This window comes from Ananas comosus, linkage group 21 (genome assembly GCF_001540865.1).
Source record: "Ananas comosus cultivar F153 linkage group 21, ASM154086v1, whole genome shotgun sequence".
NCBI lineage: Eukaryota > Viridiplantae > Streptophyta > Magnoliopsida > Poales > Bromeliaceae > Ananas > Ananas comosus.
The window spans coordinates 1,574,455-1,718,633 of NC_033641.1; the positions used below are offsets into that span (position 1 = coordinate 1,574,455).

The window sequence follows — 144,179 nt, forward strand, 5'->3', positions numbered from 1 at the left end:
AACCCATCTCCTTGATTATTAACAAGACCCAGCAAATGGGAAAATGACAGCAGGCTGTGGCTCTTTTCATCTCCTCAGACCACTACTTTATCTCTCTCCATCTCCTGCAGAAGAGAAATACCAGAAGCAACAGCATGAACACATCTATCTATTTCTATTTTTTCTATTACATTAAAGGAGGGTTGGGGGAACCTTAGGTTGACACCTGTCCCCCACCCCTCCACTTCATTCTCTCTCTCCACACACACACACACACACACACATATATATATATATATATATAATTAATTTTATTAATAAATTGTCTAACAGCTTATTAGTAATTAAATTTTGATATGAAAATTTAAAGTTTTGATACTTTCAAATTTTAAAATTTTAAAATTTTAAATTTTAAATTCTAAATTTTAATTTTAACTTATAATATTCATAATTTTAATTTTAAATTCTAAATTATAATAATTAATTAAATTATAATATTATTAATTAATTTTATTAATAATACGCATAATAAATCACGTAATAAAATCTAACCTGATAGATATAATTTAAATCACGTAAAATATCGTTGTATAAAAAAAATATAGTATTTAAATTTTAGGAGTAAAATTTTAGAAATATAGTGTATTTCTGTGTATATATAATTAATTTTATTAAACAATTTCATTTACAATTTTATTTTCCTTCTATTTATTGATTTTTTTAAATTATTTTGATAGATTTATCTCAAATCCTTTTCATATGTATCTTTATAAAATAAATTATTATATAAATTTACTTTGCGCATATATCAATTTTAATGACTTTTATTTAAATAGATTTAACTACTAAATTATTTTTATATAATTTTTGTTTAATTAATAATTAAACTTATAAAACTATATAAAAATATTAAAAAAAATAAAATTTATTATAAAAATAATTTTATATCCGCAACATCGCGCGGGTAATTCACTAGTCACACACTCATGGGTGGTTGTTACATTTCAATGATTGGAGGAGGCCATGTTTGTAGTGGGGAGGAGTTAGAGATGTCAACGGGTCGGATTCGGGGCGGAGTTTTAAAAACCCGAATCCGAACCCGAACCCGACTCCAAACCGGAGACCCGAACCCGAATCCGAATCCGACGGATTTTAAAAATTCATATCCAAACCCGAACCCGACCAAAAATTCGAAACCCGAACCCGAATCCGAACCCGAAAATTTTAAACCCGAAATAATTATTTTTTTTTCAATATTTCAAATATATTATATTAAATCTAAAATTTTAAAATACAAATTCAAATATATATATATATTAAAATAAATTCGGGTTTGGGTCGGGTTCGGGTCGGGTTCGGGTTCGGGTCGGGTACGATCAAAATCCATATCCAAATCCATATCCGTCGGGTTTTTATTTTTGATATCCATATCCGAATCCATATCCATATCCATCGGATATATCCGTTTCATTCGGGTTCGGATTCGGAGAAAATTTCAGATATCCATACCCATTGACATCCCTAGGAGGAGTGGTTTCATTTGAGCATTTATTGATAAGTGAATGCATGCACCTCAAAAGAAGCATCATGTGTTTTAATTAAGGGATAATTACCTATGTACCTTTCAAAACATCAAAAATATCTCATTTATCCTTCTTTTTTTTTCTTTCCAATATACCCATCATATGTTCCTCCATTATTTCAAAATATCCCTACAGTTACTATCCATTAAGTTAACTTGAATTAAATATGAGTTAAATATCTATCAGAATTAAAAAATTAAAATGCCTCTTTTGCCCTTAATTTTAAGGGCAAATAAGAAATGTTGGTGATGTTAGAAGGGTATATTCGAAAAAGCTAAAAATCAATATGCTTTTGTGTCCCTAACTTAAAAACAAATAAGAAAAGTCGGTAATGCTGGAAGGGTATATTTGAAAGGGCAAAATAATAATTTCATACAGATAACAGCTATTACAAACAGTTCATTAACAAAATTTAACTCTAAAGGTATATTTGAAATGGGTTGGAACATAAAAAAGTTATTTTCAATATTAGTCTTGTAAGAGGGATAAATAAGTCGAAAATTTTTCAGGAATATATAAGTAATTGCCCCTTTAATTAAATAACATTGTGCACAATCAGAAGAGTAATTGGGAGTTGCCTATGAAAAGTTTCTGACCAGTCTAAAGATATAATACATTTGATGAAACTCATCTAACCCAAAAATTAACTCAGTCCTGTCCTGCTAGAGTTGGATCTGTTTTAGTATATATTAACCTCTTAGAATTGTGCTCAACTCTTTTATGTGTACTAAACTATAATTGCAATACTATGAGCCACTGACTCGATCGCACCACACCATTTAAACGAATTATCTGAGATCGTCAATCGTTATCTCTAATATCACTTGTGAGAGAATTTTGTCCCAAATCATTTGAGATTGTTAGAAGAGTGCTACCATATTGCCAGAGAGCTTGATATATAGGAAAGTATATTCATTTATTTCAGTAAATAATCACATATGTAGGGATCACATTCAAATGCACCTATAAGAGAGAGAGAGAGAGAGAGAGAGAGAGAGAGAGAGACCTGGTCATAGTCTCATAGAAGGAACCATGCAACACACACACACACCAAAAAAAGAGAGAGAAAAAAAAAAAAAAAAAAAGGAAAAGAAATTGGATTTTAACTGGGTGTTGTTGCACCTATAACAAAAGGTAAACTTCGAATACCCCTGTGATTTCACACTTTCTCACTTTCGTATTCTGTAGTTTAAACTGTATTAAATTAGTCTCTATGGTTTCGCACTTTCTCACTTTAGTACCCTATAGTTTAAAATGTATCAAATTAGTACCATATAGTTTTATTTTTCTCTTTTTATTATCCATATTATTAATTTTTTTCGTTAAATCAATGACAAAATTAAAATTAAAGAATACTAAAGTGAATATTCGACAAACCTAAGTAGGGTATCTGAAGAATTTTTGTATATAATTTAACGAAAGATTAACGGAGGAAAAAAATTAGTGACAAAATTAAAACTAAAGGGTACGAAAGTAAATATTCGATAAACCTAAATAGTATATCTGAAGTTTTTTTGTATATAATTTAACGAAATATTAACAGAGGAGCCGACGAAAAGAGAAAAATGAAACCGCAGGGTACTAAATTGATGCACTTTAAACGACAGGGTACTAGAGTGAGAAAGTGCGAAACCACAGGGTACTAAATTGATACACTTTAAACCACAAGATACTAAAGTGAAAAAATACGAAACCACAGAGGTGGTATTTAAAGTTTTGCCTATAATAAATCCACCCATCCTCTCTCAATGTCTCCATGAAAAACTACTACACCATAGACAAGAAGTATATGTTCAAATAATTAATCTCTTCTTAAGCCATGTAATTAAGTGTTTCTATCCTAAGACATAAATTATTATGTTTAGATTCTCAGCTTATTATCTACTAATTAACGCGTAAATGAGATTATAAATTATTTGTAATTGTACTTTAATGTTCTCTATCGATTTATCAAAAACGAGCTGAGGATGAGGAAGGGGACGCGCAGAAAAGTAGATTTTTTGCAATTTATTACCTTGTTATAGTAAATAACTTACAGAGATTTTGTTTGTTGAGAATCCGTAACCGGTTATAATATATACCAATTACTGCAAATTCGGTACTCACTTTAGTATCAGTTGTTGGAATTCTATAATAGAAACATCTGAACAGAATTTTACCATAACCCGCCTCCTCAGCAAATGCTGGTATTCATAAAAAAAAAAAAATGTAAAATAAAATTTATTAAGCAAGAGAAGAATTACACTCTTTTTTTTTTTTTTTTTTTTGCACTGAGTAGTTTCAACCTGAATTCTTTTTATCGCGAGAAGGGGCCAAAATATACATAAATAGAAATTTCGGCGGATAAATATGATTTTACCTAATCAATTTTTTTATACAAAAAATATATTGATTAAACAATTAATAATTTTATTTTTTTTTTTATTTACACTCGCTTAATTTCTAATTATTTTATTTATATTATTCCATTTAAATAACTTAGGAATTTTACTAAATCTAATAGTAATTAAGTTCGTTATCTAATTTCCTAATTTTTAGTAAATGTATAAAAATTATAACAACGGATGACGATCAGCTAATTAAGCTATTAAATTTAACATAATATTTTATTTAATTAAATAAAATAGTTCATCCAAAATAATTAGAAAAGTTGATGAATTTATTTCAAAAATGCCCTCCATATTTGCACCCATTTCTTTCAGATTTTAGTGGGAAAAAAAAATTATAATAAGACTAGTAGAGAAATATGTTCCATAAGGAAGAATTGCTCTAAAATAAATAAGAAGAAAGATAAAGCATTATTTTTTAAAATTAGTTAAAAATTTATTAGCTACCGAAGGACTGTTAAGTAAATTTTGAAAAGTTAAGCGGCGCAACGGCCACCTTGGGACTATTCAGAGCTCCGTACAGATAAAACTTCAGTGGGAGCTTCCCCAATGTCGCCTTATCTATGTGAATCTCTCTTATCCCTCTATCATCTTCTGTCAAGGAAAAAGCTTCAGTGGCTTGTCAGAGAGCTCCCGATCTGCTGTCGCATGTTTGTTGTGCCTCCGTATACAAGTTCATTAGGTGTTTTTCAATATTAAGACTAAAAATATTAAATAAATAGTAGAGAAAAGATTATAACTTTTGAATAAAGGCAAAACTAATACGTGACAGCATATCGGGAGCTCCTCGAGCTCCCCACTAAAGCTTTTTTCTCCCGTGCCAGCGCAGAAGATCTCTCTCTCTCTTCCCACGCACGCAGCGCTCGTCCTCGCTCCCGCCGAATCACCTTAGCAGTACAAAACCTCTATAGGGCCTTCACAAATTAGCCCTAGTACATTTCTGTAGCATCCGTACCATTAATTGCACATATATATAATGCTACATAATAATAATAATAATAATAATCCTAGTATACTTTGAACTACTACCTAAATTTAAGACTAAATTGCACGTTTAGTTCGATCTCAAATTATGACATATGAGACAATTTGGTTTTTAAATTCTAATTTACTGTACTTACATTTTGGTCCACAAATACTATATTATTTTACAGTCTGTTGTACTAATCAAAGAACGTAATATGTATTCAAACAGTTGGATATTTCTATTCCTTTTAGTGAAAAAACATAAAGAATATAGAAAAAAAGGAAAAGAAGGATATTTACTTTCAGTACTCCCCGCCTTCTCGAACTGTCCCGCTATCCACGCCTTCGCATCTACTATTCGTGTTACGTTCGAGCCCTCGCTGCTGTCATCGACTGCAGCAGAGATGTAAGCGGCAGAGGGAGAGGAGCGCAGCAGCGACGTGCGGACAGTGGAAGAAGAGGAGACAAAAAAATAAAAATAAAAAAAAAAAAAAAAAGGAAAGAGAAAGAGTAAAAATATTCTGACCAATTTTTAAAAATTTCGACCTCAATTTGTAAAATCGAAAAATGTCGCTGGACTTTGGACCAAAATCAATTAATTTTTTTAAGGCAAAAAAAAGTCAATTTACATTTTTTTCTTAATTTTTTTTTCAAAAAAAAATGGAGAATTGAAAAAAAGAAAAAAAAAAAAAGGAGAAATTTTGTTTTTTCTATGCAGGAATCAAACAGCCATTCTTCATTTATTGCACTGTACTAGTGAATTACCCGCGCGATGCTACGGATATAAAATTATTTTTATAATAAATTATATATTTTTTAATATTTTTATATAGTTTTATAAGTCTAATTATTAATTAAATAAAAAATTATATAAAAATAATTATGCGCAAAGTAAATTTATACAATAATTTATTTTATAAAATTTATATGAAAAGAATTTGAGATAAATCTATCAAAATAATTTAAGAAAACCAATAAATAAAAAAAAAATTGTAAAAAAATTATTTAATAAAATTAATTATATATATACACATATGCACTATATTTCTAAAATTTTAGTCCTACAATTTAAATTCTATATTTTTTTATACAACGATATTTTATGTAATTTAAATTGCATTTATTAGGTTAGATTTTATTACGCGTATTATTAGAATTTAGAGATTTAAAATTTTAAATTTTGGAAAGTTTAAAATTTGAAAATAAATATTATAATTTAAAATATGAAATATTAAATTTAAAATTTAAAACTTTAAAATTTAAAAATATCAAAATTTTAAATTTTGTATTATATATATATATATGTGTATGTGTGTGTGTGTTTGTGTCTGTGTGTGTGTAGAAAGAGAGAGAATAGGAGGGTTGGGGGGACACGTGTCAATCTAAGGTCCCCCCAAACCCTCCTTTAATGTAGTTAATAAAATAGATATATAGATTGAACTCATCCTCTGCTTTATGTATATATATAAATAAATACATAAATAAATAAATAAATAAATAGATAGGTAAAAGTGAAAGAAGATTCCGCACCTATATTCTAATTTTAGATAGACCCCTCAACTTTTTTCTTCTGGTTTGAATTTTAAACCTTAGTTATGTTCAAAAAAATAATCAAAATTTAATGATTTTATTAGTTATTAATCATTAGTTGCTCAAGTTTTATTTGTTAAAAAAATGATTAAAGTTATCGAATTCGCTGAAGTCGCCAATAAATTTGATAAATTTTCTGATTTTTTTTAACTAGGGTATCAATTAAAAAAATAAAAATTGAGGGGTCTCTTTTAAAGTAGCCTATAGTTGAGGAGTCTTCATGTATTTTTACTTAAATAAATAAATAAATATAGGAAGAGTCGAAAGGAAACTTACCAATAAATTGAGTCTCCATAATTTAAAAAGTAGTCAAAACATACAGGAGACCCCTCAACTTCTATTATTTTTCACTGGGACCCTTTAACTTTTTTTTTTCTCTTTTTTTTGGAATTAAGTGATTTTAGGGGATTTATCAACTAATTGATGTTTCACCAAATTTAATAATTTGAGTCACTTTTTAGCAAATAAAAGCGGAACAATTAGCAACTGTTTAATTAATAAAGTCATTAAATTTAATAAAGTTTTAATATAACAAAGTGAAAAAACTCATTAAAAAAAATTAAAACCTAAAAAAGTCTCAACCAAAAAAAAATAAAAATAAAAATACAAATAAAAACTAAGGGAGCCTATTTCAAAATGGCCTATAGTTGAGGGGTTCTCCATACATTTTTACGTAAATAACCGGGCTTTTTTGGGCATTTAGCCCTCTCAGAAAAAAAAAAAAAAAAATCCACAAATAACTCAATAAAATTTATACTTGCAAGATTGACTCTGTCCCGCCACGTAAACGCCACGTGAACGTGACAATGTAGGTTAAGTTGAGCATGGTACTGAATCATTCACCGTATTTGGATATTGTGAATGGTTCACCGTATCCTTCCTAAACATCAAACTCCAAATATTACTTATACCGTGATAGAAAAATAACGGAATACGGTGAATCATTCACTGTATCCAAATACAGTAAATGATTCATCATATTCAACTTAACTTACACCCTATCCACGCCCACGTGGTGCTCGCGTGGCGAGGATAAGATCAATCTTGTAAATATAAATTTTGTTGGATATTTTTTAACAAAAAAAAATTTTTTGAAGGGGTTAAATGCAAAAAAAAATTAAAAAAAAATAAAAAAAAAAAAACCTAAATAAACATAGGAAGCTTTAAAAGGAAACTTAGCATTGAATTGAGTCTCTATATTCAAAAGTAGTAGTCAAAAGATATCAAAAGGAGATCTCTCTTTAATTAGTGATATTTTATTTTTATTATTATTATTGCTCTTGTTGTTGTTGTTGTCTCCATTGTTGTTGTTATTGTAGGAAAAAAAAAGCTGCTTTATTATGTTTTTCATTTATTATTTTATTATGAGTTTCATATTAAAATTGAATTTTTATTTATTAAATTTTAGATATCATTCAATAAAACATAGATATATAAAAATTTAAACACGGATGTAAAATTTATTATATTGTTGCTAATTTTATTTCATATTTATATGTGAATATAAATCCCTTCGTGCTCATAAATTTTCGACTGTTGGATGAAGTAATATACAGTTAAGATGATCGTAGTCGTCCCCTATAGAGACTAGAGTTGAGTGGGTGGTTGGTTGAATAATATGATCTGACAGATAAAAGCGATCAAACTGAAAGATCTAACGATCGAAAACTTATGAATATAAAGAGATCTATACTCATAAGGGTATAGTAGTCGGACTCAATATATTAGCATATATTACTATACAAATAATATTCGAAATATTTGATCTAATTTGAATCGGGTTTTAGCGAATATCGTAACAAAAATTTAGCATCCAACGCATATCTGTATTCGAATTCAAGTCAGGAAAAAAAAATACAGATGAGAATATGATTTCGTTAAATATTCAATTGTGTTCGGTCGTTTTCACCCCTAAATATGCATATATAAATAGAATTAGGCTGGAATACTATTAATAGTAAAACGCTCTTGCTATCAAGTTTTTAACCTTTGGATGAAAAATTGTAAGGTCGGGATGATATTAGTTGGTTAGAGTTCAGTGGTTCCCCTAGGGTTGAGTGGTCCTTATTGGGTTATAGTATTTAATCCAATGGTTAGAAATAATAAAAAGAGTTGATCCAAAGGCTAAAAAACTGGTAGCAACAATGGAATTTTGCTACTAATAGTAGCCCAGTCCAACTCTATATAAATATAAACTATAATTAGCACAACTAATTAAGACATAATGCAACTAAAAATCTATACTTGTGTTCAAAATTCATATGCTTATAATCTATTCAACAAAATTTAAGTATCTAAAACTCAAAAATAAAATAAACAAATAATATAGTAGAAAACCAGGTTATCTCTGTATAATATATATTAGCTTCCTCCTTTATATCATAAGGGCGAAAACAATCAAATACAATGAGATTTTTTACGAAATCATATTCATATTTTATTTCAAATGCGAATTTAAATGCGAATATATATATATCCGATACTAAATTTTAACATTTCTATGGAATAAATTCGGTGTCGAATTCGATCAGAGTTTTTTCTAATCATTTTCGATTCTTATCCTTTTGAAGCATTTATGTGTTAAAAAAAAGTGCTTCTCCCACCAACAACTCACCATCAATTTCCTTTTATGGAATTTAAAAATGTGGGGCTAAAACTTTTGCTCAACTAAGCAATTATTAATTACAAGGATCCAGGACTAAGGAGAGAAAATGTTATTACTGTTTTGGGCATGTGTAATTAAGTTGCATTTTGCAAGTACTCTAAATATTTTATTTATTTGCTTATAAGTACTTGGTTTATAATTTTGTATGTACGAATAGAAATGCACGTGCACGTTCATTTTCCACACAAAAAAATAAATAAATAAATAACATAAAAAAATCAAATTTTACTTGTAAATTTTGATACTTTTAATTATAATCATCTAATTTAACAGAAAAGCAATTGCACTTAAACATGCATTTGTAAAATAATAACAATAATAATAATAATAATAATTATAATCTCCAAAATACCCTCTAAAATATTGTAAAATATCTCTACCCTTTAACAAATAAATTAGAATTAGAAAAAATCGCAAAATGCATAAAACGCTTCTGTAAAAAAAAAATTTAAGTTGATGTATTTATTTTCCCTCCATGCTCTTTCGCTATATTGAAATTATTTTTAAAAATAACAGAAATATATTAAAATGTTATGATTTGATTAAATTTGTCGTTGAATTCTAATTGGATTAGAATTAATATTTAAATACATTGGAAATAAATTAATTAAAATTCAAATACTAATTAGAGTAAAGATTTAATTGGACTAGAATTTAAATAGCTTTTGATATAAAATATAAATATAATATAGATGCTATTATTTTGGTGGTGGTGGTACAGTTTCGTCACACCATAATAATATAACTAAGATGGTCATGACTTTGGATGTGCCTAGTGTATTGGTATAAGAGAACATGTGCGGCTTTCGTGGCCATGGATCAGTGGTATATCTTGTGTATAGGTTCACAAGATGAGAGAGAAAGAATTTTGGGTTTATAGAAGATGAAAGAAGGGTGAAAGAGATTCAGAAAGAGGGCTCGGATTGAAGCTACTCTGTGTAGAAAAAATGTCAGGTGTAATTCTTCTCTTGTTTAGTGAATTTGATTTCACCCATATTTTCTATTTGGTTTTTTCTCTATTTTGTAGTTATACCAATTTTTGCTAAGGAGATAAATTTATGATAAAAATTTGATATGACGTTTCTATTGCGAAATCTCAACAATCGATACCGAATTCAGTATCAAGTCAGCAATAGTCAATATCAGAGTGGATTGTGAATTCTCAAAATCTAGTATCACAGCGAATATCAGATTTCCAACAGTATTGTATTCAAAAACAGTTGGTTGATATTCAGTTTACGGAATTAAAAGTTGAGAATGCGATTCATAAAATCTATTTCTATCTATTACATTAAAGGAGGGTTGGGGAACCTTAGGTTGACACCTGTCCCCCAACCCTCCACTTCATTCTCTCTCTCCACACACACACACATACACACATACATAAATATATATATATATATATATATATATATATATATATATATAATTTTATTAATAAATTGCATAACAGCTTATTACTAATTAACTTTTGATATGAAAATTTAAAGTTTTGATACTTTCAAAATTTAAAATTTAAATTTTAAATTTTAATTTTCTATTACATTAAAGGAGGGTTGGGGAACCTTAGGTTGAGGCGTGTCCCCAACCCTCCACTTCATTCTCTCTCACACACACACATTATTATATATATATAATTAATTTTATTAATAAATTATATAACAGCTTATTAGTAATTAAATTTTGATATGAAAATTTAAAATTTTGATACTTTCAAATTTTAAAAATTTAAAATTTTAAATTTTAAATTCTAAATTGTAAATTTTAAATTCTAAATTTTAATTTTAACTTATAATATTAATTTCAATTTTAAATTCTAAATTATAATAATTAATTAAATTATAATATTATTAATTAATTTTATTAATAATACGCATAATAAATCACGTAATAAAATCTAACCTGATAGATACAATTTAAATCACGTAAAATATCGTTGTATAAAAAAAATATAGTATTTAAATTTTAGGAGTAAAATTTTAGAAATATAGTGTATTTCTGTGTATATATAATTAATTCTATTAAACAATTTTATTTACAATTTTATTTTCCTTCTATTTATTGATTTTTTTAAATCATTCTGATAGATTTATCTCAAATCCTTTTCATATGTATTTTTATAAAATAAATTATTATATAAATTTACTTTGCCCATATATCAATTTTAATGACTTTTATTTAAATAGATTTAACTACTAAATTATTTTTATATAATTTTTGTCTAATTAATAATTAGACTTATAAAACTATATAAAAATATTAAAAAAATAAAATTTATTATAAAAATAATTTTATATCCGCAGCATCGCGCGGGTAATTCACTAGTATATTTTTAAAACCCACCAAATGATTGTAAGACCAACTAAAATCTTATAAGGCATTTTTTTCATATCTCACCTTGGTCCCATTAATATGGGAGGTAAGATTTTTGGCCATTTTGCGGGAAAATCCTATATTCTTTTTATTTTTCATTGGCTAAATTATAATTTTGGTTGTCAAACTAGAGAGGTGTTATATTTTGGTCCTTAAATTTTAATTTATTATAATTTATGATTCAAATTTTTTAGATTGCGGCAACCGAGTCGCACAATTGGATTACGCCGACCAAATGGTTTCACGTTGCTAATGTAACAGTAATTGTGACCGACAGTGTGACAAATACCACGTCCTTATCACGTCAACAACACATCAATAACTATTCAATTAAATCTGAAGAGCCATCAATTAACTTAAATCAAATAAATTAAAAGGTTAGATACTAAAAGTAAAATTTTGAAAGATTGAATAATTGAATCAAAATAATTTATAATTCAGATAAATTTTACACATTTTTATCCTAAAATTTTAAGCCAGAAACTGCAATAAACTAAGATAAGTACGATTTACCCTACCTGATTTAGCGCCACCCTATACATAAAAAAAATATTACTTTATTACCCTCTCTTACGGCAAATATTTTTAGCAAAATAAAAAATAAAATTACAGTATAATTAAGTGTAATTTTTTGTACCTGATTTTACTTTTTTAACCTTCGGGGTAAACTTATGTTTAACTAATGGATTAAAATTTGAGTACTAAAATGTCATTCTTGCATAGTTGGAGGACTAAAACTGTATTTCTCCTTAAAGGTCAAAAAAAAAAAAAAAAAGGTTTTTGGGGGCGGGGAACACACGGCTACTTTTCATCGTCCAACGCCCGGCGCCTCTCCACCGTTGATCACGGTGTCTTTTCTTTTTGTTGCATAAAACCCCCCTACATTAACAAATATTTGAATAGCGTCCCTCGCAATAAATACCCCAACCAATTCCACCTCACAAACTTGATATGGATGGAAAGAAAATAAGAGTAAAAAAACAAAAAGAGAGAGAGAGAGAGAGAGAGAGAGAGAGAGTTTTGATTAAAAAAGAAATGTATTTTCTTTTGCTATAATAAACTAAAATTTAAGTACCAAAGTGTCATGCACTTCATAAATTATCTCTTTTTTTTTTAAGAAAAAAATAATATGTTATTCGTTTCGTTTATTTTCTCTCAGAAATAAATTTAGCTAAATATGTGAAATAATTAGGTTTTAATTTGAAACCTCTAATCAGAGCGTATTTTGAGAAAAATAAACTTCAGCGGGGAGTTCCTCAACGAGCTCTCATTAAGGAGCCCTAATTTATCGTCTCGTGTCATTTTTATCTCTATTCAAAAATTATAATTTTTTCTTCTAGAGTTTAATTTTTTAAAAAAATATATAGTATTGAAAAATACTAAACCAAATATTAGATAGAGTAAAAACTAGCGCATGACAGCAAATCGGAGGCTTCCCGACGAGACAGAAGTTTTATCTTCATTTGAGAAGTAAAAGGCGTAATGTAGCTAGGAAAGTAGCCCCAATCCGCCGTTGAACAATTGGATAAAAGCAAATCTTACAATATGACAGCAAATCGAGACTCCCAGTGAGTTAGGGATCTCTCCACTGAAGTTTTATTCTAATTTTGATGACCAAAAGAGAGCCCTAATTCGTCACCGCGCATAACTTTGGTATTAAATATTTTTTAAAAAAAGTTTTAATATTAGAAAACACTCAAAGAATTATTAGATAACTGTAAAACCATCATACGGCAATAAATCAGGACTTTCCAGTAAGGCGTTTTACTCTAATTTGAGGACCAAAATCTCGTTAAAGACTCCTAATTCATCGTCACACGTCACTTTTATTTTTTTTCTTTTTAAGAAAAAACAAGCAAGGAACTATTTGGATATATGTAAAAGTTGGCATATAATATTCACTTTTAATTTAATTCCTTTTAAGAAAAAACAAACAAAGAAACTATTTAGAAAGACGTAAGGTAAACTTCAAATACCACTTATGTGGTTTCGTACTTTCTCATTTTAGTATTCTGTCGTTTAAAGTGTCCTACGGTTCCATTTTTATCTTTTCTTTAGCTTGTTCGTTAATATTTCGTTAAATTACATACAAAAAAAACTTCAGATACTCCATTTACGTACGCTTATCGAATATTTATTTTAGTACTCTTTAGTTTTTAACTTTGCCACTGATTTAACGAAAAAATTAATAAAATTGATAATAAAAAGATAAAAATAAAACCACATGACAGTAAATCGATACACTTGAAACCGCAAGATACGAAAGTGATAAAATAAAGTGATAAAGTGTGAAACCATAATAATGATATTTGAAGTTTTTTCAATATGTAAAACTGAAGTATAATAGTAAATCGAGGGCTCTTCAATGGGACGTCGTTAAGTAAGAAGCTCCGGTATACTTCTATATATAAATAAACCTCCCACATATATTGTCCTCCCCCTATATTTGGGTCTCTCTCTCTAATTCTCACTTCACCACAACACCCACCACGCCCTCTTCCTCCTCCTCCTCCGCTTTTGTCATGATGGAGAACAACGATCCCTTCTTCTCCGCCATTAACACCGCCGCCGCCGCCGCCGCCGCATCGGCCGCAAACTACTTCCCATGGCGCCGCCCACAATTGTTGGGATCCGCCGATCTCGACGCGCCGCGCAATCGGAGTGCGAGGAGGAAGAGGAAGAGGAAGAGCTCTCATGGAGTGAGGAGGAGGAGGAGGAGCTCCGTAAAGGAGGAGGAGGAGGAGAACAACGATAACGACGATGATGACGATGAGGAGGAGGAGGACGAGGAGGACGAGAACCCTTTATTGTCTCCTAACAAGGTTTGCTTTGGTCCATTCAAATTGTTTGGGGATTTTTTCTTTTCTTTTTTTTACTTTTTTTTTTACTTTTTTTGGTAAAAATTGTATGCAGAGGCCCCTCAATTATAGGCAATTTTGACCTATGCCCTTTAACTTTTTAATTTTTTCTGTTTTTTTTCCACTGGGAGGGGGATTGAGAACCCTCGAGTTTCCTAAATTATAGGTTTGATCCATTCAAATAGTTTGGGGATTTTTTTTTATTTTTTCTTTTTTTTTTTTACTGTTTCTTGGTAAAAATTGCATGGAGAGCCCCCTCAAGTATAACTCTGTTGAACATTGCCCCTTAACTTTTTTTATTTTTTTATTTTTAACTGGGAGGGGGGGTTGAGAACCCTCGACTTTCCTAAATTATAAGTTTGATCCATTCAAATAGTTTGAGGATTTTTTTCTTTTTCTTTTTTTTTTTTACTTTTATTTTTTTACTTGTTTTTTGGTAAATATTGTATGGAGAGCCCCCTCAAGTATATGCGCTTTTGAACTAGGCCCCTTCACGTTCTTTTCGTTTTTTTAAAAATTAAGAACCCTCGACTTCTAAATTATAGGTTCGATTTATTCAATAGTTTGGGGATTTCTTTTTTGTTTTACATTTTCTTGGTAAAAATGTATGGAGAGCCCCCTCAACTATAGGACGTTTTGAACTTGATCCCTAACTATAGGATGCTTTAATCAGAAAAAAAAAAAATTAAAGGTTTTATTAAATTTCTATAAAATTTATTGGCGATTTTTTTCAAATTTGACGAGTTTAGTCACTTTTAGCAAACAAAATTAGGTTAATTATAATACCTAATAAACAATGGGATCATTAGATTTGATGAAACTTTTAACTCGACGAAGTATAAACTCTCAAATTTAAAAAAAAAAAAATGGAAGTTCATGGATTTCAATACACACGCACAAAAAAAAAAAAATAATTGAAGGGACTACTTTAGAATTTCCTGTAATTGAGGGGTATCCATACATTTTTTCATATATAATATATATATACATATTTTGGGACTATGGGATATTTTGAAAGAGCCCCTATCCGTTGAAATTTCTCTTTTTGGAATTGTGTTATTCTAGTTAAATAAATTAAATTTTTTATCAAATTTATTAAATGGTTTGATTATACTTAATGACTTTAATTATTTCTTAAGCGAGTAATGTTGGACCGATTAAGAATTAGTGACTAATTAGAATAATTAAATTTAATAATAATTTTGATTTAGAACCAATAAAATTTGAGATAGTTAGGGGTCCATTTCAAAACGGCGTATAGCTGAGGGGTCTTCATACATTTTTACCATTTTTCTCGGTAAAAATTTTAGAGGGACTCAGGCGCAATTATTTCCTATTTTTATCGATACTATTTTAACTTTAAAATTTTTATTAAGTACTTTTTTCAATTAAATTAGAGATTTTTGTTAATGCATAATCCTTTCGAGATTTCGTACAAACCAAAAAACCTTTTTTTTTTTAAGTTTTTCTTTCTTAAAAAAAAAAAAAAAACTTCAAATACTATTATGTAGTTTCGCATTTTCTCACTTTAGTATCTTATAATTTAAAGTATATCACTTACATATCCCGTGGTTTTATTTTTTTCTTTTTAGTATTTGTTTTTATTAAATCAGTGACAAATTTAAAACTAAAAAGGTACTAAAATAAATATTCGATATACTATAGGTGGGATATCTGAAGTTTTTTTGTATATGATTTAACGAAGAGTTAACGAAGGGGCTGACGAAAAGAGAAAAATAAAACCACATGGTACTAAATTAATACACTTTAAATCACATGGTACTAAACTTAGAAAGTGCGAAACCAGAGGGATGGGATGGTATTTAAAGTTCACCCAAAAAAAATAAATCAAGGGGCCGAGTTCAAACTTCCCAATAGTTGAGGGGCTTCTTGTAAATTTTCACCTTTTTTTATTAACAAAAAAAATTTTCATCAAATTTGTTCTATTTATTTATGAACTCCCCCTAAAATAGTTTGTGAAATTGTGAATTCCAGTTGACAGATCAAGATTCAAATCCCAAAAGATGCAGAGCTGATCAATCCGAAAGAACTGCGACAATCAATCCGAAAACCGCCGAAATCGGCGCCAACAGAGATTCAAATGAGAAAGAGAACAGCAGCTCAAAGCAGGATTACATCCATGTCAGAGCCAGAAGAGGCCAGGCCACTGACAGCCACAGCCTCGCGGAACGAGTACGACAAATCTTCAGATCAGATCACAATTTCTCTCGAACAATCTCGAATCGGAATTTTTAAGTTCTTCAGTAATTTCTCATTTTCGCTGTCGAAACACCTGCAGGTCAGAAGAGAGAAGATCAGCGAGCGAATGAAGCTGCTCCAGAACCTCGTCCCCGGATGCAACAAGGTATGGATGAGAGTATAAGTGTGTAGTTGTTATCCATCTCAAGATGCCGAGAACTTTGTGGTGCAGGTCATGGGCAAAGCGCTGATGCTCGACGAGATCATAAACTACGTGCAGTCGCTGCAGCGCCAGGTCGAGGTACGCGCGCAGTTATCTTTCAGCTGAAAGAACCATCATGGTTGAAGTTTCTCGTCCTGAATCAAAGTTTTCTACAGCTCTTGTCGATGAAGTTGGCCGCCGTGAATCCGCTCGACTTCTGCGTAAACAGCCTCCTCCGCCCGAAAGACGTATGTTTCGATCTCGTGCGACCGTTCGCGTTCTCGCTCGGTGTTGAACTTTGTGTGAATTTTTTTTCCAGATGAATAATCGAGCGCAGCAGCAGCAAGCGCCTGATTTACCGGCGGCGCAGATTTATCATCGGTCGGAGAATTCAAGCGCGGGTTCTTCGTATTCTCAGCGGATTAATGGGACTCCTCTCGAGAGTTTCGAAAACAAATTCGTGTTCGATGAATTAGACCCCTCCTTTTGCAGCAGCATCAGCATGGAATTTCCTACCCTTAATGGCTTTGCCGATGCTACTCAGGTTTAAAAAAAAAAAAAGAAAAATTTGTGTTCTTGATCTTTTTGGTAGTAGTAATGGTTTCAAAGAGTAGAGATTGAGAAGAGGCATTTGTGTTTTTCTTTAGCTTGGGAATTTCTGGGAGGATGATCTTCAGAGTGTTGTTCAGATGGGCTTCTTCGGGCAGAGTCGAGACGCGCAAGCGAATCTCCTCGCAGAGCTTCTGCGGTACAAATTCGTTTTGAAATCGGATCGAATTTGAGTTAATAGATTGCGAATACGAAATTTCGAAGTGTTTTAAGAGTTATCTGAAACTTTTGTGTGCTTTACTGCAGGCCCTGCGACGACCGACAGCAGGAAGATTGAGCTCTGATCATTCTGAATTCTCGGTTCCAGTCGACGGTGTATATATATATCGAGTCGTTTGTTCGAAAGCAGCGCATAACGCATCCCGACTAACAGCGTGTGCAGCGATTGTTACATCGACATGGAACGAAAATGCAGCATGATTCTCGCAACATCGAGAGGATTTTTTTTTTTTTTTTATGCTATCTTTGGTGTTCTGATGTATTATTATTGTGACATTATTCATCATTAATTCACGAATATATATATATATATATATATATATATATATATATATATATATTAGGGCATTATTCGAATCTTTAAGCAGCACGAACAGTAGATTAGACCATTTCGCAACATAAGTGGTGCTTATTCGATGGAAAATGGAATAATTCTGTATGAAGAACTCCTGAAATGCTATCCCTTTATCTTTTCTTAAAAATTTACTCGAACTCAGTACCTCATGCTCTGATACTATGTTAAATTACGTGAAACAACCGTTAATCTCCGACAGCTTAAAATATCAGAGAACGATGTTTTTGATAATTACAAAGAACAATACACTAGCAACATGTGGAACAAACCCCCAAACATACTTATAAATTCTCATGTTATGATGCTATATTAAATTATGTGAAACAGCCGTTAATCTCCAACATCTTGAACTATTAGAGAATGATGTTATTGATAATTATTTTCAACATCTCCAATATAACACTGAGAATAATAAGTTAGCACAATATGTGGAATAAACCATCAAGCAAACTTATTAATCCTCAATGCGCTGATACTATATTAAACCATGTGAAACCACCGTTAATTTCGAACATTTTGAGCTATCATAGAACGGTGTTTAATTTTGATAATTATTTTCAACATCTTCAAAGTAACACTGAGAATAATAAGCTAGCAACATGTGGAATAAACCGCCAAACTAACTTATTTTCTAAATTCTCCTATAACAAGAACAAGAATATATATAAGAGCTGTTACATAAGAGGAGAATAGTATCAAATGTGGATAAAGTTGGGACCTTTAATTCCTCAGTTTCTCTAATTCTCCAAGAACCAGAACAAGAACAAGAATATATATAAGAGCTGTTACATAAGAGGAGAATAGTATCAAATGTGGATAAAGTTGGGAACTTTAATTTCTCAATTTCCTACCCCCCCTAAAGTTGTATTAGAGTTCATAGAAAGGGAGTAGAGGGGGGACAAAGAAGAAAAGAAATTGCATTCCAGAGTGGATAGATTCTCCTTTGGGACTAATTAAGAATATCTTATTTAAAGATTACTGTAAAAACACCTACTCTTATTATCTTATAAACTCTTCTTTGTCCATTACTTTCTTAATAAACTGCAGGGAAAATTAATGTAACAAAGACCCTCTAAACTTTAGCACTTTTACTAATAGGCGTCTGAACTTTTAATTTTGGTAATTACAGCATCAAAACTTTATTAAATAATTCAAATTAAACCCTTAAATAGACCTCTTTTCTCAACTGAAATTACAAATTTTACAACTATTTCGGTCGCTTGTATTGCAAATAATCTTGTAAATTTTAAAGCAACAAAAATCTGCTTCTCCTATTACGACACATATTAAAAAAGAATAAAGATTAAAGATATATTCACTGTGTTGTTCAATCGTGATGCTTAATTATCATAACTAGAAGAGAAAAAAAATAGATTTTGTTTTTAAACTTTTAAGTTATACAAAATATCACGGCCCGGATTACCACGTTTCCTCGGACACGTCAACAGACCTGCCGTATATACAGAAATTTTCCGTGTATACGAAACGATAGCTGTGCCTGCAACGGAATATAGTTACAACTAGAGTACAGAGCTGCTAAAACTGAAACATGTGTCCGACCACTAACCCTAGAGACATTACACAAAATAATATGTGAAAATATGCGAAAATAGTCTATTAAATTAATCGATAAAGTTTAACAGGTCTAGAGCTAAAGTTAATGAGTTCTTTGTGTAAACTATGTGATAGCTTTACTGGTTAAAATGCACCAAATCCAATGGTACCAATCAATGTTAAGTAGTTAAAAAATAAAAACAAAAAAAAAAAAAAAAAATCCCACTCTCATAAGAAATTGGGATTACAGAGTGGATAGATTCCTTCAACCATTGAATTGCTCTAAAAGAAAACATAAAAAAATCCAACTCTATAATGTTATTGACTCTTCTTTGTCCATTACTTTCTTAATAAAGTACATTGTGGAGCTTTACTAGTTAAGAGTGTACCAAATTCAACATGCTTTTTGATTGTTTTAAAAGTGTATCCATCCATGAAAAGGTGAAGGCAAATGGATGGTTGCATGTCATTGTCTATTGCTTGCTCTAGCTTGTTTAGTACATATGACTCATTGCATGCTCTTTACTATTACTATTGATTGAGACACCACTTGAACTAATCATTGTTGGGTTGGTGTCTTTTTACTACTAACTCTTTTCCTTTTCCTTTTTTTGACTTTGTTGAGGATTTAAGACCACTTTAGTGTTAAATGTTGGCTATATTTTATTGGCTAAAATAAGTTTAACTTTCTGTCCCATGAGAATAGATTCAGAAGACTAATGAGTTGAGTTGGGTTGAGCCCAATAAGTTGAACGAGATTGCGGTCCATAATGAACCTAACGGCAAGAGACCCAATAATAGACGTAACGTCCAAGTGGGTTGAGGCAAATTGAAGTCCGTGAAGCGCTGTGGCTATGCTCTTAATGCGATGGGTGCGCACTTTCTATCCGCACGTATTTTTGGGACAGTTGGTTAGCGCTTATGATCCACACAAAATCACAAATTTAACCTTCTGTGGGTACTTGTATGATAGTATGATAGTTACTCTTGAATTTGAGGGTCAGTTGGCCCAGCAATAAATTTCAATTTAAAAAAGCATCAAATTATAGTTAGTAAAACAGTAAATAGACGATGGCGGATCATAAAAATGTTGCCCTAAATAGAACAATTTCATAATAATAGGCTACAACACACCGAATAAGCCAGACCAAACCAATCCACATGATTTTTTAAGATTTTGCCCGTTATAGTTTTTCGAATAAATCTATTTGCAATGTTGAGGCCATGCGTTTTACATACGATATCCCCGAGATGTTTTCTTCTTCTTTCTTTTTTTTTTTGGCTTTTCAAAATAGCTCTACTTGAAAAACACTTTTACTAGTTCCGACCAAAGCCAAATAGATAAAACATTACTTTCCAATAGAGAAGCATCATTTACTTTGGCATAGTTGGAAGAGCACAAGCTGTAAAGTACCATAAGATTCACTCAGAACCATTCTTAGTGGACATCTTCTTCATAGCTTTCTAATTGTTAAGCACAAAAACAACTAGAAACTCAGTTTTTACTCCTCTTTTTTGCCAGTCTTATTTTAGGTTGACAGAGTAACAAAACATCATGTGTTTTGTTCCTGCCACTAACTTTTGTACCTGTGATAAATTTTTTTCTTACTATTCTCACAAATTGAGCTAAGGATGTGTTATTGTTGTTCAACTAAGTTTTTGGTCTACATACATAACTTTTTGCATAGAATCATTATATATATATATATATATATAGAGAGAGAGAGAGAGAGAGAGAGAGAGAGAGAGAGAGAGAGAGAATTATGCTACTATCGATAGTACCAAGCGCTTGATACTATCAAGTCTTAGATCGTTGGATGAAAGAATGTATAGTTAGGATAACAGTGGTATCCTAGGGTTGAGTGGGTGGTTGGTTGAACAGCATAATCTAACGGGTGGAAATAATTAAAGGGTAGATCTAACGGCAAAAAACTCGATAATATTAAGAGCTTGGTACTATCAATAGTATAGTAGCCGGACTATATATATATATATATATATATCCTAATTTATTCTAAAGTTGGACTATATTTTAGACTCCACTTTTAGGAGCAAATATATATTATGTTAAAAGGCTCGAATCAATTCAAAATCATAAACTGATAGGCTGAAAAATACCTTAACCACTTATGTATGAGCCACAATTCTAATTTTTAACCTGTACAGAACTAGTATTCTTAAGAATCAGCATTACAAACAAAACCTTTTGTCTGAAACTAGCATATGCCAGATCTAACACATTATGATTCAAACTTTGAAATTATTTACAATAAGTTTTCGTTTAAGTGAACAAAAGATGCAAATTAGAACTCAATCTCCAATGCAATGCAGTAAATATTAAATCAAAAAAACTTAGATATATAAGCTCCCTTTTTTGTTTTATCTTGTTTTTTTTTGGAATTTTCAAATAGAAATTGGACAAAAACTACCCGGTTTAGTAAATTTTAAAATTCGAACCAGAAAAAGTTTTTCTAGCATGAAGGTAAAGTGTTTATAGACTATACCTGACTGTTTTTCGCGCCGAACCAGAGTATAATATTATGAACCAATACTAGTAGGCCCAACGAGTTACCAATACTAGTGGGCTACAAGAACCATTCTCCATCTTTTCTAAATTTACACAATACTTGATTTCGGTCGACATATCGAATTTATCGCGAAACGCCAAACTTGTGACTGTGCTTCTAACCCTAATAGATGCTGCAGAGAGTGGTCAACAACAACTGCACTCACTGTGGAATGAAAAGGACCACCACAACACATTTGGTGTGTGTGGTCTCACCCAAAATGATAGATGGACTCAAATGCATCAAACACACCCCTCTTTGTTGGGAGAACATCCAAAAGGAGTGTGAGTTGGTGACATGTCTTATTCATTGCAGAAGGCATGTTGTTTGTTATTCAATGATATCCAAAGCATAGAGCTGGCAACCTGCATCCTTACAAGAAGGTTCCGCATATCTCCGAGTTCTGCGGCACGATCCAAACAACACCTTAGAGGGTATTTGGATTGACGAATCTCTAGATCCAATGTAACTCAAGGACAGTAGTGTTTGGAGTTTTTCTGAAGTGTGATTATCTTTTTGTTGTTTATTTTGATATAATTCGTATAGTCTGAAAATTAAATTCAATCACTTCTTTTATTTGTTTTGCTATAACTTATGCTAGTAAAATTAGTTTTTTAGTTTCATTATTTATTTTAATGTAAGTAAGTGGATTCTGTTACCTCCAAAATATAGTGATAAACTTACCCCTATATAATCCAACTTATTAAATAATTAAATTACTTATTATTGTTTGGAAGTAATCTTAACCCATTGTAAAAAATTTAAAAAAAAAAAAACTCTGATTCATTTTGTAAAGAAAGTATAGTTTAGATTTTAATATTTAACAAAACTTTTAAAGGTTGAGTGGGGTAGAACTTATGTTCGATATTCTAGGGAAAAAAAATCAAGAATAGGTGAAGTGCAGGTCTAACGAAATTTGATTTACATTATTTTTTTGACTTACGACAAAACAAACACAAAAAATGATGAAATTTAAGTTCCGCCACTCCACATACACCCAAAAACCAAACATTCCCTTAGCGTCTATACGTCATCATTCTATCAATGAACTTAACATCTGATGATGAAACGAACCAATTTGACTTGTAAATAAAAGCTCAGGGGGTATTAGGTTCAATTTCAAAGAACACAAGGGAAGGTGAAACTTTTGCTAAAAGTTCAGGGGGCCATTTACAAACACTTCTACACATCAGGAAAAGCGAAAAATGGCATCAATTAAAGAGCCATATATTCACTATTATACAAGACTAGAAGTTATCGGTACTCCTTATTGTACAAAGGAGCTCAAGATTCTTAAGAACAAAATGACTGCTCACAAATCAGTGAGAGTCTGAAGCTGCAGACATAGCTCACAAATACAACAGGAACATTTTACCCTCCTAGGTTGTACAACAAATTCCTAACTACTTTCATCAGATGTTGCATCGATCGTAGCCGGAGAACCACGTAACGGGATCTGTCGCTTTAGAAAACTCATCGTCCATCTCGTGTCTGAAAGGCTCGTCGAATTCTTTGCCCCTCCATCTATGATCATTGGAAGTTAGCCCGCCTGAATATTTTGCTTCTTCCGGAGTGTTTAAATTAGCAGGTTTATGATCTTTCGTTGAACGAAACTTCTCGAGATACTGATTTAGTGAAATGATTTCTTGGTCGTAATTCTTCTTCAAATTGTCTATCTCTTGATAGGCTTTCTCGGTCTCCTGCTCTGCCATTAATGCTCGCTTCTGCGAAATAGTAGAAGGTGAGGTTACAGAATAGATATTCTCCAATGTAAAAACTGTCGATACTTTGGACGTACATTTCAGTTGAACGTAATCACAGCTTGCATGACATTCTGACAACTTAACTTTAAAGTAGAATTTATCTAGTTAGCATTTGATTTAAAATAATGTCACAAGTTCCGAAAGACTACGAGGGAGTTTCCATTAATCCAGTGGTCACCACTGAAAAGCATAAGCGGAAATTGCAATGAAATAATGAAAAATATTATCGAATTGTGACGTATCTGGAAAAAATAGCTTCAAAAACTACACAAGGCTCGGTAAGTGCCAAGAATGGTGTTACTTTCACTGTTGGAGACATTTCATTGCTTCACTGGAACAATGTAGAATATCTCGTACAATTCATAAGGCGGGATATATAGAATGACCTCAAACTGTATAAGATTGTACCTTTCAAATGGACAAGGCTGTTAATCTGTCACTGTACACATATGATAAAGATAATATGATCTTTATTCTCATCCTTCTAGTTTTCTTCAAAGTCAATTGCTACTTTTTATTTGCTTGGAAGATTTAACTTGCTGTACACTTTCAATGCTAGTAAATATTTATCAGTCGCGATGCTTACATTTATGCTTAGATTGCTACTTAATAGATTTCTATGTCATTACCACTCCTTTATAAACTCCGAATATCTTTAAAGTATGGACGATATTTCTTAGAGAACCATCATCCCTGTCCGAGGTAGAAACACCTTAGCCCATCAATGGATTCAAGTAAAAAATGGTAGTATTTATTACAATGCAATAGTATGCTTAAAATCTTATTAAGGTACTCGACCATCTTCTTTGTCTCCTTTACAGTACGTATAAGTGAGCTCAATCTCTTTGCATTATTGTTTCATCCTACTTGTAGAACCACATGAAAAAACCTACTTGACATGAAGCATGCACGTAAGAGAGATTAGGCTACTAGTTTAACTGCATGTACCAAATAGAGGGAAGTTACAGAATTGGTATTTTAAACATGAATATAAGAGAGAATTAGGCTTAATTACACGTAAAGCATATTGTATATGTATCTGCATGAAGTACCTGAGCAAGCGCAGAAGCTTCTTCTGCTTCCTTTAACCGCACGAGCAGTTCACCAGCTGCCTGCATAGCTTCAGCAGTATCCCTGAGCTGAGCCTGAAGGCCTTTATTTTCATCCCTCCAATATTTCCTATCCTTTTCTCTCTCCTCTCGTAAAACGGAGATTTCCGCAGCAAGGGAGTTGATGAACTTAGACTCTGCTCCCTTAACCCCGGCTTTTACAGCCGCTCTCTTCACATCTTCAATTCCGTCACTAATCCTTCTCTGCCTAGCTAGCAAAGTAATATGCTTCTCCTGGAGCTCTGCGTACTGTTCTAAAATCCGCGCATGTCCTTGCATTGCTGTTTGCAAGGCCTCCTTTAGCTCTTCTGTGCATTTCCTCTCCAATTCAAGTTCGAGTTTCCATCTTTCAGCAAGCGAATGATTCATTTCTAGTTGGTGTTTAAGTTCTTCAGTAAGAGCAATCCATTTGGTTTCTGCTTCGGTCCAACAACTTCTCTCTTCTCTCAGCTTCTCATCAGCACTTTCTTGGTTCGACTCTGATTGTATATGGAGAGGAACTGGTGCTGCGTTACTTATATGTGCCAAGTCATACAAAGGACTATGCTTGCGAGTTGAAAAGGAAGATGCCCGCATGTAGTACTGTAATTGGTTCCTCAGATCTTGAATCTCCTCCATCAATACATCCCTCTCCCCCATGTCGAAAAAGTTCCTGTACCTATCTAACTCATCTTGCGCCCCTTTTAGCTCGATATTGACCCGCAATACTTCGGGGTGGTTTTCATATTTCTCTTTAAGAAGCTGTATTTGCCATTTATGGAAAAAAACAAAATAAAGATATTTATTGAAATAATAATGGAAAAGATAGGCAAACCAAATAGGACTTACCTTATGTTCATTTGTAAGAGAAATGAACTCTTCATCCATGAAGTCTTCGGTTGGTAAAATGCCATCCATGAGGCTCTCAAGACGTGAAATCTTGTCCTCGCGTGTCTGTGCAATTATTGCATTGCACTCGCGTTCATGCTTATATTGCTGGACCTGCAAATTCACAACCACGACAAGAAACCAATATCGTGGAAAGCAGGAATAGTTTGTGAGAGGCCAAGCTACCACAATGCCTATAGAATAAGCAAGTTGTGACGGTGGTATACAAGATAACACAAAATGTTGTGAGTATGAAGAAAAATTGAGAGTAAGCGATAAATAAAAGGAAACACTTGCAAGAGCAAACATGGATAAGAAAACTTAAAAGAGCTTCTGACAAGCAATTTACAAATGTTGTAGGCAATTATGACTTTATTGTAGAAGTCAAATTTTGCCAATAACTCATTGTCACACACACACACACATAATAGTCAAGATCAAAAGAAACCAGCAAAGCATATTGTATTGTCAACTGTGATATTCAAGTGTTTGAGTAACTAATCATAGCCTTGCCATTCTAAGCCTACTTATATCTGCTCAACATGCATAACGGTATGAGGCTTGCTCACGTGCCCATTACGCTGCCCCTATGCCATATGCAGATGTGGTTAGCAACTGCATCAGGATACACCAGCGCATATGTGAGTTTGTGCATCATTTTTCTAAAAAACTGGTGAAATGTAACAACCTTTAATGTCTGAAATGTGGAAAAGAAAACCTACCAAACGGTTTAGCTGCGCGATTTCAGCAGCTTGTTTTGCACAGTGGTCCTCCAATGCCATTTCTCTCCTAATTGCACCTGCCAAAACTTTCTCGACAGCCTACAGAATCATGAGAATGTTTGCTTTTTTAGTGCTTTAATCTGTTAAACAAGCTTATACAACAAATAAAGCTAAATAAAAAGAAGAATAGAAAAGAATTAAAACATCAAGGATTGGTTACTGAGACCTACTTTGGGTACTTGTTTCTTTACCCTCTCCGAAGGCACAGATCCATCAACAGGTGCTAATTGCAAGTCAATATTAAGACCACTGCCATTGCTTTTACCCGGACAAGCTTCTTTCTTAGAACTACATTTAAGAACAGATAAATCTTCTGCTACAGATTCTCGAGAAATTGTTTGCACGCCAACATCAGCCTTATTTACTGGTGTAGCTGGCTTGAGATCGACAGGGTTAACAGAAAACCTGAATGACTTCTTCCTCAAAATGGCATTATTTTGGTTATTTTCGATAATTTGAAGACCATGATGTATAGTGGCTTCCAACTGCTCTGTTGGGGCAAGTGAACTCCTACCTCTAAGGATGGAAGAAACATTTGAAGGATCACTTCTTGAAGTTTCTGTAAAATCAGACTTCAAATTTTGCAGAATAGTTTTCTGAGATGCGGACATTGAAGATGAAGTCTTCGGACTTTTCCTGCTGCAATCAGTTGAGTCTTTGTAATCTTCTCGTTGTAGAGATTTTCTCTTTCCAGGAATGTTGTTATCTGGAAGAACAGGATTGTGCTCATTGTTATTCTCTACTTCAGAACTCCTTGCATCTCCAATATCTGCTTTTTTTTCCGTAGAGCAGGCTTTCACCTCCATTGAACTGTTCAAATGAGTAGATACTTCGACTTCAGCAGGAGATAGTTGCATACCAGCTTCTTTTGGGGGCTTCTCAACATCATTCTCATCGATTTCCATTTCTTCATCACTATCATCCTTAATAGTGGATAGTACAGTGGGACGGCAAAGACTCATTCTCAAAAGATTCAAACTCCGTGTCGCATTCCAATTGTTTGAATAATTTCCTGTGTTTCCAGGTGCAGCTACATTAGACTTCATTCTTACAAGCTCGTCCTGTCAACCAAACACATCCACAACATATCTTATTTCGGATTTATATACACTTGCATAAACTATCTTTTAACAAACATATTTATGTAAGTACTGAATTTTCAATATATCACTTCAAAATCTTAAATTCGTGCAAAATTGCCTCTCTTCAAAAACTAAATTTCCTGCATTTACAACTCGTTAAAAATTTTTTTCCAATAGATACAACTCTTTAAAAACTTTTTTCCAATAGAAGCCAACTTTCCACCATAAAGTGGATGATTCCCGATATTGAGGATATTTTTACAAAAACTGAAACTGCACCTCCAAGGGTATGTATGAAAATTCAGATTTTACACAGGCATATATGGAGATAGATATATATGTAAAAGATCATGCTGTACTTAATGTAATGAAACTTGATCAAGAGTAAAATGTGAACTTTAGTCCATACCTTTAGTTGTCGGATCTGTTCACGCAAGACATTGACGTCATCCTGGGTAATTTCATTTACAACTGCTTTGTTTTTTATAGCCTTTGCACGCTGGGCAAATCTGAGAGTACTGAGAGTTTCACTCTTGCATCTACATGTCAATAAAATCTCATTTTCAGAGATATTTAAGGAAGAAAGAGACTGATGGAAAAGCATTTTATTAAAGGCAAATAAGTCAGCAACACTACCTTTGTGATGGCGAAATAGCACATATCATTGCCAGCTTTGCATTACCACCTAGAGATTCCTGCAGTAAGAATGTTAGCCTAGAATCTCGGTAAGGGATGTGCCTTTGTTTTCCGGACTGAGAAACTTCTGCTAAAATATTAATCAAGTTCCTGCGAGGGCCAGATACAAAGATATAGAAAAGAGTCGAAAAGCTCAATTTATATGTACAAGAGCTGCAGTTTACTTCAATGTCTTTGGAAATGTAGTTATTCTTCTTAGCTCCCAATGGATGCTAGTTTTAATATCAACTAATATTAGTAATATTTAGAGGATTCAGTATAGAAATTCATAGAGATAATTTAGACATTTTATGCACATTATAATATTGTCGATAACAATAGAGAACACTTCCTTTTTATATAATTTTGCGTCTCATAAATTTTAGTTCATACAGATAAAAGAGTCTCTCCGAAAGGTTACGTAATTCTGATCTAGATGATATAAAGAGTAATATCCAGAAATAAAGCAGTAACATTTATACCCAAGTTGCGAAAGCGAACGATTTATATTCCCTGCTTCCTTCAAACGCTCCCCAGCAGCATTTGTGAGTTTCTGCCTCTCTGACCCAGCAAGATCAACCAAATTAATTCTGCTAATTCTTGAGCTGTTTACACCATCTTCCACATTCTACAAGATATCAAATTACAAAATTCAAAAAGATGAGCTTTTCTTGAGAATTAGTATGCAAATTTAAGCTATAGAGTGTAGATGGGTCCCAGCCATAGGATTACGATGACTTGGGATTGTAAGTTTAGCGGGCTTACGAGTGATTAGCCCAGTTGTAGTGCCAATGAGATGTATTTATGGCACACCTAGTTGGGTTATGTTGAAGAGTGCTAGTGATCGGAAAATTGAGCAAGGTTGCATTTTGAGGGGAAATTCACGTAATGTATAAAGTGGAGAAATGTATGTAAAATGTGAATGTTCCAAGTGTTGTAATAGCTAGGTTTAAATTCTCGCTCTTGTGATATGCCCTCATGCAATACTGTATTATATTATTTTTTTTGGATAAAATTCAATGTACTTGTTTTGTTTACGCCTTGGGCGGATAGGAAAAATTCTATCCATTCGGCGGTCTGTGTACGTGCCCGAACCGACCAAAGTGGCGGTGCCGGGGCATGACATATAAGAGTGGTGACATATGATAAGAGATGGCAAACATCAATGCAATAAACATGGCAAAAACTAACACTGTAAAGCTAATCAAGCAAGACCTTTGCAAATGTTTTTTCCACATGAATACTAAGTAGGGAAAGCATAATCTTATTCTTGTATAAGAACGAAACAAGATGCAAAGCAAATTACAAAAGGATAGGTGGGTTCGAGCAGTAAGCCTATCCCAATTACAGCACTACCTAAAATTTATTCCATTCCTTAAGGAAGGAACTTACCTTTGTGACAATAACATATTTAAATTTAACCAGATTCCTAACCAGTGATTGGCCATAGGCTCTTCAATAGATCGAACTCATACAGCAGATAGACTGAATAAGTGGGACATAACATAATAGTGACAAAAAACACATTATGTTCTTCCCAACAGTACAACTACAAACAAAAGGTGTTCTATTTCTCCAGTGGAGCACCACTAGCTTTGCCAAAACCATACATAATGCCCTTGTTTATTCAATAAAAGAAAGTCTTTTCTTTGAGCAAACTAAAAGTATTGGTGTTCGCACAGAATCTAAAAAAATGTAGTAGATCACGAGTAAGACTCAGACAATACCTTGGATTGACATTTAATGACACAAGTGAAAACACAATGTGAACGAGAACTCTCCGAATTTACAGTGGTTGCACCCGTCCTTCTATTTGCCAGTCCCTGCAACAGCACAAGAAAGTTTTAAATGGATGGGGCTATGCTTTAGATGCTAAATAATCAAAAATGAGATAAAAGTGAGTCAGTTCTTCGTGTATAAAACTTTTGGGTGGAAGTAAAGAGGTTTTCTAGGCAAATCAATTTAGCTGCAAATGAAATACTGAATTTAATGTTTACAGTTATAGCAACAATCAAAGGATTATAATGCGAATCAGAATATTTTGAAAATTCTTGGGAAAACCAGATAATCAACACTGATCAGCATGTCAAGAAAACATAAACCAATTCTGAGTTCAAATACAAAGTAAGAGACGATCAATTGTGAAACAAAGCTTAAAATCTTGAAAAGAGAATATTGAACAAGAACTCCGTTTGAAATTGCTAGATCAAGTTGCAACCCGAAAGGGATAAGTTGATAAATGTACTAAGAAGTCAAAAGAAAATCTTTCTAACGAAAGGAAAATAATGCAGATAGATAATAAAAGAATGAATTGACCATGCAAGAAAACTAAAACAATCATTCTATATCTACATCACTGGGAGATGTTGTGACAAAAGTCACCAAACAATTCATTTCAATTAACAATGAAATTAGCATCATTAATCATGTGTACTATAAAAGAAAAAGGCATCACAAATAGCTTTAGTGAATTTTGGAAAGTGGTAATAGTCTATGCACCTTTATTAGCAACAGAGTTACATCCTTCATCGTGAAGACATACTCCTCTGTCAACGAGTCAACATAAACACCAGTTCTAGCATCTTCTCTGATCTGGAAAAGGATGAGCAACATCAGCAAACTGAAAGAAAGCCAGCAACTAAAAATGAAATTGTAGAGCAATTTTTATTTTTTGACCTGAAGATTCCTTTGCGCAGGATCCAACAAATCAGTGATTTGTTCATTGTAAATCTGTAAAAAAATAAGTATACCACATTAATGACAAGCTAGTGCAACAAATAATAAAAAATTTAATGCACTCTAAATAGTGTCATTACAACTTGCCTCTAGAAAAGAGCAGCAGCACTGATAAGTCAACTGCCTCTCAGAATGCTTATTTTGCTCCTGTGAATGAATTATAAATGCATCAGACTAAACAAACAGAATGCCTTTAATGTTATAAAAAATATGAAAGCTACGCACTTCCTCTATACGAGTGAATAATCTTTCAAAGACACGAGGAGTTAATCCTTTCTCATTACTGCTTGAGCCATCTTCCAACAAGGCACTTGGAGGTCCCCACATCGTATATGTCTTCCCACTGCCGGTCTTTTGGAGGAATAATATGGAGCCAGTTAATTATAAATAAAATACGGCAGAAGAAATTTACAATAATGAAGTAACTGAAGCTGAGAAGACCTGTCCATATGCAAAAATTGAACTATTGAATCCAGCCAAGCAGTTTTCCACCAAAGGGAGCCCAACAAGGTGGAAGATGTCATCCTGTGCATGCAATACATACATTAAACAATAAAAGCGCCTCCCTTTCAAAATTCAAAAGCCACAACATGACAAAGAAGCAAAAACTAGCAAAGTGAAGTGTCAGAATACTCCCCACACTTTTGGCTTACTATGACATGGTCCCCTGTACTTCCACACTCAAGCAGAATAATTCATGATCTTAATTTGCGAAATGGTATTCCTGGGTTTGTTATCCATTCAAAAGTTCCTGAGAGAATTAGGAGATTTGACTGCAAAATTACTATTATCATGTTCAATGACCTTTTCATTCACCTTCGCTCTTAACTAAGCCTTGTAGTAAAATGTTTTTAAAGTGCTCACAATGAATGCAGTCACATGGAGAGCATGCTTCGAAACAAATCTCATTGCAGAAGGTATGTAAAATCATAGACTAATCTGTTTTACACTAAATTTAACCCTAAATTCTGGAAGTTTAAGAACTATCCCTAAATTTCACCCTAAACTTAGATTTGAGCCTCAAAAGAACATTTTTACCTGTGAGGATGTGATATCGGCGACCGAATCAAAGGTAAACATGTGGTCAAGAATCAAAACAGAATTATCAGAGACCTTCTGCACAATAACGTCTCCTTCTTCCTCCTCATTGTTCGGAGGCCGAATCCTTACAACAACCTGAAGAACACAACAAAAGATCTCAAAAAACAAAGCAAAAATGGATCTTCAAACATACATTGTCCTCTAATCTTGAATCGCTTAACCCTAGAAACAAGACCTCACCTGAACACCGGAATTCAAAGCGGAGGAGGCGGCGGATACGTTCTCCGCTAGGGTTTCGGAGCTAACTAGCTTCCGTTTGACGGGGTTGCCGACGCCGCCGCCGCCGCCGCAGCCGAGCGGGGGCCTCGGCGGGAGCGGGCTCCGGGCCCTGGCGCCGGCGAGGGATTTCCCGGAGGCGGCGGCCGACGGGGACCGGAATGGCGAGGAATCCGGCGGGTTAGAGTTAGGATTAAGGTTGGGGTCGACGTTCTCCTTTGGGATCCGGGGTGGGCGATGCTTGTGAGAGGAGGAGGAGGAGGAAGGGGTTAGGGTTTCGGGGGGAGGAGGAGCTCTCCCGCTCCTAAGGTTGTGGAAAATGCTCTTCATGGAGAGAGAGAGAGAGAGAGAGAGAGAGAGAGACGTTGGAGACGAGGAGAGGGAGAAGAGCGATTTGAAATGGGGGAAGGGTAGAATAGTAATTTCGATTATGTTGGCATTTAACTATTAAAAAATATTTTTGGATTTTGTTTGTTTTTTTTTTTGAACATTTTAATTCTGAGTGTAAAAATTTTAATTTAAAAAATTATTAAAATTTTAATTAGATTTATTCTATTTTACATCAACAATGATAATTAGTAAAAATTTAATACTTTATAAGAGCCCAAGGCCAAAAAAATAATATATGTGAAAGTTTAAACAAAAAAATATTTAAATTAATGGCATGTTTACTTTGAAAGATTTAATGCTTGAAACCAAAACCGAATGATTTAGTTCTAAAAGGAATTTTAAAAAAAAAACTTATTTCCTTTATTAATAATTAATAATTAATAATTATTTAAATTCAAATAAATAAATATATATATATATATATATATATATATATATATATAATTTTAGAATAAATTATTAATTTTAATTTTAAATTTAAATTATTTTTAATTTTAAATTCTAGTATAAGTTTGAAATTTGAATTTTAGCTCTAAATTTAAACTTTGACTTTGAACTTGAATTTGAATTATAAATTTTAATTTTAATTTTAATTTTAATTTTTGAGTTTAAATTTTTAATTTAAATTTTGATTATGAATTTAGATAGTAAAATTAAATTTTAATTATTTGAAATTTAATTGAATATGATGTCAATTTCGACTAATCTTATAAACCAAACAAATTAGGATTTTCATCATTTTATTTTCGGTTCCAATCCATACTCATTCCTGTATCGATTTCAATTCTTCTTTTGAATTAAACGTGATCTAAATGTATACGCATTGAATTATCATATGAAAATAGCGCGAGAGATCATATATATATATATACACATTACGCCCGAAAAAAATATTAATTGTACATCTCCTGGGTCATTAATTTATTAATTATTTTGGTTAAAATACAGAAAACTCTTATATAAATATCTGATTTTTTTATTTTTTTCTTTCCAACTCTCAAAAACCTATAATTTATCACTTAAAATTTAAAAATATTTTTAGAGGAATATGATGTTAATGGAGAGGACGAAATGATCAAATTATCTTTAATTATTCTATAAATAATAATAATAATGATAATAATAAATTTTTAATATATTTTTATTATTTTTAAGAATTTTTTGATATGACTTATAAGAAATAGACGGAATAGTGATAAAATTCTCAAAGAAGGGTTAAATGCATCAACTTAAAATTTTGAAAAGATAAAGGCGTAGTTTGGTATTGATGTCGATCTAACGCTATTAGATAGAATGGAGTTAAGAAAAAGCGTATAAAGATAGCTTCTGCGATATCCGATGGAACCGCAGAAAATATATCGTAATCGACTAACCGCAATGAACGCAATATTACGTACGGAAATAAATAGAATATTTTTCCATTGTCGCACTCTTCCGCAATTCCAAACGAAGCAAAATGTAATTTTCAGAAGTCAGAGACGAAAAGTGAAAAAAACAGTGACACTTACCAAAAAAAAAAAAAAAAATCTATATTTCAGATTTTCTAATACTACAAATTTTAAAAAAAAACTTAAATTCTAAAATAGAATGTGCAAAATTTGCACAATTTTTTAGATTGTATCGGTAGCCGTGCTCTTTACCCAATACCAAGATTTTAGAAAACAAAACTTTTTTTTTTTGGGGGCCTCTAGAGGTTGTTGGTTTAAGAGGGTGTTTGGCCTATCTTTTAAAAAGCACTTTTGGATTGAAAAGTAATTTTCTGTTCAATAGAGCGTTTGGCAATCTCACTTTTAAAATCTGATTCTGCTTTTTAGAATCAGAAAACCGATTTTGAAGTCCCCAAAATCAGAAGCAGAAAAAAGTTGCTTCTTGAAATCTGATTATAATTTTGGACTCAAACTGCAAATTTTTATTTTAATTTTAAATTCAATATTTAAATTTAAATTTAATTTTAAATTTTAATTTTCAGATTCATTTTTGAATTTTTGAATTTTAATTTTTAAATTTTTAAATTTGAAAAATAGATTTCAAACTTTAAATTTTAAATTTTAATTTTTAAATTTCAAATATCAAATTTTAGATTTTAAAATTTCAATTTTCAAATTTAAATTTTAAAATTTAAGATAAATTTAAAATTTGACATTTTAGATTATAAAATTTAAATTTAAAAATTTAAAAATTTAAAATTTAAAATTATAATTTTTAATCTTCAAATTATAAATTTTAAAATTTTAAATTTTTAAATATTCAAAGTTTAAATTTTAAATTTTAAATTTCATAATTATTTTAAAATTTAAATTTTAAAATTTAAATTTTAAATTTTAAAATTTAAATTTTAAATTTTAAATTTTAAATTTTAAATTTTAAAATTTAAATTTTAAATTTTAATTTTAAAAATGCTTTTAAATATTAATATTTTATATTTTAAATTTCATAATTATTTATATTTTTAAATTTTAATTTTAAATTTTAATTTTTAAATTTCAAATTTACTTTTAAATTTTAAATTTTAAATTTTAATTTTAATTTATATTTTTAAATATTTAAATTTTAAATTTTAAATTTCATAATTATTTTAAATTTAAAATTTTTAAAATTTTAAATTATTTTTTAAATTAAAATATAAAATTTTTAAATTTTGTATTATTTTGAAATTTAAAAATTTTAATTTTAATTCAAATTTAAATTTAGATTTTAAATTATTTTAAAATGAAATTTAATAAAAATATTAATTTATGCAAACTTCAAAAAAAATTTGCCAAACAGTTTTTCCAAATCACTTTAGAAAAATCGATTTTATCTAAATTCAGCCAAACATTCTACAGCTTTTAACCAAAATCACTTTTTTAGAAAATACTTTTTCAGAAGCTAGGCCAAACGGGCCCTAAGTCCCTACATTGAAAACGGTGACACACGAGCGCGCACGCACGCGCGCGCCCGCACAATTCTGAAACGAAAATTTTGTTCATTATTAAAATATCTATCTCAAATTATTTGCCTAAATTTTATCTGCATACTCAGACAAAATAAGATTATTTACGGAGAACAAATACTAAGACCTAGGGTGATAATGAGGTGAGTGAAAATATCTATTTTGTAATTTAAAAGGTCTAAAAATTTTAAAGAACTTTTTAATTTTTTCTCATCTAATAATATAAACTTACAATTGCAGCCACTAAGGGTGGCAATCCAGCTCAGTGTTCGCGAGCCAGCACGTGCTCGGCTTGAACAGAACTCGAACCGGACACTACCTAAAATTTTCAATTCACGAGTTAGAGTTAGTTTGCTCGTGTTCAGCTCGATAATAGTTCAAATACATATATTTTATATATAAATATAAATAAATAATTATATATATAATACATATTTTTATTTTTTGATTTTGAATTCAACCTAAATATAAAGCCCAACTCAATTATAAAAAGACTAATATATATATAATTTGTACCATTAGATCAAAATCTAATAAATAAAAAATTATAAATTTATTTTCTATATATATATAATATTTATAATATTTTTAACATGTTATTCGTAAGTCAGTTCGGCTCATTAATTAACAAGCCGAACACCCGCTAGATGCTTTACCAAGCCAGCTCGTGCTATATTTCACCTTTCACTGTCCCTAATACAAGTGGCACAGAACTTGACGCAAGTGGCACAGAACTTGACGATTGGTACCCGAAATCCTAAATTCGAATCCTAATTGATTAACATTTTCAGCTAAGTTTATTTATAAAAAAATAAACATAGTGAATAGCTTGCTATCTTTCTCTCTCTAAAAAAAAAAAAAAAAAACCAAACCAGTTCTTGCTCGACTGGTTTTATCAGCTACCCAACAAACATGTGCCTATTACATAAAATAAGAAAATATTTTTAAATATTTTTAAATTTCTAAGCCTTCCAAAATGGAAAATAAAATAAAATACTTCTTAATCACTACTACATTATCAAACTAGGCCTAGGGAGGCCATAAAAATCACATATGGCTGAATTAAATTTTAGTACCTCATCTCTAGACATCTGACTTTCATCAAAACAAACAACGAAAGAAAAAGCTTAATTCTGAGCAATTTAAACTTCATTGCATTTAAATTCCACCAGCATCTAAGATTCATCAATCCAAAGAAGATGACAACAACCTAAAGGGCCCAAAAAAAACAGTAATGAAAAGCACATTAACAAGGATAGGAAGAAGCACATTAACCAAGGATAGAAAAAAGCTTTTGATCTTAAGAAGCATTACCTTCCCTTTAATGTGCATCCAAAAGGAACTCAAAACAACTTCAACAACTTCATCTCCAAAATTGACATTAGCTCGGGATAGGAAAAACTTTCATTCTTAGAAGCATTATATTCTCTGCAATTATCAGCCCTAGATGCAACAACTTGTGATCTTAGAAGCACTATTTTCCCTTCAATGCGCACCACGGAAAGCATTAGACAACTTAAAACAGCCTCGGGTTCGCGACGGAGTTGTTCACTGATGGTTCAAATTGCAAGTCCTAAACATTAAGTTTCATTAGGGCAGTTTTTAAGAACATCATTAAACTATCTCCAAACTATTCTCTCCAACCTACCCTGGGAATATCTAAACAAATTCAGAATTATACAATTATCTCTGGTTCTGCAGCACATTAAGCAATAAGCTTTATACCATCTACTTCAATATGCAAAACCATAAAATTAACCGAAACTAGTGGTTGGCGTCCGCAAGTTGAGAATAGGAGAATCCGGGTTGTGAAGGAGCTGCTGCAGCAGGAGCAGCAGTGGAAGCGCCAAAGGCATCGTAGCTCGCTGAAGAAGGGGCCGTGGGGGCGCCTCCTGAAGCCGGCGGGGTCAGTGTCGGCGGCCGTGGGAGACTCAGCATCTGCATTGGCATAGAAGTGGCGCCTGGCGGCACCATTGGGGGTGGAACAGTTGGAGCGCCTGGAGCCACAGCATAACCTGTTGATAATAAATGTAAGATTATTTAGCTAGAGTGCTAATACAGAGGGTTTACATGAACTTGCCCCATGATGTTCGTAAGTATAAATAAACAATTGAAATAAGGGTCAAACAACATAATCACAAACATAGAGAATGAACTCCTACCTATTTTTCAAGGCCAGGAGTCAAAATTTTCGCAATTCATCCCATAAATGTAAGACATAAATTTCAGAGAAGTTGTGTTCTGCTAATGTTTCAGCTAAGTTTTCCCAACTGTTAGTCATAATTCATAAGCACTATATCAAAAAAAAGGGGAAAAGAAAAGAAAAAAGCACTTCGTTGTTGTACGAGTAAATCTACTCATGGTCTTCAAGCTAATTTTATTCCTTTTCCCGCAAGTAATTAGGGCTCGATATAAGACTCTATACTCAACATTCTCAATCCAGTTTCTTCTCATACATAGGTTAGTGAAAGGAATTTGTTTTCACTGTGCTGTGTTAAATAGGATGGCTTTTGATCAAGTCATCAGTTGAGACTGGGTTACTGAAAATTAATAGGTAAAAATGTATGGAGACCCCCTCAATTATAGGCCATTCTGAAATAATCCCTTCGACTTCCATTTTTTTTTTTTCTTTTTGTTGACTCACCTTATCTTCTTCTTCTTTTTTTATTTAAGTTCTTATAGTTATTAAGCCATATTTCGTGGCTCAGTTAGTTATTAGCAATTAATTTGCCCAATTTTATTTGCTATAAAACAGTTTAAACTATTAAATTTGATGGATATATTAATTAAATTGGTGAAATTTCTACTTGTCTAAAATCACTTAATTCCAAGAATTCAAAAGTTAAGGGGATCTCAATTAAAAAAAATTATAGTTCAGGGGGTTATTTGTGAACGGCCTATAGTTGAGGGGGTCTCGATACATTTTTACCAAATTAATTTTCGTAGGCTATGTGCATTCTATCTCATCTACTACATTTCTTATACTTATTTCTCTCTTTCTTCTCGTTCTTCCATTTTCGTTATGTCGTAACTCCAGGCTACATTAATTTGCCACTTGAAAATGTTTTTCCTGTGAACACAACCCCCCCTCCCCCCACCCCCAAAAAATAGTAAAAAATAAAAAACAAAAAATAAAATACAGCACAAGCTAGTTCTTCTTGTCTTTTGGATAGTTATCAGATGCAAATCAAACACATTTCTTCTGAGATATTTCGTTCTTCTTAATCATCTTAATGCACAATAAAATTATGAATGTGTTTTACGACTAAAACGAAAGACAACTTATGCAGAAGGGAACTTCCAAGCGTTGAATTCAGTATTCAGCATTCAATTAATAAATCATGAAATATGACCTAAATTACGCAAGAAAAATAAAGCAGGAAAGTGTTCAATCTTCATTAACATTGCAACATTGCTGCATAAACAATAGATAATCGAAATAAAAATTCCACAGAATTAAGCACCAGAAAACAAAGTAGAGGAAATGAAATGGTTTTATTTTACCCGGAGCACCAACAACTGGGGTCGGCAAAACAGGGGGTCTGACTCCTGGAATTGGCGGAGTTGCTCCAATCGGCAGAACTGGTGGTGGTAGAACCGGAAGACGAGGCCTCGGCATACCTCCAGGCATGGAAAGAAGATGTTGGTTGAAAGCAGCACCCACCTGTTGCTGGAAAGCAGCAGCCTGTCCCAAATGCTCTTTGATTCTTTGATCAATTAAGCTTTGAGTCTGCTGCTCTTCAAATTGCTGATAATAGGATCGTACATTTGCCTGACATAACAATATATAAACTGAGCAAACATTAGATAGCAGAAGAAAAGGTGAAACATAGAAGATATCATTGCCTGCAGACGGCAAGCCATGTCAAGCATGCAGCATAATGATCTGCCATTGTCTGTTCTCTTACTCCAGTCACCACTATCCAAGTTAGTTGCGGCCTTCTCTTTGATTTTAAAGATATTTTTTGGCGGATGGTTTGGATTGGAAATCTAAGAGGGGCCGGGGGCATGGCGTTGCAGTGGGTGATGTGGCACACCTGCTGTAGGCAATAGATTCTCGAATGGTAACCTTGAGTATAATAAGAGAAATTTTCATACCTTGTGCTTGTATCCAGCATTATGTTGCTTTCTAACAGATGGCTGCATCAATTAAATCAACAGTAAGCAATATTTATATGTTAAACCAAAATACCAAAAAGCAGGACAAAAAAAAAAAGAAGAAAAAAACCAGAATATGGTTGATATGAAGCCTCACATATCAACAGATAGAACTAAAAGGAAAGCTAATACCAGGGCGAATGGTGTAGTATAATTAGAAATTGAGGAAAATAGATACTGATTAATAAAAATGATTAGTGGCATCTGATGGTGAAACTATGCAATTGGACCTCATCTTCATGAACATGAAATAATATTGCTAAAGGAAACATCGATTTCAGTTCACTTTAGGAAAATAACAATAATCAAAATATTTTTTTTTAAAAAGGACTGCCAATATAAAAGCAAACTTGCTTATGAAACCCAGCAGTCAGAGTAAGATACGGCATAAGTATATACTAATTTACCTTTCAACCTTAAAAGACCTAAAGATATAAGGAAAAAAGAAGAAAGCGGTTACACCAATACCCACAACTCCATACCAATTAGACCCCATAAGGCAATCTAAATCTTACTTTAACACACAAATTCAATTCCTGGTTTCAACCAATCATTAATGGTTCTTGAAGAAAGACAATACAGGAAAATGTAACTATCGCCATCCCGAAGAAATCTTGTTTGGTTGGGAGGATAGAGTGGGCAGATTGGTAAGTTTCTCCATTAGTGCCGTTGAATTGTTAGAATGTACAAATGATGCAACCCTATTTACAGTTGGGAGAAGTAAATATCCCCACTGGCTGCTTCATTCCCATGGATAGAGATGCTGTGGGATCGGGGGAATATATGAAACTTCATGCATAATCAACTTATCTTGGTAATCCCATCACTATTCCCCACCAAACAAATGGAGAAAGTAAGTTCCCATGGAAGATTTTCAACCCTATCCCTAAGAAATGCTCAAAGCAAATACTGTCCATGTAAATCCTAAAAATACAAAACCTCACAGGGATGTATAAACCCTTCCAACTAATGGATTTCTCTTTGTTCAAGTCATATGAGTCTCTTAGAGCATAGCATCTATCAAATTTGCAAATGATGTGTAGATATCGATCTAAAACTTAACCTTAAACTCCCCAAAAGCACGTACTGGGTTCCTAAATGTCAATTGTTTATAAAAGAATAGTTGCAAGAGAAAATGAATAGCCACTCACCTCAAATGCCAAAGAACACCATGTAATAAAAAAAATTCTAACCCAGTTTAGATAGTCCAATTCCAAACTTTGAAAACAAGGTTCACCAAAAACAAAGCAAAAAAAAGTTCCACTGTGCATCCTTACATCATAACTTCATACACATTAAGCACTCACAAAAGGACAATTCTGCTTGCTGAAGAACTACTTCCATCGTGCGAATATTCTCTCTCGAATAGCTGCATCTAAAATCTATAAACAGTGTCCATAGTCAATCATTACAAAATAAATGACAATGATTGTACAAACAGTGTGACATATTGAAGGTGATAATCAAGTAACAAGTAGCATCGAGGACCAAGCCATCAAGAACCGAATTGCATATTTGGCCCGGCTTCTGGAAAAAGTTCCTTATTCCAAATGCTCTAAAGTAGGAGCTTCTACAAATCAGACATTTTGGCAACGAAAAACTGGAGCTTTTGCGAACGAAGCTAAAATACACTTTTAGGTCTTAAAAGTAGAAGCTCCAATGTAAAACTTCTACTGTAATGTGAAGTTATTGAAGAGATATTTTAAAGCAATAGTTTTGAGTGCTTCTTCGAATAGCTCTAGTGAGACGACACTTTTGTAGGAGTTTGGGCCTGGCCAAACAGGTTTCTAATTCTAAGTAGAAACAACTTTAACCTGAACAGATTATAAGTTTCCAGACCTGGCAGCTCTGCAGTAACAACAAACACATAGCACTAACAACCAACATAGAACAATAGAAGCAGCACCTCGGCATTAATAATAAAGCTAAATAATCCTCCACAACATCAACGTATTTACTCTCAATACAATCTACTCCTATATATTTTCATCAAAAGTGTACAAACAGATCAATTCGCTCGACCCTATTGACATTTACGGCCTCTTTAGCCCCACTTCTATTTCTAGTTTCAGCGACAGTCATATGCAATACTGCGTTTAACAACTAGAAAAGCCTGAAGCTTTGTGGTAGCAGGAAACACACACACAAAAAATGATTTTGAGATCCGAAAGCACACAAGCTCTAATCTGAAGCTTCGAATTCTACTGCAGAGAGAAGCAACAATAGGGGGCGTAAAATTAATTGTCCTAATCGCACTGCATCACCAAAAAGACATCCACGCACCTAACTATACCCTTCCTCACCACTTACAACAACTTCAAATTCACAAAATCGAAACATGCCCACAATGATTCTTTGTTATACAAACAGAAGACACAAAACCCTACAAATTCCACAATCCACAAACAACACACAAAAAAATAACAAAAGGATCAAGGGGAAAATGCTTACAGAATCGTGGGTGAGGTACGTGTCGCAGTAATCGCAGTAATACCTGAAACCAAAAAGAAGAAGATGAAGAAGATTATAGATGGATTAAGGGTTGGAAAAATGTATAAAAATATGAATAATTCGAGAAGAGATTAGATGTGAGAGACGAGAGAGAGAGAGATTAGGGTTTACCGAGGCATAGCGAGGAAGGGGAAAGAGATCGCGAAGCTTCGGGAACGAAGCGAGAGAGAGAGAGAGAGAGAGAGAGGAGGTGCGATGGAGAAGAAGGGTAGAATGGAAGTTAAAATATATGGAAACCCCCTCAAGTATAGCATATTTTGAAATAGGTCCCTCGTTTTCGACTTTTTCAATATAACCTTTTAAAAATTTATAATTTTTGAAACAATCCTATTAAGATTTTATTTGACCCAATCTATATCTATATTCTAAAGGGGGTGGAGTGTGTTCTTTATTTGTGGACACATGTCTGTTTTGAATATTTGGTGCACCCGGTGTACCATGGATTAAGTGAAAGAAATATAGATATTGGGTTTGTTGGGTGCTCCTACTGTGGACCATGGACCTACTATAAACCATGGGTGAATTTGGATTTGTAGTGATACCTGTCCATTTTGAATATTTGGTGCACCCGGTGTACTATGGATTAAGTGAAAGAAATATAGATATTGGGTTTGTTGGGTGCTCCTACTGTAGACCATGGACCTACTATAGACCATGGGTGAATTGGATTTGCAGTCTCTTAAACTTCAACACATGTTGTTTCAAACTTTTAACAGCCGTATTTTTTTTCTACACTTTCAAATTCGCTTTTGGCACTAGCAAGTTTTGTTCCTTGACACCTAAAAATTATTTGCCTACATGCCATGGTTAGAATTTTTTTTATCTTTTTTGGTAAATCGAAAAAAAAAAAAAAGGAAAAACTTCAAAAACCCTCCCTGTGGTTTCACACTTTTTCATTTTAGTACCATGTGGTTTAAAGTTTATCAAGTTAGTACCCTGTGGTTTCTCACTTTATCACTTTAGTACCCTGTGGTTTAAAATGTATCAAGTTAGTACCCTGTGGTTTTGCACTTTATCACTTTAGTACCCTGTGGTTTCACACTTTATCACTTTAGTACCCTGTTTTAAAAAACCACAGGGTACTAACTTGATACAAATTAAAACCACAGGGTACTAAAGTGATAAAGTACAAAACCACAGGGTACTAACTTGATACACTTTAAACCACAGGGTACTAAAGTGATAAAGTGAGAAACCACAGGGTACTAACTTGATACATTTTAAACCACAGGGTACTAAAGTGAAAAAAATTGAAACCACAAGGGGGTTTTTTGAAGTTTTTCCAAAAAAAAAAGATTTACAATTTTTAGGGATAACTTCAAAAACCCCCCATGTGGTTTCCAACTTTCTCACTTTAGTACCATGTGGTTTAAAATGTATCAATTTGCCCCCATGTGGTTTCGTTTTTCTCTTTTTTTTATTAATTTTATTTTTTTTTTTTTTCTCAAATCAGTAACAAAATTAAAATTAAAGAATACTAAAGTAAATATTCGGTAAATCTAGATGGATATCTGATGTTTTTTTGCATATAATTTAACGAAATATTAAGAAAAAAACTATAGAAAAAATAAAAATAAAACCACGGGGGGCCAAATTGATACATTTTAAACCACAGGATACTAAAGTGAGAAAGTTGGAAACCGCGGGGGATTTTTGAAGTTTTTCCTAATTTTTATTCACCTATATATATATACAGTAACTTTTCAATTTTTTACAGCTTTTTCTTCTTCCAATCCTCCATCAGGTATGTTATTGCTTGAAATTCTATTATTTTTTAATGTGCATTTAGTTGGCTTATTTCCTTTAATTGATGATATTTTGTAAATTGAATGGTTGTAAAATAGTAAAATAGTTAAAAAAAAAAAACATAAATTATTTATTAACAAGTTATTCTTGAATTTTTTTCAAAATATTTAACTAATTACTTTGATACTTTTTTTTTTATTCCTTATAGTACACTGTATGTACCAAGCATTTATGTAATTTTAGTTACATTTTCTGCTTTTGTCATTTAATATACACTCACGTAATTTGTTTGTATAAAGTAGATTATGTGCTCTTTTTTCATAAAAAAAAAATTGCTAATTGCTGATAAGTTTTTATATAATGTTTTTCTATAAAAAATGAATAGGTGTTTGCTGATAAACTTGGATAGTTCTTACATACTTTAATTAGATGTTGTTTTTTTAAAATTTTTTATTACCATAGTTTCTGTAATAAAGTTTAATTTATTAAGATAAGAGAGCTACTTTAATAATATAAACCTACAAGAAGCCTAGCTAATCCTTGGGTGGGACTTACTAATTAAAAAAAAAAATCAACATTTAAGTACTTTTTTGTGAAGCATGTCGGTTATAATTTTCTTCAAGTATATGTTACAGCAAATCACTAACCAGTTATGAGATTTGCATACGTTTTTTAATAAAAAATGAATAGGTATTTACCAATAAGTTTTGATGATTTTTACATGCTTTAATTATATATTTTGCTTTTTTTAATTTTTATATTATCTTATAATAAAGTTTGATTAATTAAGATAAGAGCTGACTATGCCCTATACAAAATTTTTCATGCTACTTTATAATATAAATCTACAACATGCCTAGCTAATTCTTAGGTAGGGCTTGCTAATTAAAAAAACTAATATTTAAGAAAATTTCTTTCGATCATTCCCATTTGGTTAGCAGCCGTTGGGGAATGAAGTTTTCGGAAGGAAAGTCAGGCCGTTTTTAGAGCTTATTCCGCCGTTGGTGGACAGCTTTTTCTTTTGAGGGAAAAAACGGTATAACAGAAGGAGGCGGGACTAAATTTGTTAATATTGGAGCATAGTAATATATCCTACATTTTATAAATATAATTAAAAACATACTTATTGCACCGCAGCGAAGCGCGAGTATATCGCTAGTAAATTCTATTTTGCCCGGCTCAACAACAAGGGAGTTAGGGAGAAGAACAATTGGAAGATGGTGAATTATTTACCGTTTTTAATAAAATTTATAGTTCTCCAAAAATAATACTACTCATACATTCAAAAGTAGGTATATATCTTATACATCATATCTATTCAATGGATAGGAGTCACTGACTAGTCAGTGTTAGATTGGTGGGGTGTATGATGTGCATCTTGATTGGAATGTGTAAGTAGTATTTAGAAAGAGAGAGAGAGAGAGAGGAAAAGGAAGAAGGAAACTAGAGTTGTGGTAGACGGTGAGAATAAAACGCACTATTTAGCTTGGTTAATCTCAGCTATTCTTATTTCGGGTGTGAGATATACCCCAAAAAAAATGATGTATTATTAGATTTTTTTTTTTTTTTCTATTTTCATATAAAGACAGTCACTTCAAAATTAAATTTTAATTTTTTAGATATAAATTTTATAAAAAGAGTAATTTTGAGTACAAATGTTTCACAAATCAAACAATGACCTTCTCCTTTTGTTAAATTTTTGGGACTATTTCACGCCTAATAAGTAGGTTTTATTTTAAATCATTTGTTCGGTGCATGAATTGTGTCCAGACGCCGGGTGCAGGGAATGACGTGTGAACTTATATCATACGCTCTCTCTCCGCCGTTGGATTCAACGATCGCCTCCCATCACATGCTTCACCTATAAATACCCCCAACCCTAATTAGGGTTTTCGAGAGCAACACTCAAAAGAGACGACGACGACGAAGACGACGACGAACCTCTTCCCCCACAATGGGTACGTAGACCATTCCGAAACCCTAGATCCCCTTTCTCTCTCTCTCCTTGATCTCTTTTCCGCTTTTCATGACCATGGCGATCCCGTCTTACTCGCAGGTATCTCTCGCGACTCCATGCACAAGCGCCGCGCCACGGGGGGGAAGAAGAAGGCGTGGAGGAAGAAGAGGAAGTAAGGCTCTCGATCTCGCGCACTAGTATACTCGACATGTGGTGTTTCTCTTCGCATTTTTGCGTTGATTCCTCGTCCTTTTTTTGCTTTTTTTTTTTTTTTTTTGATTTGTGGATTGGCTTGTTAGGGTTTTTGTGTTGGTTGATGAGATTTTTAGTCGTTTCTGATGAAAATTTTTGTGTATAAATCCATAGAGACTCCTGAACTATATCCCATTATGTACTATGATGACGCTTTTTCTTTTTCTTTAACTGATACCCGTTCTAGTTTTTGTTTTTCAATGATTTAGTTAACTAAACTGAGGATTTTGTCAGATTCGACAGTAAATTTGCTAAATTTGATAGGTTGAAGTACTTTTAGCAACTAAAACTGTAGCAATCAATGGCTAATAGTTGATCGATCCACTGAATTTATCAAAATTCTCAGATTCTTTAACTATGAGAATGACAAATCCAGTAAAATTAGAAGTTGAAGGGTGTCAATTGGGAGAAGTAAAGTTGAGGGGCCTAGTTCAAAATGACCCTTTGTTGAGGGTTTTGGTACATGTCTACAAAATTCTCATGTAGAGTTGCTTTTTCTGCTTCCAATGTGCCTTGTAAGGTATGAGCTGGGTCGGCAGCCGGCGAACACTAAGCTATCGAGCAATAAGACGGTGAGGAGGGTTAGGGTTCGAGGGGGCAACGTAAAGTGGAGGGCTCTTAGATTGGATACGGGTAATTACTCGTGGGGAAGCGAGGCTGTGACCCGCAAGACCCGTATACTTGACGTGGTATACAACGCGTCCAACAATGAGCTCGTGAGGACGCAGACCCTAGTGAAGAGCGCTATCGTGCAGGTCGATGCGGCGCCCTTCAAGCAGTGGTATCTTCAGCACTATGGTGTGGAGATTGGCAGGAAGAAGAAAGCTCCTGCTGCTGGAAAGAAGGACGCAACTGAGGTGAGTTTCTTATTTTGTTTTTTGATTATCATTGTAGCTGAGAGTTGGTTTACTGGATAAATGTGTAGTTGAAACTCCCAAACTTTATAACTCTTGTGTATTTTTAGTTGATCTGTGTAATGCTCTTGTTCAACTATAGTTTAATATAATTTTTTATCGAACATTGAGACTGTTTTGTGTCTTTTTGGTGACTGATGCTACCAAAGAGTTTAATTTGATTAGGGTCATAAAATTGCATATAGAATGTCCCTCTAGGTATTACAGGTTGCGGTTATGCAAGCAAAAGTGCTGACCGAGTCTTGTATTTGGGTACAATTTTAGCTCCTAGGTGCTTAATTCTGTGCAAAAGTAAGGGACGCTTAAATCTTGACAAATGTCAACTTTTCCTCCCTAGTCCTTATACGCACCTGTCAACCTGAGTAGTCTGTTTCCTCTTTGAGATACTGAACTGCAGGTTATATTTGTTACAATTTCCCTGCTCTGTTTATATCCGGTTCAGTATCTTGGGTTTGAGCTTGCTAGTGTTTTATGTATTTCCTTTTGATGTATAGACGCATGGATGTTTTAAGCAGTGGGAAGCCTTGAAAGTTGGGCGGGGATTCAAAAATTTTAAAAAGCTCTAAACGGTGTAAGTAAAAGAAATGCCATGAATTGTGTGAAATAGTAAGATAGCCTTCATACTAGTATGGCTTGATTACTTTTGTCAGTGTTCACGTGGTTGCATTGCCTTTTTCTCTTGAAAATGGTAATTTCCTTGTATATTGTCTCTTCTTCATTGTAACTATTTGAAATCATTGTAGTTCATTGGCTTTTGACTTTTAAAAATATTTTTCTTCAGACCAATTTAAGATTCAAATAAAACCAAGTGGAAATGGAATCAGTTGTAGCTAGAAAGGCCAAAGCAACCATGATTGTCGTTATCATATGCTTCCTCTCTCCATCTGTTGGTTTCCATTAAATCCTACTTACCGTCCTCATAGTGGTAAACATATATCATTCTGGCTGTTCATGTTGGACAGGAGGGAGAAGGTGCCACGGAGGAATCCAAGAAGAGCAACCATGTCCTGAGGAAGCTCGAAAAGCGCCAGCAGGGCCGCACACTTGACCCCCACATCGAGGAGCAATTCGGCGGTGGGAGGTTGTTGGCCTGTATTTCTTCCCGCCCGGGTCAGTGCGGCAGAGCCGATGGGTAAGAAGAGACACATTCCTATATGCAACCATTTTTTTTACTCTTTTTTTTTTTTTTCTTCTCTTTGAATTGTGTGTTTAGCTTGACTTTTGGAACAACTTTGCTACTCTAGAAAGTATGTGTTTGGCTTACAAAAAACGCCGACTCTTTAGTTATGAAGCGGGGAGCTAGAATGAGCTCTTAGGCTCGAAATTACAATCTATAATTTGAAGCTTCTTTTTCTTCTGCTTCTATTGAGGCTTTTGAGAAGATTATAAAGGAAAAGTTGTTAGTGCTTCTCAGAACAGCTTTACCCGGCCAAACAACTCTGAGGAGAAAGGACCGGAGAGCGCTGTAAATTTTCTAACTGGTAGATAGACGTTTGATTTCAGAATGGTCTACAATTTTTTGCAGATATATTCTTGAAGGAAAGGAGCTAGAGTTCTACACCAAGAAGATCCAGAGGAAGAAGGGCAAAGGTGGTGCAGGAGCCGCGGCTTAAGCAAACCCTTTATTCTTTATTCGTTCACTTATCCGCACTTTGCCAACCTATCCATCTCCGCGTTTGCAATGGTAGGTACCTAATTGAGTTTCAACTTACACTGTTAATCAATCGAAATTTTGATAGTGAACTCTAGCTGGTAGGGATGAGAACTTGTTTTTGTTGATCGCATGATTGTATGCTCGAGTATGTAAACTTAGATTTTCATGCATTTAAGATTATTTGCTCTGTGCCTGCTATTAGCTTCATTCCTTGAATTAATTGTAGAAAGATCTAGCAATGTGTTGCATGGTCCACATAAGAACCAAAATAGGTATTGTCTATTGTCTTTCTTTTCATACATGTATGCATCAAAGGCGTGAATTAAAGTGAATGTTCTAACATTGGATCTTTTTTGTTAAATGAAAAGAATTTTTCGGCAGAAATGTTCTTTTTTTTAACAAAAACCTGTGACTGGTGTTTACAATAATTTTCCATCAGTAAAGTTGTGAAATCTACTATGTTTACCGAGTAGAAAAGCTCTAAATTATTATTATTATTATTATTATTATTATTATTATTATTTACATGCAATGCAATGCTATAAAAGTTGGGTGCAAAATTTACACCCAATCCATCTTAAGAGTTTAGATAGCTCTGGTTTTAAAAACTTAAAAAAAAAAAGTGTGAATTAGGCTAATAAGTGTGAAACAATGGGCTTTTGAGTGGAGGTGGTAGCATTCCAATTTTTTTTTGGGTGTACATGTATTACTCTTTCTCGAACTCTATGACCTAGTTGGGTAATGTGATGACAAAAGATATTATTTGTTTATTAGGATAAACTTCAAATACCAATCATGTGGTTTCTCGATTTTTCATTGATAGTATCCTCTGGTTTAAAATGCATCATTGTAGTATCCTGTGGTTTTATTTTTTTTTATTTTTTTTCGTCAGTACCTCTGGTTCCGTGATTTTTCGTTTTAGTATCCTCTAGTTTAAAGTGTATCATTTTAGTACCCTGTGGTATTATTATTCTTATTATTATTATTTTCGTGAGTACCCCTGCTAACTCTCCATTAAACAATTATATATATACAAAAAATTTTAGATACTCCATTTATAGTTTATCTAATATTTACTTTAGTATCATATGAAAAATTAATGTAGAGAATAACGAAAAGAGAAAAATGAAACCACATGATACTAAAGTCATGTATTTCAAACCATAGAGTGTTAAAGTGAGAAAACGCAAAATCATATGGGTGATATTTGAAGTTTTTTTCTTTATTTTATAAAGATAATATCTAATATATTTTTTAAAACTTTTAAAATATTTCATACACCCATGGTCGATCAAAATATACTTGGTGTTTTTCAAAAATTCTTTTGAATATTTCTAAAATTTGATGTAACATTTCAAAACATATTACATCAAATTTGAACTTTTCAGATATAGATTCAAATATAACATCAAAATATACTGTTGACGACAGTAGCATCCGGTACCAATTAAGGATGTCAATGGATACGAATACTCAAAATTTTACTTATTGAAACTCAAAAATGAACGCCGCTGATTTATCTAATGCTAAACCTATATATTTTTAGATATAGGTATAAAATATAAAAATTCGACAGATTTGGATTCGGGCATTTTATTTCTAAGTGATCTGAATCCGAATTGATTTTATATTATATAATATATATATATATAAATATTTGATGTTATATTTGATTCTGTATTTAAAAAGTTTAGATTTGATGTAATATGTTTTGAAATATAATAAAAAAAAGATTTGTTTTTGGGTTCGGGTTTCAAATTTTTGGTTGGGTTTGGATTCGGATACAGACTTTAAATTTCGCCGGATTCAGATTCAGGGCGTAGGGCTTGGTAGTCAAATTGGCATTCAGGCTTTTGAAAATCTACCCCGAATCCGATTTGTTAACATCTCTAGTTTCAATTTGGGGTGTCAACGTGTCGGATCCGACTCCAAATCTGAAATTCAAACCCGAACCCGATAGATTTTAAAACTTCATATCCAAATTCGAATCCGACCAAAAATTCGAAACCCGAACCCGAAACAATTATTTCTCTTTTCAATATTTCAAAATATGTTACATTAAATTTAAATTTTTAAAATACAAATTCAAATAGAACATCAAATTTTTATATACATATTATATATAATGTGAAATAAGTTCGAATTCAAGTTCGAGTCGGGTATAGTCAAAATTCATATCCGAATCCATATCCGTCGGATCGTTGTTTTTAATATCCATATCCGAAATTATATTCATTTAGTATCGAATAAATTCGCTCCGTTTATATTCGAGTTCGACATCCCTAGTTTCAATCTTTTTCGTATCAGTCCTACAGTGTGGCTGCAGAGTAGGACTGTAGGAGCAAGAAATGTCAAAAATTTTAGTCCAAACCCAGTTTACATCTACTCCGATTTGGACGCGACATCCGTCTGATCAGGGACGAAGTCAGGATTTAGACTTCGGAGGATCTTAAAATTGGTTTTTATAAAATAAATTATAATATAAGTTCGATATACAAGGCAAAAGCATTTCACAAAAAAAAAAAAAAAAAAAAAAAACTTTGGCCTCTAAATTTTAATAATACTTTTAATTTTTATTCTATCATAATCAGAGACGATTATGTAATTTTTAAAAAGTTGCGGGAGGCCGTGGCCATTGTGAGCCTCTCAATAGCTCAGTCACTGTTGTCCTTTTCTACCTTTATCTTTCAGTTAAAGTGGAAATAGCCTTGGTAAATTTTGCAACTAGCAATGAATGAAATTTTTAGAAAACTGCAGAAATAGCCTTGGTAAAGTTGAGTTCCGCACAAACTGCAAACTGTAATCGCATCATCTGCTAAAGTTTTGTACTGCAGCTGGAGGACATGCAGAGCATGTTGGCTGGCGCCAGCATATTTTTGAAAAATTAATCTGAGAAGTAGTTACCACCGCTTTATTCTAATTCGATCTGGAGATGAGTGGAAGACCATTTCAAAGAAGCGAGACGGCTTCTATGAATGGCTAGCCTCAAAGAGAGGGAGAGAAAAAAAAAATAAAAAACTTCATTAGTTTTTGCCCGAAGGGCAGCTCTACGTCTCCCAAGAAGAATTCTAGACAATATTTTAAAAATCAGATCGAACAGTGTCCTAAGAATATTACTGGATCAAGAGTCACTGATTCAATAAACACTAATTGAACCAGTCACTTCAACATGACGTCATAAATACTTGATTATTATTTTTAGTTTTATTATAAAGATATATGTATTATTCTAGTATCGTATTTACTTAAAAAATACTGAGTTTTAGACCAAATTAAGTAGACATAAGTTTTTTTAAGACTAGTATATGATAATAGAAAATAAAATCATTGATTTCTAAGCCGTTGGATTTTACTATAACTTAGATCAAACGGCCAAGTTTAATTAAAACCAGAGCGGTTCACTGGTTCGATAGTTGAACCGTCGAATGAAATAGTTAAAAACAGTTCTTTGACTTATCTCATTGAAAGGGTGAACTGAACTGAACTGAACTGCTTCCAAGAATGCTCTAAAGAATGCAAAAGGCCAGATTGCCTAGGTAACCAAGAAAAAGGGAACGGCGGGCGCTACCTTACCACTCTTTCCGATGGCAATGATCGGAAAAAAGGAAGGTGTGTGGTTGATGTGTCACTAGGTCGGCCCGGGATACGACCTGCCGGATTCACAACAGAAATCGCCAACATGAACACAATCGATGCTCGATTGCGTTCCTACTCCATTCTATTCTCCAGTGAAATCTCATAGAATGCCGATGGAATACATTTTGGAAAGAAAACTATTTAGTACTTTGGCCTCCTAGTGTTTGTTTCATCGAAAGTGGAGAGGAATGAAATAACTTTTTATTGTTTACTGTAACTTTACCTTCGGTCGAAACTCAGACTCCTCAAAATGCCATACTTGTTAAAAAAAAGAAGAAAATAATAAAATATTAATCTATCTCTCATATTTTCGATTGTGTTCATGTTTTTCAAAACAGCGCAATTTCAAAATAAGATTGCGCTGTTTGAAAAGAATGTTGCACTCTTTGAGACGAAAATTATATTTTTTGATACGAAAATTGCACTCCTTAACCGATAGTTATACTTTTTTAAAAAAAGTTGCACTTTTTATTCCGATAATGCAAATTAACAATTAAATGATTAATAATGGTGTGGCATTACCTACAGCGGCCAAACATCATTTGAAGTCTTGTCGAGCGCCCGGACGTGCCTGTCGAGCAACCGGAGACACGCCTCAGCCTTAGGCGGCACCCGGGTGCGGGCACGCCGTCGAGCGCCCGGAGCAGCGACTAATGAGCAATCCCCTATCCATGGATGGGTGGGGAATAGGATGTACACTCATCTTTCGGTGTACAATTAGCTTTTTCCAACTTTTATATAAAATATTCCAAATTGATCCCCGTACTTTTATTTCAATCACATATTGGACTTTTTTACAAAATAGCCCTCTAAAATTTTGGTATTTGCGAAATAACTCTACCAAAATTATATTTGAAAAATTAATCCTCTTTTTTCCATGTAGGTGCCACGGTTGAATTTTCTCTTAAATACGGTGAATAATTTACCGTTTTGCGGTGAATCCTTTACCATCTTTCACTTATTTACTGTTTCTTTTTATATCACATATATAATCCTAACAACCACATAAATATTTTAATAAATCACATATAGTCTTAACAACCTGAAAATTTTAATAATTTATCATACAATCCTAATAATCAAAAAAATCCTAATAATCTATCCATATAATCCTAATAATCAAATATCACATATAATCTTAACCGCTTGAAAATCTTAATAATCTATTCATACAATCCTTATAATAAAAAAATTCTAATAACTTATCCATACAATCCTAACAATCAAATAAAAATTCTAATAATCTATATACGTACAATTTTAACAACCTCAAACAACCTCACTTGTTTTCTTTTTTCCATATATAATCCTCGCCGTTAAAAATTATGAAGAAGGCGGTAAATCGTTAACGATCTTTATAAATACAGCAAACGATTCACTATCTTTAAAAGACATCGGAGACTTTTAGTTTGCCGGATATAAATTTGGCATACTCATTTTGCAAATTATAAAATTTTAGAGAGTTATTTTGAAAAAAAAAAAATCCCCCACATTTGTCAATACCATCTGAACTTACTCATTGCCAAATAAACATTTTGGAGCCTTCGAGTTAACTGAGGCACGCGAATCATTTATTACATCGTATCAAATAGCAATTTTACGCCGAGAAGCTCAGGTGCTCAGGTAAAAGTAGAGGGTGATCAAACCGGACAACAGCGACTACCCAGAGAACAAAAAAAGAGTTGCGGAGCAAATCTACACCCCATAAGCCGACTTCGAAGAGATCAGGTGGCATGCCAACTACAAAAACAAAATACTACACATACGATGAGTAGACAAGAACTACAGATCGGAGATAAGTGGGGGTTTAAACCGAAAAGGCGGTAACTAAGTCATTTCCTCAGAGTAGGAACTCTCCAAGCTACACCTCCACATCTATGTGTACATATATTGGTACTCCATAAAAGCAAGGCACAAACTGATACATTTAGTAAATAGCAAGAGAGAGAGAGAGAGAGAGCTTCCTTCGGCCCTTCGTGACCGAAGCAAAGAAAAGGCGGGGGGAACGAAATCATAAGATCTTTTAGAACTTGAAATCCTTCTTTTTTGATTTGCCCTCCTTCTCCTGCTTCCTCTTCCTCTTGTTCGCGTTCTCCGCCACCATGTCGCTGAAATCCTCTTTCTGATTGCGTAGCTTCTCCTCCTCTCGCGCCTCCGCGTACCTGCACGCCGTTAATGAGCGGAAATCGGATGAGAATTTGCAGCAGCATATCAAAGTATGCAAGATGCAAGTTCGTCGGAATCTTACTTGGCCGGCAAAACATCGTCCATAACTTCAAGCTCCTCAGGTTGTATAGTGACGTCCACTTTGTCGGCCTTTTGTCCTCGCAATAGATCAACCTATGTAGAGATTTACATTCAAGGGAAAAAAACAGAAAAATAAAAAAAGAAGTCGTCATAAGATGCAAATATGAAAATTCACAAGGCATATTCATAGAAGTGAAAATAAAAGGAAAAGGACGCGGATAAGAAAGGGACCCTACCCTTTTAGCAGCTGTTTTGTCTTGTTGCCCAAGCACGTACCTATTATACGAAAAAGAACAAAGAAAATCAGCAATATGTTTGCTGTGCGCATTTTGAAACCCAATTTGTTAAAGTATTACTAGCAAGTAAGCTTGTACATTACAAAATACATGTTTAGAAAGAGATACATACGTGTGAGTTGTTCCGAGTAGTGTTCCGGGTGCAACCGCTTCTTCTTTCTCTTCGAGAACCTACAGAATTGGTAGATTCGAATAATTTAGTAAATCTAGTCACTGAATTAGGAAAAGGGAAATGTAGCTGAAAGATAAGAAAACATGAAGTCAAAAAAGAATGCAACAGCTTTTACCTGGTACAGGGGCTTCTCTGGCTCCTTTCTCTGTTGCTTCCGGAGGTCGATAACATCAGGTGTTTCCACGCCAGTGGGAGTACTGAACATAAAAAGGAGAAGCATTAGAGAGATCCCAATGTCTTTCTTTAATTGTCACTTTCCAGAAGAAAGTAAAGGCAAATGTTAATATTATTAATTAATAATAAATACCTCGAGAGGCTATCAACGGATTGAATGCCCGCCTCCAGCTCCTCTTCCTCCATCTCTTCTTCTTCCTCTTCCTCCTCCTCCTCCTCTTCCTCCTCCAAATCTCCCCAGTGCTTGCTCCGATCAACCGGCTCTTCCTGAAATGGAAAATCACCACGCAATCTCAGTCAAGAGAAACACAAAAACATCACCGAACTCTGTAGAATCTTTTGGACATTCCATTTTTACCAGCGTAAGTCATGTATTCACACGCATGCCCCTTGAAAATGGAGTCCATTAACATCTCTCCCTTATTTTCAAGTCGAGAAGTCATCCCATCCAACACGGGGAATGGGCATAATAAAATGTCTTCTAAAGAAGTGCATTTTTGCACATAACAGGGTATATACGTAAAAAACCAAGTTTTTTGAGGGCATATATGATAAGTTAAAGAAGTTTTGCAAGGGTTTAAATATATATCTACCTCATAATTGGGTTGCTCCTGCTGTTGGACTCCGAAAACATCGCCATACAACGGACGGCCAAACTGTTCATAGACAATGGAAGGAGCTCAGAAGAATATATAGAATAGTAAAACAGCTAAATTGTAACACAAAAGGAAATGGCAACTAAAGAGGTAATTGTAATTTACTTCGTCAACGGGCGGTTTGCCCCAACCTCCTGGGTGATAACCAAAGCTAGCTCCTGGAGGAATAGGAGCATTTAGTCCGGGTATCTTCAGTTGCGGGTAAGATGGTGGCGGGCCATACCTCTGCAAATTTTGTGTTTCTGTTGATTTAGTTGGAAAGACACAAGGGCGTTGTTGACAGGGAAATCAAAGGGACAGTTTGGCAACTTACTTGCATGTTGATAAGCCATGGAGGTGGGGCACCATCAGGCATACCGAGAGCTTCTTTGAGTTCTCGAGACAAAGTACCTGGCTTCATCTCCCTAAGCTTGACCTATACAATTGCAGAAAACCACGATTAGGGTGCTACTTTGTTAGTAACCACAAAATACAGGGAAACTAGCACAAGGTAGAACATCAAACAAAGACTCGTAGATCCATGAATCAATAAGCTGAGGAATGGGAATATAAGAGAGTGATTGAGAGAGTTTTGCATAGGTGCATATCACATACAACTCTAAATCCTATACACATGCTGTAGCTCTATCGCATAAACCTGTCTTAAAATCTCCAAATTGCTCTGTCACATTACTTTGCTACTTGGACAACATAATGCAGAAGCAACGGAGCACAATTAGGGATGCAAATGGATCCGGGTTGGTGGAGCTCCGCCCCGATCTGCCCCGAATGGGGTGGTAAGTGGGAACAAAAAATATAAAAAAATATAACCCGCCCCGAATCCGCCCCGATCCGCCAAGTAAATGGAGCGGGAGGTGGGAGACTCTTTTCTTCCTTCAATCTGCCCCGATCCGTCAAAAATCCGGCTCCCGCCCCGATCCGCCCCGAATGGAGCGGTAAGTGGGAGCCAAAAATAAAATGAAAAGTAACCCGCCCCGAATCCGCCCCGCCCCGATAAGAAATGGAGCGGGAGGTGGGGGAACTCTCCCGCCCCCGGATCCGCTCCGTTTGCATCCCTAAGCACAATTTTGTTTGAGACGTATTTCATATCTTGTAGATAGATCCCAATGGCAACACATTAGCAATGACCTTTGTCTTTTGATATCAACAAATGCCCTAACTCTATATCGTACTTCATATGTATCATTGCACACTGCATATTCATGAGTGTGGCCAAGAAGGTGAAGTAGCACTTTCTACCATGTTAATAAGGAATAGTGAGTCACACTACGAGGCGTATAGAATAAAGCAAAAAAAAAGCAACATGAGCAGGAGACCCGAGTACACAAATTAAACATCATAGAAATGAAAATCATACATTCCAAATCAAAATTTAGTGATTTACACAATCTAAACAAGCCCATCGCAAAGGCAAATCATAAATTTCAAAATAATATATTCTAGTAATTACTTTTGACCGGTCAAACACTTATATATTATGCAACTCAGTCTAGATCAAATAATTTTTATTTAGACTAGCGGAGTTAAAATTGCGTTTATTGGTTCAGTTTCAGTTTGTTTGTTCTACAGTGAATTGGTTTCTTTAAAGGAAAGGCATTTTACTGCAATAGTACAAGCACATTTAAACTTCTCCAAACGGATTGGCAAATAAACTGAGAAAGAAATTCAACACGAATAACGAAACTCGTCAAATAGCTGTACAGAATCTACCAATACATTATTTTGCTTAAGGAAAAGAGAAATTACAAAATTTACTAGAAAACCAAGCAAGAAGGTATGTGTAGCCAAATGTTCAACCAATAAATTATTCATTTAGTGGTGTAACTATTGTCCAATTTCCCTGGCGTACTGTAAGTACCTCAAATTCTTTCCCTTCATGATATAAATCACCGTGTGTAGTCAACTTTGGTTTCGTTTGATATTTGAAGAAGGCATCATGCAACACCTGCACAGGGAAACAATAAAATAGCTGTAAGATTCTCTTTATGCAAATCAAAAACTGAGGTGAAGCCAACAAACATGGATCTGATCGTTGCTAGAAAAAATAAAGTGTCAATATTGAAAACAGAGAGTTAAGAATGCTAGTTATAGATATGAAATTTAGTGTTGCAGAAATCTCCTTGAACAAACAGTTGAGCTGTGTATAACAGAATAAAATAACCGTTCACAAGTTGCGAAACCTGTGATACAGTACTAATAAATAAAATATTTAGCAGACCAACCTGATAATCTATATCCATCTTTCCCATCTTTGGTTGCATGCGCTCACGTTGTTTCTGTTTAAGCTTTTTGCTGTCCTCTTTTTCAATATATGCCTGGAAGAATGAAAAAGAGAGAAAAAGTTAAATATATAAACAATTGACAGAGACAAATGACTACTTGTACTATATTTGGTTGTCATATTCAAAACTCGAAATGATATTTGATTGTCAAAACAAAAACAAAAAATGAAGTGCATCTAATAATGGATAACTTAAAAAAAAACGCATAAAGCATGATATTTTATTGCTCCAATTAAGCAATTAAGAGTTTAACGAGATTGCTACCTGTCTTATTTTTTCTATTCCTGTAGCAGCAATAAAGTCAGGAAGTTGGAAAGGCTGCTTCTCGATACCCCGCTTTCCCTGAAAACAATTGAAAGAAACTGTAAAATCCCAATCAACAATAAAACCCAATCCCCATATCAGGCCTATTTGAAATTAAAAATTCAAATTTGGTGTACATCTCAAGAAATCTGCAATATCAAAAAGAAGGTGGTTTAGTTCAACTATAAACAATAAAAATTTTAGACACCAAGCATCTGCTATGTTAGCAATTCAGTATTTTTTTTTTTTGTTTAAATAATATAAACACTACAAATCCTAGACTAGACCTTATTTCAATTTGCAGAAGTGGGCATCATATGCATATAACTAGACCCCACCACCCTAGTGTATTATACAAGAGAAACCCTCAAGTCACTCTTGGGCAAACACCACCAAGTCCCAACTCCTTGAATGTTACAGCCGTTCCCTGCAAAGAATTACATATATGTATAAGAGGGGAGACCTTATCTAACATTATTCTTCCCTCACCCTCACATAACTACAATAGAAGCATATGCACCCCTCATGTATATATATATGCAAAGCAGTCTACATAAAGCAAGGGTAAGAGATCGTGATTCACCTGTAAAAACTTCCGTTTTTGACACCAGTGCCTGGGGACCGGGACAGAATTCCGATATGATTTCAAATAAACAAGCAACTTTGGATCTGCTGCTGTTGCATCCCATATCTTGCAAAAAAGTAGAAAATATTCAGCAAAAATATCAAGCAAAAGTTAAATATCCTATCTCAGACAATACGGAATAAGAACAAGAATGAAAGTTAAAACACTGCCATAGACACACAAGGAATAATGCAATGAGAACAAGAATGAAAACTAATATGCAACTATCGACGCATAAAAAATAAAAAGCACATCAACTGGCAGTGCAAAGCCAGCTAGAATTCAAGCTACTGTTACCAAGGGATTGAAAAATTTACAATAAAAGAGAAGACAGCAGAAATATTCTAAAAGACAATAGGTCCTCATGCTAAAAGCAACTAAAGAGGATAAATGAGAGAATTACATTTTTGAGAATGCCCAGATTGTTATATATGTTACAACCAGCTATTTGAGGAATGGTTAAGGATAAGATGATTGCAAGATGCAAAGAGACAAATCCCACATGATAAATAAGAATTTATACTTGGGGGAACAAACTATGAAGCAATATATTAAACTTCCAAGTGCTTCGGAAGTACTTTGTCAAGGAACCGGAAATTTATATGCATAAAATTAAGAAATTTATTCGAACAACAAATGAGAAAACCTACCAAACTAAGAAGCCTCAAATTGCATGCACAAAACATCCATATTCCAGAAAAGTTTTATAACCATGCCATTCTTCCATGCAATAAACTTTTCAAGAAATCTCTACTTACTAATAAATTGCACAATTCTACCAATAGCTAACACAGGAAAAATAGTGATGGCATCACTGTAACTTGTCTGAACATAAGAGAGAAAGATCTCTATACACTTTCAGTTCCACAATTACCAATTAAATAAAACATGCTAACAATTATTTATTGTGCCCCCCAATGCTCAAAATGACTACTTTAGCATGCACGTACCGCAGTAAAAATGGTTTGCTGGTTGATATATTCTATAGCACATATATATAAAGAAGCAATGCTTCAAAAAGTATCTATTACCCCTTTAAAAGACAAAAAATATCCCTCAAAGTAAAACAAACTAATTTCAGCGAGGTTTCTACACTAACAAATTAATCATGACAAAAATTGACAGTAAATGAGATAAATTCGCTTAGACACACCTCAACGACATCAGGCCTGGAGCATACTTTCTTCAAATCAGCAATCTTCATCCTTCTTTGCAACTGCAAATAGCGCAAGTAAGTATTAAAACCGCACAAATGTTCAAAATTCCTAACAAAAAGGGAATTCTAAAAACAATTGTACTCAGCAGATCAACCTTCTTTTTCTTATTCGATAGCTCGCCTTCCTTCTTCTGCTTTGCTTCCGGCTCTTCCTCCTCCTCCGAATCCGAATCCCCCTTCTTCTTCGCCGCATCGGCTGCGGCCTCTTCCTTTTTCGCATCATCCTACAAGAAATTATACACACAAAGCGTCAGAGTAGTGAAACTCCACATCAGAAAACTTCAAATTTACACGAACCAAAACCTAGAATACCTCTGCACCAGCGGCGGAATCTTTGAAGCTAAACTTCGCAAACACGTTTCTAAAATCCTCGAGAAGGCTCTCCTCCACCTCGGCCTTCTCCGGAACGTACTCGACCTCCACCGACACCTCCACCTAAACAACAAACAGGGGGGGTCATCAAACACGAAAACCCTAATCGATCGAAACCCTAACATCGGGCAACAAAAAGGGGAAGGGATCGATCCGATCATACCCTAGGGTTCGGATCGGCGTTCTCCTTGGAGCTCCCGTCCTCGTCCTCCGCGTCGGCGTCGGCGGCGGAGGCGAGCTTGCTGCTGTTGTTGTTCTTCTTCTGCTTCCGCCTACGGCGGCGGCGCTCGCTGTCCCGGGCCTTCTTCTTGTCGGCGGAGCCGGATCCGCCATTGGAGAGGGGATCGAGCTTAGGGTTTGGGTGGCGGGGGTGCTCCGCGGCGGTGGCTACTTCCGCCGCCGCCATGGTCGCGGCGCTCGTGGCTCGTGGTTTGAGGGGGAAGGGGAAAAGGAGTCGGAGGGGGGAAGAGAGAGGGCGAGGGCGATTTTCAGAGTGGAGAGCGTCGAGGAGTCGTAAATAAATAAATAAATCGTAATAAATCCGCGACGGATTTTTTTTTTCTTTTTTTTATTGCTTCGTTAATATTAATATATTAAAATATAAGGTTAATTTCATATAGGTCCGTATAAATATAGTAAATTACAAATATATTCCTATAAAGTTTAACTTTTGTATATTATTCATGCAAAATTCTTAATATTTTTAAATATGTTCCTGCTGTTAGAATCTGTCAGAAAATTGTAGTTAACTATAGGTTAAATACTTAATCATGATTAGTTAATGAGGTGAATTGATCTTTTTACCTTTCTTCGATTAACAGTTGAAGCTTATGAAGGGACATATTTGTGATGGCAAAAAAGTCATTATATTTATAAAATAAACAGTGCTTTAACGGTAATAAATTGGAGAGACATATTTAAAAATATTGTGACTTTTACGGGAATAATATATAAAAGTTAAACTTTATAGAGATAAATTTGTAATTACTGTGTTTGTACTTTGTAGGGAATTGTACAAAATTAATCCTATTAAAAAATATAAAAGAGTCGGTTAAGCCCGACATGTGCTCTATTTTGCGGACGACGATCGAGCCCAATGAATCTAAACCCGAATCCAAATTTTCAGAGTAGCAATTTCGATGTTGCAGTTTGGCTAAATTATTTTGTAACGTTTCAATAGACCTAGTGAACGGGCGGGTTAGATAATCTGGTAGGTTATTATACCCATAGGTTATTATATAGACATGGGTAGAAATTTATCTGTAAATTTTAGAATAGTCAAATGTAGGTTATCCGTAAGTTTTTTTTTTTTTTTTTTTTTTTTTGCTCATATACTTTCTAAATACAAAACACATATATATAATTTTTGAAAGTATAAAATAACTTATTGTTTAAAATATCACAACATACAATGGCGAATATAAAATTTTAAAGCGCATAAATTATATTATATAAAAGTATTTTATCATTGTAATTTTTGTAATATAAAATTAATAAAATTTTCATAATTATATAGTCAATATCATAAAAATTATATAATTTTAATTTTAAAAAATATATACGGTACCCGCGGGTTGCCCAAAATGTCTACAACTCAACGGGTACTCACCCGTTTTTCGTATAACTTTTTGGGTAGCAAAAACTAGTTTAAATTTGAGGGTAATCCGTGGGTACCCGGTACGGATAGAGATTGCTAGGCTTACGTTTCAATAGTCTCATATTCGATTTTAAAAGAATTATATTAAAAATATAAGCATCGGAGACTCTGGCATTAATAAAAAAATTTAGGTATTTTGAATCGATGACTTGTTTGGTGGGAAAGAGTGTGAGCGTAAACAAGTTAGTTCTACTGGGTTGGATAGTTAAAGTTACAATAAAAAACTAAACACAACGAATAAATCAAGTTAAAAACATTAACCTACACCTTTGATAAAAGACGCCAAATAATGCGAGCGTCTTATTCACTTTCCTACACCCACCTATGCGGCTTCTTCACCGGCGCCAAAATCATTGTTAGAGCTTAAGAATTATCAGGCACCCTATATTTACTGTTCAAGCCCTCCACCGTCCTTGTCTTTGGCATCTCCACCTAGTCAAAAGTGTTATATCTTCGATGAGGTTGCATGAGTTAATGCCGTACCGGACCGATGCAACACAGCTGCACAGGAACTTAGGAGCAGAATTCGCCCTTTTTTTTTTGAGAGAGAGAAGATAGCATGCTACCGCTTCATTCATAAAGAATGTGAACTAAGCAACATACTGAGACAACTAGGCCTCGGAAGAAAAAAAAAAAAAAAAACCAAAAATAAAACACTAAACTAAGTACAGAACTCCATCTACAAATATCTAAGTTCACAGGCCTGCCGCAGCAATTGGCTCGAGTTACGTTTTTTATGCTCGAACACTTTCATATTACGCTCCAACCAAATAGTCCACCACAGGGTGGCGATAGTAGTAAGCTCCAAACGCCCTATAACACCACCTTTGAGTCTGCTGCACCCCCAAAGCCCAGTCACCGAAGTGCAGTTAACTAAAGAATATTTATTAGACAACTGACTTTCCAGTAGTGCACAAGTAAACTCGCACCCCACAAAAAGGTGGTCAACCGTCTCCGGCTGAAGAGAACACAGGACACAGACGAGTTCACCATTCCAGCCCCTTTTCAGGAGATTGTTCTTTGTCAGTACCTTGCGCTTTAAGACGAGCCATACGAAGATTTTGACCTTCAGAGGAATTCTAGTCATCCATAGCTGAGAGTAGCTGTTCTCTTTGACCCCACCATCTTGTAAGAATTTGTTGAGGGAGTTAACTATAAACATCTCAGAGTGCGTCCATCTCCATTTGATGACATCTGAAGTGGCTGATAACATCACGTTCGATGGTGAGTCTTTCAGCTTCAAGATCGACTCTCTATCGGCTTGCGAGCTAGGTTCGTAATCCGCCAAAATTTTATGCCACCTCCACCCACTACGACCGTAGCATTCCTTCACCCTATAATTACGGCTCTGCACGGCATTAGTTAAGTTGGGGTAACATGATCGTAGGGTAGATCCTTCGACCCAGATGTCCGACCAGAAGTTAGTACTGTGACCGTCCCCTATCGAGAAGGAGATTCCACACTTCAATAGAGCCCTATTTGCTAAGACGTTCCGCCACCATTGAGAGTATGGTCTGAAGGAGGCACCTTCCCCGAGGGGTCTACGCCTGGAGTAGTAAGTGCCATTCAGAAGGGGTCGCCGCTGTTTGTAAGAACCTAAAAGGTATCGCCACCATCATTCACTAAAAGGGCTACATTCAGATCATCTAGATCCAAAACTCCTAATCCTCCACTCTTTCTACTTCTACACACAGACTTCCAATTCACCAAACAATGTCCTCTGGCGACTAGAGATCGACACTTCTAAAAAAAAGCTCGTCGCAAGATGTCGATGCGGCGCAGAACCCATTTAGGCGCTCTAAAGACCGACAAAAAGTAAAGAGGCAAATTCGATAGCACCAAGTTAACCAAGACAAGTCTTCCACCTTGGGAGAGGAGTTTTGCTTGCCACCCTCCAACCCGTCTCTCAACACGCTCAATGATAGGCCACCAGTCCTCTTTTCGAAGAAGTCTGTTTGAGAGGGGTAAGCCGAGATACCGGATCGGGAGAGAACCTAGTTTACATCCTAAAACTTCGGCGAGCCTTACTCCTTGATCTTCACGACTACCCAGATAAAGAAGCTCTGATTTATCTCGATTAATCTTCAGCCCGGATGCCCACTCGTAAAGTTGCCAAACAAAAAGGAGATTTCTAACTTGCCTACGTTTAGCCTCGCAAAAGAAGATAGTATCGTCGGCGTACTGGATAATTGCAACCTTGGAGGTCGCAGTGGGTCCAAGCCCCATCAACAGGTTGTTACATACAGCTCTATTCGTCACTCTTGCTGGTCCTTCTGCAACCAGAAGGAAGAGATAGGGGGATAGTGGGTCCCCTTGTCGAAGCCCTCTTTTTGTTTTGATCCATTTGGATGGAGCCCCATTCACTAGAATAGCAACTTTAGCATTAAAAATACACTGATCAATCCAGCCACACCACTTGTTGCTCGCCCCCAGCCATATCATGACCTTTCTTAGAAATCCCCAGCTCACTTTATTGTATGCCTTCTCGAAATCAGCTTTAACTCCAACACATTCAACCCCAGCTTTCGAGCACCAGTTGACAATCTCGCTAGCGGTAATGAAAGAGTCCAGACTAATTCGGCCTTTAAGAAAGGCCGCTTAGGATGGAGAAACAATCTCATGCATCACCCCTTCAAGTCTGTTCGCGAGTACTTTGGATAAGATTTTCTATACACCGTTAATGAGACTGATAGGTCTAAAGTCATTAGTCGAGTTAGCTCCCTCTTTTTTGGGTACAAAGCAGATATAGGAGTAGTCCATAGGTCTAGAATTTAAGTTCCTATTGTACAGATCACAAAAAATACCAAAAAGATCATCTTTGATCACATCCCAGAAACGTTGAAAAAACCTCAAGTTGAAACCGTCAGGCCCCAGAGCTTTGTCTCCCCTAAGCTGAAAGGTGGCCTTTTTAATTTCTTCTAGTGAGAAATGAGAGGTAAGTCCGTCATTGCTCAAGCTGGGACTACTAGAAAAAAGACTGCTCCAGTCCCCAATCGATGTACAGTGGGTAGTTGTATTCGGGGCAAAGATGTCCTTGAATTTTCTATAAAAGTAATCCTTTTTTTTTCCTCCTCTCTAAAGATAGATCTACCGTCGTCTACCAGCACGAGTATGGCATTAGTCTGTCTTCTTCCGTTAGCGATCGCGTGGAAGTAAGTCGTGTTACCATCCCCTTACTTTAACCATTGCTGCCTAGCTTTGGACTTCCATAGCACCTCCTCGTCAGCTATTACATTCGACAGATTAAGCTTAAGCTGTTTTCGAGTGTCAAGCTGTTGGACCATCAAGTTTTCAGATTCTTCGAGAATGTCCAACTTTTGTATTTCTTCAGCCATGGCCTTCTTTGTTTTGGTGATGTTGTAGTAGTGTGTAGAGCACCATTCTTTAATCCTCTTACGACAGTGGTGGAGTTTGGCTACAAAAGTGAGGGCGCTGGTATTCTGTGGTTGTACTTCAGTCTACCAAGATGGTACCATATTGCAAAAGTCCTCACGAGCTAACCAGATCTCTTCAAATCTGAACGTACGACCAAATTTTCTATCATAGGAGGACAACAAGATCGGCGTGTGGTCTGAAGTGATTCTCGGCAATGCCAACACTTTAGTTAGGGGGAAAGTCTGGTCCCACTCGGTGGAAATTAGGAAGCGGTCCAGCTTAGCCAGGGTGGGATCGCTCTGCATGTTGGACCCAGTGTAATTTTGATTCCCCATTGGCAAGTCGATCAAATCCAGATCGTTGATTAGGTTAGAGAATAAGGACATTACTTTTCTACTCCAATTCCTACCCTTTTTCTCCTGCTTATTGCGAGTTAGGTTGAAGTCCCCACACATCACCCATAGGCCCGGGCAAACGCTTTTAAGGGCTGCAAGTTCACTACAAAAATTCTCTTTTCCTTCCCAAGTCGAAGGTCCGTAAACATTTGTAAGAAAAAAGTGAGTGCCACTGGATAAGTGTTTCAATCGGATAGTAAGAGAGTAAGTACGTATAAGGACTTCGCTACAGCAAAAGTCTTTGGCACACCAACAGGTAACAAGCCCACCCGAAGCTCCATTCACCCTAATGAAGTGACATTTGTCGAAAAAGGAGCCGACAAAAGAACGTAAGAAAGATCGTGAGACCTCTTCCACTTTAGTTTCTTGGAAACACAGGACATACACCTTGAGCTTAGAGACTACACACTTAACTAGGCCTCTTTTTCTAGGATCGTTCAGACCCCTGACATTTCAACTACAGATTTGAAGCATAGGGAAATGGTAAGTCGACTACACCGGAACGGACCACCCAAACCAGCCGGCGGTCTAAGAAGGCACACACAAGAATTCCAAGAAATTGTGCACGTCATCGTCTTCCAAAGTTACACCGCATTTCCCACTTTTTCTCTTGATCTTCCTGCAGGTTAACGTACACTCTTTGATGGGCTGGTTGCCAGAGTACACCCTCTGTGGGAAAGCATCCGCCCCTTCCTTTAGAACAGCTTTACGGGCTATAGCTCTCACCGAGGTAGGTTCGATCGCTTTTTTTGCGAGATAGTTGCTCTTCCTAGGTGTCGCCAAGCTGGGAGCAGGAGTAGCATCTCGTAAAAAGGAGCTAAGAATCGAGGCGTTCCGAGGGGCAAAAGAAGCATCTCCCGTAGAGAAGGTACGAAGCGAGACAGTCCGAGGAGCAACCTCTTCAGATCGAGCACCATCTGTGCCTTGTCGCAGTTCTTGATGACCTAGAGGTTCAACCTGCTCGAAAGCAGTCCACACACCACCCGAAATCAGACCAGGCACACACAACTCTAATAAACCCAACACCCGTCTTACATCAGGGCCCTGGGTCTAAAAAAAAAAAGCCAAGATTAGGGCCAAAAAGCTGGGTCGGATCACAGAGCCCGAGTAGAACAGGTTCGATAGGTTAGGAAGTTCAAGAGTGGGCCACAACACAATAGGGCCCATCCTGACAGCTCCATGCCTGCAAAGAAAAGGAAGGTACAAAGGATCCGGGCTTGGATTTTCATATACAGAGGCTCGAGAGAGTCCCCAAAACGATTGCCAGTCTTCCTTGGATGCGACACCCGAGAAGGGGTCTCCAAATGTGAAAACTCTTCAAACAGACCAGGATGCCTCAGTCCCTGTGGCAACGACAAAACAGAATGGTCTAGAACTCGAGGCGGTGGATTCCTGGTGATAGGGTACCCACAACGAGCAAGGCCATCACAGTCGCTGAGATCTTGGCTGGTGGGAGCCCGAAACCGCCCTCGATCGTGCAACTCGGCCGAGGCAGACAGGTACATCGCATTCAAAAATTTGCTAAAACAGACCAGCTTGCGATTCCCGAGTTGCTCCAAGGACTGCTGGGAAGATTCAGCCTGGGGTCGCTGGGAAGATCTGACAGAAGGCACAGAGATTTGTACACTAGTCAAAAAGTCTACCGTGTAATCGGGTGGTACCATCACGCCGTCCGTCGACGATACAATCGGGGCTTCTTCGGGATTTGGCGGCGATAGGTGACGGCCTTGAATCTCAGCAGGAAACGACCGCCTTCTATCTCTGATCTCTGAAGAATTCTAGGTATCGTCTTGTCCAGTATCGGCACTATCTTTAGAAACATTGTCGCCCAAAGGTGCACCACGATTATTGACCTGTCTGCCCATCTACTGCCCTAGAGGATCAGTTTGGTCTCCCCCTTTGTTTGGGTTGCCTCCTGCAAAAGGGATGCCGTGGTCGTCCCCACCGAAAGGGGCTGTGCTTTCCAGCTGAACTTCAACGGAGACTATAAGATCACCCATGGTGAGAGAGAGGTTCTCAGGAATGTCGACCGGGTCCTCACAGCTACTTGACATCTAAAGCATATTAGGTCGAGGACATTGAGACTATTGTTATCTACTTTAAGGTAGCGTCCGAACCCATTAACGATTGAGGATACCCTGGACTCAGACCAACATTCGAAGGGTAAGTTTACCAGCTTGATCCAAGCTTTATACTTGAGTCGAGAGCGGAATGCATTCTTGTATGGGTTCCAAGAAAAGCACCGAAGTTTGTAGTGAGACAAGTAGATTATCCTCCTTCTAACAAGATCCCCAGAATGCACCCATTGTGGAAGGCAGATAACATAGTCCGTCTCCCGGTACCGAGCGACGTGGAAGTCATTGGAGAAACCACCAAACTGGTTGGCGAAATCGGACGCAATCATATCTTGTGGAAAGTGACCGAGATTTGTGGTCCCAATGACGTTGGCGAGGATAGCGTTCCTACATTGCTGCTGTCTGGAGTGGTAGCCTTTCGAAAAGGGAACGAACGCCTTCAAGGATAGGGGTCTGAATCGCAATGCTCTCTGCATGTTTGATAGTTCCCGGCTTCTACGTACGCGGTAGTTGCAGGTGGGATGACCAAACTTGTAACACCTGGAGCACCGAAACGGCTCTCTACACTCACCAATCTGGTGATCTGTCGCCAAACACCTAAAGCACCTTCTCTTTCGGACGGAAGATAAAGGAGGAGGGCGAAAGGTGCTCTTATGCTTAGTGGAAGAGGGAGAGCTTGCTGGGTGAGAGGGGGTCTTGAGGAGAGCATCTTTATAAGACAACTTGTGGGGGAGCTCCTGCGAGGGCTCTTTCTTCCTCCAATGGATCCGCGAGCGTCCCTCCTTAGAAGGTGAAGGAGAAGAGGGAAGTCTACTAGACCCAATGGACGCAGCAGGTAGATCTCCTTCGAAGGGACAGCTCGACGAAAGGAATCCACTTTTATGGTCCGCCCAGGTAAGTTTTAACTTTGACTTTGTCTTCTTGCCATTGTTATCACTTATCCTCCTACCAACCTTAGATTCCTCGGATTTCTTCTGAAGCGGCAGAGTTCTTGAGTTTGTCTTCTTGCAGGTGGAAGTATTTGCCTCGTTGCCAGCTTTAGACTCCTTAGCTGAGAAGTCCAGCCCCCGACTCTTGCCTTTTAGTTGGAAGAATCGCCTCTCCAGCTCCGAGTCCATTTTTCGCGATGTGGGCGAGGATCTGCGACGAAGATGAGGGACTTCGATTTGGGGGAGCTGGCCCTTCGATGGCGTGGAAGAGGGAGACAAAGCTCAAGCTCTACCCCCGATCTCGTCGCTCGATCGATGGTGGTGGTCCGACGAGCTCCTTGCCGCTCGATCGATGAAGGCGGCGGCTGGCTTGGGGCGTGGAGGCGGGGGCGACTAGGGCTTCGCAGTGAGGCGGAGGCGGCGTGAGGCGGCTTGGGGTGCGGAGACGGCGGCGGCTAGGGCTTTGACGGCGTGGTCCTTCGGCAGCGTGAGGCGGCATGGGGCGTGGAGACGGCAGCGTCGGCTAGGGCTTCGGCGGCTAGGGCTTGGGGCGTGGTCCATCCCTCCCTCTCTCTCTCTCCTGTTAAAGTCTCCTTTAGGAAGGAGAGTGAAAGCGAATTCGGCTCCACGCGTCAACCCTGTTCACGTGTGCCCACAGCTACGTGACGGTAGCCCTCCGCCAAGGAAAACGTGAACCGCCCATGCTTTAAACTCACATGTGTCGGTGAGGCGCCATGGGGTTAGTGTCGCCTGTTCAAGTTTCACCACCGCCTTTTGCGGCATTACAAGTGCAGCGACCCTCCCTGTTTACTTCAATGGTCGTCTGAGGCCGCAGTTAAGAAAAATCAAAATATCTTGAAGGTGGAAAAAGAAAAATATTTGCCGCTGTATCCAAAAATGTTAATTTTAAAAATCAGTTTGTATTATTAATACTCTTAATGACATAGGAGGAGTTGTTAGAGCAGCCAAATCCGTTGCGGCACATTCCATGCCTTCGAGAATAACCTTGTTTGTACCTTCATTGTAGATTTAGCTACACTTGATGTGGAGCAGAAGCGAGCGAAGGCAAGCCTCACAGATTTTAGAAAATTCAATCCGCCAAAGTTTAATGGAGAAGCTATAGACTCATGGGCAGTGGAAGCGAGGGTCTATTCAATGGAGAAGCTTTTTGAGGACTTTGTTCATTGTAGACTAGTTTGTTTCAATCTGACCAATATGCAATATAGAGTAGGAGGTAATCAAATACTACTAAGTAGATGTCCATGTCTCACCATAAAGTTCAATACCTTGACTACATCAACACGCTATTTGGAAAAGAAAGGGTCACTAACATGCATAAGAGCCATACTCACATATACTACATAAAGCATACATTAGAGGAGTAGGGCTACTATACTTTTATGAGTATTGGGCACTTCGTACTCATAAGTTGTTTTTGATGATGGAGCTTCTGAATCGACGATCCACCCCGTTAAATATGATCTAGAGTATTTGAAACTTCTAGAGAATAAATTTCGTAATTTTTCAAAATCATAGTAAAGTCCATCAAGCAGGCATAAAATGAATGGTCAAAATCAAACGACGTCATAAAAATGGATGATCGGATACTTCAATTTAAGATCGGAGTTATTGATCTTTATCTAGGTAGTGAATAGAAATTTCTATCAAAAATTCAACCTATTCCGATTCTTTTCCACCGTTAAACTAGCAAATATTTCATACTGGCCGTTAAAAATTGTCAATTTTGTGAGCTTTTGATCGTAAGGTAAATGATGTCGAAAATTATGAAATTTGATTTCTAGAAGTTTTAAATGCTCTAGAAAATATTTAACGGTATGAATCGTCGATTCGGAAGCTCTATCATCGAAAACAACTTATGAGTACGAAGGCGATCGTACTCATAAGAGTATAGTAGTCGGACTCTACATTAGAGAATATACAATCAACATGCATCTAGTGAAATGCCATATATTTTATATCAACAATGAGAGTTCCTGATGACATATTTATCAAGGAATAAAGATCAATCGAGAAGTAGATGATATAAAAGGAGTTCACCGATTTCGATTAGGTTGAACCAACCACATAGTTGCTGAAATATCTTCATTTCCTCCATGAAAGTTGTTGTGTCCTCTCTTCTAATCCTAAGAGATTTTTTTCAAGTGATAAAATTCTCCAAAAATCATATAGAAATTAAGTAAAAAATATTTTAGCTTAGAAAATCCTTGAAATTCCTCTAAATCAAGTTGTTGGAAGTTCCTTTACAACCTACGAGAGGGTTTTTAATCCATCAATTTCACCTATAGAACTCTACAACCCAAAACCCCCCAAAAATAATCTTAAAAATCTCTACTCATGTCTCCCCATTCTATCAAGAGAAACATAGATAAAGTGGACTTCTTCTCCCTCTCTAGCAGCTTCCTCTTGATGCCTTTGACCTTCCCCAAGCACCTAAGGAGCTGGATCACCAAGCTCCAACAATAGAGAAAGTGGTTATTCTAGAGAGAGAAAAAAAAGAGAGAGAAAAAAAAATACAGAGGAGATTAGGGTTTGGATGGTGAAAAAGGTATTTATAGAAGTGTTATATTTGCACATAAACATTTCCAACATTTCTAATTTGAGAAGAAATGAACTCAGCCTTGTTGCCAGGTTTCGAGTCCCCGCTCAATTTTCGAGGGCCGAACCTCACGTAGCTGCATTTGGTCCGTAGCCCGGACACCCGACCAGTTCGCCCGAAACATATTTTGGGCACCAACAGGGGAAACCGAGCTCAGTTTCAGGCTCAAGTTTGCTCTTTAGAAGAGTGTCCAAAAGTTTTGGGCACTGCATTAGATTGTACTAAACCATTTCGGGTGCCTGAATCGCTGTTTCGGGTGTTCGTAAGGACTAGAGCTCAGTTTTCTTCTCTTTCGGAACTTCGTTTTGGTCTGAATTGATTTCAACTTGATCCAAACTCAATCTAGACTTCTTTGAACCAAATTTAATCATGTCTAGCATGACTTAGTCCATATTTTATCAATTTAGGCAAAGTTGAGTACATTATAGAGTTCAACGAGTAATTTGCTTGTGAGGGTCACGCCCTACATGCATGCCTTGGCCTTTGGAGGTGTAGCCACGTAGCTATGTGATTGTTCGAGCCGCCTATTGTTGCGAGCCAAAGTGGGTTCATATTTGATTACTCGACATCCTACCAGGCAAGGCAAGCTTTGCTGGGCTATGAGTTGGTCGGTGTAATTGAGTAATATGGACAAGAGTAAATCACAATAAGACTTGATTGCATAGTAAAGCCATCATTCATAGGCATAATAGTAGTATCCTATTAGTTGTTGATAGTTCGGTGGGGGATCATGGCAAGGAAGTTGTGTAATAGATAGCTCAGTCCTTTTGGTGCATTATTAGATGTGGAACCCTTTGTATTAGGTTGTTATATTTTGAGATGTATGGAAATACTTGTATGTGAGTTTTTTTTTTTTTTTTTTTTTTTTGATTAAACAAGGATGAACCCTATTTTACAGAAGGTTGAGAACGAAAAAAAAAAAATTTCATGAGTAACTGAACCTAAGCACACCCTCAGGCATGATACAAAGCAGATCCTAAGGCTCCGTTTGGATCGGGAATTAGTAGGAACTAGTTATACCGGGGATAGGTACAAGTATGAGTTTTTGTAGGAATAAGGGTATTTTTTTGTTTGGATGAAATTGTGAGTATAAGCTGGAACTAGAAAAATTGTGTTTGGATGGTTTTTGGGAATAAGAGGAATAGTTGGTAGTTATAAATAGAAAATAATAATATTATCCCTATAATTGAATTTTAAACTTATAATTTTAAATTTTAAATTTTAACTTTTAAATTTAAATTAGAAATTAAAATTTTAAATTTTAATATTAAAAATATTAATTTTAAATATCAAATTTTAAATTTCAGACCAAATTTAAATTTCAAAGATATAAAATAACAAATTTAAAATTTAAACGAGATAAAATTTAAAATTTGAAACTTAAATATCAAATTTAAAATTTAAAATTTTAAATATCAAATTTAAATTTTAAATTGTAATTTATTAATTATAATTATAAAATTATAAATTTTAAAATATATCTCTCTCTCTCTTCTCTTCTCGTCTCCTTCTCTCTACTCAATGTGGGTTGGAACAGCTTGGGAACAAGCTTGTTCAACGGGTGGGAACAAGTGTTCCCACATAACGGGTTGTTACCTACAACCCGTTATGGGTGGGAACACTTGTTCCACACCATTTTTTTTTGTTTGGTTTGTGTATTAAGGGGGGGATATCCCCCTTATCCCCCCCTTTATACCCGAGCCAAACGGAGTGTAAGTATACTGTATCGGCCACTAGCACAAACACAACTAGCACACCTAATTGACAGAGGTATCGAACACTAGTTTCCAAGAAGATACAGTTTGTATAATACTTCTACCCAGAGTGTCGTATCGGGATTGCCGATTGTCGAATATTCTTCTATTTCGCTCCTTCCAGATCTCCCAATAGGCTGCTGCAATTCCAAGGTCGAGTGTGGTTCGATTTTCTCCTGATACCATCCGCCACAATCGACGCCATCGTGTTGCAAGTCCTTCAGACGTGGTGTTCCTCCATGCAAGGTTGAATGTGAGTCTGCCCATTAACCGATTCCCAGTGAAACTGCATAGATGCAGTTATGCATAATATGCTCGATAGACTCCGCATCGGAGTTGCAGAGAATGCAAATTGTCGAGCCCTGCCATCCACGTTTGAGTAGGTTGTCGGCTGTCAGAATTTTGTTTCTCTCAGCAAGCCAGAGGAATAGCTTGACTCTGAGCGGAATTTTGAGGTTCCACAGGAAAGGGAGGTTGCAGTTGTTGATGACATCAAATTAACATTAGAAATTCTGCCGCGCCGTGCACCAAGAACCTTCCCGAGCTGTTCCATCTCCAAGATAGCGCATCGTGTCTGTCGTTAGAAAGGGCTAAGTTGTTGGACACCACCGATAACTCTTGAAGTTCTGTTAGCTCTTGTGGACTGCTATGAGAGTTGAACCCCAGGTTAGACTAATTTGAGAAGCGGTGAAACCAGGAACTAACCGTCATATTAGTATTGACAGAAGCCGCATAGAGGATAGGAAAGCGATTTCTTAGTGCTATATCTCCACACCATCTCGCAGTCCAAAAGGGTGTTTCCTTACCATCGCCGAGAATAAAATCAACCGAGGTGAAGAATGGGGCGTAAAGTCTTAGCATATTTTTCTAGATTGGACAACAACCATAAGGAATGGAGCTAGTAGTAGTTGTCGGTCTCCGTCTGTAGTGTTTCTGCTTCAAAAGTTGCACCCATGGAAGAGTATGGGAGGTGTGGAACTTCCACAGCCCCTTCATCAATAAGGCCGAGTTCGTAACGTTAAGCTTGTTAATCCCGATCCCCCCTACTCTTTTGGAACGACACACATGATCCCAATTAGCGAGGCAATGAAAACCGCTGATAGAAGACTTTCCTTTCTAGAAGAAGCCTCGACGAATCCTGTCAATCGCTCGTGTCACCCAAACTGGAAGAGCAAAAGCGGAACAGAAATAGACTGGCAAGGAGGAGAGAACCGAGTTAAGCAGAATTAAGCGCCATCCTCTAGAGAGAGTGGAACATTTCCAACCGGACAAGCGTTTGTCTATTTTCTCAATGATCGGCAGGTAATCTGCTCGTTGAGGGGACTTGGGGGAGAGAGGTAATCCAAGATATTGCAAAGGGAAATGCTGCAAAGGACAACTAAAGATATTAGATAAAGTAGCAGCTTGTTCCGTGGAGAAGTTGATAGGAGACAAAGAGCTTTTGCCGAAGTTAATTCTGAGCCCCGAGCTTGCGGAAAAAGCTTCAAGTAGTGTCCTGATGATAGCCGCAGATCTGGTAGAGCCATCAAAGAAAAGGAGGACGTCGTTCGCAAATTGGAGTGTATGAATTTTAGCATCTCCTATGCTGACGGTTGGGAGATAATCAGAAAGGACAGCTTTCTCGATTAGTCTGAAGAGCACATCGATGCAAAGGACGAAGAGAAGTGGAGATAGAGGATCTCCCTGCCTAAGCCCTCTTTTGCGGGGAAGCGACCTGCCAGGATCACCGTTTAGGAGCACGGCCGATGTGGTCGAACTCAGCAGAGCTGAGATCCAACCAATCCACTTGCCGCTAAAGCCCCTGGCATTAAGAAGTTCAAAGAGGAAGCACCAGTTGATGTGATCAAATTAATGCTCGTTCGAAGTCAATCTTTAAGAGGGCCGCTTGATTTTTAGAGACATGAAGATGGTGGGTGAGGATGTGTGCACAATAGAAGTTGTCTAAAATGTAACGGCCTTGATGAAGGCTGCCTGGTAAGGGTTGATGAGCTGATTCAAGACAGATTGTAGCCGGGTAGCCAATACTTTGGAGATTATTTTGGCCAAGCTGTGGACTAAACTGATCGGGCGTAGATCGCTCGCCGTCAACACAGTGGGTTTCTTAGGAATGGGATAGATCCAGCAGGTGCTGATTCTACGTAGATCCGAAGAGCCATTATAAAAACAGTCGAAGACTTCCATGACGTCATTCTTCAGAAGCGACTAGAAGCGGTGGTAGAAAAGCAAAGGGAAACCGTCCGGTCCCGGGGCCTTGTCCGGTGAACAAGAAAAAATAGCCGACTTCACTTCTTCTACCGAAAAGGAAGCGTGAAGGGAGGAAAGGTCACATCCTTCTTCATCGAAGATAGAAGAAAAGTTGATAGTGGAGGTGGAGTTTTTGGATTATATATTTTGCTTGGAGAGTGTAACCTCGGTTGTAACAGAATAATTATCTTTTTGCTTTTGATATCCAACTCTTATGTTTTCTCATATATACTTGTTACATATGAGTCGAATGTATTAGTTGTTAGTTGACACTTTGTAAGTACAGGGGTTAATTCCTTGTACATATGGTAAGTCGTGCACATGCCCGGGAATGCTTCCGCTATAGCTCAGAGCGTGACACTACTTCGCTTGCAATATTTTGAGTCTTTAATTTTGAAATTACTAAATTCCACTACCAAAACGATTTCTCTGTTGGGAAAAACAACTAAATCGACATAACGCTATGCCGCTATACGGATCAAATCTAACTTCTCATCTGCATATTACTACCTTTTCCATGAATTAATAAAACAAAAAAAAAAACAAATAAGATATTTATGCACACAAAAAGACTATACATCATTAGAAGTAATACTTGCTTAAAATAAAACTCTAGGTGAATCACCAAAGTTCACTCATTTAACACTCTTCAATTTTATATATATATATATATATATATATATATATATATATATATATATATATATATATATATATATGCAAGAATTAATGTAGATGCATCATCAATCCCAAAATAGAAACAAACTAATTAGTGTAATATGGTAACCTTGTACACTCATTGTATATACTCCAATTTTGATAATAAGAGATGCAAAGCCAGCTCATCTAGTCATTTTTTAAAAAGAAAAGTTATTGCCTGCACCGAGTGTACGTATCATGCAACATTATTAGAATCTACTGATATACAAAAATTAATAACTATTTATCAATAATAATTATTGAAATTGTACTTAACCACTTAAATAAAAAAAAAATATGCACTTTACTTTCCTAAAAAACTTATATCGTCAGCATTTAACCTGTCAGATAAAACAAATTATGAACTTCATACCCCTTTAAGAAAAATAAATAAATAAAAAATGAAAGCATATTTGGTCATTTCACTATTTTTTTAACACTATAAGCTAAAAAGTTTTAATTTTTTGAGAGAATGATTATTTGCATTTTAGCCTTTAAATTCTTATATTTTATTTCTTTTTGATACTGCAAGTACCGTATGCCTTACAAAACACCATGAGCCCCGAATTTCAGCACACATGGATGTTCGTACCTTTGACCTCATGATCGGCTACCGAATACCTTATAATGAAACTTCTACTAGTGGTTTAGTAGATTGATTTTGAATTAAATCACATCTAAATATACATAGTAATTAATGCACTAAGTGCAGGTAATAATTTTTCATTACGTATAGTATTTTGTCTCATATGCATAAACCAAACGTGAAACCTTTCCTGTTCTACTTCTTGCTCACTTTTTTATGGTCTCAATTCCCCTCACATTACCTCATACTCATCTTCTTAGAAGAAAGGTAGAGGCAACATGTCTCCAAGCTCTCTCATCTCCACAATGCATAGCATCTTAGAAGTGCTTTTGCTTTCGCTTCTGCTTCTGCTTTTGCTTCTTACGAAAGCTACGAAAGCTAGCCGTACAGAAGTAAAGAAATTTCCGGGGTTCGATGGCGAGCTTCCTTCCAAGCACTACGCGGGGTAAGAGTAATATTACTAGAAAAGAATAGTATCTGCATGTTTTGCTATAATTGGAGTCTATTTAGCATCACACTGGTTTAGGGTTTTCTTCAATCACAATTAACTGCAATTGAGTTTTTGGCAAATCAGAAAGACTGAAGCTTCGATTGTAGTGGGTGGGGAGGCAAAATACGATTTTGAAGCCCTTTTGATCCAATTATAAAGAGTAGATATTGGAAAATTTGAAATAGTTTATTGTAAATAGCTCTAGAGAAATAGCGAAATCTGCCGGTTCGGAACTCGATCACTTCTCAGATAGGGGGACAAGAATACCACTAGCCCAAGATCTACACTACACTAGAGAAGGTAGGACAAGAGCAACGGAGAACTAAGTAACAACTTTTCTTTTTTTTGTTAAATTACAGAAAACCCTTTGTCAAAATCCGATTTTTCACTTTTCTCTCCTGTCATTTAAAAACCTACACTTTGTCCCCTTGTAAAATAAAAAATGTTCACAAGGGGGTACGGTGTGAACTGTGATGATAAAATGACCATTTTGTCCCTCATCATTTTGCCCCTCATCTTATTTACAGGAAAGAAGCCGAGGACATTTTTGGTATAAAAAATTATTATATAATAATATTTTATAAACGAAACCCTAACGGATTACTAATGGCAGGAGTAAAGTGAACATTTTTCATTTTACAAGGGGGCAGAGTGTAGGTTTTTAAATGACAGGAGGGGAAAGTGAAAAATCGGGTTTTGACATGAGAGTTTTATGTAATTTGGCCCTTTTTTTTTATTGAAATAGAAAGACTCTTACACATCTAAGCTAAGTCTACAAAGGTGGTTAAATATTACTAAGTGCATGTGTTCTCATATAGAGTGCATGATTGCTGCTTGTATAAACTAATAAGGGAATTGGTGGGTTCAAGAGAATTGGCTCTTGACTCGAAGATTTAAGAAATAGGAATATGAAAGGGTGTATAAATGTTGGAAAAGATGGCATAATTATGAATAGTTGTTGAGTATTAGAATACATATATAGTTGAAGTCCGCATGCATGAATGGTTTTGGATCATGTGAGTTGCAAGAAGAAATTATAAGAACGCATGCAAGTACATAATTTACTTAAACAAAAGAAAATAAAATTCACTTTAAAAGTTTGACACTCACCTTTAAAGTGAGTTTTTGGAGATGATCCGAGCTTTCTAGTTTGAATAGTCCTTTCGAAAGCGATTTGGTGAAGGTATCCACACAATTGTCCTTGCTTTGAACAACCAATACATGAATAATGTTTTGAAAAACATTCTCACGGATGAAGTGATGCTCTATCTCAATATGGTTTGAGTGCACGTGACAAATTGATTGGATGCAAGTTTTATTGCACTTTGATTGTCACCATGAATTGTGGTAGGAGTAGGAATTGATGAATGACATCCTCGACAAACAGCTGCACCCAAACACATTCTTGAGCAGTCAATGATGATGCCTTGTATTTGGCCTTCATAGTGAAGAGTGACACTGAGTCTTGTTTTTTGCTACACTAAAAGATAGCCGTAGATGCATATGTAAATATATAGCCCGATGAAGATCGTCGATCACCCAAATCCCCTCTTGCATCTGCATAACCTTGCAATATAAAAGAAACTCCATTCTTGAAAAGGAAGCCAAAATCAAGAGTATAATAACCATATGTTAGTATCTACTTTGCTAATTCGAAGTGAGGCTTCCTGGGGATTGCATGTAATGTCTCACAAGACCGACGACAAATGCAACGTCTGATCTTGTTATAGTCAAGTAAATAAGACTTCCAACAAGTGCCTAGTATGGTTGATGGTTTGGGAGAAGCTTGCCTTCATCTTGCCATAACTTTATATTGGTATCAAGTGGAGTAGAGCATCACTTCCCACTTATTATGCCAAACCTTCAAACAATGTTTTGAGCATAGCCTTTGATGGAAGAAAAATCTCATTCTCCACTTTCTCCACCTCCAACCCAAGAAAATGGTGAAGCTCACCTAAGTCCTTTATTTCGAGCCAAATAGAGAGCTTGACCCGAAGTCGTGCAAATTCTCCATTAGTATAATATCGGTGATGATCATGTCGTCCGCATAAAAGAGAACAATAATATGTAAACTCCCAACTTTCTTGATAAACAAGCTAGAATTGGAATTAGATGCAAACTAACCACGAAATTCTAAATACTCGGCAATTTTACCGTGCTATGCCCTTGGCGCTTGTTTCAACCCATAAAGAGCCTTATTGAGCATGCAAACACTGGATGAATTTCCAAAATATAGTCCAGGGGTTGTTCTATGTAGATGTTTTTGTTAATCTTACCTTATAAGAATACATTCTTCATGTCAAATTGTCATAGCTTTCAATTAAGACTAGTGGCAAAAGAAATCACCATGCGAATGAAAGTCATTTAAGCAATGGGGTTGGAGGTTTCTTCATAATCTTCACCATACTTTGGTGAAAACCCTCTCGATACAAGTCAAGCTTCGTTGTGCTTCACTTTGTAAACCCATTTGTAAATGATTTGCTCCACATCTCTAGATTTTGGAATAAGATACCACATTTCGTTCTTGATAATGCCCTCATTTTTTCATCCATAGCATTATGCTATTCTTTCACACCATGTGCTTTTCTAAAATAAGAAGATTCAAGCTCATCAATAGGACAAGCAATATACCAGTAGGGAGCCAACTTCACAATTTTCTTTTGTGAATGCCGAAGTGATAGCACCTCCTTTTCTTGAACTTCTACTTGATGTTCTTCGTTATCATGAATCCCCTTGGATTTCGCTCCCCTTCCAACATAGAAACCGAAGTAGCCAATAGAGGAGCACTAGAGAGAACTCGCTTGTTTTTGCTTAATTGAGGCACAGTCTCTACTTGCGTATGACTCGTCACCTCCATCATTGAAGTGAATTGAGAAAGGTAGTAAGAAGATAACTCATCAAATACCACATCCCTTAAGACCACAGACTTTTTAGCAAGATTTAAATGCCCATCGGCACGGACTGTATCTATCGTGCCGTATCGTGCCAACAAGATATATCGGCACGATACAGCCCCCGTGCCAATGGCACAACTCAAAACCCTCTATTCTTTAAATTAGTAAGTAATTTTCTCAATAAAGTTCAAAAGATTTGATAAAAATACGTAATAAAAAGATAAAATATTTTGTTGCTAAAGAAAATAAATATTTCATGCTATTATGTGTCGGCACATATGAATTTTTTATGACTGGCACGTATCGGCACGACCCGGCACGCACCGTGCCAGCGAGTTTCCGGCACTACTCCGTGCCACGACACTTAAATCCTTGCTTTTTAGTCTCTGGTTCCCTATATGCAGTTCCATCCTTTCTTTCTTTTGACATAGTTAATGAAAACACACTTCTTAACTTTAGGATATTTGGAAAATGAACATAACAAGTAGAACCAAAATCTTTAAGGTGCTTAACATTAGGTTTCTCACGCACATCAACTCAAAGGAAAACTTGAAGTTGCTTAACATTAGGTAGTACACTGTTTTTGGGAACATGGAACCCACCTAGAAGAATAGCTCTAAGATGGTAGAGAACGATGCACTCGGACCTCCTCAACGGCACCCACTCCAATAGGGAATCCGACAAAAAACCCACAGCAAAAATTCTAAAGAATCCTGCTCCTAAAATACAGTAGATCCCTATCATCTATTGTGAAAATCATGCCTTGAAAATCCCAATCAACTTAATAAAATATTTGATACCAATCTTCAATACAATGTGAAGGAGAAAATGGGCGTGTGTCGTCAATCGTCTCCAGTCACCCCTTTCTCCCTCCTCTCTCTTTAGCATGAAACGAAGGATCGAAGTAGAGAAGAAGAAATGACAAAGAAGATCTTGTCCAAAATATGTAAGTCCACAATGCAAAAAAGGCCCTCAGTGTATCAAATATTCCAATCTCAGCCAAAATCTGATGTTTTGGGCACCCGAAACCATCTTTTGAGCGCTCAAAACCTCAAATTCGAGGTATTTCGGACATACCCTCGTGCACTTGACTGACTGATCTCGTTGTAATTATGCGTAGAACTAGTTTGGGCGCCCGGACCCTGCACCCGAATTCTTGCTAAGTCACCTTGCACACAAGTGCACCCTGAAACAAGTCAAATCAACTTCACCTACTTTTCGAACTGCTACAATACCTAAAATCGGGTGCCCACATCAAGGCTTGGAACACATATGGATCCACCCTATTGGGCGCCCTCAAGTGAGGTCCAAAGTCACCTCAGCCCGAAATAGTACTATTGGGCGCCCTAATCACTTTTCAGGCATCCGAATAGTCACCAAATACTCAAATTAGTCCAGAATCTAGTTCTTGACTCGTTTACGCGTCAATTTTGTGCTAAAACAATTCCAACTTAGTTCAGAATTCTAAAAACATGTTAACTAATAACTCATACTACAACCTTGCCTATTTGTCAAGATTCAGTACACCACAATTATACTTTCTTGCCTTTTTGATGAGTTCCCTAAACAAAAGAGCATTTCATATATTAGAACGGTAAAATTTACTGAGAGGCGGACATCGTTTCTCCTTCGCTTTTGATTTTATTGGAAGCTTCACTTTGTTTTCACTTGAGGACATATGTTGGATGCTACCACCTGAATTTCTTGATTATTTAGTATTTTATAGTGGACAAATTTGGTTCACTTGGCTTTTGTCATAACAATTATCTAGTAGCATTTATTACTTAATCATATTTTTTTTACAGGTATATTACAGTTGGTAGCGAATTTCCAAGAAGACATATATACTACTATTTTGCTCTTTCGGAAAGAAATCCTATTGAAGATCCTATTACTTTATGGATAAATGGAGGTCCTGGATGTTCAGCATTTAGCGGACTTGTGCAGTTAATGGGTAGGACCTGTAACTCATATTTTACTTATTTTCTTTCTTTGTTTTCATCAATGTTCTAAAAACTAACTTAGCAATCAAACTAGTAATGTAAAAGGTTTAGAAGAGGTTTTAACCGGGTTGAATCATGGCGAACCATATTACAGAAGATAGTTTTTTTTTCCCATATCGTACTGCTTCTAAATTTATAACCATTCATCAATTTCGATGGGTGGTTAGGGTGAGAGAGAGAGGAGAGAAATTGGGGAGAAATTGAGTGTCTTAATTTCTCTTCTCTTTGAATTTCTTCATAATTTTTCTTCTCTCTATCAACCTAATCGCCCATTGAAATTGATAGATGATTAGGAATTTAGGAGCACAAAGGCTGCTGTGCTCCTAATAGCATAGTAGCCATGCTCTCTCTCTCTAGTATGCTAATAGCATAGTAGCCCTGCTCTCTCTCTAGTATGCTAATAGCATAGTAGCCCTGCTCTCTCTAATATGCTAATAGCATAGTAGCCCTGCTCTCTCTAGTATACTAATAAAATTGAATATTTTCATATGAGCATAATTTGCTATTTTACTCATAACTAATTAGAATATTATAATTTTTGTATAGATATATAAGACTAAATTCCAAAATGATAATATTATATTAGAGATATTAAGTTGTTAATATCCGGGGAACATTGTCATTTTGCATAAAAGTGCATGAATAAAATTTATTTGATATTTTTAATCTTAAACTTACCATATTAACCCTTAATTTTACATTCACAATATCACATGGCTTGATTGAATTGATCAGGTCCCTTTAAGATAATGGATAATCCTATTCATGTTAAAGATCTTGGAATGATTAAGCGAAATCCTTTCTCATGGACAAAGGTATGTTATACTTTAGGTTTTATGCATAAAGTATTGTTACTATTATTTTACTGTATTAAACATTACAAATAACAAAAATACCATTTCCTTTATAAAACACAAAAAATATGTCATTCTATTATTTTCTTAACCACTGATATATCTGTATTCTTTGCACATTTGTATGTTTTACAATAATTACATTTGTATTTGTCACGCCCGAGGCTTGACCGAAAGTAGCCCCAGTGGCGTACCAAGATTTGCCATGTGCATAGGACTCCCCCTTCACACATGACAAATAACAATAACCAATTCATGCAAGAAACAAGAGTTTCATATGAGTTGAGTATCAAAGGATAATGCTACTATTCTATTACAACCAAGTTCCAAACAAACTACTACAAATTTGATCAAAATATTACAACTCTATCAAATGACAAAGTTCTACATAGGGTTTCACCTCAAACAGTAACACAAAATGATGGTTGGGGAGCTAGCTATAGCACAACACCCTTACCACAATCACGTATAGAGAAAGAAGGAACACTAAAAATCAAGCAACATAGGGGCGTGAGAACTACATAAAATAGTTTTTAATAGATACAATCGCTATGCAAAGTGCTTTATCCACTAGATCTATTAGAAGCATAATACTGAAGAATGAAATACAAGGTACTAAAACAACATATACTTATAACACGAAAAATCAACTATCGTGCCTCTACAATAGCACAGTATGTCAATCATTATCTCTATATGCATCAGTTTACATGATTATAAGTTGACTACTCATTAACTAATTATTTCGACCAATACAAAGTCCATTTAAGCTTGCATCTTGCCTAATTGGATGTCAAACAGTTACACACGAATCCATATCGATAATCAACAACTAGGGGAAGGGGAACAATTGCATTATCACTAGACTATACGTCCGAAGGACCACTACTTGTAAGAAGCAACCCTCACAAGTTAAGTGCTCATTAAGCTCACCTTGGCTATTGCAAACTATAATCACATAATCAACTTACTATGCCACAATGGAAACACATATGAAGGTTTTCTATCTATATTAGCATTTTGTTGAATATTTAATGTGTGTTTTCATGATTCGAGCTCTACATGTTATATTACATATCCAATTGTTATTACGCCACTATGACATGCTCTCTAAGTGTGTTTCATCAAAGAGAATAAATAACCAACAATTACAAAGCATGCACATATAGATCTTCCATCATGTTCGACCTTGGAAACAAGGGTTTTCTACTTATGTCCATAAATCATTAAATAATAGAAAATTTCTACTTGAACTAAGATTTCTCATGCAACATAAAGTAGAAAGATAACTATAAACAAGAGGTAGAAGATATAGAGAAAGATCACCAATTTCGGAGACTCAAAACCCATCGATTCTAAAGAGAAGATCGTCGAAAATCCAAATGAAGTTGTTGAGTCCACCAAACAATCCTATAAGAGGGTTTGTAACCTATCAATTTTATCTAGAAGTCTTCTTAATAAAAGTTCCAAATCTAAACCCTAAAATCCATGTTCCACAAATTTTTTAAAAACTTTCAAAACTAGACTATTTAAAGTTGAAAGGAACAAGAACTCACTTCTTCCAAACTCTATTTTCTAGATTCAAGTTTTTGGATCTAGGGTTGGGCTCTCCATGAACTCTTCCACCACTTTTCTTACTCCAACTCCAAGCATGGGATGAGGTTGAGCTTGCAAAATGAGAGAGGAAGTGGAAGTGGAGATTTAAGAGAGAAAACAAATAGTGGAGAGAGGAAGGAAGAAGAAGATAATAGAGAAGGTGGAGAGAGTGTTTTCTTGCGAGAAATAAGGGAAAGGGAAAGAGAGATTAGGGTACTTATAGTTGCAACATTATCCCCTCGAAATCCAGCCTGTATATAGGTGAGTAACGATACTCGACCTTGAGTACTAGAACTTCCTCTTAGTGCCGGTACACCTCGAAGTTCCACAAAACTCAAGAGTTACAACAACAAAAATAGCTCAAGAAATATGGTACTCTACCTCGGGTACCGCTTCAGGCAGAGTTCAGCAGGACCTAAATGTTCTCCCGTTGAAATTCCTATCAAGTACCGGTTGCCCCTAAACTTTAGTACAGGTATTCAAGTTTTGCAAGATATCGTCACTGGGAGATGTTTACTATGGAATTTTATCAAAGAAATATCAGGGTTAAGAGATTCACGTGAGAAAATGAAAAGTTCGGGACACTTTAGAGATTATTTGGATAGTCATGGAACAGCATATAGATTTCCCTTGTTACTAAGCAAATGATCCTATTGCTAACATTTTTCATCAAAATATTCTCTCCAACCATAGCTACACAGAAGAACTCTAAAATTTCCAAAACGCATTCCTCTCCTCCAAATCTAAACTCAAACACAAATTAAAATCTACATCTCACAGGAAAAACTCCTAACCTACCATCCAATTCCAAGAAATGGGTTGAATCGCGCATTCTCCATGCCTCCCAAACTTGGTATTTAAACTTAGAACCAAAAATAATGGATTAAAAAAAAAAGAAAAAAAAAACAAACCAGAAAACAAGTGGATTCTTCTCGAGGCGTCGATGTCAAAATCCTCCTCCCTGCTTGCCTTCCTCCTTCGCCGCCGGAGACCGGGGAGTTGTTGCCGGTCTCCGGCAACAACTCGCCGAAGAAGGGTTTAGAAGGCGGTGCGCCGACTTGGAGGGACACGGTGGCGACGACGACGCGAGGAAGGCATGTATTCAAAAGAGGCGGGCAAACCTTTGTTTTGGGTGGGGGGAGAGAGTGGAGGGAGATGAAAAGCCTAATAAAAAAGGGGCAGGGGGATTTTAATAATAATTAATTAGTAAGCTTTTGTTTTGTTTCCCGCCTTATAAATAGCGACCCTAAACCTAGTACCGATAATTTTTTTTTTTTTTAAAGAGAAAGATAGTATGCTATCCGTTTCGTTTATTTTATTTAAAAAAAAATTTAGCTGAAAATATAAATTAATTTGGATTCGAACTTAGGTCTCGGGTACCAACCACCAAGCCCTTTTTGCCACTTGCGTTAGGGACGGTCGGTGCATCAGTAAAATTTTGACTGTAGAAAGCATTGGCATAGGCATTTTTTTTTTTTGTAGTTCGGAGAAATGGCCAACCTATAGGTTTAGTTTTGGAACTTTATTTTTCGTGCCATTTTCATACCAAATCAGTTTCAATTCAACTCAATTCTTCCAAAACCTCACAAATGGCATCAAAGGCCATTCTACACTGAATCTTTGCAATTTACAAAATTTAGTATACTACAATTTTTTGCCATTTTTTTTTCATGATTTTTGCATCAATTTTTAGTGGGGAGAAAGGAAATGAGAAAGGGAAAGAGTGGTCCGCTGCGGAAAAAGAAAAGATTAGCCCATTTTGCAGGAAACACCTGCACGTATGAGAAATTGCAATTTTAGTCCAATTCTGACCTAAGGAGCTTATTTGGAGTCTTTCAGAATGTCAGTTTAGGCTCGAATTGCACAGACACTCAACTAAAATTAATTAGTAGTAATTTACTATAACTTTTTGGATTTGGACCACTTTTGACCACCAAAAATCCTACCAAATAGAATTTTCTATAGATTATGGATACGCTTCATTTTCACTGCTCGGATATCTGAATGATGGAACTTTAAATTTAGTCCCAATAAATTAAAACCAGGGACTTCACAAAGTTTCATAATTTTTTCCACTGTTAATTTTCAGCCGAATTATTAACAATAAACATTTTAGGGTACTTAATTCATAGAAATTTTCAAAATTTTCATTTTCGTTTCGCTTTCGGCAGAAATCATTCTAGATTATCTTTTACTCTCCCGAACTCTTTCTAATCATATGTCATACAACTCTTATATTCATTTTGTCTGTTTGGCTAAAGTTCTTTATACTATAAGTTTGTTAAAAGATTGATTCTTTAATGTGTTTCAAGGTATCCAGCATAATTTTCGTGGATTCTCCAGCAGGGACAGGGTATTCTTATGCAGACAAAGAAGAAGATTATGTCACAGATGACACTAAAACAGTATTGGATTTATATGACTTCATAATAAATGTTAGATTTATGATCATTGTCTTATTTCGTTAACATTTCTTTGCAATTTCGTCACAAAAATATTTTAGTATTTCATATAAGTCCCTCAAAACTTGCTTTGCATGATAGTCCCTAAATCATCATCAATTGCCTTGCTAGTTCCCTAATTTATTCTTAATAATATTTTTTAAGAAATGTACTAATACGTCACAAAAGTATTTGGAGAATATATATATATATAGATGGTTAGAGAGNTTAGAGAGAAGAGAATAGAGAAAATATACTAAAGGCAAATGGGCATTATTCATTTAGTCAGCTGGATTAGAAAAACTTCGTAGTACTAGTACACACTAATCGCAATGGGGCTGGCAATCCAGCTCGCTATTGGTGGGCAGCTTGTGTTCGGCTCGAAATTAACTCGAAACCGATTGCTCATTTAATAAACAAGTTGAATACGGTTGAAATTTTATCTCGAAATCTTAACAAGCCGAGCACGAACTAGAGTCAACTCACTTATGTTCAGCTCGATATAGCTTGAATATATATATGTATACAGGGCCTTCGGTATTATAGTCTCGTTTTCGATCATAGGATGTTCAAATCAACGATCCACACTATTAAAACTGATATAAGGTATTTGAAATTTTTAGAAATAAAATTTTATATTTTTTCTACATAGTTACTTTATGATCAAACCATTTCAAATTTATCAATTCTCAATAGTTACTATGGCGAATTTGCAGTTTAACGGTGTAGAAGATTCTAAATTTATTCAAATTTTGATAGAAAATATTTTAAATTATCCAAATCAAGGTCAACATCCTTGATCTTGAGTTCAAAAGTCCTATCCTCAAATTTTAAAGATTATTTAATTTCCACCATTCTTTTTACATGATTTATTTACTGAGTAAACGATGTTGAAAAAAATTAAAATTTTATTCCTAAGAACTTCATATACCTCAGATCATATTTGACGGTGTGGATCTTTGATTTGAATACCCTATGATCGAAAACAAGACTATAGTACATGAGCTCCGATACTATAGATAGTATAGTAGCCTCATTATTTATATATATATATATATATAGAGAGAGAGAGAGAGAGAGAGAGAGAGAGAGAGAGAGAGAGAGAAAGAGAGAGAGAGTGAGAGAGCAGGGCTACTACGACGCTATTAGGAGCACAGTAACTTTTGTGCTCCTAAGTTCCTAACCATCCATTAATTTCAATGGGCATTTAGGGTGAGAGAGAGAAAAAAAATTAGGAAGAAATTCAAAGAGAAGAAATTCAAATAGAAGATAAATTAAGACACTCAATTTCTACCCAATTTATCTAGTTTGTTGTTTGCGAGCCAACTTGCGTTCGGCTCGTTAATAAATGAGACGAACATGAGCTAGATTTTTCAGCTCTATATTTTAACGAGCCATGCAGCTCGTGTTCAGCTCGTTTAATAAACGAACGAATACGAGTCGGTCCTAACTCGCTTTTGTTTAGCTCATTGATAGCCCTAAAATCACAGTGATGTAAAAGACTATCATGCAAATAGTAAACTTTGAGAAACCTGTGTGCAAGAAAATATGATTTCAAGGACTGATATTTAAAAAAGAATTTGTTTAATAAGTGGAATTGTTTAACTAATATTTTCGGTTTTTTCTTTTTAGTGGTTCTCCAAGTATTCTGAGTTCATCTTAAATCCTTTCTACTTGGCTGGGTGCTCCTACAGTGGTGTGGTAGTGCCAATGCTCGCACAAGAGATAATGAATGGTAAACATATTTAATGATGCATTACATTCAACTCTTATTTCAAAAGATTTAGGCAAACATATACGAAAATAATCTAAATTGTGGTCTCTTCAAAAGGAAATTTGAAACTCGAACAATTTTGATTCTACTACTTGACGTTCGTTCAATTATTTTGTCCTGTAATGTACCGAACTTTGGCTAAAGTGACAAAGTGCAGATTAAATCATGATAAAAGCGTGGTGTGTAGATGTATGGATGCATTGGGTGTGGACAATAATCTCATATCAAATAAATTGAAAGATTGGGTAATGCAATCCAATCTGTCGAACATATAGTAGTTATTTTCAAATAAGGGTGTGTTTGTTTGGCCGTAAACTATACCGAATTTACTTTTCGGCTTGAAATATTATTTTTTGTGTGTTTGTTTAGCCGTAAAGAAAATTTTCGAAAAACTATTTTTATAGATTTGAGAAAAATGGAGTGTTTTGTTTTCCACCGATTTTCGACGGAAAACGAAAACTCAAGCTGCCTAAATCCTTTTTCCTTCATTTCTTTTCACCAAACTAAATAAATGTGAATTTTTTCCTCTCAACCAAATAAATATTCATGAAAAATTACTTCTTTTTTTTTCCTACAAACCAAATATTACGAAACATAAAACTTTTTTTCCCACTAAAAATATTTTCTACAAAAAACCATGGTTCACAGTTTTATGTACGACCAAACACCCCGTAACCGAAAGTTTCTATTAAATCCACATGCTTTAAAAGTTTTATGAGTTTAGTGCACGCGATGAAATCTACATTGCTTATATGATGGTAACAACTAACAATTTCTTTAAAATTCGTGATGTTTACAATTTTTGTACATGCATACTTATCTTTTGTCAGGAAATGAAGAAGGTATTAGAACGAAGTTAAACTTTAAGGTATGTTTTAGAATTTTTGTTTCCTAAGTTCCAAAAAAAAAAAATTAAGTGATAAATCTCTATCGTTTTTTCTCTATATTTTTTGACTTATCCAATCATTTATATATATATTTGGTGATCTTAGGGTTACTCACTAGGAAACGCTGCAATTGACATAAACATAGAGAATAACGCAGCAGTGACTTATGCATATCAGCTCGGACTCATATCAGATGAGCTATATAAGGTCATTTCTTTGTAATCAAATAATGATACTACATTCATTTATGACATTTTATTTTTATTTTTATTCATATTGTTGGTTTAAATGGGTCAGCATTCTATCCTGTAGTGGGAGGTTAGGTTAATTAGGTTGAGTTATATTCCAAATGACTAGGGGCGAATTGGGCCGAATCACAATAGAAACCCATTGGCGTTGTGTTTATACACTTTTAAGTGAATTAGCTATATATTTCTAACAAGAGTAATGCTTCTATACTTTTCTTTTTTTGGTTACCGTTCATTCACGCGTATTCAACGGCTCAGATTTAGTTTTTTTTTAAATTGTGACCTGCAATAGCAGGTCACTTTGGGACAGGTACCGGTTACCAGGTACCTCAAAAAAGAATATTTTTGTCTTTTAATACATGAGCAATTTAGTCATTTTACATCTACTATATTTTCAAAATTTTTATTTTTTCTTTGTTTCCTTTTTCTCTCTCTATCTTTCCTTTCATAATTTAGCATTTTATATAAGAAAATTTTCAAATGATTTGACAATATGATCATTGAATTTAAACTTTAAATAGTAATATGAAATTCCTCTAATTTAAATTTCACTTTTAAATTTAAAATTTAATATTATATTCAAATTTATATTTTAAAAATTTAAGTTTCATATAAATACTTTGAAATATGGTAAACAGAAATAATTGTTTGAATTCTAGTCTTCTGGTTTAGGTTTGGTTTTGGGTTTCGAAAAATTGGTCAGTTTTGAATTTGGATATGGATTTTTGAAATCCGTCGAGTTCGGAAATAAGTTTTGTGATTGTTAGTCAGATTCGAATTCAAATTCCTAACTATTTTTTTTCTCACCAATAATTCTAATCTTTTTAATTTATATGTTTAAAATTATATTTAAAATATTTATTAGCTCTAACAGTTAAATTATCATTCTGTTTAAAATATTTATTATCTTTACCGGTTCCAAATTGTTCTTAATGTTATTCGGTTCAATAGGTTAAAATCAGATTCTTGATAGAATAGGTCAAAGTCTGATCAGTCAAATCAATCGGTTCAATCTAGTTTTTAAATCATTGAATTTAAAATTTAAATAGTAATATGAAATTCCTCTAGAGAAATCTAGTTGTAGAAATCTTACTCTCTAAGTTTTTTATGCATTACGTTTTAAACTGGTGCGAATAAACTGTATTTTAAATCTTGGTAGAAATTTAGTTTTTAAATAGTAATATGAAATTCCTCTAATTTAAATTTCACTTTTAAATTTTAAGTATTTAATTTTTAAAATTTAAATTCATCGTATTTAGAAATAAAACTATTTCTAAAATTTCTATAATTTAAATTAATGCATAATTTGAGAAACACTAAAACATTTAAAGTAGATTCCTAAATTAATGCCTAATAATTGCATAAATTTGGTTAATCAATTAATTTCCTAAATTAGTGTTAATTAATGCATAAATTTAGGACCTCAATTAATTAAAAGTTTCTTTAAATATTGTATTATTTAATTACCAAACTAACCTTGAATAAAATAATCCTTTTACCTGCTAAGTATTAAAGTTACATTTTTACCCTCTATTAATCAACGGTTAAGATCTTTTTTATTTTTTTTTTAAAAAAGTACCGAATCATTTCTCTTCTAACAATTAGAGCCTTTGGGATTAATGGTTAATGCCAACGATTCGACGAGTGATATTAGAGCTAGAGGTCACGGATTCGATGGCCAGCATCTTGTCTTATAACGGGAGGTCAGGTTAGGTCGAGCCATGTTCAAAATAGCGTGAGGTTGGTTGGGCCGAGTTACAATCAAAACCCGACTCGTGGGTGTGCTATGACTATACGCTTTAAGTGAATTGGTAGTATATTTCTAACAGCAAGAGCTTTTGGGATTAATGGTTAGCGTCTACGATCCGACACACATCACCATTACTTTTTTCTCTATTAATAAGAAAAATAATTTCAAATCCATTTAAATTTTTCTAATTTTAAATTGTCATATTAAATTTAAAAAGCTACGACTTACTATATGAACAATAATTTGTTAGAATCAACCACACAATGTGAATTTGTTACGTGGTCTATTGAGGGTTAGAAACTTAGCAAAAATTCATTCTAGATAGTAAATTAAAACAAATTGATTATTCACATAATAAACTTTAATTTTATATATTATGCGTTGCAATCTATAGCAAAAGTTGACTATATGGCAATAGAGCTTATATGTTTCTTTACTAATAACTCATGAATAGAATTTGGCTAGCTCTTGTGGTGGCAAATATTGGGATAACGATCATCCGGAATGCTTGAGGAACTTAGAAAATTTTCATATGGTAAGAGTGAGATTTTAAATCATGCAGTTTTTTTTTTTTTAAAGATAACCTAAGTAAAATAATATTAATGGAAAGCCAAAATTTTTATTCGAAATTTATCGTTAATTTAGAATGCTTTGGTAAAAATGTATTGGTGTTACATGAACTTTTGCGATTTTGAAATAGGTACTTTCGTTTCAACAATTTTGATTTTCCTACTCAATCTTATACTCTTTTGGATTTGAAAAAGTGTTTTTAGAAAATTTTATCAAATTCTATTAGAGTTGAATTGTTAACAAAAAGAATTTTAAAAAATATTCTATCAAATAATAAAATATTTTATCAAACACTAAATGGTTTGTAAAAGAAAATTTTAGGTTTGATATATAAATTTTTATTATATTAATTTAATTATATATCTGTTTTTTTGCATGCAGCTAACCAAGGATGTTAACAAAGAGCATATTCTTTGTGCACCATGTCAGTATGGATTGGAAACATGCATGGAAACTACTGGATATGAATCTACAAAAATGTTCGATACCCTCTCCGAAGGAGAAAATTATGACATATATTGTCACGTTAGTACGATGTTTTACAAATTACTCGATGATAAAATATAGTTTTTATATAGTTTTTTTTCGCTCTATAATTTAGGAATTTCACCTTAAACATTATGAAACATTATGAAATGCTTTTTTTTCAAATATATTTGTTGATAGTCTAATTATTTTGGTAACAGAGTTTTGAAGTAACGCCACAAAGGCTCTTCAACTTGAGAACTACAAGGGAAGATCTCCATGCGAAGCCAGTAAGGGATTTTAATTTATTAATTGCAAAATGTGTTAAATTGCATATTACATCTATTATCACTGAGAATAATAATGGTATAGCTTTTACAATAAAATATTGATCTAATACTTGTTAGAGTGAGATCAGTTTTAAGTAGGTCAATTAACAAAATGGAGACTTTGTAAACATGGTATTTCATCTTGTGAAACTATGTATTAGATCTACAAAAATAATGAAATACTTTACAACGATCAGACACACTAGCAATAATAACTTGTTGGTCCAATCGGTTCAAAATGTTTAAGTCCAATTATTATCATTAGGGTCCATGGTGCCTTATATTCCTAACTGCAACTCCGTTCTCATTCAATATGGGACTACTGGGGTATCACAGACTTACCAAGTCTAGATCCTGACGTCCTCATTAATACTCACCCCATTTAGGTCCTAATGTCCTCGTCAATCCAAACACACATAGCTTAAGATCACCAAGCGATGTGAGGCTTACCCCACATATCTAGCTGGTGAATCTTCTCTAATACCAAATATAACAACTTGACCCACTAGCAATAATAACTGGTTGGATCCAAACCACTGGTCCCAAATACTTAAGCCTAATTATTAGTTCTAGAATCCATGGTGCCTTCTATTTCTAATCACAACCCCGGTTTCATTCGATGTAGGAGACTATTGGGGTGTTATATGCTTCATTATTTTAAGTTCACTAATGACAATAATATGATTACCAAGATAACTGTGACACCCCAATAGTCTCACATCGGATGAAAATGGGGTTTTCATTGGGTATATAAGAGAACTCAATCATAATAATAATAACCGGGCTTAAGCATTTTGAGTCGATGGTTTTGGTCCAACGAGTTATTATTACTGGTGGGTCGGATCGTTACATTTGGTATCATAGCTGGTTCACCAGCCGAAAATGTGAGATGAGTCTTGGCCGAGTCAAGGTTGGAATGACAGACTAAGCTAGGGGCGATGAATGATATGCGAAGTCAGGGTCGGAATGACAAGGCTAGCGAGGCAAGTCTCATATCGCCTGGTGATCCTGGGATGTGTGTTTGTTTAGGGTTGGTGTCACGCCCCGAGCCCGATCCCTTTTGGCCGGTTCGAGAGCGTCGACAGACGCCGAACGGACAGAGTTTTCCCCGTCCGCCCAAGGCTCAACACAAGTATCAATAGAGTGCAAATTTGCATAAGCGGAAGTATACACAATGGCTTGCACGAGAACAGGCAATAGCCAAGGTGAAGGAATTAACCATTCAGTATACAAGTAATATGACTAAATTTAAATCACATACATGTATCCAACTATAATCAAGTTCTGTCACATTCTTGCATCATTTTTTTTTACATCTCATTTCTCCCAAAATATAACTTTTGACATTTAAGGTAAATATCCTTTACATCATTCATTAAAGCAAGTTCATAATACTAAAATCATCAAATACAAAAGATGATAGTAAAGGGTATGCAACTACAAAATGGAATCCATCTCGGGCGGTCTCTACCTAGGGCGCGATGCCCTTACCGCGATCATCTGCCGGCTCGCTCGGTCCCGGCTCTGTGGAAATAGTGGGGTGAGAACTACAACAAAGTTTCCAGTGGGTTCGGCAACCAACCACGACTATCCCACTAGGTCTAATCAGGCATAATAGAAGAAAGAATAGATAATAACCAACTAACAAATGCAGCTAATATGCCTGAACGATAAATAAAACTATGCTCGATAGAATGCTCATGATGAATGCAAGATTAACTTTTCATTACCCAATCTCATGGCTAGCCCGTAGGTTTCGCCCTCACAAACTCACCAACCCAAATCCCTATTGTCGGGGAGATAACCGCTACGACCCGACGGGACCGCCCTCTGGGGAGATAACCGCTACGACGCAGTGATGACAACTCCGGAGCACATCGCCCGAGGGGGAGCTACCGCCCTCGAGCAGGACTATTAGGTGAGTACGATCAATCCTTAACTTTAAGGATTCCAAGTTCAATCCATTCCTTGACTCCAAGGAGAACCATGTTCATATGACCCTTAACTCTAAGGTGCATTTGTCATAATGTCACTAACCCAATTCACTTGCATTCTCTAACCTCTACTAGTGTCATGTACACTACTTGATCTTGTTCTTTGTCATTGATGCCACACTTGTTTTCTAGGTGCTATGTTCTTGTACTCATGCCACACTTTATGTCTATGTCAACATGTCACATTTGTTTACTAACCCTTCTAGGTTCTTGTCCTTTGTCATGCATATATAGGGTTACCAATTCTCATTCATTTACTACTATTTTTCAAGCATTAAAACTCATGTCATGCAATAGAAATTTACAATTAACCCTACTATACAACATGCTCAATATAAGTACATATGCTCAAATATGACGCTTTAGACATAAAAGGATTTCCGATGTCCTTGGAATGCACCACCCACCTTAGATGGTTACAAGGATGCTACAGTGAATTTCTTGGAATTTTCGAAGCCCTAATCCGCGTGCTGCGGCTATCTGTACGGAAAACGATGTTTTTGTAAATAACTTTGCGCACACTCGTCGGATTGTCGAACCGAGCGTTCCAACGCGTTTAAAATACCCTCAATTAGGTTTCTACACGATCAAAATAGATCGAAACCTCACTTGGGCAAAACCCCTCTTTGGGATGCCCTAACATGCCATTTTTGCATTTCCCCTAAATTGATCTCATTGCTAAGCAAAAGAAAGCTTAGATACACATGGGAAGCTCTCTAATAAGGTTTTCAAGCTTTTAGAACCATCCCTAGGGCATCTACTTTGAGCCCTAGAGATCCACCATGAGAGGGGTCCAAGACAACCATGGATTTCATGGTTTCAAGGTCCCTAGAGGGTTTCCTCACTTGTAGAGAGATCAAAACCCAAAAATCTAAGGTCTAAACCCAAACCCTAAACTCATTTTTGCATAAGGACTCACCTTTGCCCAAGCTCCACCCAAGCCTTCTTGTTGGAGAGCTTCTAGAGCCACCCAAGCCTCCAAATCCACCTTCTCCAAGCTTTTCTCCTTCTTCTCCAAGCCCTAGCCCAAGCTTTTAGAGAGGGAAAGAGAGGAAATCAGAGGGAGAGGAGAGGAGATGGGTTTTGCTGTGAAAATGGGAGAGGAATAGGCCAAATAACATGTTGTGACATTTGCAATTAGGCCCCTCAACTTAATTCTGTAGCAGACTTCACCCCTGCTGCCAGAGCCCCTGTGTACCGGTACACGGATTTGTGTACCGGTACGGGCCTGCGCAGAAGCCCAAACCCAAGAGCAGACCCTCTCGGTTGCGCAGTTTGTGTACCGGTACACGGGTCCCGTACCGGTACACCTTCACGCAGACTCAAACCCGAGAGCAACCAGTGCTCGGGTCGCTTGCTGTACCGGTACAGCCATCATGGCGTACCGGTACACAATGCTCCAGATTTCAGGTTTGGCTCCGATTCGACTCTACTACGCGCCGATCGATGCCAAACTCATACTAATACCTCTTTAACTCATTTTTGCCCTTCCAAACGTGTTGGAATGCAAAATGGAACTCACCAATACATTTCTCTCGACACTTTAACCAATTTGATTAAGGTTCGATTATCGTTTTCGGGTTTCGATACGTTACAGTTGGCGAGTACGTCGGGGTCTAAACGGGGGGAGTCTGTGACACCCCAATAGTCTCATATCGGATGGGAATGGGGTTGTCATTGGATATATGAGAGGATTTCATCCTAGTAATAATAACTAGGTTTGGGCCAGTGGATTTCGCCTAATGAGTTATTATTGCTAGCGGGTCGGGTCGTTACAATAATAAAAAGTATAAACCCTAGGGATGCCTAAAACACCTATATATGGTGTTTTTCTTTAGGCGAATCATCTTGTAAATTTCTCAAGATGTTTTCACTTAAAAAGATTTAAGAGAAATGGAGAGTAGTTGGCTATTGAGACTCAACAATAAAAATAAGAATTTTGCTAAAAAAAGTTCATTTGAAATGGGGAGTAAATATTGTTGAAATTCTATATTAGAATATCTAGACTAAACAATTAATTAATTAATAATATATATATATTTTAATTAATTAATAATATATATATATTTTTAATTAATTAATAATATATATATGTTTTTTATACTTTCTAATGATTTGATTCTGGGATAAAAACGTCAAAATTATGTTTTTTTGTTTTTTTCAGAGAGATAGGTAGCATGCTACCCATTTCGTTTATTTCATTTTAGAAATAAACTTAGCTAGAAATGTGAATCAACTAGGATTCCAAGGCCCAAGCCCTTTGCCACTTGCGCTACGGATGGTCGGTACGTTAAAATTATGTTGATTAACATGACATATTCGTATATCTAAATACATTGAAATTTGTTAATTTCAGCCGAAGGTCTCGAAACAAACTGAGAAACAATCAAAATTATTAAAAAAAATTTAAAAACTACGCTCTTACACTGTATCTCGGAACAAACTAATGTGTATTTTTAGATTAAGTCAAGGTTTATAATAAATGTCGAAGGTATTTTCTGAATGAAATCTTTCGACAATAATGAAGCAACATACACCAATTTCGAATGCAAAGTACTTACTAAAGGCCCCTATTAAAAATTTAAAAATATCTCAGTAAAGTATCTGACTTTTGCTATTCTCGTCGGAAACTCATATTGTATTTCTTTATGTATAGCTATATTCAAAAGTAGAATTCAATGTTGTTTTTAATGGTAATAGGGCGTTTTGTGATAATCATGAATTTAATTTTCAGATTGAAGTATCAGGACCATGGGAAAGATGTTCAAAGCGTATCCAATATCAAAGAAACGTTTTGAGTTTGACACAATATCATTTGAATCTCACATCTAAAGGGTGTCGAGCATTTTTCTATAGGTATGTATGTAATGTACATGAAGATTTCTTTTCGTTTCTAACAAATCAATTAATATAACTTTGTATATAATGCATAAATTCGAGTGCGCTATGAAGTATTAAAAAAAATATCAAAAAGTAGAGCAAGGATAATTTTGTTAGGCCACAAAAATTTTCAAAATATTAATACGATCGGATTCTAACTAATAACTAATGAACAGAAGCATGACAAATACAATTTAGGCATGCTTATTGAAAAAACATTGTCACGAAGATCACCATATAGTTTTAAGTTCAATGTTGAATATTTTATATTGATTTAAAAATTTATTATCTAGCAATATTTATGAATACGTCTAACTGACTAACTTTAAATCTGGTAAAAATTATATTTACAATTCTCATGAAAAGATCTAGTAAAGTAATTCTAACCGATATCAAAAGGAGGCTTCGGGTTATTATGCAGTTTTGTAAATACCATCTATCCAACAAGCATTGCAAGCTAAAAGCAAAAAGTGTTTAAGGTAGTAATTGTTTATTATTATTGCAATTTAGGTATTGTTCTATTCGTTGCATATGTGTAATAAAGTTTATCATGCACCCATAGGTTTCCACATAAAAACTACTTATAATTTGAAGTTGACCTCATTTGCTAGAAGATTTGGAAGGTTTTCTAAAGAGAATAGAGTGCAATGAATGTAAATTTTATTTGGGAACTTTGAGTATAAAATAATGTTGGCAATTTTTAGAAGATTTGAAATAGAAAAGTTTCGCAGTAAGAAGTGTTTTATAAATTCAAAACAAGGCCATATATGGACAAGATATAAATGTCACATTTAGTTTATATTTAATTTAATTCTCTATTTATAATAATAGGTTTACAGATTTATAAGCTGCTTTTAATTTAATATATTTGCAACTTTTGTATGACAAAATTATGAAATGAGTAGTCTAAGCCACTAGAAGACAAGCAATTTTTTATCTTATGATGTCCCCAAAGCTCTAAATTGGAAAAATTGTCAAAATACAATTGTAATGATATTTGTTGTCATAATTGAATTAGTTTTTCATATTAATACTCTCCTGTATTAGCTAGTCATTCAACAATAGTTTGTAAAACTATTATAATATATGATTATATTACTTATTGCTCTTTTGATGATCCCAAAAGATTTATTCGATTATTTTACACATTATTTATACTAATTTTCAAAATATTAATTTTACTTTAGCTAAAGTTTGATTAATATGAAAGATTGCATTACTCAATCTGCTTATCTTTTGTTGATCCAAAAGTTTGAAAACTTGCATCTATATACTATAATTGATATATTATAATTAAATTAGGATAATTTTTTCATGATTTTCTCAGTTTTAAATTGATTTTTAATTAAGTAATATAAATTTATTTTTTGCCATTTAGTGGGGATCATGATATGATCCTTCCTTATACCGCAACACTTGAATGGATCAAAACTTTAAACTATTCAGAGATTGAGAAGTGGCACCCGTGGTTCGTGGATGATCGAATAGCTGGGTAAATTTTTTTTGCTTCTAATTCAGTCTTTTTTCTTTTACTCATCTTATTCATGTGACTATTTTTTTTTTTACAGCTATGCAGTTCGTTATGAAAATAATTTATTATTTGCAACACTTAAAGTAAGTAATAACCATATAATAATATATATGTATATTTTAAAGTCTAAAAAATGCAACAAATTGTTACCTGCTAATTCTTGATTAGCACATTAAAATATGACAGTTTATTTATAATTTGACAGGGAGCTGGTCATTCTGCAATGCAGTACATGCCACGTGAAGCATTTTCTGCCTATCAGAGATGGATTGACGGTGCTGAATCTCTTTAGTAAAACATTCATTAAGAATGTAGTGGAGCTTAGTTTCAATCTTTACATTTGTTGAATGTTAACTATCAATAAAGTGAAGAATTTTTTCTAAATGAGTTAAGATCTATTAGGATTAACATAATTATCAAATATATTTACATTTTTTAATGAATCTATTTTTAGATACAAAATGTGTCTCCCCCCTTCCTCACTCTACTTGTACCTTCCACCATTACTCCACTCTACCTATGCAGCATCTTACAAGAGAGAGCAACCCAGAAGATTTTTAAAGGGCTTTTTTATAAAATAACTTTTTAAAATTTTATTATTTATAAAATAATCTTGTCAAAATTATATTTAAAAAATTAATCTCTTAAAGACGGTGAATGATTCATCGCTTTTATAAAGAGCCTAATTTCTCAGAAAAACGATGACTCATCCACCGCCTTTCACTTGTTTATTGTTTCTTTCTATATTCCTAACAACCACATAAATATCTCAACAAATCACATATAATCTTAATAACCTGAAAATTCTAATAATCTATTCATATAATCCTTACAATAANGCGATCTTGGGCTCAGAATCTTCGTCTCGAAGTCGCGAATCTAGCACGCCAAATTTCGTCGCGTTTCGACACTCCTGCGCGGAAAACGAGCCGAAACACCGACGGTCGACACTGAAATTCTGCGAAAACAGCACCATGCTCGGATTCAATGGAGCTTGAAGTAGAGAAGAAATCCATGGAGGAAAGAGAGCTACCCACCTCTAACAGCGACTCCAATTCCGGCACGGCGTCGAGAACGACGGAAACACATCCTCGCCTAGTTTCCTCGTAACGCTACGATCCCAACCGCACCCTCGAACGGCTTCGCGGCGCGTCGTCGGCGTCGAACTCGTGCTCGCGGCTACCTTCTCCGAGCTCTTTGCTTCGGTTGAACAAAGAGAGAAGTAGAAAGATTAGGCAATGCCCACCTAATTGTTGATAAGCATGCAAAGGGTGCACGTGGCATCCAAGCCACCCTAATTTGCATGCACAGGTGAACGTGGCATCCAAGCCACCCCAATTAGCACCAACCGACATAAAACATAAATAAGTTAATTAATTAATAAATAAAATAAGGATACTACTAGAGATGTCAACGGGTCGGATTCGGGGCGGATTTTTAAAAACCCGAACCCGAACCCGACTCCAAACCCGAGACCCGAATCCGAATCCGAATCCGACGGATTTTAAAAATCCATATCCAAACCCGAACCCGACCAAAAATCCGAAACCCGAACCCGAACCCGAACCCGAAAATTTAAACCCGAAACAATTACTTCTTTTTTCAATATTTCAAAATATATTATATTAAACCTCAATTTTTAAAATACAAATTCAAATATAACATCAAATTTTTATATATATATATTATATATAATACAAAATAAATTCGGGTTTGGATCGGGTTCGGGTCGGGTTTGGGTTCGGGTCGGGTACAATCAAAATTCATATCCGAATCCATATCCGTCGGGTTTCCATTTTTGATATCCATATCCGAATCCATATCCATATCCAGCGGATATATCCGTTTCATTCGGGTTCGGGTTCGGATAAAATTTCGGGTATCCATACCCATTGACATCCCTAGATACTACAGCCAATTTGCGAAGTTGTGCCTCGGGATGGTTTGGCTGGCTCGTTTGTGCAGGTGACAGACGAGCGCCGCGCGGGCTTTTCGACAAAAAGTCATTAGACTCGTGACAAGTAGTATCATGAAACAGGTAGCTGGCAAATCAAAATTGGAACTAGCGCAATTCCCAGAGTTAGAACTTTCGGAATGCGGCGAATCATTCACCGTGTTTTGAGAGTTAATTTGCCAAATATAAATTCGATAGGATTATTTTACAAATTATAAAATTTTAGATGGCTATTTTGTAAAAAAAATTATTTTTAAATATTTACAACGAGAACACAAGAGCTTGCACTGATCTTGCAACAACGACGGGTCGCGCGGGAGAAAAGAAAAACTCTAAATTATAGGGCAAAAAAAAAAAGTTGAGGAAAAGAGGTGGTTTTTGGGAAAGGAGCAGAGACGATTTTTTAAATAGGATTGGGGTGGAGACAACAATTAATTATGATGGGGAGATTGAATCAGTTGGGTAGAAGAAAAATAGATTATTGTAAGTACAACAAAAGAAGTATTTTGCTTTCTATTTAATCTTGGTTGAGACTTAATCTAAATTTAACAATTTAAAGAAGTGTATTGGAAATATAAAATTTTGAGAGATAAAAAAATAGGAATAATTTCTAATGTATCCTTCAAAATTTTAAAAAAATATCCAATCTACCTCTGCTGACCAAAATACCCTTGTTGATTTAAAAAAATTCCTTCAAATATTATCCCTAAATTAGTGTTTACTAATGAGATTTGGGGTTTAGAGGGGCATTTTGGAAATACATGAGTAAATTTAAAAATTTTGTGTCGTAGTGAAGGACATATAAGGAAGGGACAATTGCTTATATACCCCTGAAAAGTTTCTGACTTTTCGATTTACCCCTCTTAGAAGGCTAATATTGAAAATACCCTTTCTACGTTCCAACCTATTTCTAATATACCCCTAGAGTTAAAATCTGTTAATGAACTCTGCTATCTCTGTAAAATTACTATTTTGACCTTTCAAATATACTCTTCTACCATGATTTTCTTATTTACCCTTAAAGTCAGGGGCACAAAAAGTATTTTGACTTTTGATCTTTTCCAATATACCTCTCTACCGTTATCAACATTTCTTATTTGCCCTTAAGTTAAGGGCAAAATTGGCATTTTAATTTTTTTTAACTGTGGTAGATGTTTAACTCACGTTTAACCCAAGTTAACTTAACAGGAGATAACGACGGGTGTATTTTGCAATAACGGTGGAACATACGAGGGGTATTTTAGAAAGAAAAAAAAAAACTAGGAATAAATCAAATATTTTTAAACGTATGAGGGGTATATAGGCAATTATCCCTACAACGAAAGGCTCCAATAAAATATATGACTACTTCTAAGAAGTACATAGGTAATTATTTCAATAAAAAAAGTATCCTTGGTTCCTCAACAGAAATATTTTGCTTAATTCAAAGCGTCATGGCCAATGCAATAATAATAAAGGATGGGGAAAACTTCAAAAATCGCCCCTGTGGTTTCGTAGTTTCTCACTTTGCCCCCATGTGGTTTAAAATGTGTCAATTTACCCCCCTGTGGTTTCTTTTTTCTCTTTTTCTTATCAATTTTATTATTTTTTTTCTTAAATCAGTGATAAAGTTAAAATTAAAGGGTACTAAAGTGAATATTTGATAAATCTAGATGAGTATCTGAAGTTTTTTGTATATAATTTAATGAAATATTAACGAAATAGCTACCAAAAAGATAAAAAAGAAACCACAGAGGGGCAAATTGGTACATTTTAAACCACAGGGAGGCAAAGTGAGAAACTACGAAACCACAGGGGGGTTTTTGAAATTTTCCCAAAAGGATATATAAGGAAAAGCTCTAATAAGCATGTGATTACTTCAAAGGACTACATAGGTAATTACTCCAATAAGAAAAGGATAGTATTTAATATATTTTTTAAAAATTATAAAAAATATCTAATATATTTTTTGACTGACCAAAATACCCTTCTTGATTTTCAATGATTAGTTCAAATATTTTGTAGAACTTAGAATTTAGAATACGTTTTTAATAATTTTAATATAAATTTGAAAATTTTGAATGGTAATGGGTGTAAATAAGTAAAAGCCTCTAAAAAAAATACCTTTGATTTTTCGAAAGCTTAATTTCATAAAATTTTCTTATAAATATTCGCTTTTTCACCTTTTCTCTCTGACTTTTGAAAACCTATATTTCGCCTTCTTAAAATTTCATAAATATTTTCGAGGGATACAACATTAATGAAGAAGGCAAAATGACCGGATTGCCTTTAGTTCTTCTATAAGAAAAAAAAATAATTTTTAATATATTTCTGTTATTTTAAAAAGTATTTTCAGCATAAATTATAAGAAATGAACGGAATAGTGACGGAATCCTAACGGAGGGGGGTTAAATACAATAATTTAATATATTGATGGATAAAGTATAGTTTTTAAAAGTTAGAGAGAAAAAGTTATAAACCGGTATTATAAAGGGCTTTTCTAAAATTTAGCCTTGGACCATTTTTTCATTTAGCCGCCTCAATTTTTTGTTCACAAATGCCCCTAACAAATTTATATTTATATAAATAGCTCTCTCCTTACCACGCATACGCTTAGGGGATATTTTTAAGTTGAACACGCTGATCCAATCAAACACGGTGATTGAATCAAACATGGTGATTGGGTCACTGTGTTTCCTTTTGTATTTTTTTCATTCGTAAGTAGAAAAGGATGACTAGAGTGTGGATATAAACACAATGATTAAGGAGAGACTAGAGTATGGATATGAACACGGTGATTGAGGAGGGATTAGAGTATGGATATGAACACGGTAATTGAATCATGATATTTAAACATAGTGATTCATTTATCGTGTTCAACTTAGAAATGCAAACGTCACGCTCATGTGGCAAGGAGAAGGCCATATATGCAAATATAAATTTATTCGGTTTATTTGTAATTTTTTTTGAGAGGGGTTAAATACAAAAAAAAGCCATTGTATGCCCTACAAACATAGTAAATTGTAAAAATATTTCTATAACATTCAACTTTCATATATTGTCTCTATAAAGTCTTAATATTTTTAAATATATCCCTGCTGTTAGGATCTGTTAGAAAAAATTAGTTAACCATAGATAAAATACTTAATTTTAGTTAGTTAATGAGATGAATTGACTTTTTTACCTCTCTTCAATTAACGGTTGGAATTTTTGAAGGGACATATTTGTGGTGACAAAAATGTCGTTTTACTTATAAAATAAACAGTATTTTAACGATAATAAATCAGAAAAATATATATGAAAATAGTAAGATTTTTGTAGGAACAATATATGAAAGTTGAATTTCGTAAAAGCATATTTTTAATTTAGTATGTTTGTAGGGACCAGTATGAAATTATCCTTTTCGCTTAATTTAAGAGTCCTTTTATTAGTGAAAAAAGAAAGACGATCGCCGAAGCCGCCGTCGTTCTGTGCGTCATGGATCCGTCGCTCGCCGTCCACCCCTCCTCCGTCCCCTTCGCCCCAACCCCCACCACCCCACTCCTCCCAAACCCTAACCCTAACCCTAACCCTAACCCTAATCGTAATCTCACTACCACCATCTCCCTTCTCCAATCCCTCACCGCCCTCGCCGACTCCACCCTCGCCTCCGCCGCCCCCCTCCTCCTCCACCCCTCCCCCTCGGCCGCCGCCGCCGCCGCCGCTGCCGGGTTCCGCCGCTGTCCGTACGACCCCCGCCACCGCATGCCGCCGGAGTCCCTCTTCCGCCACTCCCTCCTCTGCCCCTCCGCCCCCGGCGGGCCCCTCCTCGACCTCGCCGCCTCCCTCGGCGCCCTCCGCTACCCCGCCTCCCTCAAACCCTCCTCCGAGCTCCGGAACGAGGCCCAGTTCCATCTCCCCCTCGCCGATCCCGCAGCCGATCTCTGCTTCTCGCTCGACTCCGAGCTCGGCGACCTCGGCTCCAACTTCTTCTACCGGGACTGCCCCGGCGTCGTCACCACGCCGGAGCCCGACACCTCTCCTAGAAGCTTCACGCTGCCCGGTTTCCTCTTGACCGAATGCGCTAACTTCGTCTGCTGCGACGGCAGCTGCGATAGCGGCGGTGCCGATTCGCTTGGAGCCGGGATTCGGATTCTTCCCTCCGAGTATTGGGCTTTGAGATGTGAGGTGGAGGCTTGGAGAGACTATCCGGTGTCATACTCGTATTCGGTCCTTTGCGTGGCATCGAGCTTGGATCGGGTCGAAGAAAGCGCTTTGAAGAGGTGGATAATCTCGAACTCTGATCAATATGGTATTTTGATCGATGCGGCAATGAGAGATCACATACATTTGCTTTTGAAACTGTGCTTGAAGGCGGTCGCTACTGAAGCTTGTTGTTCTCTCAAGCTTCTGCTGAGTAAAGATGGCCTTTTAGATCCGAAAGGTTCCACTTTCGAGTGCCCTAGGTTGGTTGGGAGCTTGTCTTGGTTGGCATCTCAGCTTTCAATTTTGTATGGAGAACCCAATTGTAAGTTCTTTGCGATCGGGATACTCAAGGAATCGATAATGCAACGAGGTTCAAATTTGTTACTAGGGAAGTTAACGGAAAAGAAGGTTGGAGGGAATGTTGGTATGATTGGTAGTGATGATGGAGTTAGCGGAAAAGGTAATGATACTAGTGAGGTAAAACCTGTTGAAGATGAAAAATCTTCTGAAGATGTTGGTCGGGGAGAAGTGTTTGTATCTCAGGTTGCGGCTGCAATTGCTGCATTGCATGAAAGGTCCCTCTTCGAAGAAAGGATCAGAGCTCTTCGATTTTCCCAACCGCTCTCAAAATCTCAGCTGTATGCTCTCCTACCTTCTCACTTTCTTGTAACAGTTTGCATCATTGCTAGTTGCTTATAAGGTTTCTACGTGCCTTAGTTTGTTATGCATACGTGTCTGTTAGATTGGTGTTAACTCATAGACGGTTGTTTGTGTCTGTGACAGAGATACCTTAACAAAGTTATGCGTTTTTTCAGAGTCATGGAGATACCTTAACAAAGTTATGCGTTTTTTCAGAGTCATGGAACATTCATATGCATCAGCTCGGGCTATCGAGGAAAGAGGGAGACGGCCCAATTATAGACCTGTTTTGGAGCATGATGGGCTACTTATGTATCGTGTACTGAGCCAGGTAAAACTAAGCATAGTGTAATAGTACTTTCGTGGTTTTAGTAACTAACTTGATTGGATAGCTTTCAGCAGAATAGCAATTGTCTAGGGTAAAGTTGCATGGACAAGTCGATCATGTCCTCATGTCCCTCTGTTATTTGGGAACTCACTTCCTTCTAGCAAATCTTCACTTTGTCTGAAGTGGAATGCCTGAATTTCCCATAGAATAAATTTGTAGTTTGGTTCTGCAGTCTGCACAATATCAGAAATTAGCAGAATATTCCTTTTTCCGTACCAGATATAATTTGACCTTGACATAATATTTTCCATTCAGCTACTGTTTGGGTGCAGATACTAGTTATGTTGAAAACTTGAAATATATTCAAAATGCTTTTATCTGCATCTGTTTATCCACTTATGGTCTGAGAACTTTTCAAAGGTACTATCAAAACAACGGAACACATTATGGGCAGTTAGTTTCTACATGGTATGAAATTAAAAAAAAAGCATGTGAAATGAAATTTAACGAGGCAATATTTGCCATTAAAGTGCTGAGTGTGTAATGTTTTGTGGTAGATGTAATTTCATGATAAATTTGATTGATTGATTAGTGAATAGAGTGATTGTTATGATTTCTTTGGATGGCTGTTAGATTACTTGATGCTAGCTTAGAAGATGCATAAGAAAATACTTACCATATGAACATTGAAATTACAAACAGGTCTGTGGAATAAATAATTAAAATTAATGCAGGTGGTATTTGTCTTCTAACTATTATTGTCTGTATAAGCTAGCATCAAGTAATTTTGAACACAAAAATTATGGCATATTTGAATTTTGCAATTTTACTTGTCTTTTATGTGGAAGTGATATAAAATTATTCATATAACATTATTACTCTTTGCCGACTAACTAAATTGATAGCTCATTCCATTATGGCTTGTTGAAACTTGACCTGGCAATTATAATTTCTTCTGTTCCCAAAAATTGCAACTGGACTTGTCTGTTATGTTAGGAATATTGAAGGGAATATATTTACCAGTTGAGCAATTTGTTTCAGAATTGTGGTAATAAGTGTATATGTACAAACATTCTGCTTCTTGGGTAATTTAAGATCATGAATCTCAAATGATAAAATCTTCTCAACTATGCTCTGAAAGCTTAAACTTGAAAATATTATTACTTTAATTTATTTTGTTTTTTCAAGGATTCTGGTAAAACCAAGACTAAAGAAGAGCTATTAGCTGAGGAAAGGGATTACAAAAGGAGAAGATCGTCGTATCGTGGCAAGAAGGTGAAGCGAAATCCAACAGAGGTGTGTATTTGGATACGGCATACTTTATTGAGCTTTATCTTATCGGATGATATAGAGTCTAATAATCTAATGAGCTATACTACAAATCAAGGTTTTCAATGTGGTATTGCGGAGGTTTCTCACTAGTTAGTAACAGTATGTTGATTCAACTTCTAGAATATTCTGAATCTCCGAAAATTTAATCCATATCTATATTAAGATGTGTATCATTAGTATGCGGCTTTATAATTTCTTCAACTACTTAGGGTTGGCAATCCATCTTGCTATTCGTGAGCCAGCTCGTGTTTGACTTGAAATGAGCTCGACGTTGATCACTCATTTAATCAACGAGCCGAACACGAGCTGGGTTCAACTCGCTCGTGTTTGGCTCGATATAGCTCGAATGTGAATATATACACACACACACACGCACGCATACACACGCGCGCGCGCACAAATTTTTGCTAAATGTAAAGAGACCTATATTTTGTGAATTTCAATTATTAAATTAAGATTCTAATTTTCTAATTTTCTTTCAACTTTTCGCCCAGTAGTAAGGCTGACAATCTAACTTATTGTTCGCGAGCTAGTTCGTGTTTGGCTCGTTCATAAACAAGCAGAACATGAGTTGGATTTTTCAGCTCGATATTTTAACGAGCCAACTCGTGTTTGACTTGTTTAATAAACGAGTGAACATGAGCTAGCCCTAGCTCGCTTGTGTTTGGCTCGTTGATAGCCCTACACAGTGCAATGCTAAGCTTGGAATTCGTCAAAAATAAGAGTATTTTTTTTTGGTATGATTTCTACAATTGCAACAGAAAACTTTTGAGCTCTAACATGATTACTAGAGAAAATTGAATCACATTAATGGAGTAGTTGTATTCAATTATCATCTCAAAATTTTTGGACTGGAGTAAAAGTGGAATGCAAGGTTTCATAGGGGTTAATTGAAGTAATGAGAAGTGCATGGGTGGTTGTAATTAGCATTCTTTTAGTGATCATCGCTTGTAGTGTTTGCACATTTTGTATAATTTCTTCTTTATTCCTAAACTTAAGCTCAGGCCCAATATAAGTTGCAAGCATGGATTTAAATTTTATAGCCCATTGCAATCATTATCTCTTGTAATAGCTGTTCTTTATGTCTGCTTGTTGAGTCATTATTTTATTTTACTGTTATAATTCTGCAGGTATTAAGGGACATAATTGAGGATCATATGGAGGAAATCAAGCAGGCAGGAGGAATTGGATGCTATGTGAAAGCTGCTACTGACACTGAACATAATCCGGTCGAACCCCATCCTCAGTATGGCACGACACACTTTTCTGGGTTACACAGCAACTTGTATGATCTGCAAGAAACAAATAGAAAGTCACCTAGTTACAGAAAGTTACTTAATGTAGATGCTTCTAGACATGGTACATCGGAAAGCTATCATATGAGAAACTCTAACCAAAAATCTAGGTATGAAAAACATGAATATGGAGATGACCTGGAGAGAAGTAGGCATGATAAAGGAAAGACATATGATTCAGAAAGTTCAGTAACCCACAGAAATCATTCTCACGTGTATGACCGAAAAACACAACAGAAGAAACAAAATGATGAACATAGTTATAGATACGAAAGAGATGATTCTGATTATTATTTGAGAAAGAAAGATCACAGTACTCGGTCTACTCTAACGTCAAGATCTTTAAAGAGAGGATATGATTATGTGTCAGAAGATGCAGGTAAAGAAAGATCAAGAACGTATGAGAGGCGAAGGTCTGAGTCTGTGACTCAAGATGCATTTGGTGACAGATATGATCCGATTGTTTCACATGAAGACTATGATGCAAGAAATGATCAATTAGATTATGATGGAGTGCAGCGACATGGGACTTCCACAAGGAGGCATTTACCAAATAGTCACAGGATATAAATCAGCTTTTCCATGAAGCAGGTACTTCAAATTATTTTCTTGTTTTATGATTGGTCATATCTTTTATGTATGTTTTGAAGCTTTTGCGTGATACATTTTTGCAGCATTAACTTATGCTGGCTTCTGCAATATTTCCACAGCTGTATCCTTTTCTGTATCCTCATGTCAAAATGACAAAATCCATATTTTGTCTATAGCTATCATCTTTGCCATTTTTTCCCCCATATTTTCTTTTTGTGATAACTACTGTGGTTGGAAATATGTCTTATATTAGATGTATAAACCATTTTTCTCATATTTCTGCTTTGTCTAGTTATTCTGACATCAAATTTGTTCTTAAGTGCCAAACAATTTGTGAACATCCGACCACCTTTTGGTGGTTGCCCTTGGTAGTCATTTAACACCAAGTGAAGTTCAAGCTCAAGTGCTTGTGACTTGACAGTTGATATTGTTGTTCCTTTTGCAGTAGTATGATTTAAAATTACATTTTTACAAGACATATTACCATTATATGTGTAGCTTTTACCTTCCTTTTCACTTTTCTGTAGGTCAAAGTAGGTAGAATGTTTTACAAATTAAATATGCTGATAGTTGATTATTGAATCCAATAGTCTAGATATGCACTAGAGAGAATGAATAGACATTAGGATAAATTCTGCTGTTTGGTAACTTATACTGGGGACAACTTGTATACAAGTGTGATGAAAATGCTCCAAGGCAAATTTGAATTTCTTTACCTTTTGGGGGGGAGGGAGATGCTCTATGAGAAAGTCATTGGGTTATCTAGGCTTGTCCTTCTGTAATAGACTGCTGTCAGCAGATTAGTATACAAGTTGTGTTTTGTTGGAAGATTTCCTAAACTTGGATCGTTATCATATTGGAGTGGGAATGAGCAGTTGATCACTCTGTAATCCAGTTAGGGATGGCAAAGCCCTACAAGGATCTACCCTAAATGAGGTGGAAATGGTTTTTTTTTTTAAGTTTTTTGAACAACTGGTTGCATATTGCATGCAGATTGCGCCTTTTTGGATTGCATGCAATGCTATATGCTTGGCAAAATTAAAGCAATCTTGCTACATCTTCGAATTTAATATAGTTATTCCAAGTAAATATAAATTGATGAAAAGCCATTAGTGGAAGTGGCTATAATTGAAGATTGTAAGTGGTTAATGACTAAGCTTTTCTGCATTTAGAGAAGATGTAGTTTGGTTATAGGAGTTCATCTTTGGTAATACTGTATACAATAAAAAATACCTGAACATTTTTAAGCTAATTAAACCAGTAGGATGTGGCCAAAAACTGGTTAAGTCGGTTTTTGTTCATAGGAGGCTAGATACTTAGTATTGTGATTCTTTTTTATAGCTGATGAGTTATGGGTAATCTTAAGAGTTGTCCTGCTGGTTTAATTACACAGTGATTTGGAGTTTTCTTTCGTAAGTGTTTTTTTTTTTTTTTTTTTTTTTTTTTGTTCCCTGAATGGAGTTTTCCTCCATTTGCTCTTGGTTATCATTGCCTTAATTATTGCTTCTTCTTCTTCTTCTTTTTCACTTGTGCAGTGATGGTTTAATTTTTGACCCAGAGCAGGATTAAGAGAGCAAAAGAGAGGTGCAACATCACATACTGAGTCACATGGTAGTTTGAATGATATCTTTAAAGGATAGCAAATGACTGATGGAATCAATTGCCCTGCATTTTGGGGAATTATACGTTGATTAGGGCAGAAGCAATGCAGGTTATATGAAGATAATTAGTAAGGCATTGATGGAAGATGAGTGATTAATTCCTCTTAACATTTGATTTACTTATGGGTTGACGAAGGAAAACAGCGAGTCCGGATAACTATACATATTGGGTACTGTTAAATAAGAATATCAATCAGTTCCTACGATTCATTAATTGCAGCAGGATAGAGGGAGAGTCCATGTGTTAGATGCAAAACTTGCCATGTATAGTATTTGTGGTTACAGACAAGTTCAAATACTTTTGAGTCGGAAGTTAGGTTCTTATTACAAACTTAAGCGGAGAAGTCCTGTGAGTTGACAAGAAGTATCTATAATTTGTAACACCTGTTTCGTTGTATTTCTAAGGCATTAGAATGGGCAATATCTTAGCCTTTTGCCATTTGCATGGCAGAAGGCTTTAAGAAGGAATTGAAGATAGAGAGCAGCTGTTTGCCAGGAGTCAAACCTCTAAAGAAAGAAGGTCGTGCAGAATTTGTAGTCAAAGCTATCTTATACAAGTGAGAGCCTCTGCTAGAGAAAATTTATTTAGGCCATTATTGGTACTTAAAGCTAGTTCTGATTATCACTGGAATTTGCCTAGATTCATTAATGCAAAACTGGCATTTTATTTCTATTGTGGGTATACTTATCAAACCAAGCTGGACTTTGACCCAGCTTGATGTGGAGTCACTGGGTCATTGGTTGGACTAGCTTGGGTTCAGTTATAAATAATAACTGAGATAGCAAATAGGTAGACTTAAGTCTAATATTGAGCATAATATTGTTTTTTATATATATAAATATAATAGAGATACTGATGCTATAGAAAAAATAGCCTTTAGTTGATTGGACTTTTATTGAGTTGGTTGTTTAATTGAGTTAGTTTGCTTTTATATGAGTCCATTAGGTGTCTATTGGATTGAATTAGGTCCTTTTTTTTGTCTAAATGCTCTTTATCTCTTTGGATATTTTGTGTTTGGTACATAAACCTCATAATAAGAAAAAAAAAGAATGTGCACTTTATCCTCCTGGATAGTACAGTAATTGCACTTAGAGAAGTTGATGGTGACAAAACTTAACATACACTGGACTAGTCATTTGGCAAATTTCTATGACATCAGCCATCCTAAGCGCAATTATTGTATCATTCAGGGAGATAAATGCATTATCTTTTTTAAATTTTGGGGCCATATGCAACATTCAATCCATTCCAGGGGTAATATGCAATTTAGCTCTTTTTTTTGAGCAATGCTAGCCATACACCCTGGATGGGTCATGTGACAACTGAAACACTCCCACCCATTCAGGGGGTTGCAGCCTTGCGGGGTGTGTGTAAGATATACACCCTTGATTGGCTGTACAAGTAGCATTTACCTTTTTCTTTTTAAGTTTAGTTAGGGACCAACTTCATTTTTAGGTGATTTTGTGGGGGAGTTAGGGACCAGCTTTTATATTTTTAAGGATTTTCAGGTGCTTTTCATCTGCTTTTTTTTTCTGTAGTATTGGTGACTCTATTCAGTAATTCAGGCGAATTAAGATCCTTCAGGTTTTGAAGTTCTTATTCTCTTGATAAGAGTTTCAATGAGATTAATGTGGTATCAAAATTTTCATGTTACGGTACTAGATTGGTTGCCAAAGGTCTTGTATGAGTAAAAACTATCTTTTCGGACCAAACTTGATGCTTTTATGTATATGCAAAGCAAGGATCCGGGTTACAGTCATTTTATGATGAACTATTTTTCTTGGTTATGATTCTTCTATCTCTAGTACTACTGTATGATTCTATCAATACTCCATCTCTTTCTTTTCAAATTTTCTTCTCTTTCTTCCATTACTTTGTGTTAACATATTACCTTCGATCCACAAAATTATGCCAGGCCCCCCTAAAGTTTGGCATGGTTACTCTTTGCCACTTGAACTTTAGTAAAATTAAAGAACAAAGACTTTTAATACATTTCAATCAGCCACCTAACTCCAAATTTGACTAATTTTTCTTAATTACTAACAGCTACATAATGGTCAAATAACCTCAAAATTCATCTTATCATTCAGCAAAACGGTAAACATGAACTTTTGAGGATCAAATAAGTGTTGTGAGTTATTATTACTTAAATAATTTAACAGAAATTGAAGCTAGGTGGTTGACTGAAATATAGTAAAAGTTTGTATAGTTCTATTTTTAACTTTTTAAAGTTCAGTGACTAAGTGTAATCAGGCCAAAGTTGAGGTTGGTCTAGCCTTTCCCCCCTCCATAGGTTTGTAAAATAATTAGACAAGTTAAAATCTTATTAATAGATATCACTATCCTGTTGATTTTATTTTGAGCTTTGGTTGAATGGTAAGCTTTTTCCTTTTTCTTTCCTTAGAGGTTCGGGGACTGATTTCTAGTAGTGTGATTCTTTTTTTGTTTTGCCTTCAAATCTTCCCCCATGATTCCAAGAATAAATGTGTGGAAGCCTTAACCGAATCTCTCGTCTATATATCTCTAGTAGTGTGATTCTTTTTCCTAAAGAGGTTCAGGGAAAGAGAGGTATAGTGGAGTCCTATATATCTTGACTATCGAAATCAGCGCGGGCCCTTGTAACATAGGTCCAAAAATGATGGAGGTGCAATAAATGTGTGGAAGTCTTGATCGAATGAGTAACCGATTCACCCAGATTCGTTTGGTTTGGACAATTTGCCTATCAAACAATTGGATTGTGTGCTTCTGATTTATTGTACCTTGTTGGGGTTATTTGCACCTGCCTTTTCTTTTTCTTCTTCTTCTTTTTTCTTTTTTTAATGGCCCACATATATTCTCCAGTCCATGGAACTAATAAATACTCTAATCCATAAGCAGTGGCTTTTTGTAGATGATGATTGTCTCATTGTTTTCTTTTTTGATAAATCCTGCACCTACATGGAACCAAATTTGCACCTAATCTACTAGTTTGATTCTCATCCTTGCTTTAATGTGTGTGGATTCATTTAGCAATTCATATGAAGTCCATGATGTATTAGTATGTAGTACTGAGGAACTTGTTTACAAAGTATTCCTAGGTGTAGTTTGGGATTGCAGTGTCCAAGCATGTCCGCTTTTCTATTTTGAAGGGCTCAAAAATGCTAAAGCGCTTTGAATCTTTCCTTCTCCAATGCTATAAAATGGTGGTGGGAACTACTACTGGAGAAGCACGCTTCTCTTCTCTGGCGGCAGTTTCCACTATTATTTTATAGCATTGGAGGAGAGCTTCAAAGCATTTTTCAGGTTTTTTCAACCTTCCAAAACATGAATGCGGATACTTTCGCAATGCAATCCCATACTACGCTTTAGCATAGTATAAATGCAGTTTTAGCCAACAGTTTAAGATCCATATTCTGTCCTATATTTGTTTTTAAGTCTCCTTGTGGTGGCGAGAAGCATTTTAATCATTTTTCTTCTTTCACAAGGGATTCACTATTCGTGCTGAAATAGGGATTTCAAATATTCATGAAATTTACAGGTTTTTTCAGATTTACTGCAATCTTTTGCTTGTTGACAATCAAATGTTCTAACTTCTGACATATAAGTTGGACATCATATATCAGAAAAGATCAGTTCTTATCTCTTTTTCATTGTATTATTCTTTTTCTTTTTTCTGCAGGCCCCTGAGCTGGAGTTTTGGAACGCTATAAGGGTTTAAGATGTCAGGATTTAGTAGAGTATTCAACATTGCTCTCTTCTTACAATAGTATAATCTGGCTAACTCTTTTATCTGTTGTTGTGTACTTGGATTAAAGATCACGCATGCCTTTTTTTTTATTTTGTGGCGCAGCATGTAACTAGATTGCTTTATTATATAAAAAGAAAACTTTGGGAACCATTATCTGTGAATATTCTTTCTCAAGTTATGCTTGGAAAGTATGTAACTTCAAAGAACATTCACTGTTATCTTTCACCCTCATGCAATTCAGCTCCATATGCTCACCGAGTATAATGTCTCTTCTCTCTCAGTACATTGTGCATCATATTGAAGTAGTTATTATCCTGAACAAAGTCATGTTCTCTGCATTCTAGGCGTAGTGTTCATGCATTGTGCTCGATTTTTGTTACGGTTTCACAATTTTTTACTTGTCCTTAACCTGAGGTCTAATAGAGGCCTGGGCTGTTGAATTTCCATGGTTCGAAAACAATTGAGCTGTTTTATGGTCTCTAGGGTTTGTTTATGTTACACGGTAAGTTTAGGTTCAAGTTATCCCAAATTTTAGATCATTCTGGTTTCAGGTTGTTCGTATCTATCCTCTTATCATACTTCTCTATTCAGCTGCTTCTGATTCGTCTTCGGATTGCTTCGCGTTATCGATCATTTCGCAATTGGGTTATTTTGCGCTCGGGCCCTTGTGTCGAGATTCAGGTATTCTAAGATTCTGATTCGTGCTTGGATTGCTTCATGTTTTCGATCATTTCGCATTTGGGTTATTTCGCACATGAATCTTCTTGTCGAGGTTCAGATCTTTTAAGATTCGAGTTGTTTTTCGTCTTCAGTTGTTCAGGTTTTAAAGAGTTGCAAATTTCGACTTTCGAATCGCTTCGGTTTGGGCCTCTTGGGCATTCGGTGTATTTGGATTTGGCTTTTCGATTCTTCCAGTAAACTTGGTTAATCGATGATTGTGTGCATGAGGAGGGAGTTTTAATTTTTTTAATTTCTTTCCTTTTCAATATGTAATTGTAATTTTGAAAACCGATTAGATATTAATGTGAATTGTGGTGTGCATATTTCGTAGGCCCTTTGGCTGATGTGATTATGAGTTGTCCTAAATGTGCATAGTATGTGCAGCATAAAAGTAGCCACTTTTGAATTTTGTTTCATTTTTTTTTTTAACAAAAAGGTTAGGCACTTGCACAAAAGTTAGCAGTGAAATTCTCTCTCTCTCTCTCTCTCTGTTATATTTATAGAGTCGACTTGTGTGTTTTTAGAAGTACGATGGTTTTCGTGCTATCAAGTTATTTCTGGTGCTGGAGTTTTTGAATCGGCAATTGCCTCCGTTAAATTTGATCTAAAGTATTCGAAGTTTTTAAAAAATAAATTTTACTATTTTTTGACATTATTTATATAGTGATCGAAAGAGTTTAAAATCAACGGCTGAAAATAAACAATTTATAAAAATGATGATATGATACTTAAATTTTAGATTAAAAGTATTGATCATCTTATATAATATAAAAAGTTTTCATCAAGACTCTTCATCATTAAACTTGTAAACGGCTTGGCACCATTATTAAAATTATTAATTTTGAGTTTCTTCTATCACTAAATAAATAATATTAAAAAATAACACAAGTTATTTTCTGGATATTTCAAATATTTTAGATCAAGTTTAACGGAACCGATCGTTGATTTGAAAGTCCCGATATTGAAAATAATTTGATAATACGGAGATCACCGTGCTTCTAACAGCATATAAGCCTATTCCTACATATATATATATATATAGAGAGAGAGAGAGAGAGAGAGAGAGAGAGAGTAGGGCTATGATACTCTTATGAGTATAGAGCTTTTCGTACTTACAAGTTATTTTTAATAATGAAGCTTCCGAATCGACGATTTACACTGTTAAATATGATCTAAAAATTTGAAACTTTTAGAAAATAAATTTCATACTTTTTCGAAATTATAATAAAACCCTTCAAGCGGGCATAAAATGAACGGTTAAAATTGAACGACATCCAAAAAATGAATGATCGGATACTACAATTTAAGATCGGAGTTATTGATCTTTATTTAGATAATGAATAGGATTTTCTATCAACAATTCAATCGATTTCGATTCTTTTACACCGTTAAACTAGCAAGTATCCCATACCGGCCGTTTAAAATTATTAAAATGAGATCTTTTGATTGTAAGGTAAATGATATCAAAAAATTATGATCTTTCTAAAAATTTTGAGATCTTTCTAAAAATTTTAAATGCTCTAAATAATATTTAACGGTATGGATTGTTGATTCGAAAACTCTACCATCGAAAACGATTTATGAGTACGAAGGTGATATTATCCATAAACGTATAGTAGCTACTATACTATTGATAGTACCAAGCCCTTGGAACTATTGAGTTTTCTAGGGGTCCACTCAACCCTAGGGGATCACTATCAATTTAATCGGGAACCACTATCATCCAAACCGCATATCCTTTCATCCAACAGTCGAAAACTCAATAGTACCAAGGGCTTGATACTATTGATAGTATAGTAGCATAATTCTGAGTCTGGCTAGCTACTATACTATCGATAGTACCAAGCCCTTGGTACTATTGAGTTTTCTACCGTTAGATCTATCCTTTGATCATTTTCACCCGTTAGATTATACTATTAAACCAACCACCCACTCAACCCTAGGGTACCACTATCAATTTAACCGGAGACCACTACCATCCTAACCGCACGTCCTTTCATCCAACGGCCGAAAACTCAATAGTACCAAGGGCTTGATACTATTGATAGTATAGTAGCATAATTTTATATATATATATATATATATATATAAACAAAACCTTACAAGTTACAACAAACATAAAACCAACGAATTTAAAAAACTAAAGCAAGGGAAACCACTATAAAAAAAAGAGGAAAAAAAACACACTATGTTACTTTCCTAAAAACTCATTAAATAATTCAAACTATACCAAAAGAAGATTAAATATATTGATACAAAAACAAGTAATTTAGAAAGTATAATTAAAACAACTTCTTTAAAAAGTTTAATCAAGAGTACAGTGGCGGGATTTATCTTGCATAGTAGTTGATAAATTTCATATTGTTGCCTCTTTTACTTTTTAAAATAAAATTGTTGATATATAATGTTATCATTATTGATTATCTTATAATATAATCTGGTCACATGCCAAAGGGCATTTTATGAAAAAAAAAGTTCAAAAGAATTCAAGGAAATTTTTTTCCAGTAATTATTATTTTTTATTAATTTGTAAACAAACTCAATAATGTATAGAATTTATAGAATTTATGTTTAAGAAGAATAATTAAAAAGCTTCAATAATACCAAACAAGGCCTTAATTAACTGCGCATCAAATTTTCCTGATTTTGTCGAATATCGTAACATAGTTTTACGAACTAAACTATTGTTTTCACATTATTTTCTCATGCATAAAACACCATTAACATAGTTTCAAATTACAACAATGTATGATTTACCAATACTACTATCTATAATTAAGTTATTATAAACATTTTTTGCTCGCACAATAATGTTTCAAGTTAAATGCGAATAACATATGCCTCTAACAAAGAAAACACCATTAAGAGATCACCAAATTTACAATAATATATACTTCTTCCATTCTCTAATATGTCTAAATTAGCTTAAACATTTTGTAAGAGTGCAATGTTCTAAATTAAACATAATTAACATATGAAAATCGCTACCTGTACACCTATTATAGATTATACATCTTACACCCCGTCATTCAAGAGTTTAAAATTTAAAGGTTGATGAGATAAGTTAGTAGATCTATATATTTTGAGAGGCTAGAATGTAAGATGTAAACCTACATAATAGTTGTATAGATAGCGTTGCTTTTAACATGCCCATTATCCAACTAAACATCACTAATGTCCAGGTCCAAGCCGCCCTCCGTAACATCCTGAAGAATCGAAAGCCACGGATCATCTCCATAAGCAAACTTCTCTACATCACCGAAGTCGTCATCGTCCACTACCTTCTGAAAATTCTCCACCATATTGTTATTATTATTACTAATATTGTCGTAATAATATTGTTGTTCAACTTCACATGTTGAGGATTCATGAGCGCCGAACTCTCCTTTATTTGCAACTGAATCATAATTTGGCGCGTGATCTTGAAAAGTTTGGCCACCATAATGAAATGTATCATTAGTAGATCCATAAGCTAGGGATTGAGTACTTAGTTCTCCAATTGTTGAAACAAGAATTGGTGGTTGGCTCATCGCAAATTGTTGAAGTGCTTGTGTTGGGTTTGATGTTGCATATCCATTTAGTTGTACATTCTCTAAATAAGATCTCTCATAACACACATTTGCATAAGGATAAATGTTGAAACTTAAGGGAATTTGAGCATAAACGGGGGTAATTTGGGTTACTACTCCTTGCAGATATTGTTGGTTGTAGTTGGATAAGTAAGTTTGGTGCATTCCATGTTGTCCAAATTGATTAGGGATTTGATTGATGAAGTTGCTTCCTTGAATGTTTTGTGCACAATATATTGGAGTGAATGTATTGTTTGATCCCTTCTTTTTTCGATGTTTCTGCATATGAAAAGATAAGATGTTAGCATGAAATATTAGGTCAGAAGAAAAAATAACACTTAGAAAGAATTTGCGAAGTTGTTTCAAATTTTCTTTCAGAATATATATGAAGGTAGAATTGCCTATACAAAATTTTAACTCAATAACTATATTTTGAACAACAAATATATTTTAAAAAAGATAAAGGTTTCGTCAAGTGATAGAAAATGACAAAAATCCAACTATCAATCACTTGAAAACAAAATTCTAAATCTCTTTTTGTAATGAACTAAGAATAGACAAACTAAATTTGACAAAACACGTAAACGACAAGTGTTTACCGTTTTCTTGACTTAACTAACTGTTATAGCATTCGACAAAAAAAGAAGAAAAAAAGAAAATCTGTGATGCGCGATAAATGACAAATCTGCACTTTACATAGATTGCTTTCATTCTCTTTTTGAACCTCCTCTTTTCATGTGTCAAAAAATTAAAACTACTATAGATATACACTTACATGGAAAATGTCATGTTAAGTAGGATTTACATTTTGCTCTCAACTATTATGCTAATTTAGGAATCATCAAATTGAATAATTAATTATTTTGCATTTACCCAATCTCTAGAGATTTGTTTTCTAAGTTTTTTTATTTTTTTTTTTATACACTATCTATTTTTCATCTTATATTGACCTATATCCAAGTAAAAATTTATTAGCATAACTGATAAATCTTGGATTCATAGCACTCAACAGGTTGCATGCAGTTACTTCTCTCTACTGTGAATATACGAGTGAGTTAAAAGCACAAAGAACATATTTATAAGTGTATATATCTACTTAGCAGAAGAGTAAATGCACTTCAAAAACTATATATTAATGCTTTCCAGTGGAAAAAATTTTACTATATATAGCGACAACATTTGTCACACACATACATAATACAAATAAACTAAATACAAATAAACAAAGCATAGTAAAAGTTGAAGTGGAAGTTAGATAATCAATATATACCTGTAAATGGCTTGCAATTTGTTNTATGTATGTATGTATGTATATATATATATATATATGTATGTATGTATGTATATATATGTTTCTATAATTCTAAACAAAGTCCAAACTCAATTATAATCTTACCGTCGCCTAGGATTTCAAGTGCATCAAGAAACTTTTGCTGGAGAAAGGAACACCAACTGATCGGCTTCTTCCTTAGTTTGCTCAAATTATCGTCCTCACTCTCCATCTTCTCTTCTCCCTCTGTGGTGTCCTTACTGCACTCCGCGCATCCCTTATTCGCTTCTTGCTTCGGAGTGTCGCCCTCTTTCTCTTTAGCATCAACCCTATTCTCTTCTTCCTCATTCAACGTCGCTCGATCGGTACGATGAAATTCTCTATCCCCAGCGCTCTCGACACTTTCTCTTTTAGAATGCTTCTTGAAGTTCAACACATGTTGCCATAAGTTTTCGACGGTGTTAATATCGAGCGGTTTCTTCGCAAAGAAGCATGCTCCGAGTTCGATACTTCTCTTCATTACTTCCAATCGTACATCGGCCGATATCACTGAATTTTTAAGAGCTATTTTATGTAAGAAAAGTTAACTAAATACGAAGGAATTAAGCAAAATATAATCAATCAATATATAGTCATTACTAATAAAGTAAAGATCAAATTCTTTTTTGATCATGCTAATGAGCTCAAACCCTCCCATTTCTTGCATGTGCACTTCCACTAATAGAAGATTAAACTCCGCTCCGCGCTCTCGAAGAATTTTCAATGCACACAATGGACTTGCACAAGTAGTCACTGAAAAAAAAAAAGAAAGAAAGAAAACCCAAAATTATTCAAATGATGTCGTATGCATGACAACATTAGAAAGTTAAAATAAAAAGCAATTAAATTAACTAACCTCGATAATTGCATGAGGAGAACATCATTCTCGCCTCCTTAAGAAATGCTTGGTCATTATCAATGACCATAAGCTTTATATTATCGGAAACAAAGTGTTCCATAATGTCACCCATATATAGAAATGTGAATGTTAGGAAAAGAATCAAAGGGTTTAAAACAAGAAGTTGAAGAACAGTGTGCCACAATGTGTAAGTTTTTATATTAGAGAGAGAGAGAGAGAGAGAGAGAGAGGCCATTTGGCAAAATGTGCATCTTTTTCACCTTCGCATTTAATTCCCGAAAACAAATTAGATAGTACTAAAATTTGAACTTGTTACAACTGCATTGTAGAAAATATCAATAGATAAAGAGAGTTTCAACTCAAGTTGAACAAATTTTTTTAGTTTTTGTCCTTCGAGAGTTTGTTAACATTAGTTTTCTTAAATTTATATATTCACAGACAAAAATTTACCAAAATTCATCAAAATAAATTGGCTATTTTAGTTTGTAACTGTCAAATCTAATAAATAAAAAGTTATTATTATTTATTGCATTTTTTTTGTGCATCTGCATTCTAAGTATAGTAATTTAAGTTACTTATAATTTATAATAACATTTCTTTTCTAAGAAACAACGCAAACACAATAATTGATAAAAATAACAAAATATTTATTCTTCTTTATTTGAAAAATTAACATATATAGCGCTGAAAATTTAATAGCTAAAAAAAGAAATTTGATATTACCGCCATTGGACTTAGATGCAATATAAAAATAATGTCTAATATAAAAACATTTAATCTTAAGAAGCGAATATTTAAAAAAATGTAAACTTTGATGTTATAGCAAATTGATTGCGAAGTGCTTCCAATAGAAGATATAGTGACCATATTAGGACTACTAAATCTGTATAGAATTAAACTAATTTAATTGCGAAATACGGTGTGGACAGGTGCGAATTCAAGTAGGTTAAATATAATAATTCAAGCTTATGAAATTTGGTATTGACAGTGAAATTATGCACATAGTTTTGAATAAATGAACTTTTAGTAGAAAAATCATACTATTTCAACTAGTGTAAAATATATGGATAGTCCTATTATATTCTAACATTGTGTGTTAGTTCTTGTATTTTTCAAATGAATATATACTTTTAGTTCCTGAACTTTAAAAAACAACATAATTTTTCTTATATAATATGACTATTTGAACCTTATATCGTAAATGGTTTACTTAATTTAGTTTATTTCAAACATGGTAAAATATATATTTATTTGAATGGTTGAGGACTGAAAACTTACATCGATCTATTTACCCTAAGTTGTTCAATTTTGTTTTTACCATAATATAAACATTACTTGTTTTTAACTATATATAAGCTATGAGCCAATATTCTTCTTGAACTTTATACAAAGAAGTAGCTTGCTACGAATCTAGGAGGACAAAACCATTTGGTCCATCTTTAGATTAAATATATAGGATTCAAGGGCAGTGGATAAGAATAATAATACTACTTGCAATATGAAATAAAGTTTATATTGTATATTTGTCATTTTATCACATTTTTCATCATATATTTTTGACTAAATTATAGAAAACTCTCATGTCAATACCTGATTTTTCACTTTCCGCCATTATCATTTAAAACCTACACTTTGTCCCCCTGTAAAATAAAAAATATTCACAGGGGGTACGGTGTGAACTATGATGATAAAATGACTATTTTGTCCCTCACCATATTCACAAGAGAGAAGACTGAGGGCATTTTTGGCATAAAAAATATATAATAATATTTTATAAACGGAACCCTAACGAATTACTAATAGCAGGGGGCGAAGTGAACATTTTTCATTTACAAGGGGGCAAACCGTAGGTTTTTAAATGATAGGGGAGGAAAGTGAAAAATTGGATTTAGCCAGGGGGATTGTAATTTAGCCTAATTTTACTTATACAAGTAAAAAACAAACACCAAAAGTAATAGTCTTCAATAATGGCAAAAGATTTCTCTTGGCACTTGTCAATGAAGCAAACATTTGAGATAAGTGAGTATTGAAGAAAGGGAATCTAACATAAACCATAAGAGAAGAATCCAAAAGATAAGAAATCTTGTTACACCTTAGAGGTTGGTTTTTTACATATTTAATGTGTCTTATATAGAATTTGTCGATTTGCTAGTCAATTATACCAGGTGCTACTGAGGACTAGTGTTAGTAGTTGGTTACAAAAAACAACAAACAAATTTTGACAAAAAATTAATGGGTAATATTGATTGTTACGTACATTTATTATGTATACAAAATGAGGCACCTATGAGATTTGGGTAGTAAAGAAAAAGAATAGTGCAATTAATTATGCTCAGTATTTTAATATGCTTATCTTTTAGCTTATTTAAGTATGCATAGAAAATATCAACTAAGAAGAAGTGAGAGAAAAAAAAAACATGATAGTTTCATTATTTAAATATTACCATGTTGGAAAAAAACTAATTATAAAAACATACAAAGTTTATAGAATACAGAACATTATTGTGATATAGATAACTAGATATAAAGTTTTGATTTTATTATCACATCTTAATTAGAACATAGCAAATAGATATCTAAATTCTGAAGATGATTAATGATTCACAAAACTCATGAAATCGAAGTAAGAAAATTTTCGAACTAAGATTCATGTACAATGAGAATATTTTCGTTTAACTTGCATTTTATGGTTCCTTAAAATATGTTATAAGTGCTTTGTTTTTTAGTTTAAGATATATGAAAATGATTCAATTATATTTATTGATATTATTATCATAAAACCCATAAGAAATTTAACGGATATTGATTATACGAATGGTAGAAGCAATGGTACGAAGTCATCGTAAATATAGTAGTAGCGACAATGTTATTATGGTAAAGGCTAAGATAGTCTAAAAAGGTCGTAGTACGTAGTAGTGATTATGTCAAAAATGGTGTTATAGCTTTAGTGGTGTTGGTGGACTAGCGTTAATGGAGAAGGTGATGAAATAGCAACTGTAACGGTGATATCAGAAGTAGCGGTAATGTCGTTGGTAGCAATAGCATCTACCATGGTGGATATGGAAGCAAACTTGGTTACATCAAAATTGGGTGGTGAAAGAGAGGTTGGTTGGACAACCCTATCTGTGTACTATGTGGGTCGGGCGAGGAATCAGTGGACCATCTGTTCACCCGGTGCGTATTTTGTAAGTTCATCATAGTGTTAGGGGTGGACGATATTCAGGCCCATGATTTGGGGGACGATGTGAATCTCGTATGGGATAGGTGGATGGGCAAAAGGGACCACCTAAAGAAGCGAACCAGACTTACTGACCTAATAGGCTGCTGGTGGATTGTGTGGAAGGTTAGAAACGGCACCGTTTTTCGGAATATCGCTCCTAACCCCAAGTTAGCGGTGCACAGACTCAAGCTTCTAGTGAAGGAGTGGGGTTCCCTCCTTGTTTCATAACCTTTTTTTTTTTTTTTTTTCCCCTCTCGGGGCCTGGTCGCCCCACCTTTAATTGTAGCCTAATTCATCAGTCCATCGAATGAGGCGGATAGCGTGCTACCTCTTTCTCAAAAAAAAAAATTGGGCGGTGATAATGACAATAGTAGTATGACGATGGATATAGAGTTGGTGACAGTAGCCAAGGTGGCAACAATGGCACTAGCTATGGTAGCAACAATATAGCGGATATAATCATGACAATGTGAAGTTTTTTTTTGCGGTGGTAATAACTACAGTGATACCATACCATATTGGTGGAAGCAGTAGTCATGGTTATGGCAATGGTGATGGTAACAAGGACCTGTATGTATTTTTTTTATTCGTAATAATAATATTGTCATCTTTATTTGAGAAATACCCCTAGATTGTCATGAAAATGCAAGCTTACAATGAGGAAAAATTGATTCTGGATATCTACAATTTGAGATAATAAGAGATTGTTAGGGAGTTCTTTTTTTCCTGATAAATTAGATTCATGTGTTAAGTCAAATTAAAAAATTTAATATTTTTAACTAATTATTTAAAATTAATCTTGAGCAATCTCATGGATCAAAGAGCCCCTTTGTAGGAGCCCCTTTATTTTACTATCTAAGATTATAACATTCATGACAATTTTTACAAAATAGTCATGTGTTTTAAATAATAGTAATTTTTGCCAGGTTTAAACTATTATGTTTTATTTATAATGCTAGCTATATTTGTATATCTAATAATATGAAACATAAACTTTTATTTTCTTTTATCAAAAACACTAACTTATTTAGCCTATTCATATATTGAATATTGCATCATGTTTTGTTTCTTTTAAGATAAAAGCAAAGTAACTTCTTATGTAATCACTAAATTAAGTAATAAGAAAAATACACGTCGTGAAATAACATTCCTATATAACCACTTTTTATGTAATTCAAATAAGTAAGAAAACAGACAAGTTACTATTTTATAGATAAAATATTTTCAATCACATAAAAAAAAAAAGAGTTTGTCCAATCAAGTTCAGGTTTATCTCTATTTCGTTCTCTTACTCGCATTAGCCTTGAATCAGAACTTACATTGGGCATTGATTAAATGGCTAATATATTTATTGGGTCAAGCTCAAAGGACCTTGAGTAGAGATGCAAATGGATCCGGGTTGGTGGAGCTCCCGTCTTGATTCGCCCCGAATGGGGGCAGTAAGTGGGAATGAAAAATATAGAAAAATATGAACTTCTCCGAATTCGCCCTGATCCACCAAGTAAATGGAGCGGGAGGCGGGAGACCTTTTTCTTCCTTCAATCTGTCTCAATTCGTCAAAAATCTGCCAAAAATTTGCTCCTGCCCTGATCCACCCCGAATGGGGCGGTAAGTGGGAGCACAAAATAAAATAAAAAATAACTCGTCTCGAATCCGCCCCGTCTGGACAAGAAATGAAGCGGGAGGTGGGGGAACCCTCCTGTTTCTGGATCCACCCCGTTTGCATCCCTACCTATGAGCCTGCAAGTACATTTACATTCCTAGTTGTGCTATAATAAATTTCGTTTTAGTTTGAAATATATTCTTGATGTAATATTTTACTAACTTAATTATGCTTATTAATTTCTCATTATGGATCTCTTGTGTGCTCCAAATTTCAATCTCCACCAAACTTTTTTCTTGATGATTGCCTACTTTAAATTATGCATTCCTTAGAACTAATGACCTATCTCTATTTTCTACCATATTTTAGTTTGTTTGAAAGTACTGTTGTTATGTTATTTTTTGATAATAGTAGCCGAATGCATGTTCTCTACGTTTTTAACTCAGTGTCTGGTTAATTCACTTGCAAAATGGGAAAAAAAAAAGAAAAGAAAAAAATGTCCTTTTATGCCAATTCCCTGACATCAGGTAATCTCTATATACGGAGAAATTCTAGTTACAGAATCAAAACTAGCCTGAAGAAGAGAGAGGAAGAGGAAGATGAAGAGGAAGCAGAAGAGAAAGAGTATTTTTATTGCTAGTGTTTTGATGGAGAGAAGAAAGTATATTATAAGAGGGGTAAAAATGTTAATTTACCTTACTGATTAATTAGAATTAATTATTTTATCTACGGTTAACTAAATTTTTCTAGTGAATCCTAAGGACATGGGTATATTTAAAAATATTAAGATTTTTACAGGATAACATAAGAAAGTTGAACTTTGTAGGAATATATTTATAATTCGTTATTTATAGAGAGTTTGTATGCAATTAACCCTATTTTTTAATTAAAAAACCCACTCCTTGGTAAATCCTATAACTCTTGAGTTAAGGGTCGTAGAGATTATAGCTCCTTTTGACTATACACATGGCATTTTTCTTATCTAAAAGGCTAGCTTACACTTTTGATCCTCAAACCGCGAGGATCGTGACACTTTGATCCTCAAAATTTATTTTATTGGTATTTTTGGCTCAAGCTTTATAAATTTTTATAATTATGCCCCATAACCTAATATATTTGACTAAATATTGATACTCCGCTTGTGCGGCAAGAATATATATAACAGGGTTATGATCAGCTGTGCAATAGTTAAATTGTCACATAAATAACACATCAGCAGTATATCAACATCTAGTCAACTAAATTAGACTGTATTAAAGGAGAAATTGTAACAAGCTAAAGAATGTAAATGTGAAAATATCGTAATATAGAGTTTACATTCTCTTGCATCTTTGATATACCTTTTGCAAATGTTTGATGCTAATATTTTCTGTTTGGATATGTATGCATAGACTTTGTTACGCCTTGGACTGATAGGAAAAATTCTGTCCGTTCGACGGGTCTGTTTCGGGTCCGAGCTGTCCAAATTGGCGATGTCGGGTCGTGACAGTATTACTCAATTGCAACAATTTCAAAAGTTCTAACAAAAAATTATAATAAATTATAATTTGAGTACCAAAGTGTCACACGCTTTATAGTTTGAGAAAGCAAAAGTGCAATTTAGCAAATCTAGTAAGCAAAAATGAGTGGGGACCATCCAACAATTTTTTTTTTTTTTTTTTGTATTTGCATGATTCAATTTTTTATTATTTAATTATAGTTGGTCTTATGGGTCTAAATCCATTTCTCTATATTGGCCCATTTGAAGGATATTCCTTGGGCCTTTTGGATATGGTTGTTCATGTTCACCACCAAAATCTCTTCAAGATCTAAAGCTACTTTCTCAACCTATCATTATGTTTCTCTTTAATTGGATTCTAAAATGACTTTAAAAAGAAATGGATATCCTTCAATGTGTCAACTCCAATTTATTCCCTTTTTGTTTCCAATCTATCTATTACTATATACAACAGTCCGTGGAGCATTGTTCTTTACTTGACACGTGTCCGACTCAATGACTCGATACACCCGGTGCACCGTAGACCATCCTAGTGCACTGTAATCCTTAAAAAATTTATTACTATATACTAAAGTCCGTGGAGCATTGTTCTTTACTTGACACGTGTCCGACTCAATGACTTGATACACCCGGTGCACCGTAGACCATCCCAGTGCACTGTAATCTTCAAAAAATATTATTTTATTTTAATATATAAATTTAAATTTTATATTTGTTAATATAAAGATATTTAAAGTATCATAAAATAAATTTAATTAATTAGATATTAGTTTAGATTTTTTTTTTTGGTACTTTTATCATACAAGTTTATCGGTATTTTCAACAATGAGGAGTCATGAGGCCCTCCCCCTTTATGACACATATCTAGCCCATATACTCGGTGCACCCATTGCATCATAAAATCCTTAAACAAATTTATACATACATCTAAATTTTATTTTTTTAATATACAGACATAAAAATGCCATGAAATAAATTTAATTAATTATATTTTATTCTAAAATATTATTTTTCACATTTCTAGCATACAAATTTATCAGTATTTATAAAATATACACATACATTGGGTGCAAGCAATAATTTTCAATAGTAAGAGCTATTGTTTGTTGACATATGTCCAGTTATTGGTGCAATGGGGGTATCATGGATCCAATAAGAAAAATATAATTTTATTTTAACAACTATATCTAAAATTTATAAATATTCACGTATAGATATTTTAAATATTATAAACTAAATTAAATTAACTAAAATTTAATTTTAACATCTCTATTGTACAAATCTATTGGTGTGTATGAGATATATACACACTTGGCCAGTGCGGACAATGAGTTCGACTAAATACCACTTTGAGTTAAACCCTCAACTATGTTAATTTGATTAATATTTAATCGACCTTTAATTATTTTTATTTGAGTTATTCATTGCCTGTTAATTATTAATTCAATTAAAACACTCTTCCAATTCTTGACATTGCTTGCATTGGTGTCAACAAAAATAACCTAAATAGAATCAGAAAAGAAAAAAAAAAAATAACACAAAAAGATGATATGTACTAGCACAAATAATAAGTATATTATTAAATTACTTTTTCTGTTTCAGAAAATTTCACTTTTTTGAAATCAAATGTTGATACAAATGTATGTTTAACACATATATTAAAAACTTGATAGCAAAAAGAGCGTTTTACTATTAAAATATTCCAACCTAATTATATATATATATATATATATATATATATATATATATATTCTAAGAATATAATTAAAAATATATTCATCTTATCCGTAGCAAAGCGCCGGTACATTGCTAGTAATAATTAAAGTCCATATTGAACCAAGTACCATATTTTGGGTCTCTCTATGTGGGCCTTTTTTAGATCCTATTTATGTTATCTAATTAAGTTACCCATTTAGCCTATCATAATGCATTGTCTCCTCCTTTTATTAGGTTTTAGGAGATTGATGAGAAAAAAGTACCCTTAGCATTTAAATATATAATTAATAATAATGTTCAAAGATCCCTTACTTACCCTTGAAGCTTTTTTTTTTTTTTTCTCTCTTTTCAATTTTCCTGTAAAATGAAAGGAAAGGAGATGTGATTGTATGATTTATTTATTTAGTTCTCTATTCCTAATGCTTTTGAATGCAGTTTGTGAAATAATGATTAATAATTAAAGGTAGATTTCCAATCAATCCCTTTTCGAGCTCAAAGCATATATATGATTAAATTAGGGCTCCTATTTAACATTTTTTTTATGATTATTATGCAATTTACAATTATAATTAGGCCAATCGAACTGCTGTATATTATTAATTGGTCTATTTAATATTTTATCATTTTTCATATTAATATATTTTTTTGTGTGGGTTGTGGGCTTTTATTTGCTTTTTCTCTCCATGCGGTACAAAGTTGCATGATGACCATATAAATAAAGGATGTATTATCTTTTGAAAAGTAAAAAAATAGATGGAGAGATCGATTAATATACTCTATATTAGAGGTTGATGTGACGTTTAGCAAATAGGAAAAGTTTTTTCATATAGAGAGAGAGAGAGAGAGTCTTTGGTTTTTTTTTTTAAGAGAGAGATAGCTAGTTAGCATACTATCTACTTCGTTTATTTTATTTAGAAATAAATTTAGCTGTAAATATGAGGATTTGAACTTGGAACCTCGGGTATCAACCAAAAAGCCTTTGCCACTTGCGCTAGGGACGGTCGGTGAGTCTGATTATTATATTATTGATAGTATCAAATATTGGTGCTATCAAGTTTTTCTGAGACACCCTAATAATTCCATATCGGATGGGAATAGAATTGTGATTGAGAATATAAGAGACAATCCGCCTACTAGCAATAATAACTCGTTGGACCCAAAGTGGCAGCCCAAAATGCTTAAGCTCATTTATTATTATCAGTGTCGATGGTCTTTTATATATATCCAATCACGTACTATCCCATGTTCATCTGATATGAGACTATTGGGATGTCACAAACTCTCCTCATTTAGGTTTTGACGTTCTCGTCAGTTCAATCACATGCACAATCCAAGATTTTCATCTAATGTGAGACTATTGGAGTGTCATGTCAGTTCAATCGCACGCACAATACAAGATCATCAGGCGGTGTGAGATTTATCTTGCTAGCCTTGGTATTAGAGCCAGTCACCAACCGAAAGTGTGAGATGAATCTTGGCTGAGTCATGGTCGAAATTACAGACTAAGCTAGAATTGAAATGACAAGGTGACCAACTGAGTCAGGGTTGGAATGACAAGACTAGCGAGACAAGTCTCATATTGTGTGGTGATATTGTGTTGTGTGTGCGATTGGGCTGACGAGAACATCAGATTCTAAACAAGGATAGTTTGTGACATTCCAAACATCAAATAAAAATGTAATTGCGATTGAGTATATCAGAGACCATCGACCCTAATGATAATAATCGGGCTTAAGCATTTTGGGCCGATGGTTTGGATCCAACAAGTTATTATTACTAGTTGACCGAGTCGTTAAATTTCAGTCGTTAGATATACCCCTTTGACCATTTCCATCCATTAGATCATATTATTCAACCAACCATCAACTCAATCCTAAAAAACTATTATCATCTTAATCAAGCACCACTATCATCCTGGCTGCACATCCTTTCATCCAAGTGTCAAAAATCTAATAGCACCAGGCCCTTACTACTATTAACAGTATAGTAGCCTAATTCTAAATATATATATATATATATATATATAGAGCTAGGCTACTATACTATCGGTAGCACGGAGCGCTCCGTGCTACCAAGTTGTTTTCGATGATGTGGCTTCCAAATCGACGATCGGCTCCGTTAGAGTTGATCTACACTATTGAAAGTATTTAGAAACTAAATTTCATAATTTTTCGATATCATTTACCTATCAAACAAGTAGTCTAAAATTGAACGGCTGAAAATAAAAATCTTATAAAAAATGATGATAAAAAATTTAAATTCAAGATCAGATATACTGATCTTATTCTAAATAATGAAAAGAATTTTCTATAAAATTTTCATCGCATTTGGATTGTTTTACACCGTAGAGAGAGAGAGAGAGAGCAAGCTTGTTGGGCTACTATCGATAGTAAACGGCTCGGTTTACTATTGATTTATTTTCAATAATAGAACTTCCAAATCGACGATCGGCATCGTTGAACATCGTTTATACTACTTAAACTATTTAGAAATCAAAATTTTATTTTTTTGACATCACTGACTTAATAATTAAATGATCACAAAATTTATAATTTTAATAGTCGATATGGTGTATTTGCTCGTTTAACAGTATAAAAGAGTTCAATTTAGCTAAACTTTTGTTAAAAAATTTTTAAACTATTTAAAACAAGATCTAGACTGTAGATTTTAAATACAAAAATTATATCATTACTTTTTGAAAGATATTATTTTCAATTATTCATTTTTTTCACTTGATAGACAAGAGAACAAAATCGAAAAAGTGTAAAATTTATTTTTCAGATAGTTAAATGGTTTAACCATGTTCAATGGTACGATCGTCGATTTGGAAGTTCTATCATCGAAAACAAATCGTTAGTAAATCAAACCGTTTACCACTAATAGTATTCTAGTAAAGCTCTATATATGTGTAGAGAGAGAGAGAGAGAGAGTTAAGTTAAAATACTATTGCCAATAAACGGGTTCTGTTACTATCGATTTGGTTTCAACGATGAAGCCTCCAAATCGACGATTGACATTGTTGAACGTAATTAACACCACTTGAAATATCTAAAATTTAAATTTTCAAATCTTTTAGGGTTGCAAAATTTATAATTTTAATGGTTGATAAGAGAGGTTTGCTCGTTTAATGATGTAAACAAATTTAAATCAATTGAATTTTGATTAGAAATTTTTTAAAACTATCTAAAACAAGATTTGTACTCATGATCTTGACACCTCTTCTTGTTTCCTGTGAGTGCATATGCAATTTCTATACATTTCCAAAGGAGAGGGCTTTACTTTATCACATAATAAATCAACACCCTCTCCAAAAATGCTTGCATATATAGTGTAATTGTTACAACAAACGTACAAACGAAAACGAAATGACGAACACAAAATTATCAAACCACAAGCAGAAATAAAAGAGCACACAGATTTACGTGAAAAATCTTTTACAGGAAAAAAACCACGAGCGAGGGAGGAGAGAACCTCACTATCAAAACGAAAGGGCATACAATGTTCTTCAGATTTCAACCAATCACGATCACACGCCTCTAGGGCAAAAACGAAGAGAAAAATTCATAACGGGTTTCGGATCCGATCCGTACTGCGGGGAGCTCCGCCCCCCGCACTCCCTGGCGAATGTCAGTGGTGGGCTACGGGCTCGGGCAGGCCCGAGCCCTCCGCTACCCACCACATACATTTATTTTTCCTTCACAATTTAATTTTCCAATTTGGTCACACCGCGAAGTTGTTGGCGAGTCGTAAACCCGAACCTGAATCGATAATAGATCTCGAGTCATATCTAACAGTAATAAACTCACCTAGGGTGAATTACTTGGTTGCTATGTTAATTATATACAGTACATTTTGTGGCTTTTACAGTAATGCACATAGTTTTTGTGGTTAATTTATTTTGTACCTTCTTAAAAGGGTTTGATTTGATATATAGATGGTCCTCTAAATTGAAAAATATTCTGTTCTTATAAATTTAGAGGTAAAATGACCTGACCCGCTTAACAATAATAATTTGTTAGGTCCAAATTAAATAATCGACTCCAAAATAAGTAAGCCGAATTATTATTACTAAGACATATGGCCTTTTTTATTCCCAATTAGAATTCGTTTTTCCTTCAATATGAGACTATTATTAATTACTAAGGCGTATTGCTTTTTATATTTTCAATCAGAATATTCTTTTCACTCAATGTGAGACTTATTATTAAGGTGTATGGCCTTTTATATATATTCTCAATCAGAATCTTTTTTTATCCAATGTGAGGTTACTAGGGTGTTAAAAAATTCTCTCATTAATTTAGACCTTGAAGGCTCAAATCCCAATCACAAGTGTAGATTAGAATTGTCAAGCAATATGATATTTTAAAAGTGGCTCCTACGGATTCAAGAGATGATTTCTATCAAACTAATAGTGTAGCAATTTGCCTCGCATATTACTAAACTCTTACACTTTTAGCTGATAATCGTCTCTGATACTAACTGCAATGACCCAATTTGCTAACAATTATAACCCATTGCACCTAAACCGCCCGCCCAGAATGTTTAAACTTAGTTATTATTATTAAAGTGGGTGGTCTCTTATATTTCCAATCAGAACTCCTTTTTCATCTGATGTAGGATTATTGGGGTGTTACAAATAAAAGTTTTGCATGTTTAGGGGGGTATTAGTGATAGTTTGATGATTAGTCAGGTACAGATAATATTTTAGATTTTGGAGGAAAATTTATGATATCTTTTATAGGGGTAATTGATTTGAAATTGCCCCTAGTTTTCTTTTTACAGTGGTCTAAGATCTAAAACAAGAAGAAGAGAATACTCATCAAGCAAGCTACAAATGTTCTAAACATATAAAACAGCATTTGTTCACATGCCATTAAGCCAAGTAATTCCTTCTAAGGCAAGAAAACCTACAAGTCAAACCATAGCCATTTATGCATTCTACTTACCCTTACTATATATTTTAGCCAAAAGGTTACAATACATATACATAGATAATGATGCAACTCCTCATCACAACCCACTTACTATAAAAGCATTTCATTCACCTCCACCATAAGCAAGCCATATTGAAGATTCCCAAAGGAACTACCAAATTTGTGGCAAACCCAAGGGAGAGAATAAACCCAACAATTTGAGTCAAAAAGAAAAACAAAAAACACATTCACAAGATGAGAATGATACTGAGTGAGAGGGGTTCGCATATACATACATATACACATCATGTGTTCTTTTCAAGGAGTTTAGTGGGGTGTCACTGTCCATGCATTTGTGAAATCTCATTAGAGTAGTGCATTAGTCAAATAATTAATGCAACTATAAGCTGATGCTTGATTGAGGTGACACACTAACTAGAGGTCAAATATATATATACTAAGAAAAGAACAAGGAGAAAACCATTCTTGTGGATAAACCCTAATTAATCTCCCTCCCTGTTTGGTAGGTTTGAGAGTGGTTAATTAAGTGATCACTAAACACCCCCCCTCTCTCTCTCTCTCTCTCTCAAGATCTCTCTTTCTCTCACATTAATAAGATACTGTTGTGTGGATCCTATCCACCACTTGACTTGTGGACCGCATGTTGAACGACCCTTTATTCTCTTCCATCCTTATTTTTAATCATCATTCTTTTCGGAGCAAAAAAATTCTAAACTTAAAAAAACTACTACTCCCTACGAGAAACCAATATTATTGTCTTGCGCACAGCATAACAGTACTACAACTACGTATTATCTGGTAATTTATTTATGTCATCAATACTTTTTAATTCAAACGCATATAGCGCAGATCGATATACACATATGAGAAATTCTGATACATAAATGAACAGTCAATGACAATCTTATAAGCTTTAAAAAAATAATAGAGATGGAACAGAGAGCATATCGCATTCCGAAGTGGTGGGCCCCATGCCCATGAAACAACTTATAATGCTAGGATTGTGGGTCCCACAATGGGCAGTACCCTGTGTCTGAGCTGGCAATGGGCAGGTGTGGGGCCCACACCACCTCAAAGAAAAACAAAGGCAAGGAAAATGATGTGTCCTAAAAGGGCTGAGGTTGGGGAGGAATTATTTAAGGAGGGGTGTTTGTGTGGAAGGGGAACTCAATACTGGACCCCTAGTAATAAATAAATAAATACCAAAATAATAAGACAACACAATCAAATCAATTTAAGGGGGTTCATTTATCCATTGCTTTTGATATATATATATAAATTATAATTACAATAATGCCACTTCTTCTACATAAATGGTTGAGATTAGAGAAGAAGGGGGAAAAAAAGAAAAGAGCAAAAATAAAACAACATAATTGTTTTTGGTACTTAGTGAAGGGAAAACAAATTTTCCTCTTCCTCTAATATTAATTTGTGAAGAAAAATAAAATTTACACTTATATACGAATGATCAAAGTTTTTTTTTCTATATTTCACCCTAACTTTTCTGTGTTTTTTCTTTTTTCTTTTCATCTGTGAATACTCAAATGAGAAAGAATAATTAATTTATCTCCTTAGTGTTCTTTTTTGTTTATTTTCTCCTCTTTTCTCTCCATTCAGAAAATAATTTTGAATTTTATCCAAAATGGTTAAATAAATAAAGTAATAATTAATTCGCACTAGAGAGAGGTGCGAAAGAGATATCACGCGTCGCCAACTCTTTTAGGTAGGTTAAATAAATTAAAATAAAATAAAATAAGAATCATAAATAATAAGAGTTATTAGGTCAAACCTAACACCATGATTAGGGTTAGGAAACCCAATGGCACATGGTTAGAGTATATTAACCCATGCTAAACCTAACTAACATAACTGCCCCGGATAATTCGGAATAATAAAATGCATAAAATAATGGGTAAAATGTATAGAGACTCAACTTTAGCTCTTTCGCAAATAGATCATGCATGGACTTTCACTTTTCGCAAATAGTAATTATATTTTCTAAACTTTATTAAATAGTTTAATAAGTCCCTCTCGATCGTTAATTAAACTTATTAATTGCACAATCGTTTAATTTGGTAGTATATATTTCATATAGTTTTATGACGCTTAAAATACAAACAATTTTTTTTTTGTACTTTAAAATAAAAAAATGGGGTTAAAAATGGGGTTTATATATTAAAGTCTTACAGGATTATATACAAAACATCGAAGGTCTGTGTGAGGTATAAAGTTTAAGAAACGTAAATACCAAAAATTGAAAATTTAGGTGCCTGTTTGCAAAATAGCTAAAGTTCATGGGTCCAGTACATTTTGCCCTAAAATAATAGAATGGGATGGGATCCCAATATTGCAAGTTAGCACCGCACCTAATTTTTGATGACGGAGATTTTAAAATAAAATACAATCTAATAGATATCATCTACAACATTTAAAGAGTCTGTATATATATAAAAAATGAAGGTGTTTGAAAATCTATTATCCTAAGGCATGCATCAAAGTAAGCTGTAGATAGAGAGAGAGATGATCGTTCTTTGATTGGTGAGAAACAGATCTTAAATATTAGGCCTTTTAAATATTTTGCAACAATATTTAATGAGTTAATGGGGTTTTAGATGTGAGTTTATATAAGATGTACATTTACACCTGGTGCAGGAAATAAGTTTTGGATATATAGTTTCTATATATATATATATATATATATATATATATATATATATATATATATAATACTACGATATTATATCTGGTAGTATTATAGGCTATTTGAGATAATGTCCTATATAGTAATGCTAGTATAAAAATTAGTAACTCTTTTATCTGCGGCGCTCACAGCGGCGCATTCATGCATAGCATGCATATGTATTCTACAGGGGCCAGCACACTTATCGGCCCTCGCACGCCAAGCACAAAATATAAATGTGTACTTTACAAAAAGAGAGCGGAGCAGAAAGAGAGAAGAGTAAACGCGTTCCATGTATGCATGGAACCACCACTTTGCCTTCTTGCCAGCCATCTTACAGCTCACACCGAGAAGAGAACACATGTCAGGCACGATCCACTACTGCCCGCATTAATATTCCGGGTTAATTAGATTTAATAACCCCAGTAAAGGAGAGCTAGTGCTTAATTTTTTTTAAAAAAAGAAAGATATACGTAATTTGTTTTATTTTTTAAAAAAATATAAATAATTAATTAAATAATATTGAAACAATTAGAATACTATCAAATCATTAAATTTTGTCACTCTGAGTTAGGGAACACGCCCCTTACGTCATAAGTTATTCATTTAATTAATAAATCGGCGGAACAGTGTAGTATTGGACGCGATATTAATCGAAAGATGTCGTGTGCTTATATTGTTAATCATCATTCAAATAAAATTAGAAGTTAATAATGAAAAGAAACCTGCTATTATAACATTTCATCTAATCTGTTGCATGGATTAAAAGGCAGACATAAAACAGAGATTGAAAGAGAATCCATCGAACTAATCCGCACTTTACGGCGAAATTTAGCGCGCCATAAAATTAATGTTGAATTAATTGAAAAATATAACCCAAGATATCTTAATTTAAAGAGTCTAAGGTTAATATCTCAATATAAATTTATCCCTTAAATACTCTTCAAAGAAATATTTATCTCGAAAAGTCCTTAACAAGATTTTGTGAATATAATTGATTTCATGACCCAAAAAATTTTAAGTTTCGCCAAAAATAGGCTTCTAACATTTAGCTTAGACCGATCCGTCGCTTAGAGCTAAGTGGCAAAGCTTGGTGTTTGGTAACCGCGGTAGACCTTTCGTCTGCACACCAGGCGGTCATTATCGAATTCTAGTTGATTCATATCTCTAGCTAAGTTTATTTCTAAATGAAATAAACGAAGCGGGTAACGTGCTACCTATCTTTAAACAAAAAAAAAAAAAAAAAAAAAACATTTAGGGTTAGGTAAAAAAAAAAATTCTCTCTTGCACTTTAGCCTATATATGTCTCATTTACCCTCGACCCTTCATTAAAAATTGAGTCAATTATTTCTCAGTATACACTTTGCCATTGTTTCAAATAGCTAGGTTCAAGAATTTGGGATGGTCGGGGAATTAGGTTGTAATTAAACTTCTCTATAATAAGTTCGTATATCATATATATTATTCCACGTTGCATCTAAACACCTATCTAATTTATAATTAAAAAATAAATAGAAAACAGATAAAAGAAATATTCTATTTTGCTAATACGATCAAAATTGATAATTTATTAATAATTTTCCTCAACTCATATGATTCTACTGCATTAATTATAACTAACTTAATTTGCCAATTTGTTTCTACAAAATTTTTAAGCTGTATTACAATATTATTCCAAGTGTTTTAACATATTTGAAACAATAGCAAAGTCCAAGAAAGTAATTAGTGTAACTTTTAATGTAGGGGGCTAATTGAGACAGTGCTAAAGTGCAAGAGAGTTTTTTTTCGTAAATAAGCCTATCATTTTATATTCAACACTTTTCACATTTGAGCTCAAAACTTTCCTACTCTGAAACCATGTAAAATAATCATTATTTTTGAAAACGGTATTAATTTCACCCATATTTGGTACACTTAATTAATTATAGTAGGTTAAGTTTTAACATGTATTAACCCTTATTTGATGTGCTTAATTATTATACAATTAAAAGGATAACATATATATTTTCCATGGTTGCATATTGAGAATATCTTACCCAACTAGGTGGAGTTGGTGTTTGAATCATAATACACACATGGAATAAAGTGGTGATATACACTTTCCTCTCACACCAAAGGGCCTAGATATATGTTTTCTTACTTTGCCCATGGTTTTTGCAAAACCCTAATGTTGCCCTAGCTATGAGTTGATCACATGCATTTCATTTCTAAAATAGTATGTTATCCTTGTCAAGAATATTAGCTACGTATGGAATCTAACTATTTTCTCTTTGGATCATAACCAAATCAAAACTTCTCGAGTTATCAGTACGACAGTATCCGTAGTAAAATAAAATCATTGGTTATTTAACTTAGATGAAATAGTAATAGTTCTGCTATCCATGCGGTTGTGCACTCTTCAAATAGAAATCAATTTGATGAAAGATTCTGGCTTTCATATACGATAGTATAGATTTTTTGGGTGGTCTTAATCCTTTCACTATGGTGTAACATTTTTGGTCACGCGTCGACCTAGTATCTTTAATTTGATTAGACCCTGTTTCAACCAGTTTCATCTAGTTCTCAATCAATTAAATCATCAAAATAAATACCAAGGGGACTTGTTTTAACAATTCTTGCTCTCAAAATCATCAAAATATATAATGTACTCTCTTTTTTTTTTTCCTTTATGCTAATATTTCATTCTACTGGAAAAATAGGGATATTGAATATTAAGTTTCTCTATCTCATTCCACTCAATAAATATGATAGATATTGGATGTATATTAATGTTCTTATTTGTTATTAACTAATTTAAGTTATTGCTAAAGTGTCAATTATGCACTTGATCTCAATTTCATAAACTCTATCCATGTTAATACAAGTTAACCAATTACACTAAAGAGCTTTATTTAGAGAGCATTATTTTTTCAATATTTTTATTTAATAATTTTTTATGTGAGGAGAGATTCGAATTTGGGATTTTCTGCTTTGATGCATGTAAAACAATCTGTTGATTTCTCTAAAAACTTTAAAATCAAATAATAATATATTAATTAATATTCATATTCGAGAAAATGTAAGAAATTATAAGATAATAATTAGGAGTGTCGCAAGACTCGAATACTAGCTAGATCTCTTACTCTTATATCTTCTTGTCTTTTTTTTTTATTTTAAGAAAGGCAACAAACTACCTGCTTTGTCTAATTTTTTTTTTTAAAAAAATAAATTCAACTGAAAATATGCAGCAATTAAGCTTTGAATTTACCCAAATGTCTCTAATATCAAGTTAAAAATATAAAACAATATTTTTCTTTAAAAATTAAAATAATCAAAACAATATTTTTAATATTTATATTCAATAATTAATAATTTAATTATAATATCGAAAGTTAGAGTACCAAACTGAAACTACGCTAAAAGATTGATCACGACGACTCACAAATTACCAAAAGGATCAAAAGAAATGGTGAAAAAAAAAAAAAAAAAAAGTCAACATTGTTGGTGGGAGTAAATTGTGGTTTTTATCTAGTCCAAGAAATATTGCTTTAATTTCAACTTATAGATGTGCTCCATTGATCATTCATTTATGATAGTGGAAGCTACACGTTTTCTAAAAAGAAACGTTTAAAACATTCCATCCCTGTTATGTCAGCTAGTACTGTTTTGTTTTTTTAATTTTTTACATTTTTATGAAGAGTTATAAAAATAAAAATTGTTAGAAGAATATAGATATTTTAAAAAAATAACAAATTATTAATTTATTATTGATAAATAGTAGGCCGAATTAGTTAAGTTCACAATAGGAATGTTAATGGGTTCCGATACGGAAATTTTATTTGAATCTGAAGATCAGAGTTACCCGATACTGAATGAATTATAAATGACGGATATGGATATTAAAACGAAAATTTGACAGATTGGATTCGAGTATAGATTTGATTGTACCCGATCCGATCCCATATCCGACCCAAACTTGATTTGATCTTACATTATATAATATACCTAATTCTCCTCTCTCTCTCTCTCTCTCTCTTCTCTCTCTCTCTCTCTATATACTCTTCTTACTATATATATATATATAATTATTTGTAGTAGATATATTATAGTATCTTTGCTTCGTTATATTTAAGGTTGTAACATTCTTAGAAATTTAAATTTAATATAGTATGTTTGGCATTATTGTAAAGAGAAATAATTATTTTGAGTTCAGGTTTTTGATTTTTGGTCGGACTTGGGTTTGAATATGGGTTTTTAAAATTCGTCATATTCGGGTTTGGATTCAGATTTCTGATTTGATAATTGGATTCGGGTTTGGATTTTTAAAAATCCGTCTTGAATCTGACGCGCGCGTTGACATCCCATCTTCATGATGAGAATTTTGAACGAATTGATAGCTAAACAGAGCATTCAAACTTTAAAGTCAAAGTATCACTGACTGACGCAAATTAAACGAATTAACAGATTTGATAGTAAAATTAAAATTTTAAAAAAAAAATAGATAACCAAATTAACATAGCCTATCGTTCAGATAAATAATTAAATCAAAATTCAACATAATTTTGGTAAGTTTCGTATAAATTTACCATAGGAAAACAAGGTAAAAATATATAGAACTTATCTAAAGTATAAATTATTTTGAATCGACTATCCAACTTTTAAAATTTTTCTTTTACTAACCAATTTTGTAACTTATTTGATTTGAGTCAGTCAACGGTACTATGACTTAAAATTTAAGCTAATTATTTATTTTAGTGAATTTATAGTTGTAAGAATTGCAAGAAATATATTTACTAAACCTATAATTAAAAATAAATAAACAAAATATTTAAATTTTGAAGTCAAAGTATCGTTAACTGATTCAAATTAAACAAATTGACATATTAAAATTTTTTAAATAATTAAATAATTAAATTAAAATGGTCTACGATTCAAATAATTTGTAAATTTTTACGAAAAAAGATGTATCAATTACGTGGCACATTGAGAGATCACAAAATGTGTACAATGGAGTTACCTATTTGTACACATGTGGAACCACTCAAACCCCACCACTGTAGAATGATTGCACAGTAGTAGACACATATGAGATGAGTCCATTTTAGCAATTATTTGCCAAAGTACAATTTGGTGGGGGGAATAGTGTTCTAATGTATTCTACTGTATTATTAAAAAAAAAAAATAAAATAATATTATAATAATTGTATTCCATTATTTATTTTTAAAACATTTTAGTTTATGAATAAAAAAAGTACATATATACTATTCTATATTATTCTACTACATTTAGTAGTGGTCTCCACCTTTCTACCCACATTTGGTGGTTCTTATTTGTCTAACCACATTTTGTGGTTCTTATTTGTCGGCAAAGAGGACGATGTGACTAGAGATGTAAATGGATCTTGATTAGAAATGTTAATAGGTACAGATATTCAAAGTTTTATTCAAATTCGAATCAGAACAAAGTAGATTTATTCAATACTACATAAATAGAGTTTTGGGTATGAATATTAAAAGTAAAAGTTCGACGGATCTGGATTTCGGATCTGGATTTCGGTGTGGATTTTGGCTGTACCCGATTCGAATCTGAACCCGACTCGAATCCGAATTGCTATTATATTTGAATTTGTATTTGAAAATTTTAGGTTTAACGTGATATGTTCTGAAATATTGTAAAGAAAAATAATTATTACGTGTTCAAACTTTTGGGTTGGGTTCGGATTCCGATTTCAAATTTTTGGTCGAGTTCGGGTTTAGACATGTACTTTTAAAATCCGTCAGATTCGGGTTTGGATTCGAATTTCAGCTTTGACAGTCGGATCCAGATTCGAGGTTTTGAAAATACATCCCGAATGCGACCCATTGATATTCCTAATCTAATTGATTGATGGAGCCTCCTCCCAATCCGTTCCAAATAGAACATTACAGGACACTAAAAAAAATAATCTATTTCGAATCTGCCCTAATTCGCTATAAAAATAAAATAGAGTCGGAAAAATCTTTTTTTTTTTTCGTTGATCCGTCTTGATCTACTATAAATTCGTAAAAATTCTGCTCCTACTTCCACGCGTTCTAAAATAGCATAAAGTAAAATAAAATAAAAATTAATTCGTTCCAAATCCGCCCTCTTCCATTTGTAGGGGTGTACACATTTGGTCACGAACCGCTGACTAAATGGAAACCAAACCAAATGAGACTAGTTGGTTCGGTTTATATGTTTTCAATTCGGTTCGGCTTTTAAATTTACTAAAATTCGATTTTCGGTTTCAGCTCAGTCTGAACACATTTGTTAATCGAACCGAACCGAACCGAACCGAAAATAGAACAATAATATTTCTTATATTTTTATCTAAACTATTTATTATAATTTTATATTTATGATCGAATCTTAATCATATATCAAGTTATCAACACATATTTCAAAATTCAATGT

General features: G+C 34.4%; 9 protein-coding genes across 23 annotated transcripts; 4 read left to right on the top strand and 5 right to left on the bottom strand.

Moving 5' to 3' along the window:
* Nucleotides 13,905–17,994, top strand: LOC109726161 (transcription factor bHLH62-like). 2 transcript variants are annotated; one of them, XM_020255612.1, is made up of 8 exons: nt 13,905–14,365; nt 16,397–16,594; nt 16,701–16,766; nt 16,833–16,901; nt 16,979–17,050; nt 17,140–17,346; nt 17,450–17,550; nt 17,658–17,994. In XM_020255612.1, exons 1-8 carry the CDS (start codon nt 14,066–14,068, stop codon nt 17,686–17,688), a joined length of 1,044 nt encoding a protein of 347 aa, XP_020111201.1. In that variant the 5' UTR covers nt 13,905–14,065; the 3' UTR covers nt 17,689–17,994. The 2 variants fall into 2 exon arrangements, with proteins under 2 accessions (XP_020111201.1, XP_020111200.1); XM_020255611.1 differs by having other exon boundaries at nt 13,909–14,365; nt 17,122–17,346.
* On the bottom strand, nt 23,301–32,767 carry LOC109726746 (kinesin-like protein KIN-12A). Its single transcript, XM_020256533.1, has 16 exons — nt 32,402–32,767; nt 32,159–32,296; nt 31,562–31,645; nt 31,346–31,471; nt 31,208–31,267; nt 31,061–31,114; nt 30,884–30,976; nt 30,112–30,207; nt 28,867–29,012; nt 28,346–28,495; nt 28,119–28,248; nt 26,798–27,688; nt 26,568–26,666; nt 25,807–25,959; nt 24,922–25,719; nt 23,301–23,830 (listed from the first exon to the last, which is right to left on the bottom strand). The coding sequence occupies exons 1-16, from the start codon at nt 32,765–32,767 to the stop codon at nt 23,519–23,521; spliced, it is 3,696 nt and encodes a 1,231-aa protein (XP_020112122.1). The 3' UTR covers nt 23,301–23,518.
* Nucleotides 37,152–42,644, bottom strand: LOC109726675 (U1 small nuclear ribonucleoprotein C-like). The gene is made up of 5 exons (XM_020256429.1): nt 42,540–42,644; nt 42,369–42,411; nt 39,858–39,899; nt 39,264–39,531; nt 37,152–37,774 (listed from the first exon to the last, which is right to left on the bottom strand). Exons 1-5 carry the CDS (start codon nt 42,545–42,547, stop codon nt 37,524–37,526), a joined length of 612 nt encoding a protein of 203 aa, XP_020112018.1. The 5' UTR covers nt 42,548–42,644; the 3' UTR covers nt 37,152–37,523.
* On the top strand, nt 46,048–49,167 carry LOC109726862 (40S ribosomal protein S8-like). Its single transcript, XM_020256682.1, has 5 exons — nt 46,048–46,132; nt 46,231–46,303; nt 46,904–47,240; nt 48,260–48,429; nt 48,823–49,167. Exons 1-5 carry the CDS (start codon nt 46,129–46,131, stop codon nt 48,908–48,910), a joined length of 672 nt encoding a protein of 223 aa, XP_020112271.1. The 5' UTR covers nt 46,048–46,128; the 3' UTR covers nt 48,911–49,167.
* On the bottom strand, nt 54,473–61,370 carry LOC109726603 (splicing factor 3B subunit 2). Its single transcript, XM_020256307.1, has 17 exons — nt 61,094–61,370; nt 60,871–60,993; nt 60,654–60,782; nt 60,496–60,558; nt 59,301–59,408; nt 58,679–58,756; nt 58,355–58,447; nt 57,991–58,077; nt 56,446–56,547; nt 56,238–56,357; nt 56,070–56,132; nt 55,610–55,743; nt 55,418–55,499; nt 55,243–55,301; nt 55,071–55,110; nt 54,836–54,927; nt 54,473–54,749 (listed from the first exon to the last, which is right to left on the bottom strand). Exons 1-17 carry the CDS (start codon nt 61,334–61,336, stop codon nt 54,611–54,613), a joined length of 1,755 nt encoding a protein of 584 aa, XP_020111896.1. The 5' UTR covers nt 61,337–61,370; the 3' UTR covers nt 54,473–54,610.
* On the bottom strand, nt 63,267–65,922 carry LOC109726747. The gene is made up of 3 exons (XM_020256534.1): nt 65,765–65,922; nt 64,453–65,135; nt 63,267–64,183 (listed from the first exon to the last, which is right to left on the bottom strand). Exons 1-3 carry the CDS (start codon nt 65,920–65,922, stop codon nt 63,267–63,269), a joined length of 1,758 nt encoding a protein of 585 aa, XP_020112123.1.
* LOC109726749 (serine carboxypeptidase-like 20) lies at nt 77,439–99,932 on the top strand. The gene is made up of 12 exons (XM_020256535.1): nt 77,439–77,706; nt 82,451–82,599; nt 83,384–83,463; nt 87,411–87,533; nt 89,172–89,274; nt 90,144–90,181; nt 90,306–90,407; nt 92,653–92,733; nt 93,150–93,293; nt 93,455–93,523; nt 98,291–98,412; nt 99,815–99,932. The coding sequence occupies exons 1-12, from the start codon at nt 77,540–77,542 to the stop codon at nt 99,930–99,932; spliced, it is 1,296 nt and encodes a 431-aa protein (XP_020112124.1). The 5' UTR covers nt 77,439–77,539.
* LOC109726174 (U11/U12 small nuclear ribonucleoprotein 48 kDa protein) lies at nt 105,352–116,714 on the top strand. 14 transcript variants are annotated; one of them, XM_020255623.1, is made up of 9 exons: nt 105,352–106,723; nt 106,941–107,055; nt 108,241–108,348; nt 109,515–110,270; nt 110,354–111,206; nt 111,806–112,488; nt 115,591–116,161; nt 116,251–116,340; nt 116,472–116,714. In XM_020255623.1, exons 1-4 carry the CDS (start codon nt 105,378–105,380, stop codon nt 110,247–110,249), a joined length of 2,304 nt encoding a protein of 767 aa, XP_020111212.1. In that variant the 5' UTR covers nt 105,352–105,377; the 3' UTR covers nt 110,250–110,270; nt 110,354–111,206; nt 111,806–112,488; nt 115,591–116,161; nt 116,251–116,340; nt 116,472–116,714. The 14 variants fall into 14 exon arrangements, with proteins under 14 accessions (XP_020111212.1, XP_020111217.1, XP_020111213.1 ...); XM_020255628.1 differs by having other exon boundaries at nt 115,591–115,677; XM_020255624.1 differs by having other exon boundaries at nt 110,354–110,403; nt 111,133–111,206; nt 115,591–116,340.
* Nucleotides 119,541–121,738, bottom strand: LOC109726750 (two-component response regulator ORR28-like). The gene is made up of 2 exons (XM_020256536.1): nt 121,345–121,738; nt 119,541–119,971 (listed from the first exon to the last, which is right to left on the bottom strand). The coding sequence occupies exons 1-2, from the start codon at nt 121,736–121,738 to the stop codon at nt 119,541–119,543; spliced, it is 825 nt and encodes a 274-aa protein (XP_020112125.1).

Excerpts from the sequence above, each read along its gene's own strand:
- LOC109726749 (XM_020256535.1), top strand. The coding sequence starts at position 77,540 with ATGTCTCCAAGCTCTCTCATCTCCACAATGCATAGCATCTTAGAAGTG. Across the intron at positions 87,534-89,171 it reads TATATGACTTCATAATAAAT|TGGTTCTCCAAGTATTCTGA; the intron begins GTTAGATTTATG and ends TTTTCTTTTTAG. Across the intron at positions 92,734-93,149 it reads ACTTAGAAAATTTTCATATG|CTAACCAAGGATGTTAACAA; the intron begins GTAAGAGTGAGA and ends TTTTGCATGCAG.
- LOC109726747 (XM_020256534.1), bottom strand. The coding sequence starts at position 65,922 with ATGGCTGAAGAAATACAAAAGTTGGACATTCTCGAAGAATCTGAAAAC. Across the intron at positions 65,136-65,764 it reads GCTAGGCAGCAATGGTTAAA|CGAGATTGTCAACTGGTGCT; the intron begins GTAAGGGGATGG and ends CATTACCGCTAG. Across the intron at positions 64,184-64,452 it reads AGCAAAACTCCTCTCCCAAG|GTTCTTACAAACAGCGGCGA; the intron begins GTGGAAGACTTG and ends GATACCTTTTAG.
- LOC109726862 (XM_020256682.1), top strand. Across the intron at positions 47,241-48,259 it reads GAAAGAAGGACGCAACTGAG|GAGGGAGAAGGTGCCACGGA; the intron begins GTGAGTTTCTTA and ends CATGTTGGACAG. Across the intron at positions 48,430-48,822 it reads CAGTGCGGCAGAGCCGATGG|ATATATTCTTGAAGGAAAGG; the intron begins GTAAGAAGAGAC and ends AATTTTTTGCAG.
- LOC109726174 (XM_020255621.1), top strand. The coding sequence starts at position 105,378 with ATGGATCCGTCGCTCGCCGTCCACCCCTCCTCCGTCCCCTTCGCCCCA. Across the intron at positions 106,724-106,940 it reads CCGCTCTCAAAATCTCAGCT|AGTCATGGAACATTCATATG; the intron begins GTATGCTCTCCT and ends GCGTTTTTTCAG. Across the intron at positions 108,349-109,514 it reads TGAAGCGAAATCCAACAGAG|GTATTAAGGGACATAATTGA; the intron begins GTGTGTATTTGG and ends ATAATTCTGCAG.
- LOC109726750 (XM_020256536.1), bottom strand. The coding sequence starts at position 121,738 with ATGAAGAGAAGTATCGAACTCGGAGCATGCTTCTTTGCGAAGAAACCG. Across the intron at positions 119,972-121,344 it reads ACTTGAAATCCTAGGCGACG|AGAATGTACAACTAAATGGA; the intron begins GTAAGATTATAA and ends GATCTTATTTAG.
- LOC109726675 (XM_020256429.1), bottom strand. Across the intron at positions 39,900-42,368 it reads CGTACCTCACCCACGATTCT|CCATCTGTTAGAAAGCAACA; the intron begins GTAAGCATTTTC and ends TAATTGATGCAG. Across the intron at positions 39,532-39,857 it reads ATGCTGGATACAAGCACAAG|GCAAATGTACGATCCTATTA; the intron begins GTATGAAAATTT and ends TTGTTATGTCAG.
- LOC109726746 (XM_020256533.1), bottom strand. The coding sequence starts at position 32,767 with ATGAAGAGCATTTTCCACAACCTTAGGAGCGGGAGAGCTCCTCCTCCC. Across the intron at positions 30,208-30,883 it reads TAACTCTGTTGCTAATAAAG|GGACTGGCAAATAGAAGGAC; the intron begins GTGCATAGACTA and ends GTGCTGTTGCAG. Across the intron at positions 25,960-26,567 it reads TCGCGCAGCTAAACCGTTTG|GTCCAGCAATATAAGCATGA; the intron begins GTAGGTTTTCTT and ends GTGAATTTGCAG.
- LOC109726161 (XM_020255611.1), top strand. The coding sequence starts at position 14,066 with ATGATGGAGAACAACGATCCCTTCTTCTCCGCCATTAACACCGCCGCC. Across the intron at positions 16,595-16,700 it reads GCCACAGCCTCGCGGAACGA|GTCAGAAGAGAGAAGATCAG; the intron begins GTACGACAAATC and ends AAACACCTGCAG. Across the intron at positions 16,902-16,978 it reads CGCTGCAGCGCCAGGTCGAG|CTCTTGTCGATGAAGTTGGC; the intron begins GTACGCGCGCAG and ends AGTTTTCTACAG.
- LOC109726603 (XM_020256307.1), bottom strand. The coding sequence starts at position 61,336 with ATGGCGGCGGCGGAAGTAGCCACCGCCGCGGAGCACCCCCGCCACCCA. Across the intron at positions 55,500-55,609 it reads TCCGTTGATAGCCTCTCGAG|TACTCCCACTGGCGTGGAAA; the intron begins GTATTTATTATT and ends TTTTATGTTCAG. Across the intron at positions 55,302-55,417 it reads CAGAGAAGCCCCTGTACCAG|GTTCTCGAAGAGAAAGAAGA; the intron begins GTAAAAGCTGTT and ends CCAATTCTGTAG.